Source organism: Rhinolophus ferrumequinum, chromosome 6 (genome assembly GCF_004115265.2).
Source record: "Rhinolophus ferrumequinum isolate MPI-CBG mRhiFer1 chromosome 6, mRhiFer1_v1.p, whole genome shotgun sequence".
In the NCBI taxonomy this organism is placed as follows: Eukaryota; Metazoa; Chordata; class Mammalia; order Chiroptera; family Rhinolophidae; genus Rhinolophus; species Rhinolophus ferrumequinum.
In genome coordinates, this window is record NC_046289.1 from 64,685,799 (window position 1) to 64,801,505 (window position 115,707).

Sequence of the window (115,707 nt, forward strand, 5' to 3'; positions counted from 1 at the left end):
CCTGCCTGTTCCTAAATAGGTGCCAGACTCAAGAAACCAGGAAGAACAGAAAGTAAAATCAAGGCTTTACTGCCTCAGACAGAAGAGGCCTAGAAAGAGTGTGGTTTAACCTTCCATTTTGGCTGGAACCAATCCTGAGGCCCCAAGGCCAAAGGAGTTTCTTTGCCTCTTGCCACAGGCCTGGGGAAGAGGAGAGAGGCATCACCTTGCCTGGGGCTCTGAGCGAGCAGGTAGGGGCTGTGCCCTTACTGTAGTGGTGGGATAACTGCCTAGTCTGCTTCTGCCTCCTAGGGCCTGGTAAAGGCTTGGAGGGGGCTGCGGTGGGCTCCAGGGCTAGGGCTGCTCTCAAGACCATGTTAGAGCAGCCCCGGCCCCATCCAGGCTCAGTAATGCCTGGAAACAGCCACTTCCCACCCTCCTTGCTTCTCCTTCTGTGATTCTTTTTGTGGTGGGGCCACTTCCAGACCTAGAACCTGGGTCTGCCGGTGGTAGCCAATGGAGGGAGTGGGGAACAGGGAGGAGAACAGGCAGCCTCCCTTCTCTGGCAGAGGCAGGTCACTGGGGCCCTGTAGTGTGGTTGGGTTTTGGGAGCAAGCCAGCCATCCAGGGAGGCTGTGTGGGTAGCCAGGAAGGCAGAGAAGATGGAACAGGCGGGGAAGCAGCAGGAGAGAGGATGGGCTGCTGAGGCAGGGAGGGATGTGTGGAAAGGAGAGAGACAGATGGGAAAACAGGAGAGGAGTACAGGAGAAGGCTAAAGCCGGCAGGGGGCGGATGAGTACTTTGGGCTGATGCCTGAGCCTGCTCCCTACTCTTCCTTTGGGGGAAGTTGTGGCTGCTCCCTGAGGGTCTAGGAAGACAGCTAAAGGTCTGGAGGACATGGCAGTGGGGAGGAAAAAGGGACATGTCTTTCCTAACTTCTGACCTGTGGGAGAGAAAGGGAAAAAAAGCAGCAGCTTTGGTCATTTGGTTCTACAGGGAGAAAACAATTTCCCTGTGCTGATTTTGTGCCCACCCCCACCTCCAACAAGGGTCCTCAGACTTGGTCACTTGCCGGACCATCATTCCTTCCTTCACTCACTCAGCAATAGATAGATGTATATTGAAAGTTAAGGCAAAGTTCAGATGCGCATTGCTGTTTGCTCAAGAGCTTGCTGAGTCCCCCAGGGTGGGGTGGGGCCAGTTAGGAAGTGTGGGTTCTTGTCCCCAGCCTGTCAGCTGTCTGACCTCCCAACTTCAGCCAAACTCCATGACACTGAGGGAGTCACTTTGCAGGGGCAAACCATGGTTCGGACAGGCCCCCTCCATTCAGCCCTCCCCCCAATCCCACTTTTCTCGGCCCAGTCTCTGCCTGAACCCTCAGCTGTTTGTTGTCTCCTGCTTATGATCATTTGGTCCCTTCTCTTAGTCTTTGCTCATCTATCCTCCCACTAGGAAATCTCTCTCGCTTGACTCTGTGTTCCCTTCCTGAAGGAAGCCTGCGTGGATTGGGCAGGCCTGCCTGCTCTGCCGGCCCCGCTGCAGATCCGGTGGGCTCATTCTGCAGTAACCAGCCAGTCTGAGTGGTCCTGGGTGTCCTGAGGAGCCTTGCCTATTTAATGAGACTTATATTTCTTGAAGTTCAGGATGGTTTTTTGATCCTTTTGAAGGGAGCCAATGGCACAGCTACAAAGAGCTGAGTTCTGAGCTCCAGACCCCGCCATGCCTCCCTGGCCTCCCCCTGAGAGCATGACCCCTAATTTCCCTGGGCCTCATGTGCACAATGGGAGAAGCACCTGCCCGTTTTACTTAAACTGTAAAGTGTTGTACAAAATATAAGGGATTGTTTTCATTTTGGAGCCCTACCACAACCTTCACACAAACACACATGCTTGGCCTGCAGCAGATATGGCTGGCTGACTGCCCCTGACTTCACCACTCTCCTTCCCTCTTTCTTCCTTCTTCCATCCCACAGACGTCCCCACACATATACAAACACACACACAATGGAATATTACTCAGCCATAAAAAAGAAGGAAGTCTTGTCATTCGCAACAACATGGATGGACCCTGAGGACATTATACTAAGTGAAATAAGTCAGAGAAAGATAAATACTGTTTGATCTCAGTTGTATGTGGAATTAAAAAAAAAAAAAACCCAAACCCTGAGCTCACAGACACAGAACAGATCACTGGTTGCCAGAGGTGGTCGTAGGGGGACAGGGGGAGGACAAAATGGGTGAAGGGGATCAGAAGATATAAACTGTTGTACATCTAAAACTAATACGTTACACGAGTAGGTGAATGAAACCTCAATTTAACAAAAAAAGGCAGGCCTTGCAGTGTCTCCCCAATTCCAGCCAAGGTGTGTGAGGGGCAGGAGTTGGCGGCTCTGAAAGGGAACTAGTCATTCAATCCCTTCGACCCTCAGGGAAACCCCTCTGTCTGGCGTGGCAGAGGCTGTCAATTCAATTATAAGTCGAGCAGATATGCAGGGGCACGGCTAGGAGTAGGGACAGGGCAGGTGAGCAGACACAGGTGCAGATCCACAGACACACAGCACACAGACCCACACTGCACTCGTGAGAGAGACAGACCAACACGCACAGAGGCATAAACCCACACAAAGAGACCCGGGGCGGGTACCAATTCAGTGCACATACACATATACCCAGAGAGACCGTGACCACACAGACCTATCACACGCTCACACAGACAGCCAGCCTCTTCTGCCCCCTGCCCACAGCCAGCAGAGCCAGATCCTTACCTGAGAGTGCAGAGCAGGGGGCAGAAGACTGACGCATATTTATATATAGGCCTCAGGTGTCTTTATATAGGGTGGGAGGGGCTGGGATGGGTCAGGTGAGCTGGGAGGATGATGGGCAGACTGTATGGGGGAATGAGGGCAGGGATGGACTAATCTTTGAGCAAAGAACAGCTGGAAGCAGTGTGTGTGTAGCAGGCGGAGAGAGAGTGGGGAACAACCCATTACATGATTGGTAACACGATGCCACAGAACCAAGGCAGGGGTCCCAAACCCTGGCAACGCTGTTCAGCCAGGGCTGCCTCTAGATATTTGTGGAACTGCTACTGAATGCCCGGCCACGAGCTGCTTCACACTTTAGTTAACCCGCTGACGCCTACAAAATAGATAGGATTCTCACCTGCTTCCATGGGTGGAGTTGGAAATAAAGACCCTAGTGGAGGGACCTGGTGGAATCTTTGCCCTGGGCGCCAAGCCCCAGGCCTGAATTCTCAAATACGCTGCCTCAGCCCAGGAGCCAGCCTGTCAGTGGAGATCAAACAAGTCTAAAAAGGGGACTTTCAGTATGGAATGCAGACAATGGGAAGGGAGCCTGGGGTTTTGAAGTCCAGATTGCCAACTGGCTTTGCACTCTGCAAGTCCCTGTGGCCCGGTCTCCACTAAGCCCTTTGACCTCGGCTGTGGGCCACAAGCCTTTGCTCTGTGTGCTCTGGCCACGCTGGCCTCCACTTGTCCCCTGCAGGCAGACCAGGTGCCCCTGTTATAAGCTCTCCTGTCTCCCTTGTTCCTTTCTTCCAATGTCTCTTGCCCCCACTAGACTGTATGCTCACCCTTGTATTCTCAGGGACTGGCCCGTAGCAGTTCTCCTGGCACTTTGCAGGTCCCCGGTAAATATCTGGTGAATGAATGAAAGGTTGGAGTGTAGTTATTGCTGGGTGATAATAGAAATATAATATTATTATACATAATACATTTAATATTGTTATAAACATAAAATGGCCTTCATTTCTGTGGTTTATGTTTTATGTTTTTTTCTCTTACAAATTTTTTAAAATTGTTATTTTTTTTTTTTTTTTCTGGAAAAGGAAGAAAGAGGAGGATCTCTTCCAATATCGCAGCTCTCTGGCTGACCTGAGCTCATGCTGCCTGCCCTTGGGCTCACAATGCTGGGTAAAACTGAGGCCAGCTGAACCTCCTACCCTCAGCCAGGCAAAAGGCTCGGTAGGCCACCGTTTCAATCAAAGGGAAAAAGAACCATGTGAAATTGAAAGCATGCAAGAGAAAACAAAGACGTTAAAACAGCTGCTGTTCCAGGTTTTCCTGGAAAGAGCCCGGATGAACTATCTGCACCTGAACAACATTAAATTCATTCTTAAAAAGTAACATACCTGTTGCCAGATGGGTACTAGACTTATCAGGGTGATCAATCTGTAAGGTATATAAATGTCTCACTACTATGTTGTACACCTGAAACTAATATAATATTGTAGGTCAACTGTAATTGAAAAATAATTTAATAAAAAGAGAAAAAAAGTAACGTATCTGAGAGAACTGGAAACAGATCCTTACAAAGTTTATACCTGAATGTTCAGAGTAGCTTTGTTTGGAAAAGCTAAAACTTGGGAGCTTTTCGAATGTCTGCCAATAGCCTATTGAATAAGCAAATTGTGATATATGCATTTGATGGACTACTATTTAACAGGAAAAAGGAAGAACAATTGATATACGCTAAAACACGATTGAATCTCAAAATAACTGCCAAATGAAAGAAGCAATACATAAAGAATACATAGTATAATTATACATAGTATAATTCTGTCTATATGATTCTAGAATTTTGTAAAATTCTAGAAAATGTGAACCAATTGATAGCATGATGGGTAGGGGGAGGGGTGAAAAGAGATGCTAGAAAAGGAGACCACGACACTTTTGGGTTCGATGGATTTTTCATTATCATGATTGTGGTGATGGTTTCATGGAGTATACATACTGCAAAACTTATCAAATATGCACAATTTGTGCAGTCTATCATATGTCAATTTGGTCTTAATTAGGACTCTAAAAACAGAAGTAACATAACCACGTCTGAAAATGATTTGAGAAAAGGAAAAAGAATGATTCTCCTTTATTTCCATGGTGGGCAGAAAAATATTTTTGTGTGTCAAGTTCTTTTATAGTATCAATTACCTCATATTACCTCTTGGAGATAGGTGTTATCGTTTCTTCTTTTGTAAATAAAAAAAGGCCAGGATTCAGAGAAGTTAAGAAACTTGCCTGACGTCACCCAGACAGTGTATAGTTAGTCCCAGAGGAGTCTCGAGCCTGGGCCCCTTCTCCTCCTTACCAATCTTCTCTCCTTTCAGGAATGCTCTCCTGAAAAATTCCCGCCTGCCTTGGTAACATTATGGGGAAAGAATTTTGATCCACGCCTAGGTGGGGAGTGATTACTGCCTCAGGCACACATTTGCTGTGAGCCTTCTGGGAGCCAGGGCCAGGCGGACGGAGGTCCACAGGGAGTGTACCCAGGCACTGCTCCCACTCCTCAGCCTACACTGCGTGGATGGCATGACCTGTATCCACCCAAGTCCTGTCCTTGCTAGCCCTCCACACCCCACCTCCCTTCCAGGAATCCTCCATTTCGCCTTCAGGAACCCTGAAGGCCGACATGACCTCCCCACCCCCACCCCTTGCTGTGGCAGGAAGCTGAAAGGAGATAAGCCCATGTCACATGGACCCCCACGTGGGAAAGCAGGGCTGAAGGGCTGAGGAGGGTGGTGGGGGCTCACTGCTCTGAGCTCGAGGTTTAGGATCTCAGTTTTCACCGGCTCTGGGGTCAGGGTCTGAGCTCAGGGGTCCCTGCCTTACAGGTGGTACATGCTTACCAAGTGCTTGGATTTACTGCCTGGCTGAGAGAGGTGGTGCTTACCTGCCAGAAATGCACCGAGTGGAAAATAAAAGGAGCTGTGGGGAGTAAAGAAGACATTGCTGGGGGGAGGGGCTGGGCTCAGGGAGAGGAAGGCTGACAGGTGTCTCTTGTAGCAGAACAGGCTGTGGGTGGCGGTCTCAGGAGGGTAGAGTGACAGTGAAGGCCAGAAGGTAGGATGTCCTTCTCTGTGACCCCCAATCCCTGTCAGCAGAGCCAGCAAGGGCCCCCGGCTCCTGGGCTGCCCTGTGGGGTTGGCAGGGAGGCAGGACAGCCAAGCTGCTTTACTGGGTTTGGTGGACAGGTTTCTCACAGCAGGAGGGTGAAGGTGGCTGGCCCTGGGCAAGGGCTGGAGAGCACGCTGCAGGACTGGAGATTCGGGGCAGGTGCACTGGGGAGCCTCCGCCCTCCACCCAGGTTCCTGGGCAGATCACTGACCCTGATCGCCCAAGAGAAGCTAATAATACCTTCCCTGGCTAGTTCACAGATTTCAAAGCTTGACGAGATCAAATGGCATCACATGTGTGAGAGCTTTGGCAATGTCAGATTAGGTGCAAGGTGTTATTGCTGGTATGACCAGGATTAGCACTGAGGACCTATGTGACTTCCTGGCCTTCTCATTCCTTCACTTGCTCACACTGAGATATTCCTACTGGCTTCTGGTATCACTCAGAGTGGCTCCTGAGAGGTTCCCTCCCTGTCCAGTCTCTTGCAACACCTTTCTTACCTTTAAGGTGACCAGATGTCCAGGTTTGCCTCGGGCTAAGGGGCTTCTGGATTAAGGACTTGCAGTGCTGAAACAGGCTCAGTTCCAGGCAAACCAGGACCAGTGGTCATCCTACCGCTCTCCCCACCCCCAGGTTACTTCCTCTTCCCTGCGGGGACTATGGTGTCCCAGGCATGTCAGTGTGCTGTCTCTCACCCTGGTTGCCCTCTCCTTCGTTGAAGCTTCTAGTCTGGGGCACGCCACCCAGAGAGTGGACATACCACTCCCGGCCATTCCAAAGGCCCTTCCCTCTTCTCAGAGGGACTGGTTAGCTCTTACCAATCCCTTCGCCTTTGTCCTTCTCTCTACCCCTCAAAAGTGGGCCGGACCTTTCCCTACTCCTCAAGGGTGCAACCCCACCCACACCTCAGCCCCTTGAGAGGCCCCAGCAATGAGCTTCAAGGGAGGAGAGATCCTGTCTCGCCTCTCTGCCTGCCCAGAGGAAGGAGCACCCTGGGCAGCTGCAGGCAAGCCTGGCCTGCTCCCCACATCTGTGAGCACACCCAGGCCTGAGTCCTTGGTGCTCTCTTGGCCTCTTCCCTCTCCACTCTGTCCACCCCCAGCCATGCTCTGAGGCCTCCTGCTCACTCTTTCCTGCCCCCGCCCACACACACTACTCTGTCTGGTCCAGACCCCTCCCTCCAGGTTATGGACACTGTCTCCTACTTGCGGGCTGTTCCCCCCACCCCCATGTCTCCCCTGGCTGAACCAGTCTGGCTTCGGCTTCCTAAAACACTGTGGAATCCTTTGCCCCTGCTGCAAAACCTCCAGCAAACCCCTCTGGACCACCTTACACACCCCCACCCCTGGTCTGCCCTTCAGTGGCCTCCTCGGTCTGGTCTGTACCTTCCTAACGTTCTCCTGCTGGTAAGAGCCAACGCCACTTCCCATGCTGCATTCATGGAATGCTCCATTACTACCATCCCCTCCTTGAGTCTTGCTCATCCCTTGAAGCTAATCTCCTAGAAAACTCCTTCTCCGTTGGCCTAAACCCTATGCTGCCCCGGCCTCTCTCAGCTAACTTGACCTGGTTATTGACAAGTGCCTCTGAAGTGGAGCCTGGATCTTCACTTCTTTGTTCCTTCATTGCCTCAGCCAGGAGAAGCACACAGTAGGTGCTGCTGCTGTCATGGGCAAACCCTAAAAGGGGCAGCACTTGGCCTCTGGTATAGGCAGCTCTGGGCTGGGGGTCAGGAGCAGGTGGCGGCGGGTCCTGAGTCACTTTTTTGGCCACCAGGGAGAAGAGAGCCCCCAATGAGGGAGACCTCAGGGGTTCAGTTCCACACCAGGGTTCACCTCCCACTGTTGGGCCTGGAGCTGAAAAGCTTGAGTGTGCCCTGGAAAGCAGAATGGAGGGGTAGTGGATCCTCAGACCAGCCTTCCTTCTGCCTCCTGATGCCTCACAGGGCTTCAGCCCTACCCTGCTCTGGCATGTGTGTTCTTGGGAGAGGCGGGGCCCAGACTTTGTCCCTGGCAACTGGAGCCTGGTGTTTCTGGCCTTGGGCTCTACCTCATGTACTCTGAGTCCTTCCCACCCAGGGCCAGGCCTGGCCTGACCTGAGAGGCCTATACATATTCTTGGAGGTAGGAGTTAGGACAGCAGTTTCTAGATCCAGGAATGGCCGTGGGGAGAGGGGGAAGAGTCGGGGAGTGGGTTCGCAGGAAAGGAACACCGGCTTTAAGCCAACCTCTTGCCCCTTCCCATTTGGAGAGCCACCTCCCTAGTAGTAGCTGGGCTCTCATGGAATCCAGCCTTGCCCACCCTCTTCCTCAGTACTCGTCCAGCCACCCAGAGCTGGAGACTGGCACCAGACAGTCTAAGGGCTAAGCCCGAGCCAACAAGAATGGTTCCCGGGCACCGTAAGCCTGGAACTAGGCCCGGTGCGATACAGAGGCAGGTGAAGCACAGGGGCTGCTTCCAGGAGCACCAGGGCTGGCTGGAGAGAGATGGGAGCCAGAGCTGGGCCTTCAGAGGGGGCAGGGAGACGGGGGAAGGGAGCAGGCAGGGAAGACTCTTTGGAGTGAGTGGGGCAGAAGCCTGGCCTTGCAAGATTTGCTGGGCAGGGGACAATATGAAGGAAGGCAAAGAGAGGATGCTGAGGGGGTGCCCCAGGATCTCTCCCACCAGTGCACAAAAGCTCCCCATACCCTAGAAATCTTCAATGTGTTCAGGCCCCAGCAGGCTGGGAGGAGGCAGCTTTTGGGGTGCCTCAGGATGCTGCGGCGGTAGCACTCAGAGGGTGGCTATCACGGTTACCTGAGGTGAGCTTTATTCTGGGTCACATGTTGTTCTGGATGTTACCGTGTTATTTCCTTTCATGTGCCAATGAGTCCGTGAAGTAGATATACCTCATTTTACAGATGAGGACCAGAGACATAAGGATTTACCTAAAGTCACACAGTTAATTTGGAATCCACCATCCTACTCTGTCTCATCTTATGACAAGGTTGAGGAAGGACAAAGGCTGGAATGCTTACACTGAATGATCAGCCATCCACAGGGACAGCCATTCTGGAAACGGTGAAGGGGTCTGAGTAGTGCAGGCCGCCTGGGTGGCGCCTCTGCCAGGTCTGTGCTCCCAGTCTCAGCATGTGGTCCAGAGGGTCTTTCCTCCCTTGCAGGCCGCCCTTCTCTTCCCTCCTCAGTGAGAATCCCTAGACTTGCAGCTATTTTGCTCTCAGAGTTGGCTCCAGGTCTGTGCGCCACAGACCAAGAATACGTTCTAAAAGAGATGCGACCTGGACCGGTGAAGTATGGGGGCAGCTGGTATGGGGGTTTGGTGCGGGGGCAGAGTACTGGGCAGGCAGGCATCTATGGGGTCGCATCTGTGCTGTAAACAGGCTGTGTGCAGCCTTGGCAGGTGATGGTGCTACCCTCCTGGGCCTCTTCAATAAAATAAGTCTTCTACAACTGCGTAGCTTCTCTAGTCTGATGGGGATGGGAGGTGGACATTACGGAGACTTGAAGGAGGGGAGCTGGGGGAGGAGGAAGGGAGAAAGGGACTGCCCCCCCACCTCCCCCCGCCCCGCCCCGCACAACCAGGCTTGTAACTCTGCTGCCCCCTCGTGGTTGCATAGAGTGAACATCACGCTACTTACCTCCCCGCCTCCCCTAGACAGGGAAGGGGGTTCACTCTTAGGGGCCTTTAACAGCCACCACCCCTCTCAGGGCTGCGTGCTTGTGAGTGAGAGAAAGGCAGTTACAGCCTATACGCAGGATACTCGCAGCTATGCCTAGGATTCATTACCTGGGTTATTCGATCACGTATTCCTTCTGCAAGCGCTGTGGGAGGGTCTGCAGTTTGCAAGGGCATTGTGCCAGGCGCTGGAGGTCTGGAGGCACTTGGCACACCATTTCTGCCCTCAGAGAGCCTCTCTCCAGGGGGAGAACAGACCAGCAAACCACAGACGCTGGAGAAAATAGGAGAATGTGGGGGCTGCTCCAAGGTGTGACATATTGTGTGAGTAACACTTGGGAAGCACATGGACGGCAACTGTGGGGGCCTGTTTGTTGGTTTTTCCTGGGCACATGGGCCTCCAGCATGATAGGTTGGGAGGCCCTTTCTGCTAGGTTAATGGGTTCTCTCCTGGCAGGCCTTCCAGAAGAGCTGGGTCACCTTCCTCGTGTAATGGCTGGATTTCTACCTGTGCCTCCTGCTCCCCTGTTGCTGTCCAGCCCTCACTTTGGCTATGAATGGAGGTAGGGGGATGGCAGACCTCGCCTCACCCCTGCAGCCTCTTCCGTCTACACCGCTCCTCCTCAGACCTGATCTAGGAGCCTGGGCTCCAAAGATGACAGAGAACATTAGGTCTTAGATGCATCTCTCCCTCCTAGGCTCGTGCTCTGCTCTGGCCTCCCAGCTTTAACAACACGGGGTGGGCAGGTGATGGGAAGCCTGACTGCCACCCCCAAGGCTCTGCCCCTAGCCTTCAGAGGCTTTGCTGGAACTCAGTAGAGTGTGTGCGGCAGCACAAGAAGAAGGTGAAAGATGGAGTAAGTATGTGTGTGAGGGAGAAGCCCAGGGCAAGGAGCCTGGGTGTGTCACGTTGCTGGGAAAGTAGATGCATCTGACTCAGTGGGAACATCCGGCAGGAAAGGAAGAGAGAGCGCAGAGACCTTTCCAAGCAGGATGGGAACTCTGGGGCTGCGGAGATTGGGTGTGGGGTCAGGAGTGAAGGCCTGGCCAAGAAAGAGGCTAAATGTGGTGGCGAGGAGAGCACAGGCAGGAAGGGGTAGCTCAAGGGGCGCAGAGGTTGTACTTCTGGGGCTGGTCTGGGAGGACAGAGAGGGCGATGGGGCTTTTTGCTCTGGAGACAGAAGGGGACAATTTATGGCATGGAATTAGGGAAACTGAGGCCTGATCAATCAGGGATGTGGGGAATGCAGGGAACTCTGACCCTCCCTTCAGGTTCCAGAGATTGGGGCCCTGTAACTACTGAAACAGGTCCCAGGCACGCCTAATACAGACACCACCTTTCTTCCCAGCATCCCAAACCCCAGGTCCCAGAGGTTCTCAGGGTGGGACTGCCAGGCAAGCTGTTCCCCTGGGCAGAGAAACCAGCCTTAGCTGTACAGGGAAGATTTGGGGAGAGACTTTCCCAAGAATACCTGCTTCCTTTCTCTGCGTCAGAGAGGCTGAAAAGGCCAGCCCTAGAGAGCAGGGTCAGGAAGGGCCCAGAGTTAGGAGCCCAGGGGGGAAGGCTGGTGGTTAGCTGTGAGCGGTGGTGGCAAGGGCACTGCAGGAAGGCCCAGCACCCCACACCAAGGGGAGATCCGAACAGCTAAACCTTGCAGGAGTGGCTATACTTTAAAATACAGGGAAGACAAAGTCCAACCCAAAGGAATGAATGACTAATGGTGTTATTTTAGGTATGTGGTAGTATTTGGTGGCCTAGGGCAGGTGACCTTCTTGATTCCTTCAAATTATTTAGACCAGCGCTGGTGAGGAGAGGGAGGGACGGCTCGTTTGAGGTGGTGGCCCACAGACCAGGGAGCCTGCAGTGTCCTGTAGGCCTTTGTGTCCTGTAGGCCTTTCTCTACTAATGCGAGGGACGCAGGCGTAGGTTGTCTGCCCATCTGCCGGCACGCAGACCCAGGCTGAGGCACAGGGCCTTGGGGTAAGCAGGGCCTGGGGCAGCCAGGTCCTCCGCCAGGGAGAGGTCTGTCAGTCTGTCTGGGTACGCTGGGGCAGGGCAGGGAGAGGTGTTGGGCAGGGCCAGCTGGCTGCCGGTGCCTTGGTCCTCGCCCTCTGAGAGTGGACGGGTGGGGGCAGTGGCCGCAGCGTTCCTGGCTAGAAGCCCAGAGGAGTCTTTTGTAATCACAACATGATCTCGTGTGCTGAGCAGCGAACCGGCAGGGAGAGGCCGACAGAGGCCCGGCTCCGGCGGCTCCAGCGTCCCTCCTGCTCTGGCTCCCCGGGGCTGCTCTGGAATTCTCTCTGTGCTCGCTGTTGCCATGCACTCAGCTGTGAGTGGCACCTTGCCCTTGGTCAAGGGCTTCTTGGGGCTAGGAGAGGGTTGGGACACCAGGAAGCATACTCTGGGGGCATCTGGGGACAGCTGGGCCCGGGAGGAAGAGGGCTGTGCATAGGCGGGTGGGCGGAGGGGGTGGGCAGGGGCATTGATCACAGTAGAGACCCTGCAGCCAGATAGGGAGCTGGGCCTGCCTGCCGAGCTGGCTCTCTTCTGTCACCACCGCCAGCAGCTTATGGCCCGGAGACGCTGGGCCCCTGGGAGCAGCTCTTTCCCACAAGCTGGGCACAGGCCTGAGGAGTGGGGTCCAGGACCTGGGAGCTCAGGACCCGGGGCCTCTCTTTTTACTGTGCTTCTGGGCCTGGGAGCCAAACAGCTCCCTCCTCGACCTCCTGAATCCCCTGGCAACTTCCCAGTCACAGCAGGTTCTGCTGCCAGAGCCATTTATAACTCCCATTCCAGGCTCTGCTCGTAGAGGAGCTCCCTGGAGAGCCGGGGGATGGGCAGCTCACTGCTGGGAGCTTTGGGCCTGGGTATGAGGCCCTGACCTGAGCCCTTGGGGAGGCAGAGAGATAGGCAGACAGGCCTAGTGGAGTGGGAGCTTGGGGCCTTCTATGTGCCATCTTCTCTTGTGACTGTTGCTTTCGGTCTGGGGTTTGTTCCTTGGGTGATAAGAATCTGGTTGGGTGGGAAAGTTGGGGCACTGGTACAGGATGGGCCCAGCAGTCAGGGTCTTAGGCCCCCTGCCCTCTGCAGGGGCCTCACGGGGCCCAGTCCCCGAGGAGCAAGCAGGAAGATAAGGATGCTGAGCTGGACCGGAGGATAGTTGCCCTTCGCAAGAAGAACCAGGCCTTACTACGCAGGTACCAGGTGAGTAGGCTGTGCCAGGGGCCAGGACGACCCACTGGGTGGGCACTACCTGTCTGACCCTCAGACCCTGTGTGGTGGCCTCTCCCTGCAGGCTCAGCCTGGGTACAGGGTGAGGGTGGGTGTGGTCCACCTCAGAGGCTCTGTGAGGGTCTTGGGGACTCTGTGATGGGGTGCCTTTGTCCCCTGGTGTCCCACTGGTGTCTCTCTGTGTAGGCCTGTTGGCGTCTGTGTCTCTGTGCCTCTGGGGGGCCGTGGCCTGTGCTGACCCAGGGCCCTCCCACAGGAGATCCAGGAAGACCGTCGGCAGGCAGAGCAGGGGGGCATGGCTGTGACCCCGCCAGAGCTCCTCAGACCTGATGGCCTCACAGTCACCATCAGCCAGGCTCCCGGGGTGAGCGCCCCTGGAGACAGGGTGGGGTGACAAGGAGGTGGACGTCCTGCCTGTGTCGGGGGAAGACAACTGCCCCTGCCCTGCTTCTCCCACTTACATACCCTCCAGCTCTCAACCTCATGCAGCCCAGGCCATTGGTGTCCCCCAGTTCCCAAAGGGCCACAGCTGAAAGGCTACAAAATAGAAGTCTCCTCATACCCTTTTCTAGTCCCACAGCCCTGTACGTATACCCCAAAGCACTGGTTACTCCTAAACCCCAAGCTGCAGGGGGACAGAGAAGTGGGGCTGAATGCCAGGCACAGTGGCTGAGGGACAAAGCCCCACTGTCCAAAGTGCTCTGGATTTCCCAGCTCAGAGATGACGAGTCACTGTGGCATCTTGGGCCCGAGTGGCCCCAGACCCTGGATAACCTAATGCCACTGGCATGTGAATGCCCTGTGTAGTCAGCTCCTCTGTGGGCATACCAGGGAGGGCCAGGGCTGGAACCCGGCCTGGGGAAGCATGCAAAGGACCCAGCCCCCAGCTCCTGCCCAGGACTGCCCACATGGCCTGAGGGCACAGCACCTCATTCTGCAGGGGAAGCGGGTGGTCAGCCAGAACTGGGTAAGGAGCACCCTTGGACCTGGAGCAGCCAATGAGATACTGGAGAATGAGGAGGTAGAGGACCTCACTGGTACTTTCTGCCTGGAGGAGCGGGTGGAGCTGGCGGTGACCATGGAAAACAAAGCCGAGGTAAGCAGGGTGGGCGGCGGAAGCCCAGGTACCAGACAGGTAGTCTCTTCTTCCCCACGCAGTTCCTCTGCGTACTGCCCATGTTCACCTCGCCTAGGCCAAGCGGATTGTAAGTGAGAAGCCCACAAAAGCAAGGAACCAGGGGGCAGAAGGGTCATCTGGAGAGGGCTTGGGCCGGAGCCCCTCCAGGCAGAAGGTCATCAACATGGATTCTGCACGGAAGGTACATCTTCAAGATGGGATGGGACATGAATGTGGTGGTCCCCATTTGGTAGAGGCTGAGAAGCTGAGTCACATATGTCCCCTATCTGTGGGGACATGCCCAGGCAGCACCAGCAAGAATTCACACCCCTTCTTCTTTTATTGGGGCACTCTTCATTTTAGGTGGGGCTTGCAGTGAGAGAGTGTGATCCAGCCCCTTACTCTACCTGGACCTCTAATGGCCAGTGGGTGGGGCCCCTTGGGTGTGGCCAGGAGGGTGCAGGGGACTGGCCATGGGCCAGGTATGACCTCTAGGTGGCAGCAGCCCCTAGTCCTGGCTCTTGCTCACAGCCACTGGGTGTCACTGTATTCTGGGTCTGGCCACACACCCCTGCATCAACCTTGTGGACAAGTGCTATTATTATCCCCATTTTACAGATGAGGAAATGATATACTGAGAGGTTAAGTAACTTGCCCCAAAGACACAGCTAGCAGGTGGCTGAAAACCGTGCTTATGGCAAACAGCACATTAGAGATGGAACGTATCTAATTTCTAGATGGGAACATCGAAACCTTGAGAGAGGAAGGGGTTAGTAGACTCTGGATTTCCATTCCAAGCTCATGGCTCTTTCTGGTTCTACCCTGTAGTCTGAGTGTCTTCTTCTGGCAGGGTGCTTGGGAAGCGCGGAGTGCAGGCCTGGTCCCAGGCCCAGCTCCCCACCGGCCAGTGTGTGGGCCCCTGGACGCGGGCTGGGACTATGCCCAGTGGAAGCAGGAGCGGGAACAGATAGACCTGGCCCGCCTCGCCCGGCACAGAGACGCACAGGGTGACTGGCGCCGCCCGTGGGACCTGGACAAGGCCAAGCCCACGTGGGTGGCAGGGATGGGTGTCTTGTTGGGCTGACATGCTTGTGGGCTTGGGGAGGGCTCACTGTGGGTGCTTATTGGAGGGCTAGTGGGACCCTCGCCACCCTGCGGCTTTTGGGTCCGGGCTCTGTGTGGGCATTGGGTCTCCTGTCTATCTTGGGCCCACCATCTCCCTGCTGCCCTCAGTTCTGGAGCTGGGTTTGGGAGAGGGGGTGTCGGGATGAGTCTTGCTGCAGCCTCTGTCCTCCCTGCACCAGCAGCCTGACCCCCCCGTCTCTGTCTCCACAGGCTACAGGACCTCGGCAAGCCTCGGGAAGAGGGCCAGGGCAGGGCGGGTAGCACCAGGGGTGAGCCAACACCTGCCCCAGCCTGTTCCCCTCCATGGCTTTTTACACCCTTTGTCCCCCTCTTCCTCCTTTCTCTGTTGCTTGGTTTACGATGTATTTTCAGAGCTGGAAGGAAGCATGGAAGAACATCTTCCTTCCTCTCCCTTGCCCATGTCCTCCCTACAAACCCACAGCTCCTGCCTGGGGTTCTGACCCCAGGTCTGGGGAGATGGCTCATGAGGAAGACTATGGTTGCTTACGGGTGAAAGTCCCATTTTCTCTGCCCCTGGACTGTGATAGGAACAGCTCTGTGAATTAATGGCCCCCAGAATTCACAGAGCTGCGCTCCTGTAACAGTTTTTACACATGGGAAGCTGGGGCTGCAGAGGCTGGCTAGACACTTAGCGAGGAGCGGCAAAGCAAGCACAGGGACCCAGCTCTCCAGGTCAGGGCTCTTTCTGGGAGCCAGAAAACCTGCACCTGGAACAAGGGAAGGACCAACAGCGAGCGTCCTGGTCCTGGAAGCACTGGTGTTCCTGCTTTGGATCCTCCGTCACCCCATCCTTTCCCCATTTCCTTTGTCCCACTTAGGTCCCAGGAGCCCCCGGAAGCCACAGCCCCCACCATTGCCGCCTGATGGCAAAGGTGAGTTAGGAGAGGAGGAGCCCCATGAGTTGGCGCAGGAGCAGGGCTGCTAAGGCCATCTTCTCTCCTTGATTTGTGGACCATTTCTTGCAGGTGGTACTATTCGGGGTGGGCAACCTAGCCGACCCTTGGTGACACCAGCCACACGCAGCAAAGCCCGGGGGACAGAACGGCTGACTGGCAGAGCCCGCAGGTAATAGGTGGCAGGGGGCAAAATCAAGGGAGGCACCTGGGTTCCTGATTTCCTGGTCTGCCTTGCCCCTGGGAGGTCAGGTGCCTGCTCTGCCTCCCCCACCCCCAGCCCCACCCCCTGGGGGACTGGGGAGCCTCTGCCTCCTGGCTGATGGCTGCCTAGTGGCAAGTTAATGAGATCTGGGGAGAGGCCATCAGCAAAAGCAGCAGCAGCAAGAGCCTGGTGCCCAGGGAGCTGGCAATAATTACAGCAGTTACGTCCCCGGGGAAGTCAGGCGCCTTTCCCAGGCAGCACAGGCAGGGACATGCCTGGAGTCCCCACAGAACTCACGGTGGGACAGGCAGGGCCATAGACAGCAGCCGGGGACCTGGGATGGGGCTGAGGAGGGTGGTGTTTAGAGGAGACGGTTGGATTTGGGGAGCAAGGTGGGCTGGAAGGGAAGCATCCTGGAGCCTCACTCTGGCTCTGAGGCTCCCGAGACCTGGGGCTCTTGCTTCTCCCGGGGGAACATGGGCCACTGGCTGTGGTGCAGGGGATATGAAGTGGGGAGGGCCCGCCCTGTGCTGTGTTTCTGCAGGTGGGAAGACAGCTGCAGGACAAAGGAAGACAAGCAGGAGGTAGAGAACCAGGAGGTGGGTGCCTGGACAGAGGGTGGGCCTTGCGAGGGACATGAGCCCTGGATTTGCCGGCCAGCAGGGCCAATGTCTTGTTTCAGGGACGTCAAAGCACCAGCAAGACTCTGAATGGGAAGGAACATGCACAGACGCAGAGCAGGATGGAGCAGGGCAGACCCCCGAGTGCCCCGGCAACCCCAGAGGGGCCACAAGCGGGTTCAGGAGCTTCAACAGCCAGTTCGGTCCCTGGCTCTCTGCAAAACATGGACTTGGTTCCCCTTGACCTCTCTCTAGGAGGCCCCAGCGGCCCTGGGCCTGAGAAGAGCGTGTGTGTTCTCAGTCCAGGGCCTGGGGCCCAGGACAGCCCTGTGTCCTGGCCGGATGGCTCGGAGCAGCCCTTGGGGTGGAACAATCCCCAGGCTGAGCCAGAAGTCCAGACTTGCTCTGAGCCACTAAGAGGAGCAGGGCCCCTAGAGCCCAGAGAAGACAGGTCTGGCAAGGCTGGGCCCCAGCAAGGCCTGGCACCGCGAAGCAGGCCCCCCAGAGGAACCGGCCACAGGGCAAGGGGCACAGGAGGTGTGAGGAGCAGGACAGGGTGCCCTGGCCCCACAGGGAGACGCTGAGCAGGGGGAGCAGGCTGGGGACAGGTGGAGGGAGGACACAGTCAAGAGCCTTCTTTATGGTGGGCGTCTGCTTGCTGGTAGCAAACAGTCTGGCTGAGCAGTTTGGCAAACTCTGGCACAGTGACACTTGAGGGCAGAGAGCTGTCCTTCCCTGCACCTCCCGTGCATATCCCTGTGCACGTGTGTTTTCACCAGCGGGTACAGCCCCTGGTGTATTCCTGTGCCACAACTGGTCTCTGAGGCTGGTGAGCCCTGTCCTGGGCCCATGGCTGCCTAGGTCACAAACTTCCCCTCAGGGGGAAAGAGCAAGGCTAGAAGCACTTAGCACTTGGATGGCCTGGCCTCCCTCTCCAGGGGCCAGCTGCCAGCATCTCAGGTGCAGGCGGCCTCAGCAGCTGGCACAGCCAGCCCAGGCCCGGGCCCTTTCCCACGCCTCTGCCTTGCACCCAGGTGGCTCAAAGGGTGGCCAGAGCAGGGCAATCTCACCAATTAGTTAGAAGCCTCCTGCCTTTCTAGAAGAGGAGGCTGAGGCCCAGAGAAAGGCAGCTCACAGCCGGCAGGGGCTGCACTGGGGATGGAAGAGCAGAGCTCAAGTCTCCTTTGCAAAAGGGAGGATTCCCGGAAAGTCTTCCTCTCTGTAATGGGGTGAGGTTGGGCGGGAAGTGGACAGTCTCCTCTCCTCACAGCATGGGGGGTGGCGGGGAGCTTACCACCAGGAACCCCCTCCCCTACACTCAGATCAGACATGCGTGTACCCTGAATAGGGGTCAGGGCGCAGCCCTGCAGCCCAGGGTCATTTCCTGCCATCTCCTACTTCCTGCCCCCACCACCTCCTACACCATGGTCAGGCAAAAGCAAGGACTCAGAGAGGACAAACGGCGACTCCAGCTAAGTATGACATTAGGACTTGTCTTTCCTACTTAAGTCTCCATTACTGCCCCTCCCCTGAGGCCCACGTCTGGTGAATTATCCAGACTCTGCACAAGCTGTGGCTTCCTCTCAATTCAACAAACATTTCCTGAGCACACAACACCAGCAACGTAGCCAGTGGGCGATGGAGACTTTGCCAGCAAGAGGGAGGGAAGAAACCTAATCATCCGGCAGATCCAGGCTGCACAGCAAACTGTTTTTGGCTGTAGGTGCCCGACAGAGGCTGGCGATGGTGGTAGGAGCCCAAAGGGAGCCATCCCGCCTCTGCTCGCAAAGGCAGGACCCCTCCCTTTCTCATCATGTGTACCCTTTGCCCCCAACCTCTTGCCTGGATCTCCTCTTGCTTGGTCCCCTCTGCTCCCCTCCTCTCTGGTCCTGTCACGGTTGTTCCTCTCTGCTGCAGGTCCCAGATCTCACCAGCACCCCTAGGTTCTCTAGGGATCGTCCAGATCATCCCCAGGATTTCTCCACTGGCAAAGTGAGGCCGTCACCATGGGGCTGCAGCCTGGCCTTCCTCACTGGCTCTTGTTCATTCTCTGCCCTTCTATTCAGGAAGCATGAGGAGGGAATCAGATTATTTAGAGCAATGCTTCTCACATATGAAGGTGCAGAGTAATGCAGATTTGAATGTAGTAGGTCTTGGGTGGGCCTGGGAGTTTGCATGTCTAATGCATCTCCCGGTGCCGCCTATGCTGCTGATAACCACACTTTGAGTAATAAGGGTGTGGACTGGCAAGTAGGGAGGACGGGGGGTGGGGGGGGTGGGGGGGTCGGGGGGGTGGAGGGGAGGGCAAAGATAGTCTCTAGACTCCTCAGCCGGTTGCTGGCATGTGGGGGAGGGGGCTGTGCTGCCCCTGTGCGTGGGAATTTCCTGGCTTCAGAGCTGGCTGGGAAGCTGAGGCACCTGGGAAGATGCTTGATAGGCCAGTGAGTGGTGGCACCAACTTCCTGTAGAAGAGACTGAGAAAGCTGGGTGGGAATGGGATGAGGTGGAAACAGGTGAAAGGTGTGGGAGTGGGGTTGCTAAGAGGGATTTTGGGAAGGCTTGAGAACATTCCTATGTGCATGGGAGGAAGCCCCTGTGAGACACGAATAGGCAAAGGGTGAAAGAGTCCCAGCTCAAGCTTTCCTTTTGCCTTCTAGCCACACTCCTACGGCTTTGGAGCTTGGCTCTGGCCCTGGAACCCAAGGCTCCCAAAGGATGGAGCTGGGGTAGAGCAGGTTCAGGCAGAGCCCTTGAATGCATATGTCTCAGAAATAACTGTGATCAAGAATTGAATTCTAGGATTCACAAACTGCTTCCAACCCCCAATACTGCCAACGGTGTAGCTGTACCTTCGCTCAAGGTCATGTGCCCAGGCACGTGTGACTATGGGACGGGGATGTAGAATTCGGGCAGCGCTCTGTTTCAGCCTCACGATAGGACCTAAGCAGGAGAGAAAGTTGTGCAGCAGGGCTATGGAGACAGAGGGCTTCTGTCCTTCTTGATGTTCAGAGAAAGGATGACATGGGACTCACGAGGGGCTCAGAGGATGGAGATTGGCACAGGATGTCGTCACTAGAGGAAGAGCGCAGGGCAAGGCAAGTATCACTGGGCTTTTCTCAAAAAAGGGGAGCCCCTCAGGATCAAGGGAACCAGCAGTTATGGCGGCCACCCCTTCTGCTCTGGGATGGAACCAGCTATGGAGCAGGAGGGAAACATGGTTCGACACCCCTCCACAAGCCTTGGGGTCATGGAAAGCCACCTCTCTCTTCCCTGTTCCTTTGTTTGAAGGCCTGGCAGCCTTCCTCTTGGATGCCCTTCTCCTCTCCAACCAACAGACCAGATTACTCTTTAAAGGTGGGGACTTCTTCATGGGACACAGCTGTCAGGAATCCAGGCACAGAGCTAGAGGAGCTGAGAAGGGAGGGCAAACAAGACTGCTGCGAGCCAGTGGGGAGATGACAGCTTTACCTCAGGCCTCAAAACAAGGAGGGCAGAAGAGGCGGAACCCCGTCCTGGGCCCAGACCACCTTGCAGAGAGGAGCAGCAGGCCACATTGCAAGGGAGGGATTGTTTTTGATGACAGGCAGCGCGGCAGAATGAAACAAACATGGGCCTTCGAACCCGACAGACTGACTCTCAATCCTAGGTCTGCTCTCTGCTGGCTGGGTGAACTCGGTCCACTTTAACCTCTAAAAGCCACAGTTTTCTTTTCTGCAACGTGGGTCTAGTAAAACCTACCATAAAGGGTCATTCAAAAAATTAAAGACAAGAGTATGCAAAATATACCTAACACACAGTAGGCACTCTATTAACAGTAGCCTGGCACCCAGAAGGCACTTAGTAAATATTTGTTAAATAAATGAAGTAGCTGTTTGGTGTGATCTCTGTCTATTTGGTTTCCTGTTTTTTCCTTACGTTCTCCTCTAGTCTCTTCTTCACTGGGGTCAGTATACTCTCGGGGAAACAAAGGATGAGTTGTAAAGTTTAGCAGCCTTCTAGGTCAGTGAGCGGCTTTAATCCAAGGGAGTCTCGTGGAGTCAAAGCGTCAGGAAGTGACCCTGTTCTTACAGGGAGCGCCCTGTCCCCACCCCCTAGTGGGACCCCAGGGATGTCCTGCGCTTGCCCCTAACTTCACACACTGGCTCCCACAGCTCAGAACGGTGCCTCGTTTCCTCTGTTCATGTCAGCAGCAATCTCATCAACTCCCACCAGTTTTTGCTTCTTTACTATTTCTCCCCCAAACGAACTCCTTGATGGAGTTTTCTTCATGCCGCCTCGTGTTAAGTTTTGTCACCCAAATGAACAGCATGACAGTATTTTCTTATGGTCAAGGGATGGGTAAGTGGAGATCTCTGGAAGCAGGGGCTCCCCAGCTACCTAACAAGGCACAGTTCCAACCCCGGCCTCAGGGACAGGAGTAACAAGAAAAGACAGTACTCCCCCCACCACCAATAAAAAAGAGGGGCAAAATCCCGGTATCTTATTTTTGGGTCTAAACTGAGGTGGGGGTGGGAGTGGGGGCCAAGGGGATAGGAGACACAGAAGACACCAACCACTTTCTTTCTGACTGTCGCCATGTATCAGTGTGCACACAGCCCGGCAAGCTCGTCTCTCTGAGTGAAGGTCATCGGGGCCGACAAGGGCTGACACTGGGGGACACAACCTCACTGAGGGGGTGCTCAAGGCTGGGAAAGGCAATGAGAGGAGACAGCATAAGGTCCAGACTGGGGCTGCTTTCTCTCAACGAGTCTGCTGGCCCACGTCACAGCCTCTCATTAAGCCTCCACTTGACGCCGGGGAAGTGAAACAGCCCAGACCTGGCACCAGAAAGAACAAATGTGGCGCCCACTGTTCCTTTTAAGGACTGGCTGGAGGAGCAGAAGGCCCCTGGGTAGGAGGTGAGGCAAACACATCGGTACCTTTGTGGGAAACGGAGGGAGGACTGGCAGGCCTGCGGCTTCACAAGCGCTCCGGGGCAAGTTCTCCTGCAGCCCTCAAAAACAACCAACAGTGGAGGCTTTCCCCCCTTTTCTCACAACCTCTGAGGACACAGTGTTTCCTCTCTCCTCAGTAGGGCAGCTGGCTTCAACCAAGAAAGAGGATCAAAAGGCCTTTCGATAACTGTCAAAACAAATTCCCTAAACCTAAGTTACAGGATCAGAGGGAAAGTCTCAGCCAGTGCTTCCCAAGTTTTCGTGTGCATCAGAAGGACCCTAAAGACTAGTTCAAACACAGCGCCGAGCTCCATTTCTCATTCAGCAGGTCTGGGATGGGGCCTACGACATGGCATTTCCACAAGTTCCCAGGGAAGCTGCTGGTCTGCGTGCCGGCATGATGCTTACCGCCTGCCCCTGCACATTTCTTTCCGGGCATCAATTTTGCCCAAAGGGACAGACGTCCCCTCGAAAATATATTACCTCATGTGTGTACTTTTATTCCCAAGATCTCCAAGCCCCGTCATGTCTATTACCTCCATGTGCTCTCATGAATTCCCATTTGGTTAGGAGGAAAGAGAGGGGTCAAAGGCCATAACCAGTGCCATTACTGAGTCCTCAGATTTATTTCCTATTTCCAGTTCAGGAGTCCCTCCCAAGAATGCGCTGCTTCCCACACAGGCCCTCACGATGGTGTGAGCCGTCTATGGATCAGAGACAGGCGGCTGTGACACAGCACTGCCCAGACTGACCCGCAAGGAGCTCAGAGGGCAGCGGGCCTCCAGGACACAATCGAGGGGGAGACCTCCACTCGTGACCCAGAACCCTGAGGTAGCAGAGACGTATATTTAAAAGGAAATGTTTGGTAATCAACGTAATTGCTTTTTTAGACAAGCTGGGTTGGGGACTTCTGAGGCTGACGTGACCCACTGAAGGCACTAAATAAATAGTTCTTGAGTTAATGGTGGTAGCTTATGGAAAATATTCTAAGGAAAGTCAGAATCGTATTGCTATTTAACTAAGGAAAGTTGGAATCTTATTGCTGTTAAGCTATTGCAAAAACAGATTACTGAAGAAAAAGGGGCAGTAACAAGAGTGGATTCTTGTTGGCACGACTATAAATTCCTTGAGGGTAAGAACTGTGTGGTAATTTTCTGATCCCTTACTGGTACCTTGACAAACGTTTATAGAGTAGAACAGAACAACTGGTGTGGTCCAGGTGCCCCTTACTGACCACGTGGCTCACGTGTACCATGGAAGCCATGGCTGTTTCCACACGTAGAGGATGGAGAGCTTGGTAGAGTGCGTGTGTGGTAAAAAAAAGTTTTTTGTTTTTATATTGTTAAAATTAGCTACTGGAGGGAACAAAGAGCATAACGTAGGTTTTCTGGCAGTAGAAACCCATGGGCTATGTCAGCAAGTAAAACAGATGTGACCAAAAAACTGCTGATGGAGCAGGTATATTTATAGCTCAACATTAGGCCAGGGCAGAGGAGACAACGAATGGGTCACATATTCTATGCTGCCTCCATCAAGCACCACATGGAATACAGCTGTGGACTTCTGGTGCCTGGAAAGAACAGGCAGGCCAAGCCCAAGTCCCTCAACTTGGAAATAAAAAGACTGCGGCCAGAATGACCAGGGCAGTTGTGATTTGCAGGGCTTCTCTTTAGCAAGCCACTCCCTTCAGCCAGATTATGGGCCATGGACGTGGGTTCACAAGGGGATTATGACAGTGATACCACAATGACACGAGAGAGAATCCTATCCAACACAGTGATCAATCAGGTGATCAACAAACACAGAGCACCTACTACTGTGCCAGGTATTGTGAAATGAGCAAAGCCACTGTGGTCCCTCCCTCCACGGAGGGAGACCAAAAAGAAAAGAAAAGTTCGGCTGTAGCCCTTTTGTTACTGCGTTGCAGTTCCAGAAATACCTCCATTCTCTGCAGACAGGAAGGGGAGGGCAATTATTACTCCGTTTAAATAGCTGTGGCAGACCTAAAGCTCCAGAGCTGACCTTTCAGTTCTCCTTAAAGAAACATGTAGAAACAAGTAGATGCTCTCTACTCAACATTTTAAAACAGGATATAAATACTCAACTAAAGAACACACTATCTTAGAATTCCCAAGTGAAAACTGAAAACAAGGTAGACAGAAAATGGGCTCAGACGAAGTGGGAAATCTAGAGCTCTTCGAAAGAAAAATATTTTTTATGCATAAAACTTCAGAGAAACACTTCCTTGCACCTCCACACCCACAGGGGAGAGAAATGATACATATTCGGTGAGGCTCTCATCTTTCAAACTCAGGCTGTGAAGGAATAGCTGCACACAGTAACTTCTAGTATAAGCAAATGCCTATAAATGGTTCTGGTGGTGCAGGTGCAAAGCAGGGGCAGGAAAGGAACCCCCTTTGCACACACTTCTTCGTGGCTCGAAATGTGATGGACAATTTTGCAGTTAATTTCTAACCCCTGAAAGTAAAGCCATTCTGACCACTGTTCCCCACCAACTGGGCCTTGTTCTGGTGGAACAATGCCCTTTGCATCAGCCAACGGGCTCCTGCTGTACATACTGCTGTATGTGCCCACCATGCAAAGCTGCAAAAGCCACATGTCACCATCTACAGAAAGGAGGGGCTGACTAGAAGAGCCTCGAAACTCTTCCCCTCCCCTCCTGCTCTGCCTTACCAAGCCCTCTCATAGAAAGCCATTGTGTAGGCTGCAGACGAAAATAAAAGAAGGGCGGACTTTTTCCATGCTCCCCTGCAGACTACAAGGTGATGTAAAAGCGCAGCAGCCACCCCCCCAACAGCTCTGGAGAAGTGCAGGCCTCAGGGGGCCCCACCAACACTGGCTTCTCCCTTGGTGAGTACTGGGCAGCATTGTCTAATAATGAGCTGAGCTCAATTGCTTGCCATGTATTTTGCAGCATAACTAATCCCTTATATTTGTGCTTTTCACCCACGTCTTTTATTGTTTGCTTTAGGGGTAGAAAAAGCCTCACCTTTGAAGCAATCTACAGCTTCTCTCAGCCCTTTGGCTCGCTCGCCTCCTCCACTGTAGACAAAGCTCTGACCAACCACTGCAGACTCCTCGGTGTGTCTTCCCCAGTGTTAGCACTTCTTGAGCAATCTAGGGGCCAATGGTTTAAAGGTGAGAACAGCTATGCTATCAGGCGGCTTATCCTCACCTCAGCACTTCGCCAGCTCAATGTTTGTAATAATTCTTAACACGCATGCTGACTGATCTCTTAGCTTCCTCAGCTGGGCATCTGTTTAGAGCCCTGTAAAAGCAGAACTTCTTTCAACCTAAAGCTAGATATCACTGTTCTTCCAGAACGTCTTTCAACCTAAAGCTAGATATCACTGTTCTTCCGATCCCATCATTGCTTCCTGACTAAGATGGATTCCTGCCACCCCTTACTAATCAATTCGGTCAAGCCATCCGGCACAGAAAACACCAGGGCAATTACTTTTTCCTCTGACACTAATTCATCACCCCCCATCTACCACATCTCAGACCATTTCCTCTTCCAACCTCTACACTCCTTCCCCAAGAAGTTCAAAAAGAGAAATGATCAACTTACACAGAGTTCTTAGAATGTATTTTTGTTCACCTGAAAAATAAAACTTTTAAAAAATATACAAGACTTTTTGAGTACAGGTATATCTTAAATGGCTGAATTATAAATAATGTCTCTGGTCATGTTCACAGCTACAGCTGGAGCTAATGTCCCAATTCCAGTGAAGGCTTTAGAGAGTCAGGAGGCCAGCAGCTGGACCTACAAGTGGTCTCTCTAGACTCTTTGATCCATCCCAAAGTGGATTCAACAGTCCAGAATACAGGGGTCAGGATGGGGACAGGGGATTGGACTCCCAGATGGTCTCCTGCAAGTTCAAAGGATTCTTGGAATAAGATCAATTTACAAATATTAAAATATAGGACTAAAAATTCACACAATAAATATAAATCACAGGCTATTATTGGAGTTATAAAGTGGCATTTTATGTTTCTTCCCTCCAGACCCCCACCAAAAATTTAAAAAGGCCTCAGAGGCTTTCTAATGACAAAAGTCAAGTAAGCTGCTCAGAAGTCTTCTCCAGCCAAAGACACCTTGGGGGTGCTACCAGCCTGCCCCTAGGCTATGACAGCTCAGCTGCTATCTTGCCCAAGACAGGACATGGCTTAAAGCAAGGCTGTTTGTCCTATAAACTTGGATCAAAGCTAACTAGAGTGCAGGCCAGAAAACTGGAGAGACAAACTGTTTCAGGACTCAGGTGGATAAATTTTTGTCTTTTTCTAAAAAAGTGCCTCATTTCCCAAAAAGGAAACACTAAGGGGTTTGATATCTTGTCACGACCTACACTCAATTGCCTAAAAGCAAGTGGCAGAAGAAAATGGAATCTGAATTGAGGGCGTATAATTCTTGCTGCCCCAGAGCTATACACATGTCATTTCCCTTGATGTTACTCATCTCAATAAAAATACAGGCTGCATATAAGTAGGGTTTACCGGGAGAGGTAAAGACAAGCCAATTTAATGTTCCCAAGACTGGTCTACTAACTGGCTATCAAAGCACAATCCTGAGTTTGAACCTTTTAGCCTTTACTGCTCTATAATACAACTCAAACCCAGAGAACATGCTCAAAGCTCTGGTTTTATCCTAATCACAGGGCTACATTGTCACTGCAGGTTCAGGAAAGAGGGAAGGCTAGGGTGATTACTGGAACAAGACAAGATCTTGAGCAGGAAAAAAAAAAGATAAAACAATTGTGAGTCACTCTACTTACAAAAGCTTGCTCTTTCTAAAAAACTGTGAGGAGAAGGTCAAGGATTGAAGCAGAGGCATTGCTCTTTCCCTTCCTTCTTCCCTGGCCCATATCCAGACACTTAGGGCTGCAACAGGAAACCTCTTGGGTGGGGGCACTAGGGTGGGAAGAGGAGGGGATCAGTACACCCTGCACCCTCTCTAAACTGCTTCTACTTCTCTCCTAAGGGTTTCCATTGTCCTTTCAATAAGTCTAAGAATGATTATACTCTTTTGTGTCGTAAACCTATCTTTCTGAAATAGGAAGGGGAATAGGGGAAAGAGTGGGTGATGGAAAAAAGTGTTTGTGCCCTCTGGCTAGCTGCACTTTGGGGACCAGCAAATAGCCCTTGCTTGACCCCATCAGTCAGTAGCTACCTGGGGTGTGGGAGGATATATATATAGTTCTATGTAATTATAGCGTCTAGTGCATATGTCAACAACTATATACAGGGATCTATAAATTAAATGCATTTGTGGCCACTGCAACTAGGTTGACGTACCTGAGCTCCACTACTTTTGGTGCCCTCATCCTTGCGAGAGCTTCAGCTTATTTCAAAGCCCCTACAGCTCCCTCCTTCCCCTGAGTCTTGGGGGTTAAGCCGGAGTAACCCCTGCACGTAGAATACACAAGAGTGAACGGAGCCGCGCGGAAGGGTTCGGTGCTGGGACCTCCCCACCCCTCCCCCCACCCCCCTTATGGCTCAGGGCCCTGGCGCCGCAGCACGATCCTGGGAAGACCAAACCCCGAGTCCCTGGCGAATCGTGGTCCCTTGGCTGAAGATCGGGCTTCAGGTCACTCGCCCCCGGGGCGAGCCGCCGATCGTCGGGGGAAAGGGGGCGTTCACTTCCTGAGGGTCACTCCCGCGGGCTCCCCGCCGCGTCCTGCTGCAAAGTCCAGTCTCCGGGCTCGGGGAGGATGGTTCCCGGCCTCCTCTGGGGTGGTGGGGTTCAACGACTCCATGGCGCCGCCGCCGCTTCCTCCTCGTCCTCCTCGGGACCCCGCGGCCGCTCCAGAGGCCCAGCCAGGGGGTTGTCGGCAGAGGGGTCGGGAGGCATGGGCCGCGCCGCCTGCAGCGGGGGCGCGTCGCGCGGCGCCTCGCGGCTGGACGACCCGGTGGCATTGGGCCCCGCTGCAGTCGCCCCCGAAGTCCCGGACGGGCCAGTGGCGTTGGAGCCGCCGGGGGGCGGGCCGGCGGCTCCCCCCGAGGTCCCGGCGCCCACCGGCTGCCAGATGAGGCTGTAGTAGACGGCGAGCACGATGGCGGCCAGCGACACTGAGAGCACGTAGGCGAACACGGTGGCGAGCCGGACCCACTTCTTGTTGGTCTTGGCCGCCATCTTCGCCTTCTTGTCCCCGGTGTAGGTGGCCGGCTTGCCCCGCTCGGCCGGAGCCGCGTCGCGCTCCTTCATTGGGGGGCCCCGGCCTTTGCCCCGGTGCTCCACGGCCCCGGCTGGAGGGGGCCTGACGGCCAGCGAGGACTGAGCAAGGGGCAGCCCGGCGCCCTCGGTTCCCGGCCGCTTCGCGCTCCGCCGCCGCTCCTCACGCCGCCCGCTCGCAGCCCGCCACCGCGTCGCTGCAGCTGCCGCCCGGGCCTGGACCAGTCACCGCCGCCAGCGCCGCCGCCGCCGCCGGCCCGTCAGCTGCTTCCCGGCCGCCGCCACATCCACAGCCGCCACAGCCGCCCGGCTCCGCGTCCCCATCCGCCGCCGCCGCCTGCCCGGCCGCCGGCCGCCCGGTCTCCAGTGGCCGCGCGGACAGCGCGCTGCGCTCCAGCCGGGCTCCCCCGCCTAGCGCGCCGGCAACAAGGGGCGGGGGAGAGCGCTGCTGGGGGCTGCCTCTTAAAAGGGCGACGCCGGGGTCCGGAAGTGCCGCGCTGGGAGGCGGGCTTCAGTCCCGCGCCGCGAGCCCCGCCGGGACGCCCCGTTACGAGAGAGTTAAAGGAGGCTGGCCCTTAAAAGGGCAACGTCGCCGCCGCACCGCGCGGGCTGGCTCGGTGAGGGTGGGAGCTTGGGCGCTTCTTTAAAAGGGGAACCGTGTCGTTCGGGGCGGAGTGCGGGACTGGAAGCGGGGCGTGGAGGGGCGGTCCGAGCGCGGAGCTGTCAACTCGGGCACCTCTCCTTTCCAGGACTGTCTGAAGTGACAGGTGAAACAGCAGCAGCGGCTTCGGCCCCCAGCCCTTACTTTACCCCCCCAAGTGGTGGTGATACCACGCTCGTGCTGTCGGCTAGCGCCCCGCTCCACATACGCTTCGGGTGGGTCTTCCAGACCCTTTTATACCTAGTGAGCCTGGGGCGTAGGCAGATAAGCACCAGGAGCTGGGATGCCACTGTGGTCACAGCTGGTCGCGCCCCTTCCCCGCCAGCCCCACCCCCTTCCGGGTCCCGCCTGGGCTTCGCGGTTCTGAGGAAATCTTCCCGATTCCTGTTCTCTTCGAGCCCCCAGTCAGGCTGCCCAGAGCTTACAGAGCTTCCGGGACAGCACCACGTGCTCCACTGTTTTTCCAGGCTCGCCTCCCACCCTAGTGCCAAAGTTTGCAACAGGTCTCAGGTCCCGCTTTTTGGGACTTCCGACTCCCACGTCAAGGGGCTGCCCTGAACCCTTGGAGCCGCTCCCAGAGCTTTTTCCCTCTCTGATCCTCACCGGGCCTCAGAGCCAAGGCGGTTCTTCCCTCGTCCCTTCCGTGGGAGGTTTGTCCTCCCTCAGGTCGGTTCTGACGACCCCCCTCCAAGCTCCACCTCTCAGTAGCCGATTTCCCCTGTGCCTTCCTGCTCCTTCCGCCCTCTTCTCTCCTGCCTTCTCTTCTCATTCCCTCTCTACAAGGCTTTGCAGAATTTCTGACTCCCTTCTCCTTGAATCCTACTTCCTGTGTTTCCAGAGCTGGGTGTGTGGACGCCTGGGTGTCTCGATGGGTGTAGGAGCTGTGCCTGTGTGTGTGTGTGTGGTGAAAGGACTGTGGTCTTGATGGGCTTCAGTGGGTGAACCCAGCTCCCCAGTCCTGCCCCCGCAGATGTGAGCCTGACTCCTGGCTTCTGACCCTGTGGGGCAGGACCCTCTCTGCCTTTCCCATTTCCCCTCCTCCTCCACAGGAACCTTTGGCTTCCGGACACTGTGCCCCTTTATGAGGAAGTCCCTCCCCAACACTGCTGCCCTGCCGCCTCAGCCACCCAGCAGTCAAGTGGCCGTCAGAGCCGACTGTGCTGATGGCCCAGGGAACCAAAGGCCTCCCAGCCAGCCCCTCACTCTCAGGCCTGAGTCCCAGGTGTGAGGGAGCCGCCAGCAGTGGCTGACTGGATGCTATTTCCAGGAGCAGCCTGACTTTTTACTTCCTGAGAAATTTCAAGGACATTGGAAAATCGGAATGTATATTGTCTTCTGCGGGCTGATGGAGGAGAAAAGACAATCACTCCTTCCATGTCCTCCTCCCAGGTCAGTCAGAGCCCATCGAGCAGGGTGGCTTGTTAAGTGAAACTTCCTGAATGGCCTCTGTATGTTGCCTTCTCTTCTCTCCCCTGCTCTCTGGCTTTCCCGGCAGGACTGATCATACCAACTATCCCATGGTGAATTATTCTGCAAGATCCCAGGGAGGACCGACCCAAAGCCTCCTGATACCCTCTTTCTTGAATGCACTCTATATTTCTTCTGTTGCAAATTAAACTTTCCTCTTGCTTGGTTCTCAGTACTTGCAGAAAACAGCATGTCACTTTTCTATACTAAAGAATAAATATACTTGAAACCGTTATTCAATTTCTCCTACCCTAGTTTTCCCCAAACTAAACAGTGCCAGATTCTTTAACCTATCATCAATAAACCCTATTTATTATGTGGATTTACATAGTGTCTTTTACCCTAGGAACTCAAATTGCTTTCAGATATAATTGAGCCTAATCTCCCTGGTGCCTGAGCCATTAAGAAACCATTAGTATGTTCCTATTGCAGGCAACTAAGTGGCCCCCTAGTGGCCCGAAAGTGAATATGCTTCTCTAAGTGCCTCTCCCCCTCCAAGGGTAGACAGAGTCAGAGAAATCAGAGAATCAAGTCGCTGTGGGGACAGCACAGGCCCCAAAGGTCATCTTTTGTAAATGCCTCCACAACCCTAGAATGTCCTCCACAACACCCCTATGGAGCACTCTCCAGTGTCAGCTAAAAGACCCTCCATGGTGGTATACCTGTCTGCTCCCTATGGCAGCTTTCTCAGGCTTTGGAAAGTTCTGACCAATTGTAACAGCAGCGACACCCACACCCTTATTATGTGCCGGGCACTTACATTCCTTGTCTCATTTGTCTCACAACAACCTATCAGGTAGTTGCTCTGGAACAATTAGTGATTCGTCTTGACTTGAACGGGCACATATTCTAGATACGGATTTCTCTTTCCTGCTAAAGCCCTCAACCAGCACCACTTTCTGAGGGCTTAGAGGGTTTGATTCACTGACATGGGACCTCACATAACTTTGCATCAGACCAAGCGTCCCACGTCATAGCAAAAGAGTGGGCACATGGTCGTGGAATCTTCTTGGTACATCTCATACTTTGCTGCCCACTGGTGAATAGAGTTGATAGAGTAAAAGAACAGCTTTTCAAAGATGACGCTGAAGCACTGTTTTAGAGATGATAGGACTCCGTGCTCCGGCATGAAGTATGCACCCTATTCAATAACTATAATATGGTGCTATGGCTCAACAGCTAAAACACAGAGGTCTAGGAAATGAGGGGTGGAGGGAGGAATAACCTCACCATCACTCCCAGTGACCCTTGGGGGAGGGCAATTTGTGGTTCCTATTCATACAGTTCCAGGCTCTCTGGGTTTAGAGAATCTGGGTCCCAGAGGCAGAACACTTCCACCAGGGGACAGAACAAGAATCCCATAAACATTCAGTGTGGCTGCTGTCTGTCCTTCAGAGTCCTTGTGCCAAGAGACCAGCAGGCAAAGAAAGGAGTCACTTCCTGGCAGGGGTGCTTGACTCTGATCCTTTAGAAGAGATAGAGCTGCTACTACATAGTGGGATTAGGGAAGAATATGTTTGGCACCCAGGTGATCCACTGGGGTGTCTCTTCGTATTCCCTTGCCCAATTTTGATAGTAAGTGGACAAATTCAGAAGCTTGGTTTGAGAAGGGCATGGTAATTGGGGCTTAGACCCCTCAGGAATGCCAAGTAAGCCATCTAGACCAGCACAGGTACAAGCTGAAGGTAGAATCTAGAACAGGTAACTGGGTGGGGAGAATGCTGAATATCAGTTGTGACACCAAGACAAGCTTCAGTAGTGGGGGCTCTATTTCCTCCTACGTACCTTCCTGTAAATTTCCCAGAGAAAGTGGTCACCAGAATTGTGCAGAGTGAGCTTACCAAATGAAGCCAGTAAGTCAGAGCTGTGCCAAGGGGGGTATGTCATTGGTGCTATGGTGCATCACCTAGAGCCTGCCTTTGGGACCAAGAAACTTATCTCCAAGTTGCCAGGAATGTAGGCTGCTAGTGGCTTATAGCTGAGTCTCTCCCTGGGCATTTCCAAAGGGAACTGCCTTACCAGGCTTCATGAGCCCTTCCTAGGGTTAATCTGCCTGGTCAATGTGAGGATTCAAAGGTCCAGCCCTCTTGCTTCAGTTGGGGCCAGCTATGAAGGGTCATCTCAACCCCAGACGTCCCTGTGGGGGCCTCCTTTGTTGTGACTGCATCACTCATCAATTTCTTCTTCCGTTCAATCCCGACTCCTCCACTTCCTCAAATGTGTTGGGTTGTTTTTGCGAGCAGCTCCCAATAAACTTCTTGCAAGCAAATCTCTGTCTCAAAATGTTTCATGAGAAACCTGATATAAGACAGTCACCTAAGTCACCTAAGATTCTAATCTTGGGACCTCAGAGAACAAGTCTCATCCATCCGAAGGTAGACCTCCTGGCCACCTGTGTCTTCTATGCCATGGCTCCCTTCAGCAGTCCTCACAGAGCATTGCGTGAATCCTAAATCCCACCTGTCCTCCACTAAATGTCCTCTAGCTGTGTGTTTCCCCACAATAAAGCAACAAAATCAAAGTCCCAGAGTACATCAGATGTGGTCTGACATGTCAAGAATGAGAATGGGACTGTCTTTGTTGATTCTAGAGCCCTGGCTACACATTGGAACCAAGAGTGAAACTCTGTAGAAATCCACACTTCTCACTTTCCTTCCCCTCTACCCACACACCCATCCCAGGTCCTGATTCAGAGGGTCTCTGAACAACAAGGAATACACAGTGTTACCAGACAATTCTGATTGATACCAAGATGGAGAATCACCGGGTTTAGTACTCAACTTCAACTCAGCAGGTTAAGAGTCCATCAGCTTTTCTGGCAACCTTTTTATTTGACTCATGGAACTGGCTGTCAGCAAAAACCCTCAGTTTTATTCACACATGCTCTGCTAAGCCACCACTTCCCCACCCTGTGTTTGTACAGTCGGTGCCTTGGAGCCAAGCCCAGATCTCTCTGTTAAGCCCTGTTCATTTCACCTTTGAGGTTCAGGCTGTTACTCCAGCAGGTTAGGATGTTTGGGGATCCTGAACGTGTCTCACAACATATTTCCTGTTCTCACTGGCTTCATGCTATTCACAAAGTTGAGGGGCTTGTTCACTGTGGCTTTGCCCAGGTCCTGATAAAAAGGTGGATGAACAGGAGTAAGGATAGAAACAATCAGTCTGTTCTGGGGGCATTCCACATGTGCAATGCACCATGCCCACCTGGAGAAGGACATCGTCTAATGGGCCCATTTCACAGATAAACAGAGGCAGAGAAGATGATTCTTGGACTGCTGCTGGCATAGGGGTCAATCCTTTCCTGCCATCTATACCTCTCATCTTTAGATTTGCCATCTCTCAGAGGAACGGCGGGAAATAAAAGTGACAAGATTGGCCCTTCGGATTGGAAAGAGAGAGATTTTTAGAGCTGGAAGGAATCTTAGAAATGATCCAAAGCTTAACAGATCGGAGAGTTCAGGTAACCTGCTGAGATCACACAGCAAACCTTTGCTCTGGTTGAGACTAAAATCTGGGTTTCCTAAAGATGGATCCAGTGTTCACTCAGTTACACCTCCAGGTGAGTTTGATCCAAAATGGCACTTCAAAGGGAAATACACATGGGACTGATTCTTTTCTGCTTCAAAGTCTCAGATGGTTCCTTCTGTGATTGTAGAAGGGCTGGGCATGGGAGATAGGCAACATCTTCCTCCTGGGCTTTTGCAGAGAACTCTTGATTGTCTCTCCTGTCCTACCTAAGGGGTTAGAATCTCAGCACCTGCTACCAGCCTTGTCTCTGCCTCCATCCACACTCAGCTCTCAGCATGCAGAGGATGGCTTGACCTGAGGCCACAGCTGGACGTACAGCCAGACTGATGGACAGCTTCTGGTCCTCATCCTCATGCCTGCTTTATCACCTGTGGGGGTTGTGGTGGTGAAAAGGTGGCGAGAGGTTGGCACTTCATGAATTTTGGACACTTGGGGGACAGCCTGCTTTAGGTCTACAACCAGGAGCACCCCTAACTCAGCCTGCCCGGGGAAGGTGGGTTCAGCCTCTGATTCACACAAAGTGCTGGACAAACAAAACAAAAACAGCCAATCTCCAAAGAGCAAGTCAGTGAAGATATTTGTTATGTAAAGAGTAGCAAATATACTGAGGAGGAAGTACTGAAAAACTACATATCTCCTGTCAGGATCTGCTAAAAAAAAAAATACTACTATTGAGCTCATGTGCAGGCACTGTATTAAGTATTTTACATCCATTATATTATTTATTCCTTACAACATCCCTTGAGACATTATTATCCTGATTTTATAGGCGAGAGTTGAGGCACAGGAAGGTTAAGTATGATGAGATAAACCAGCTAGTAAGTGGCTGGGTTCACAGAGTCGTGAGTGTGGCTCCCTGGGTCAGACTGAGAAACAGACTCCAGAGGATGCAACAAATGAGCCCTCTTCATTCCAAAAGTAAGCTAGCCATTAGCCCAAGACCTACAACAGGCTTCCAGGCTTCTGAACCCCACTGCTTTGTCAGGTAAATCATGGCATCAGGTAAGAAAGCCACCTAATCTGACTCTTGTTTGGCTGGTAACTGGGTCACCTGAAGATCTGAGTTCAATTCCTACCACGAAACTTCTCTGATGAACAGAATGGGAAACCAAAGCACAAGGTCTCCACACAAAGCTGCCAAGTGAGCAAATGAATTCTGGATCGTCTCCAAGGCTCCAGGCCACCAGCATCTCCCTAGGAGACAACCGCGAGTTGCCTGTAAGTTCTTAGTGCTTCTATGGCCCAACACTCACACATGCCAAACTCTCCAGCATATGCATCTCTGCAGATCACAACTGACACACACCCTCCAGCGACTTCCCTAAGGGTCTGCTTTCCCTGGATCCCAGCCTTTCCCCAGGAGGCACAGTGCTTTCCAATGCACCCAGCAGGGGGCATCCTCGCCCTTCCAAGTTCTGCCCTGGGAGTGAGATTTGCAGACTGTTTCCACACCCCGCCTGCCCCCCACCCACCCCAACCTAAGAGGCACATTTCCCAAACTAGTTATTCGTGTGACCTCCTGATTTTCTCCATATCCATTCTACCATTATTTATACAATACTTTTTGTGTCAACCCACATTTAAAAAAACCTAACTGTACTTTTAAAAGGAAAAAAAAGCCCTTTTAAGAAGGTTTTCTCAGCTTCCCTAATGTGTGGATTTCCTGCATTCTGAGGGCTGCTTTGTAGGATATGAGCAGGAGAGTACAGGCCCTATGGAAGCTACTGCTGTGTGTGTGTGTGTGTGGGGGGGGGGTCCTCAAGAACTGGGTCCAAGCAGTGCTATCCATGGGTAAAAATGGGTGAGCATTTATTCTGTGGATTTAGAGCCTCAACCTTCAGAGAGTGAAAGGATCAGAGTAAAGAAATCGAACTCCTTGCTTTCCTGTGGCACCCCAATCCTATAAAATGAGAGGAGCCCGTCCTTTCCCCTCTCCAGGCCAAGGGGGGTGGTTTGTCTTTCCAGGCCCAAAGAGGAGAGAAGGCTGGTGGCTGCTGGGCAGATAAGAGGGAGGGGAATTTGGGTGCAGGATCAGGGCTGGCTGCAGGTGACAGGTGCAGGGGCTTTGGGAGGGGGCAGGGATTTCCCTTGCAAAATCCATTCAAACAGAGGGAACCTGATCCCAGGGAGGGGACTGGAACTGCTAAGGGCCCCCAGAGGGGCCCCCAGCTGAAGGGATGGGGAAAGAGAGATGGGAGACAGCAGGGGGTGGAGGGAGGGGAGAGAAGAGTCCTGAGGGCAAAGAGCAAGGAAGCTGAAGGATTTCCAAGCTGCTTCCACAGGCTCAGTCAGGCCTCGCTCCATGCTCCACCCCAATGGTCCTAAAATTGTTTTTCTAAGTCATTATTTTTGTGCTAGGAATCCCCTTAGTTTCAGTCCCCACTGGCCCTTATCACCCTACCCTGGCCCAGACTGGCCAGTACAGACAGTTCTAGGGCCTGAGCGAGGGTCCCATAGTTGTCAGGGGATGGCACAAAGGCTTGTGGCAGAACCTGGGACAGAAAGCCAGGCCCTGAGAGGGGAAGGAAGTCCTGGGCAGAGCTCCTTGCTCCCTCAGCTGAATTAACAAGGGTGATAAGCAGATCAGGTTAAGCAAGAGGAAGTGGGTTAGCTGAGCTGGGCTGGGACTGAGCTCCCTGGGCCGAGCCCACGTTAGGGCCATACACCCTGAGCAGGTAAGCAGAGCTGGGGCCTCTCCAAGCAGCCTCTGCCTCAAGTGTTCTCACCGCAGGCCTGTGCACAGAGCGGAGGAGGGAGCCTGGCGAGAGCCCAGTGGAAGCTGGTGGCCAAGGTTGCTCAAACTCCTGTGTGTTGAGGGGTCAGTGGAGGTTCTAGGTGTCAGCCTGGCCCAGAGGGCCAAGACGAGAGAGTCTCACGCAGTGGATAAGGGCCTGATTGCCTCACTTGCACCTCATTTTCATGGGGAGGAAGCATTGAGAAAGAAGAGCTGGGTGTTCAGCAAACTTTGCTTATTCAAAACACTCGATCCTACCTGGGCCCTGCCCCACCCTCAGCTCCCACCTCCAGCTTGGTCCCAGCCCCCTCAGGCTCTGGGAAAGACCCCTGTGTTTTGGACCCAACCTCTGTGGAGTCCCTTCGCCTGTGACCTTGCTTCCTCCCCTCAGTCCCACCTGGGCAACAGTATCCCTGTTGGCTCCATGTTGTTCCTTCTCCAGTCCCCTGGCAGCTTCTGACCAGGGACCACCCCGGGGGCTGGGGGGCCCCTGCTGCAAGCTGACCAGGCCTCATGACCCACCTCGCAGTCCTGAACAGCAGAGAGAAGGAAGCCCTGAGCAGGAAGTGCTGAGGCGCAGGGTGAGGGCAGGGGGGGCGGGGGGGGGGGGGTATGAGGAGGGGAGCCCAGCCTCCCGGGGCAGGAGCAGTGACCACAGGCCCCCACTGTAGGCAGGTGGGAGGAGGCTGATTTAAAAGGCAGTTGGGCCTCTGGCCGAAGCACTCCGCTCTGCACCCAGCCCCGGCCACCCATAGGCTGTAGGAAAACCCAGACTTCCGGACCAGCTTAGGGCGGGTGCCATGTGAGCCCAGCTTGGCTGTCTTTCTGCCAGCCCTCCTTCTCTCCCTCCTGCCCACCTCTGCCTATCCAGCTTCTCCAAAGAGGGAAACTTAGCACCATGTCTCTGCTCAGTCCTGTCCTGCTGCCCCCCAAGGTGAAGGCCTATCTGAGCCAAGGGGAGCGCTTCATCAAATGGGATGATGTGAGTGGGGCAGGGACTGTGGGCTGCTGGGGCACTGCGGTGACGGGCTGGGCTGCCAGGGGCTTTGCTAGGGCGGATGGGTTGGTTTATGTCTGCCAGGACCCAGGCGCCTATGTGACTTGGCCAGGCAGCTGACACAACTGCCTGGATAAACAAACCTGGGGGTGGAGTGGGTGCCTCAAGCATACGTCCTTGGGCTGCTGGGGCTAAGGCTCTGTCTGAATGTGAGAAGAGGGTGGGCTGCCTGGAGGGGGTGTCACAAGAACAAGTTTCTTTGGGTTTGTCCTCCCCCAATGCCCCCAAGAAGAGCAGGGTTTGTTGCTCCTGGTCCTGCCCTTAGTGGGAAGAAAGTGTGCCCCCGAGTTGAGGCAAGGCCAGAAACAGAGATGAGCCAGGCCCCTCCTCCCAGCACAAACATCCCTCTCCTGCCCCATTAGGACACCCAGACTAGAATCCTTCACCCCTCCCCACCTGGCCCTATCCCTGTCCCAGTAAAGCCTTGCTCTCCCCTGAGCCGCTGTGGGGCAGCCACAAAAGGCCCCTGGACCCAAATGAAAACTGGAGGCTTCTGCTCCCAGGGGCCTGGGAGGAAACGGATTGACTTCTGCTTCTGCTGGCTGCTCTCGGCCCAGCTCCCTGCTGCCTGCCTGTGTGCAGGGGAACGGGGAAGGCACTCTGCCTTGCGCTTCTGTCTCCACTGTGTCCGCTCCTTCCCAGACTGGGGCCTGCTTCCCAGTGTTGGTCTTCCCAGATACCAGAGGCCAGGGCTTTTCTTGGGCAGGTGAGGAGAACAATATGGCACCCGTTCTTCAGGGAGGGGAAGCTGAGGGCTGGCCCAGTGTGAGAGTCAGAGGGACTGGTCCCAGGAAGGGAACATGAAGGCCCTGGGGGTGGTCGGTGGGGCGTGGAGAAGGTCCTTAGTGGGCGAGTGGGCTCTGGGTCTGTGAGTTAAGGCAGTCTGGGGCTCTCAGCCCTTCAGCACTGGGCTAGGCTGAGTAATCTAGTTGCCATGACTATGGGAAGAGGGCTGTGGCGAGCCGCTTTCTGCTTCCCTAGGAGTGTGTGGTCACTATGGCATGATGGTGGCATGTCCCAGGAGCCCATGGAATGAGGGAAGTGTCTCAGAATGAAAAGTGAAGTGGCCTCTCTCAGTTCCTCTGTGAAGTGTGTGTAACCTGACTGGGCAGAGGGTCATTAAGGGTGGGGACATCTTTATGGCCTTCTCTGCAGGCCGGCACCTGGGTACCTGGCTGCCCCCCTCCCCTCTCCAAGGCAGGGAGGGCACTGCATGATCCTCCATCCTGACTTCCGAGTGCAGGAACCTAGTCACGGGGCACATGCCGCTGTAAGCCAGGCCTCTGCTCTCAGACTGCTTTCAGCGCAGTTGGCAGATGACTTGCGAATGTCGTGCCATGTTGAATAAGCACAATGCACAGGATGTAATCGCCTCCCAACTTAATTTTGTCTCCTGCTCCCCTTTACAATGGATTTGGTGGGAGAAGCTCTACTCTTGCCCATGGAAGGAAACTCAGCCAACAGATGTTCATTCCATTTGCTCTTGGGGAATAGATAATTCTATGGTCACTTTTCCTCACAAAACCCAGTCTTATGTCAGAAACTAGTTATAATTCAAACCTCCAACCTTTACTTAGAATGACATTTTCTGCCCTCCTGGCTCTAGGAATGGCTTCAGGTGGGCTGCAGTTCCTCTGGAAAGGCCTCTGGTGGGATTCCCTGCTCCTCCTCCAAGCTCCTACAGGAATGGGGTGCAGGGAGGGAGGTGGGAAAGGGGTACCAAAGTGCTTAATTGAACAGCTGCCATTGTCACATCAACTGGTTCCTACTCTCTTAGGCTTATTCATTTTCTGATGCACATTTTTGAGCAGACCCTCCCCCCTTGAGCTGGGGTTCTCTTGTTTAGGGTCCTCCTGCCATCTCTATCTCAGGAGGTCAGTTACAATGACTTCTTCGGCCCCTCCATATCCAGTTACCACCTTCAGCTTCCTGCAGCTTTGGACTCATTGCCTATCTCTCAGACAGGCCCACTCTGATCCCAGCAAATAATCACATGTTCCTTCTGTGGTTTGGGCTCATGGAGCACTTCAGCATCTCCTGCCTCTCACAGTTAGCCCACCTGTCACCGACTTGGTTTCCTGGGCAGGACTCAGACCTCAGTCTGTTATGTTCCACAACTGCAGGGGTGACAGAAGTTCTCCACGTGCAGTTGAAACCCCTCACTAGGCTTAAAGTGAGGGGTCAGGCACCCCCAATCTTCCTTTGGGGAGGAAAGGGAATGGAGCTCACAACGCAGCTTTCTCCGAAATTAACTCCTCACCAAATGTTCTCTTTCCTCTATACTTGAACCATCCCTGATCTGAGAACCTCTTTTTGGATCATTTTCTGTGTAAATTCTGCATTTGGTCTGGTTTGGTATGCAGGAACTATCGTACCTTGTTGGAAACTTCAATTTTAATATCTTGTATATCTTTATCTGTGCATATAAAGACCATTACAATCAAAGGTAGCCGGTGTGCCCTGCGAATGGAACAGGAATTTAGAAGTGAGTTCATTCATCATTCATGTGGTCCTTCAGCAAACCTGGGGCACCCGCTTATGGTCTAGTACACGCTTGTTTCTTGGGAGTCCACGAGCCACTGGGGATTTCCCAGATGGGCTTCTAGGTCTGAGAAACAGCCCTCACCCAGCATGTTTCAGAAAAGGCTTTTCAGAAGAGGTGAGACTTGGGCTGGTCCTTGGTATTTCAGGCAGGGGATGGATGGTTGGGTGCTCAGGCTTGAAGGTGGGAACATACTTGGTGGCTATGGGACAGGTGAATGGATGGGGCCCATGGAAGGGAGGACTGGGCATGTGGGAATCTAAGTTGTGACTAGATTGTGCAGGGACTTGGATGCAGGCACAGGAGTTGGGCTGTCTCACTGTTTGAGCAATCCTGGAGGTAGTATGGAGACTTGGGGAGAGACAGTCTACCCCTGTGACTGTGCTGTGTTCCTTGAAAACAGGGTGAGGTGGGGGCCAAGACTCTGGTAGGGGTCTAGAGGGAGAACCTCTCTTTGGGGTTTAGAGGGGAAACCCTCTCCTCTTCCAGAAATACCATCTCCAATCCTCTACCCCTCCTAGCCCGTGGTCCAAAGCTTTTAAGGCTTATGCCCAGCCCTTAGTTCTGGAGAACAAAGGGAAATGGCTATAGATTCCTGGGACAGCCACAGCCTAGGGAGATGGTGAGCTCTGAAACCACTGGTGTGGGCCAGGGAAGCTTGGCCTGAAGGCTCAGAACAGGGTGCTCATTCCTTCTCTCCACAGGAGACAACCACGGCCTCCCCCGTTATCCTCCGTGTGGATCCCAAGGGCTATTACTTATACTGGACATATCAGAGTAAGGTGCGGCGCCTCCCACTATGGCCCTGAGATCCTGCTGCATCACTGAGTCAAAGCAGCCCCTTGGCATGCGGGGGTGGAGGTGTGGATGCTGGGGAGTGTAGAACAATCTGGAAGGGTGGTTCTGGGGTATATCTCCTGTGGGCAGGGGCTATTTGCTCTGGCAGGCAGGATGCAGTCACTCCAACCATGGCTGCCTCAGGCCCGGATGCTCCAGCCTTAGCATCCTGTGGAGATGAAAGAAAAAGGAAAAAGAGCTGCTGCTGAAGGCTGATTCTCTGCCTATGATTCTGGGTGAACTTGAGGGCTCAGAGAGATCAGAGAATGGCCTCGGCACCTGGGCAGAAGGAAGGGAGGGGGAGCCCGGGGAGAGTTTAGGATGCTGGAGAGACGGTAGGCTACAGCTCCCTGAGTTACTCGAGTGGCCAGGAAAGGAGCCGATAGAGACGAAGGGTGAAGGGTCACCATGAGTAGGGAGAACCTGATTGTTGGGGAGGGAAGGCTGGGGTCTAGGTGCCCCCCCAGTTTTGGCATCAAGGGAAGGCAGCTGATGGAGACGTGAAGGGGTGTGGAAGCTCCCTCCTCCCAGCTGTTGGTCCACATCTCTTCTTTGCTCCCACCGGGCCCCTTCCAGGAGATGGAGTTTCTGGATATCACCAGTATCCGGGACACCCGCTTTGGGAAGTTTGCCAAGATTCCCAAGGTAGGTGGGCCCAGGCTCAGCATGGCCACCAGCGCTGTGGGGCTGGGGCAGGAGTCCCTGAGGGGTGGGAAGCCTGATCTCTGGAGCAAAGGGAAAGGTTCCTGGGCAGCAGGGCCTCCCTGAGTCGAAAAAGGGACGTGGCTGCTCCTGGGCTTGCTGGGGCTCCGGTGCCAGGCCACCATCCATAGAGACGCTGTGAAGCCAGCTCCTACCCCTGGAGCACCCCACGCTGTCTGGGAGGTGTTACTCACGCCCCCTGATCCCCTGACTAGTTTTTCTATATTTGCCCAATGCTGGTAGGAAGATTGGAGAAAGGGACTGGTGGGAGCAGGATTCCCTGAGACTGAGAGCTAAGAATCTATCTTCGAATGAAAAATGGCAACCAAAACACACAGGACTCCCAAGCCCCACAGCTTTGGTTAATCTCTTCCTGTGGGTCTCTCCCTCCCAGCCCCAGTCCCTGGAGTCAGGGAAAGGAAGATGCTGAGGCCTGTGGCTGCTAACATGGGGGTGGGATTCCACCCCCACAGGCCATAGTTCACGTGGCTGAGGGCGAGGGGAGGGAGCGCCGCAGTGGGCAGGGATGGCCCTCACCATGTCACCATTGCTGCAGAGTCAGAAGCTCCGGGATGTCTTCAACATGGACTTCCCTGACAACAACTTCCTGATGAAGACACTCACCGTGGTATCTGGTCCCGACATGGTGGACCTTACCTTCCACAACTTTGTCTCCTACAAGGAGAATGTGGGCAAGGTGCACGGGGAGACCTGGCTTGGGGCTTGGCACCTGGGATAGCCTGGCCCTGGAGGTGGGGGGTGCGGGCACCTGTAAGGTCAGCGGGCCTGACAGCTGTGCTCTGGGGTCCTGCAGGACTGGGCTGAAGATGTTTTGGCTCTGGTCAAGCACCCGCTGACGACTAACGCTTCCCGCAGCACCTTTCTGGACAAAATGTGAGTGCCTGCCTGCCTGGCCTTAGCCTGCGGGGCTGAGTGTGCCACGCCAGGGCCTGATACGCTGCCTTCTGTCCCACCAGCCTGGTGAAGCTCAAGATGCAGCTGAACCCTGAAGGGAAGATTCCTGTGAAGAAGTGAGTCTCCCCTAATCCTCCCCACACTTCCTCCCAACTCCCCAAAGCCTTCCCTCTCCAGTCCTGTCCCCTCTCTTTGCCTGGTGCCTTTCTCTGCTCCTTTAGTTTTTTCCAGATATTTCCTGCTGACCGCAAGCGGGTAGAAGCTGCCCTCAGCGCCTGCCACCTCCCCAAAAGCAAGGTGAGTGGTTCCCCCTTCCCCAGCCCACCCCACTATTCTCCTTCTCACCTGAGCTGGCTCTGACCAGAGGGAAACTTGGCCAGGTCTGGTGGGGGGTGGGGAGGGCAGGACTGACAGCACAGTCCCAGCCAACAGACAGCCCCAAAGCCAGTAACCTTAAGTGACTGGTTTCTGATACACAGAGACAGAACCAGGGTGAAGGAGGTGCGGTGCCTGGGTTCAAGCAGGTTGGTCTGCAGGACGGGGGTGGGGGTGTGGGGGGTGGAGGGGTGGGGAGTGGGGGGTGGGGTGGTTGTCAGGGCAAGCAGCAGGGGTGCCTGCATTCCCATTCTAGCCTTGGAATGGAAGTGGAGATGAATGTTTTCAGCCTGGAGGAGCAAGATAAGGTCGCAGGGGACAGGAGGCAGTCTGCAGGGATCTGAAAGCAGCAGGAAGGGACTAGTTCTGCAGGGTGTGGGGTAAGGAATAGAACCAAGGGTGGAAGCTGCCAGGACACAGACTTCAGCTCAACACAGGAAAATGCTTTTCCCTTTCCTTTCTGTTATGTAATTACTTTGTCATTACAAGTTGTATGCAGGGTTACCCCATGAGGTGCATTATGTGAATCACAAAAAGGAGCCCTCTGGGCAGATTCAGGCCTGAGCCAGGGTTCAAGCCTGGACAGGCGGGCAGGTGCATCTCAGCTCCCTGTCCCCCCTTGGCCATGCCTTTATACAGAGCAGCACCTGAACCCCATGGAGTCTTTCCTCCTGGTAAGAATATGGAACATTATAATTAAACTAAGACCTCAATGATCACCTGTCCCCATGAATCCCACGAGGAATACTTCCCCCACAGTCACAGCTCTGTGGAGCTGGTGACCCCTGGGTGCAATCAGCCACAGGTGACATAAGCATGGGGTGGGAGTGGGCTCCTGCTAAGGGCCCTACAGTAAGCACTTAGAGCTGCTGTCAGTACACATCCACCCTCCTTTTCTCCTGCCTCCTGAGCTCCCATCTTGGCTAAGCGCTCCTGATTTGTCAGCTCTCCTTGTGTCCCATCTTTGCTTGGAGCTGATAGATCCAAGATCTAGTTTTTGGGAGATCCGGTCTAGGTCTCCTGCTCTAAACTAAGACTGATGTTGGCCTTCCAGTATGATCCTGGAGGACATTTGATGGGTTTTTCTGGAATGGAATACAAAGGCATAGAATGACAGTACTTTCTGTTTCTATTTCTTTTGACTTGCCTATTCTGGACATTTCACGTGATTGGAATCATACCATGTGTGATCTTGGATGTCAGGCTTCAGTCACTTAGCATAATGTTTTCAACGTTCATTCATGTTATACCTTGTATCAGTACTTCATTCCTTTTTATGGCCAAATAATAGTCATTTTTGTATGGATAGTACATAATAGTATGGATATATCACATTTTGCTTACCTATGCATCAGTTGATGTACACTTAGCGTCATGAGTAATGTTGCCAGGAACACCATATACACAATTTTGTCTGGACATATGTTTTAAATTCTCTTGGATACATACCTAGAGGTGGAATTGTTCGATCATATGGTCACTCTATATTTAACATTCTGAGGAACTGCCAAACTGTTTTCCAAAGTGACTACACCATTCTACAATCCCACCAGCATTGTATGAGGGTTGCAATTTCTCCACATCCTCACCAACACTTGTTACTGTCTCTTTAAAATTGATTTCAGTCATTTTAGGGGGAGTAAAGCGGTATCCCATTGTGGTTTAGATTTGTGTTTGCCTAGTGACTAATGATATTGAGCATCCCGCATTTGAAAATCTTCTTTGGACAAATATCTGTTCAAATCTATTGCCCGTCTTTCAATTGGTTTATTTGTCTTTTTACTGCTGAGTTGTCCCCTCTTGGATGTCTGATTTGCCAATATTTTCTCCCATTCTGTGGGTGGTCTTTTCACCTTTTTGATGGTGTACATTGAAGCACAAAAGTTTTGAATTTTGATGAAGTCCAATTTTTCTCCTTTTTTGTTGTTGTTCTTGTGCTTTTTTGGTGTGTCCAACTATTATTGTTGACTTTCTATTTCTTTCTTCAATTCTGTCAGTTTGTGCTTTATGCATCTTGGGGCGCTGTTGTTAGCTGTATTATTTACATTCAAATTGCTTCTTTTTGAAAATATGTCCTCCACATAAAAAACAAAACAAAACAAAACAAAACACAAAACGCTAGCCCGCTGCTCTGGCAAGCAGCAAAGCAGCACCACTTACTTCTGACCTCTTTTCCTCCCTGTTCTGGTCATTCTTAGTTCCAATCCTGCCCCAGCCAAGAGACTAACCAGTGTCCAAACCAGCTAAGCACGCTCTCTGCTCAGCAACCAGGACCTTGAAAAGTGGGTGCTCGACCTGTTCTTGATGGTCCTGTGTCTGCCCTGAGCCCTCCCTCTTACCAGGCCCCCTTGTACAAGGCTGGGCCTAGCTGGTGGTTCTTAGCACAGAGAAGGTGTGGCAGGAAGGATCAGGTGAGTCTCTGTCCCCCCAGAATGACTCCATCAATCCTGAGGACTTCCCAGAATCTGTCTACAAGAGTTTCCTCATGAACCTTTGTCCTCGGCCAGAAATTGATGAGATCTTCACTACCTAGTAAGCTTCTTGGGCTGGGCTGGGCATGGGGAAGGGGCGGTAGCTACAATTCCCACTTGCCATGCTGCCAATTAGGTGGCTTTGCTGGAGAAGGGGGTTTCCGAGCTCCCCAGCCTAGGGGATGTAGACCTGTGCTCTTTTCTCTGACCTGCAGCCATGCCAAGGCCAAACCCTACATGACAAAGGAGCACTTGACCAAATTCATCAACGAGAAACAGAGGGACCCCCGCCTCAACTCCTTACTGTTCCCGCCCGCGCGGCCTGACCAGGTGCAGGGCCTCATCGAGAAGTATGAACCCAGTGGCATCAACGTGCAGAGGGGTGAGGACCAAGGGGGACCCCTCACCCCTTGTGGGCCTGCCCTGCTCTGGCAGCTGGGCAGTGCCCTGACAGTTGTCCCCTGCCCCCAGGCCAGCTGTCACCCGAGGGCATGGTGTGGTTTCTCTGTGGGCCAGAGAACAGCGTCCTGGCCCAGGACAAGCTGCTGCTGCACCACGATATGACTCAGCCACTCAATCATTACTTCATCAACTCCTCACACAACACCTACCTGACAGGTGGGCCCTGGCCACGTCCGTGCTTTTTCCTTTTATGGGGGCTGCTCCTGTCCCTTGCATTCCTCATGGGGTTGCCTGTGGGCTTCCAGCAGGATAGACCATGCTGGAGTGGGGTCGGGGAGAGCAGAACAGCCCGAGTGAAGTCTCTGCCCCTCCCCCTTGCTCTGGCTCAGCGGGCCAGTTCTCAGGCCTTTCCTCGGCTGAGATGTACCGCCAGGTGCTGCTGGCTGGCTGCCGCTGTGTGGAGCTCGACTGCTGGAAGGGGAAGCCCCCAGATGAGGAGCCTATTATCACCCACGGCTTCACCATGACCACAGACATCTACTTCAAGGCAAGACTCAGAGTGTGGGGGCTGGTGGTAATGGCACTGGGGAAGGGCCCTGGTTCCCAAGATTTCTGGGGGGTGGGGCACGTGAAGCAGAGAGGAGGAACAGCTGGGAGGCCTCAGACCAGTGTGGGGACTAGAGGGGACCAGAGGAGACAGAAGGCCAACAGTGTCTGTCCAGCTCTATGTGTGTGTTGAAACTGGGGAGTGGGGATGGGTGCCATTGGGGGAGGGGAAGCCTGGAGCCCTGATATCCTCTCCTGTTCTCCTCCAGGAAGCAATTGAAGCGATTGCAGAAAGTGCCTTTAAGACCTCCCCCTATCCTGTCATCCTGTCGTTTGAAAATCATGTGGACTCGTGAGTATCCAGGTCCAGTCAGCCTCCTTCTCTACATTCAGCCTCGTTCTCTTCCCTGCCCCGTCTCCTCCCATGATGCCCGACTCTCAGCTGTCCCTGGCCTCTAGCCACGCCCTCCAGCTCTCTCCCAGATGTCAACAAAATCACCTCGGGACCCCAGTTCTCCGGTTTGTATCCCAGCTTCCTTGACCTCTGGTGTCCCTGATGGCTCAGGCCAGGGGCCCAGAAAGACGGCCAAGAGTGGGGCAAAGCTGCTGAACGCCACCCTATTTCTGCTTCCTGTAGACCCCGCCAACAAGCCAAGATGGCTGAGTACTGCCGGATGATGTTTGGTGACATGCTGCTCACAGAGCCCCTGGAAAACTTCCCAGTGAGTGGACTTCACTGCGGGGCATCTGGGCCTGGGGGTGGGGACCTGAGTCTCGGTAGAGGCCAGGTTAACCACTTGCCAGGCACTTTGCTGAACTTTGGGGGTACATTAGCAACAAAGAGGCAGTCCCAGCTCTGAGACTGCTTACCCTCTAGTGGGGAGACAGATAAGGAACCTAGTCATGACAACCAGTGGCTGCTGTGGGAGTACGTGGGGAGTCCTGATCTGGTCTTGGGGATCAGGGAAGGCTTCCTGGAGGAAGTGATGGCTAAGCTGAAACCTGAGGGAGATACCGGATTTATGTTGGTGAGATTGGGGAGAGGGGGTTCTAGACAGATGGAATAGGTGAGAGAGAACATCACTGAGGAACTAGGGGTAAGTGGGGTCAGGCAGGGGTGGAGCACCTGTGGGGGAGAGAGGAGAGGTGAGGCTGGAGAAGTGGGCAGGGGCAGATGGAGAACGGCTTGGTATGAAAGAACTTAGGCTACGCCCTGACCGTGAGAAGATGCTGCTGACCCTCTCTCCTCTCCCACAGCTGAAAGCAGGCACTCCCCTGCCCAGCCCCGAGGAGCTCCGTGGCAAGATCCTCATCAAGAACAAGAAGAACCAGTTTTCTGGGTCAGCATCCCCCAGCACAGAGCCGGATTTGGGGGCTGAGGGCAGCTGCCCATCCAATGCCCCTGTGGGTGGGGACACAGGTGAGTCAGTCTGAGAGGACTGGGGGCGGGGTGAGGGAACCTGTGCAATGGGAGAGAGGCCCTGGGCCTGGAGGGGATGTGCTGGGGACCACAGTGCTGATGGAACTGTGTATGGCAGTGTGGGCTGATGAGGAAGGGGCTCAGCTGGAGGAGGAACAGGAAGAGGAGGAGGAGGAGGAGTCAGGAAATCTGGATGAAGAAGGGATGAAGAAGATGCAGTCAGATGAGGTATGTGCAGACAGCCCTGAGGTCCTTCTGCCACCTCCACTCCAGAGCCCTCAGGAGGGGGTGTGGGACCATGTGTGTAGGCTCTGGACTCTCTCTTTCTCCAGCCTCCTCTCTCCTTCCTAGGGCACAGCGGGCCTGGAGGTGACAGCTTATGAAGAGATGTCCAGCCTAGTCAACTACATCCAGCCCACCAAGTTCATCTCCTTCGAGTTTTCTGCCCGTAAGTTAGCATGGGGTGGTGGTAAGCTGGAGGTTCAGCTAAATTCAGGAGAAGGTCCTTAGGAAATATGTCCTGATACCAGGCAGCTTGATAGGTGGGGGTAAGAGGAAGGAGGGCCTCCCCCTTTCTTGGACTGGGGGCTCTGTCTATAAATATTCAGCAGAGGAGTCAGGCAAAGGGCTTGTTTAAGTGGCAGTGGCTCCCATTTCCCAGCACAGGACTGAGGAACTTGGCACCAACCAGAATGTTCTGGAGTGTGTCGGTGACAGGCAGGTCGTTTATGACAGGCCACCTTAGCCAGGCTGGCCTGGGACTCCTGCAGCCGCCTGCAGGTTCTGTGGTTCCCAAGCCCAGAAGCCCAGGCCCCGTGGCCTGAGAACCCCTGGGAGGGGGTGGAACGCAGAGAAACTGGTCAGTGCTCATCTGCTCCTGCACTACGCTGTTTATTTTCTCCGGACATACTCAGTGTCTTCCTTTTACTCTCTGTGAGTGTTCCAACATGAACACCTCTTTCTGTATACACTTGTGCACAGTGTATATCTCTGCAACCTTGACAACTCATCCCTGAGCCCACAGCCTGCACCCCTACCTGTGCCACCCATGGCGTGTACCACTCTGTGTGTGTGCCTCTCATCACTACCCCCACCCCTCTTGTTCAGCAGAGCTGGCAGGCTTCAGACCCTGCCCACCACAGCATGTCCCTGACCCCCTGGGCTTATCCTAGCATGTTTCCCATATCCTCCGCACCCATCCAGGGCAAGCACCCCTCACCTTCCAGACTGTGAAACACACCCCATCCCTGTGCATATTCACTGCACATGCCCTTTACCCCCAGCACACACTGTTACCCACACAGATCTGCACATCACCCCACCCCCCGGGGTTGGCTCCTGAACCCTCAGGCCTCAGTGGAAATGCTAGGTTGGAGGCATTTCTGTGCTGGAGGGAGCTGCACCAAAGGGGAGGGCAGGTCTGAGGGAGGGCACAGCCTGACATGGACTCCTGCTCCTCTTTCTCCCCTACACAGAGAAGAACCGAAGTTATGTCATCTCCTCCTTCACAGAGCTCAAGGCTTATGACCTGCTCTCCAAGGCTGCAGTGCAGTTTGTGGAGTATCCTTGAGGCCTCAGTAGCCAGGGTCCCTGGTTGGAGTGGAGGGATGGGGACAGGGCTCACGGGGGAGGGGGTGTTGGGTCTTCCTGGTACAGGCAGCTCGGCCTCCGATACTCTGGGACAGCTACAACAAGCGCCAGATGAGCCGCATTTACCCCAAGGGCACCCGCATGGACTCCTCCAACTACATGCCCCAGATGTTCTGGAATGCTGGTTGCCAGATGGTCGCCCTCAACTTCCAGACGATGGGTGAGGGCATTCCCAGGCCCTTAAGAACCCTCCCCTGCCCCTCCTACCATCATCCCATGCCTGGGATGGGGTTAGGACAGACAGGGGCTTCCGGATGATTGTTGAGGCTCGGGGGGAGCACTACAGGTGTGTGAGTGTTTAGGGATAGAAATGCACTAGCTCATGCCGCTATGACTGCATGTATGAGTATGGATGTGAAGATGCCAGGGTGCTTGCATGATCTCTGGCTGCTCTCTGAGTGGGTCTGTGGGAACGCCTGCTCCACGGGCCTCAGCCCCCACTGTGAGCCTGCTTTGGTCCTGCTGCCTTCAGGTTGTGGGCTCTTTCTGAGAGATGAGACACCCTAGGAAACCAGACTGGGACATGAGAAACCCTCATGCCCAAAGTCTGCCCAACCTCCCCGTTCACAAGACAGGAGGAAGGTTGGGAAATGTGAAAACAGAGCGTGGGTGCAGATATAGGCCTCCTCACCCAGTGCCCTTGTCCCCCCAGACCTGCCCATGCAGCAGAACATGGCGCTGTTTGAGTTCAATGGGCAGAGCGGCTACCTCCTCAAGCATGAGTTCATGCGACGACCAGATAAGCAGTTCAACCCGTTCTCAGTGGACCGCATCGACGTGGTGGTAGCCACCACCCTCTCCATTCAGGCAAGGCCCTCAGGCAGACAAGTGGCCGGGAGGGCTGGGGCCTTGAGGAGAAAGACACAGGAGCCCTACTCCTGCGCTCCCAACCCCCTCCCATGATATCCTGAAAACTTCAGCCCCAGCCAGTTCGTGCAGTAGCAAGTTGCCTTGGAAACTACCTCCTCCTCAGCACTGGAGGCTGCCTCTTCGTCCCTATGGAAACCAAGGGGAAGGGCTGAGGCTAGGGTGGGGGAGGGGAGAAGAGTGGGCAGAGTAGGGCAGCAGGAGCCCCAGGCTCTGGGGGAGGGTTCAGTTCCTTTCTTGCCTGGGGAGGGAGGTGGTGAGGCCCACACCTCTTCCCTGAATGCTGGAAGCACCTGGTTGCCAGAGCTTAGCTGTCACCCTGGAGCCACACAGTCTGTCTGGGGTGGCCCGAGCTGAGTGGGGCTCTTCACAGTACCCAGGAGTGGATGCTTCAGCTAGAGGAACTAGAGGCCCCAGGTGCTGGGGAATGGCCTGGGTGGGGCAGCTGATGCTGGTCTCCCCCGCACCCCCACCTCCAGGTAATCTCTGGGCAGTTCCTGTCAGAACGCAGTGTACGTACCTACGTGGAAGTGGAGTTGTTTGGCCTTCCTGGGGACCCCAAGAGGCGCTATCGCACCAAGCTGTCACCCACGACCAACTCTATCAATCCAATGTGGAAGGAGGAGCCCTTCGTCTTTGAGAAGGTGGGGGCCAGGGCAGGGCAAGGGCTGAGGTCCAGCCCCACTTCCTGGCCTCTACTTATAGAAAAGAGGAAACACATAAAGGGAGTTCCTTCATCCTACTCCCCTTTACACCCCTCACTCTGTGCCCCCCTGAGTTTTAAGAGTCCACAACGCAAGTTTACAGAAATGTACTTAGTGGGAAAGTTCTATGTGTGCGTGCGTGCATGCGTGTATGTATGTATGTATGTGTGTGTGTGTATGTATGTATGTGTGTGCGTGTGCATACATATGCGTATGTGTGTGTGTGTGCGTGTGTGTGTGCGTGTTCATGTTAAGATCAGAGGCAGAAATGTGAATTCCCAGACCAGGGTGCAGCATCCCACGGGATCACGGAGTCTTTTGCCCCCACTGGATACTTGTTGGCAAAGCTGCCACAGGCTGTCTGCACCAGGCCCTCCAGAGCCCTGAGCTGCATATCCAGCCCTTCTGCTCTGTGTGGCCTGGCCATGGCAGGAGGGGACAAGATGCCTATATGTGTGACCTAGAGTGTGCCCTCTGTCCTCACCGAATTTGGTCATACGTGCCATGTTCTCACAGTGACCCTAGACTTCTGGAACCCGGGAGAGGAGCACCTTGGCCACCCTCTCCCCTCCCCAGCTTGTCCTTTCCTGAACTCTCCTCAGATCTTGATGCCTGAGCTGGCCTCTCTCAGGGTGGCTGTGATGGAGGAAGGCAACAAATTTCTTGGACAGCGTATCATCCCCATCAATGCCCTGAATGCTGGTAAGGTTACGGGTCCTTCTTTGCTGTTCCCAGCAGGTCTGAGACCAAAGCCACCATCAGGAGCCTGTGTGGAGGGTGGGGCAGTTTCAGGGAGGTGCTCCTGAGACCTTACCTAACCCTCTCCTGTCATCAGCCTTAAGGAGTGGGGCAGGAATAGTGCCTCTGCAGGAAACTGACAGAGGTGAGAACTCAGCCTAACAGAATGTCTGTTATTTTCTGGAACTACTGGGCAGTTTCCTAAGTAGCTGACACTTGTTGGGTACTTCAAATGCTTCAAAGGCTTATAACACATTCTCACTTAAACCTAATAACAACCATATGGGGTAGGAACTATTCTCCCTATTTCACAGATGAGGAAAGTCTCAGATATTGAAAACAACCTGCCCAAGGTCACAAGCCAGACTCGGACGCTGGCCTCTGACTCTAAAGCCAAAAGCCTTGCGTACTGGGCTGCTCACGTGCAGCTGGGTGCAGTGGGCGCTGCTCATCACCTACCCCGCCATTCCCAACAGGATACCACCATCTGTGCCTGCACAGTGAGAGCAATATGCCCCTCACCATGCCTTCGCTCTTTGTCCTCCTGGAGATGAAGGACTATGTACCTGACACCTGGGCAGGTAGGAGACCTGTGGAATGCTGGGAGCCAGGGCTGTCCACTTTCCCTCCCCCTCCTCAAGCCAGCTTCTAGAGTGGGGCAGGACAGGGTCTCCCGGGCTAGGTGAGGACGGGGGAGGTTTCCAGGTATGTCTCCGTACCAGGCCCATGATCCCCTGTGCACCCAGATCTCACCGTGGCCCTCGCCAATCCCATCAAGTTCTTCAATGCCCACGATAAGAAGTCTGTGAAGCTCGAGGAAGCCCTGGGAGGCCTGCCTGAGGTCTGTGTTGCTGGGTCCATTGCCAGGGCCCCCCAGGAACTTGCCCTCTGCGGGAAGATGAGGGAGGGGGCAGAGTCCCAGGCTCAGGGAGAGAGGGGCACTGGAGCCCTCTTCCTAACTCGCTTTCCCTACGCAGAAGCCCTTCTCTCCTGAGAGTCCAGTTGCTAGCCAGGTCAATGGGACAACTGCCCCAACAAGCAACGGGTCCGCAGGTATGCACGCAGGGTCCTCCCACCTACTGGAAGGGTCTAGACTTCTCTGGGGGCACCCACAGGCACATTCCCCCCTGGTGGCAGATTTTTTAAAAAAGACTTTTACCTGGGGAGGGAATACTGTGTCTGAAGCCTCCTCGACTGAGAAAACGTACTGCAGGGGGTCCATACTGCCACCCCCAGCGGGCAGGGAGGAACAGAGCTGAGCCAGGGTACCCCAGGGCACCTGTCAGCCGTCCTGTGGCTCTTGCAGCAGCTTGGGCCGGGGCCAGGGAGGAGGCCACGAAAAAAGCTGCGGGTACTGCCGGCTGAGTATGAGTGGTTTTGGGGACGAGCCTGGGGAGGGTCCGGGACCCGCAGCGGGGCTCCTGGGCAGCGGGGCACCTCACCCGGGTCCCCGCAGAGCCGCGAACCACCAGCTTGGAGAAGCTGCGGGAGCTGAAGGGCATCGTGAAGCTGCAGCGGCGGCACGAGAAGGAGCTGCGAGAGCTGGAGCGGCGCGGGGCGCGGCGCTGGGAGGAGCTGCTGCAGCGGGGCGCGGCACAGCTGGCTACGCTTGGGCCACCGGGCACCGGGGGCGGCGCCGGGGCTCGCAAGCTCGGCCCGGGCAAGGGCTCCCGCAAGAAAAGGTAAGGGTGGCGGCAGCATCCTGCCCTCCGAGGTTCGGACGCCGTCATCGGAGGGCTCAGGGCCTGTCCCCACGTGGCCTCCGCAGGACCCTGCCCTTCGAGGAGACCGCCAGAGCCACGCCCGGCGAGGGCCCCGAGGGCGCAGACACGCGCGTGCGCGAGCTGAGGGACAAGCTGGAGCTGGAGCTGCTGCAGCAGGGCGAGGAGCATTATGAGTGCCTTCTGAAGCGCAAGGAGCAGCACGTGGCCGAGGTGCCAGGGTGAGGGAGGGGTGGGGGTGACAACCCAACCAACCGCACGCCCTGCTCACAACAAAGGGCTTCACGCTAAGCCCATCCGCTAAGCCATCCTTACTCTCCCCTTAGCAAATCGCCAAGATGATGGAGCTGGCCAGAGAGAAACAGACTGCGGAGCTTAAGACCCTGAGGGAGACCTCAGAGAAGTACGACCGCCTCCTTTCCACTCCGACTCTCGCCTCCCAAGAGGGCTCAGGCCTACAAAACATCTTCCCGATGACTGTCTCTCTGCAGTGACACTAAAGAAATGAAGAAAAAGCTGGAGGCCAAGAGGTTGGAGCGGATCCAGGCCATGATCAAGGTCACCGCGGACAAAATGGCCCAAGAGAGGTGAGTCCTGGAGGAGAGGCCCAGGGCTCCAACTCCAGGCCCAGTGCTGAGCGGGAACCACTCCAGGTGCCAAGAGGCCTATCTGCAAGTGGGTCCTGACTTGATTCCCAGAGATATACCTGTCCCTTGGCCCTTTAACGTTAATCTAACTTCTTTCGCCTCTGATCAGAGTGTCCTCCTTAGACAAAACACAGATGCCAACACTGTTTGAGCAGAGAAGAGAATTTAAGGGAAAATCAAGCATGCAAAGAGGGCGGTGAAACCTTGGGACAGTAGCTTCCCACCTGTGCTTCCGCATGCATGCCTTGAAGCACAGTGAGAATTAGTAAGGAAGCCCTTCCTTCACAGGCCCCCCTGCCCCGGGGCTTCCAATAGCCCCTCAAATCTTCCTTGGGTCTCCATGATCACCCCTCTGCCTGGTTCCTGCCCCTTTGGCGTATTTCTCATTTTGCCTACACCCTGAGCAATCTTTGTCTCACCCAACTCTTCCCAGGGGCCTCCTGCCCTCTCTGAAACTCTGATCACCCCAACAGGTTGAAGAGAGAGATTAACAACTCCCACATCCAGGAGGTGGTACAGGTCATCAAACAGGTGTGTAGGGCTGTGTCCTTCCCCAACACACACACACATATGCTCTCCATAGGAATGAAAGCGTGGCCCCTGGCATTTACGTTGCCCTTAGGAAATATACTGTCCAGAGCAGCCCATGCAGCGAGGGGCGGGAGGAGGCAGAGCCACAGAAGGGGGGCCCCTAGGCCAGCCTGAGCTTCTGGCCTTTCTGTGGAGCTTAGTGCACCAGCCTAAAGGGGTCTGTGTCTGGCCAACTGTCCTGGGTAGAACAATATGGGCTAGCTGGCTAGGGAAGGAAGGGATTGGAGTGAGTGCGTGAGAGGGAATGAGAGGGGCTTCCTGAGGCTCCAAGGAGCTGAAAGAGGAAGGAAAGTCCTGCTGAGAATGGACCTAAAGCTCCCCTGGGGCTTATTCGCAACAGTACAGAGCTACCAGCTCCTGAGTCCTGACCTTGTCCCAGACACTAGGCCCAGGGCTTCACATGAACTGTCTTTTACAATCCTTAACAATCCAGTGAAACAGGTGCTATTGTCCTCATTTTACAAATTAAAAAACGACAACAACAAAAAAACGTGTAAAGGTTAAGGAATTTGTCGAAAGCCTTAGAGCTGGTTAACTGGGATTGTAGCTGGACGCCAACCCAGATTGTGTCGTCCTGATTCTCTGCCTCTCACTCCCACCCAGATGACAGACAGCCTGGAGAGGCATCAGGAGAAGCTGGAGGAGAAGCAGGCAGCTTGCCTGGAACAGATCCGGGAGATGGAAAAGCAGGTGACAGGGACCCCCAACAGTTAGCCTGGCTCCTGGGTGCAAAGGGAGCCCTGTTCCAAGGAGCTTCCAGTAAGGAGTTCAGGGGAGGGGAGACTCACCCCTCACCAGTGGGTCATAGGCTCGAGTTCCCACGGGGTCCTGGGACCCTTTCAAATGAGGCAGCTCTGCAGATCTCTGCTTGGTTGGCACCCCCTCTCCTGAGAGGCTCCCTGATGGGCTCCGCTATGCCCTACCTCCCATTCCCATCTCTGAAGAGCTCTGAAAAGACCAGGCATCTCCTTGTTCTACTGCCCAGGGGAGGGAGTGTGGGTAGGTGGCCCCTCCTGAGCCAGGCGGTGGTCCTTGCTGTCCCCACAGTTCCATCAGGAGGCACTGGCAGAGTATGAGGTCAGGATGAAGGGCCTGGAGGCTGAGGTGAAAGAGTCGGTGAGGACCTGCCTCAGGACCTGCTTCCCCTCTGAGGCAGAGGACAAGCCTGAGAGGCCCTGTGAAGCCTCTGGGGAGCGGTGTGAGCTGGACCCACTTACAGCAAAGGCAGACATCCAGGAGAGCCACCTCTGATACCCCCAGCCAACTGAGACATTCTACAAGGAGTTTCGCCCTTCTCTGGGACAAGGCTCCATCCACTTAAGAGGAATGGCCCCAGCAGTCTCAGCACTCGGAGGCTGTGGAAAGCTGGGGCTCCCTTGGACCCTAGAGACCGCTCCTCAATAACCAGGCTAAAGGAGGAGGCAGAGACCAGATACCATCAGGGCAGGGGCCCATCAGGGCCACTGAGGTCCTCTCCAAGCTGACTTCCTTCTCCTCATCCTTCTCTTCCACCTTGAATAAGTCGTATGTGTGTTGAGGGCAAAAGAATATGGACTGGGAGGCAGGAAATTGGGTCCTAGCCCCACTCTGCCTTTCTTAATATGCAACTAGTGGTGCCTTATTCTGGACTCAGTTTCTTCACCTGGAGGGTTAGGCCTGGCCACCTGAAACCTCCACTCTAGCACCTGTAGATTACGCAGGACCAAATTCCAAACCCTTCTGCCATAGGGCAGGCAGCTCACCCAGGCTCCTGGGCCCCACCTCAGGCCTGCCCTGAGATGGCCTCAGTGTCAGCTTCCTGATACAGAGCCTGGCACTTCCTCCAAGCAACCTGGGGTCGGGACAGGCTGCCCCTAGGATCCCAGGCTGAGGTCCTGTCATGCAGGGTCTCAGCTCCCGCTCCCCACATAAGAACTCAGGACATGGTGAGGCCAAAAAGAAACACGGAGCCATAGATAGGGGAGTCATACCACTATATTCTTGCTGGCGGCTGGGCTGGAGACACAGGAAGCAGGAGCCGCTTGATCTGCAACCTGCCTTCTGCTTCTCTGCCAACCAACCCCCCTCTAGCGTAGCCACAGCAGTCATATTAGTGGCTAATGGCGAACTGGTTACAGCTGATGGCCAACTAGTCACAGCTGATGGCCATCTACTACCCGAGCCAGCACCTTTCCACGTGAGGCCGAGAGCCTGGAAACTGCACTCCTGGCTCTGTCCCCGCACTCCACCCTTACAGTGTCTTGCCTCACAATCTACACAACAAGTGCCTTCCGCGAGGGGACCTATGTCAGGAACCCAGCACAAGAGAAAAAATTTCAGTCTAGTTCAAGTAATGTCCCAGGAGGTGTCCCTCGATGTCCACCTATTTTCCTACTAAATGGTTTGTTCCTAAACAGTCAAGCGGTCCATCAAATCAGGGATGGAAGGCAATTCCCCATAGTCCATAGTCATTCGCCAGGGCTGTGCACCGACCCCACAACGTGTGCCCTCTCCGCAGGGCGCGGGCTCCAAGTCCTCCCCAACGAGGGGGTGAGGGACGACCTTGACCTCACCCGCATCTTCCATGGAGGACTCAGCAAGTGTTTCCTCCTGGGACTACAAGTCCCGCATCCGGGCTGCCTCAGCAAGCACTTCCCAGCCCACAGGGCCATAACGACCTTTGCTTTCTCCAGCCTATGCTGGTCGGAGAGCCATCCACGTCTTCCCACCCCTCCACGGGGGTCCAGCTCCTGAGAACAGTGGTCACCGGGCACCACACACTGTCTGGAGGCCACTTGTCCTCCTGCCCCGAGTCAGACACCATTCCTACTTGGCCGGAATCCTGCTCGCTGTGCCAGGTGTCCGAGTGGGTGGTGCTCTCGGCGTAAGATGTCCACAATTCGAGAAGCCCAGGGCAGCAGCGGACCACCAAAAAGCAGGTGACGCCTGCTATGGTCAGTAGGGCGGCGTGCCATCTGGAGGTTCGAGAAGACCACCAATTCACTGAGGGGTCACGTTTCTCCCAGGCCGATCGCGCCTCCCGCTCCCGGTTCCCGGCGCCCGCCTGGCACCGCTCCTCCTGGTCTTCCTGAGACTGAGTGTCCATACACACAGACTGCTCCACCGCCTTTCGGAGAGCTTTGGCCGGCACCGTACCTGCTTGCTGAGCCATGTGTCATGCAGGGTCTCAGTTCCCGCTCCCCACATAAGAACGCAGGATATGGTGAGGCCAAAAAGGAACACCCACGGAGCCATAGATAGGGGAGTCATACCACTATATTCTCCCTGGCGGCTGGGTTGGAGACACAGGAAGCAGGAGCTGCTTGATCCGCAACCTGCTGTCCGCTTCTCTGCCAACCAACCCCCCTCTACCATAGCCACGGCAGTTGTATTAGTGGCTAATGACTAACTGGTTATAGCTGATGGCCAACTAGTCACAGCTGATGGCCATCTACTACCCGAGCCAGCACCTTTCCACGTGAGGCCAAGAGCCTGGAAACTGGTCTCTGGGACTCTGTCCCTATAGGTCCCTTCCCTGGCTTCCTGCCTATGGAGGATGGGAGGCTGACATGGAAAAGCTGCCAAAGCTGTCTGGTCCTCAGGCGGCTGAGACAACTGGGGCTGTGGCTGGTGATGAGGGGAGAAGGACAGCTCTGGGCCCTCTGCCACCCAAAGCCTGGCTTGTCCCTTTTCCTAGGCCTGGGGGGAGGTACTTCATAGCACATACCCCCAACCAGGCTGCCTGACAAGTCTGCATCATTTTCTCTCCTGACTTTATGAGGTTTATTTATTTTTCTCCTTCTTAGTCCTACTAAAGGACCCTGTCCCAATATTTTCTGTCTAAGCCTGGCCTCTGTTCTACAGCTAAGAAATGGGGGGCAGGAGAGTAGAATGCCCCAAGATGAAATGGGCTGAGGGAAAATCGTTGGGAGCTGAACCCCAGGGTGAAGTGTCCTTCAGAACCCAGCAGAATGGCCCTGCCTCTTGGCTTGGAGGGGAGTCACTTCCCTTTCTGCCAGCTCTGATGCCACAACCACTGGAAAATGACATCACCCCTCTTCTCCACCTCCACCCAGATGTGGCCCTTCCTTGTCTCCACCCTCAGGGCTAGAGCCGAGGAGCCTAGTGCAAAGGTGTCCCCCACCCTCTTGGGGAGTTGCAAACCTTCAGGCCACCTGCACCCCCTTAGGCAGACTTACAGTGGTCAGATTCTCAGGCCTCGTGGCAGTTATGTTTGATCCCAACACTGTAGAGGGGCTTGTGGGAAGTCATTCACTGCACCTATGGCATGGTCCCAAATCCCAAATGGGGACAGGCACTGGCTTGGGAGAGGGTGGGGTTTGATTCTGGGAAGAGGTTGTTTTCTTATCAGAGAGTTATAGCAAATGCTATTAACTATGAGCACCTGTGCCTTTGGAAAAGAAACAGGACTCCCGCATCCCTCTGGGGGCCTGACCTCTGGGATCCTAGCTGTCCCTGGCTGCAGGGTAACGCTAGGGGCCTGCTCATTCACAGGAATAAGCCCTGTCATATATCAGCATGCATACATCCTGGATACAACCAAGGGCAGTGCCCTGTCTGCAGCCCCCCAGCGAGGCACTCAGCTGTCCCATCTATACCCTAGCCCAGGGGTAAGAACCATGCAGGGATGGGGACTCAAGCCTAGAGGAAGTCACTGACCCAGGCACAGGGGCATAAGCCAGAGCCAGTGCCAAATAGAGCCCACAGGACAGCCCCCAACTGTTGCTAATGACTGCTCAGGGGAAGGAGAGGCTATCTCTCCGTCACCTCTCAGCTGGCCAGGCATTGTCTCTGGGACCCTAGCATGGAGCTGAGAAGCCCAGGAATGGGGAAGCAGATGCAATCCTACCTCCTAGAGAAGCCTCTGAATTGCAGGTTTGGGACTTCCCTTGAGGCCAGGCCCAGCTGCCCACTTCCCTGCTTTCTGTCCTCTGAGAAAAGGGCGGGTGCCCTTGGGAAAATGCCGTAGTCTCTGGGCCCTGGAGATGAATTAATCCCTGGCTTCAGGGGATGTGCAGAGGAAGCGTTGCCTTCCCTTAGAGCACTGGGCAGGTGAAGGGCACTAGCGTGGGAGTCCCATTCCTGCTGCGAATCTGTGGGGCTGGGGTTGGTCATGCCTCAGTTTCACCTTTGCATAAAGGGAAGGGTCCCTACCCGCTTCCCAATCCCACTGCTGATTCAGATGCCAGAGTCCCCTGCTGACTCACCCCATCCCCTGCACCTCCCTACTGCACCCCCCACCCCAAGCTCCTGGATCTCCCCAGCCATGTGCCACCAGGCCCAACCCTGCTGAGCTGGTGCAACGTGACAGGGTGAGGGGGTTGGTGACACTTAAGGAGGAAAGAAGGGGGCCTATGGGGTGGGGGCATCTGCAGACAGAGTGACAGACTGCAGACCCCAGCAGCCTCTGGGAGGAAGCCCTTTTGCCAGCCTGAGGCCTGCATGGGGAGAGGCTCAGCAGGTGGGAGGGGAAAGTGAAGTGCCTGTCTGCCCCCTGCTTGCCTCTATCTCCTGTCAGCCTTCAGCTCCCAAGCGACAGCTTCTAATTCCGGCTGTTGGTACCTCTGCTCTGCAGCAAAGTCTCAGCTTTTTTTCAGCTTTGCTATTTCTTTTCTGTTCAGAACATACTGAGCCCACAGTGAAGTCAGAGCAAAGGCTCCGGGGCCTGAGACCTGGCACCCCACCCCCACCCCACCCTTCCACCACAGGCCTGGTTGGATTGGTGAGGCCGGCTGGGGCAAATGGAGCCAGCTACTTCTCCCAAAGAGCACCTAGCAGGGGGCTCTCTGAAGGAGACCTGCCCCAGCATCTCTTCCCTGGAACTGTATCCATCCTCCACCGGGAACAGGGACATAAATGAGGCAGTGTTGTCTTAGGGAGGCTCAGCGGGGAGGAGGCAAAACTTTTTACAACCAATGAGGTGCCCAGTCTATGTTCTTGCTGTTTTTCTCCTGTGTGTGTGTGTGTGTGTGTGTGTGTGTGTGTGTGTGTAGGGGGCTCACTGCCTGGCTGTAGGCTAGCCTGCCACACACAGATTCTGGGGGTGCCCTCTTCCCTGACCCTAAAAACAGAACGAAGGGAAGAAGCAATTTCTCTCATGCTGGAGAAAAGGGAAACTGAGTCATGAAGGGAAGAGAGCCTTTCTTCCACTATTTGAGTAAAGAGGGAGAACATTCCTGCATTCTTACGGGGGTTGGAGTCTATACCCACCCTTGGGTGACCCCCAGGAGGGGTCCTCAGGTCTGGGGGCTGAATGACTGCCGCCCTGACACTCTCTAGAATGATCTTGCATGCAAGCAGATCTTGCATGTGAATCAGTGTCATTTTGCAGGTCTGAAGCCACACTGCTACATAGTAAATGCCTTCAAGCTGGGACTTAACTCTGACGTAAAATACTGTGCCCTTTCTATGACACCATGAGAGAAAATTCCCCCAGGGGGATTAAAAAATGCAAAAAGAAAAAAGAGGGGCTTCACAATGTGTGCCTGCTCTATGGCTGGGTCCCATGCCAGGTAGACATCTCTGCAGTCTGGGAGCTGGAAGAAGTTCAGGTTGGGGGCCATGTGCCTACTTTCCCACTCACACACCGTCTTCCTCCCAGGTGTAAATCCTCTCCATACCATACACCATCCCGCCAGCCCCCCTGCCCCGCACCCCCATCCGCAGCTCCTTCTACAATGCTTCTTGTCAGTGAGGCCACTTTTATTCTTCCCTTAATTTCCTGTCTTTCATAGGAAGGGACCCCTAAAACAGTCCTCAACACTGTCCCTTAAAGGTGCTTTTCCTGACTCCATGCCCTTGCATCAGTAACCACATCTGCAATGCCTTCCTTCTTTCTTAGCAGCCAGATCCCATCTCTCACATCCTTGAAGACCACCTCAGAAGCCCTGTTCTTAGAAGACCCCAGAGCCCTCCCCTCCCCACAACTCCACCTTTCCCTCTAAGGACTGTCTCGGTTTGTATTTAACAGATGTATTCAGCTCTCAGGTGATAGCCTCCATTGTTTACATCCTGGCCTTTAGTCCCCTGCTTGAGAAGAGAGGTCTTTTCCATCCAGAACTGCGCTTCTGCTTCTGTATTTCCCACAGCTGGGAACACAATACCTGGCTCACGAAAAATCTCAGTAAACTCTGTAGTTGATCCCTGATTCACTTCTTACTTTACAAAATATCCATTCCAACCCTACACATCCTCCCACCTCCGTTCGGCTCTGAGGCGCCCTGACTCCCCCTCACCAGAGGCCTGCGGAGCCGGGGATTTGCTAACACAGCTGAGCACTCCGGGATCCTAAGGCGCCGCGCGCTGGCCCCCCTCAGCCTGCTTCTCAGTCTTGCGGAGCTAGCAGGCGGGAGAGTTGTCGGGGTTGGAGACGTCTGAGATTGGAGAGCGCACTCTTCCCCCCACCCCCGCTCCGGTGAGCCTGTGCAGGAGGAACAATTGTGTGTGAGTGCCTGGTTCGCGACATTTCGAGTAGCAGTTCCCAGCCAGATTGAGCGCCCCGACCCCGAGCACAGCGCAGGTACCCCCGCCACCCTTAGGTCGTTTATGGTCCAGTTCTGCTCTCATGGGGTCCAATTTCCTTCCACCCGGACCGCTGAGGGCAGCCCTCGGTCTTCCCCGACAGACCCGAGGTCCCGCCAGTTTCTGAGGAGCCTAGGGCACCGACTCCGGTGGGGGCGGAGGGCGGGGAGAGAAGACTGTGACTTTGGGATTGGCCCGGTCGGGTGCATGTGGCCCACAGCAAGCAGCTCCCGCCCAGCAACCGCCGCCTCAGCCCCAGGAGAGCGCGGAGGAGGAGCCCATCTCCGACATCGGGGCCCACGAAGGAGTGGGGGTCCGGGTCGGTGTCCCCCGCCCGGGCAGTTTCTGCCTTGACCGCTCAGCCTGCTTCCAGGACAGCCATTCCCATGGAGACCCCCGAGGCTATAAAGCCAGGTAACCAGGCGCGCAGCTGCTCCCGAGCCGCTGAGCCCCCCAAGTAAGGAGCAAGCGCCCTAGTGTGGCCCGGCCCCCGCAAGAGGGGAGGAGGCGGAGGAGCGGCGCCAGCAGCTTGAGGAGCCGCGTCGCCGGGCGCCACCGTCTCAGCAGGGGAGCGGGGGCTGCCCCGGGTGCGGGTGAGTGGCGCGGCTCCAGGCCACAAGTGACTGAGGGGCGCCGGACACCTGGAAAGCAGCGGGAGAGTCAGGAGGGGGCCGAGTTTCGGCTCTCGTCGCCTGTGGCCGGCCAGGGCGCGGAGTAGCAAGCAACCTACACCTCCAGGCAGGCGGGAAGCCCAGGGAAGGAGCGGAGACTCACCAGGCGTGCGGCCCAGGAGCGGCGGGGCAGCGGGAGCCGCGGGGGGACAAGAGTGGGAAGATCAGGACCCTCGGTCGCAGCCGCCCACGCGCAGAGGGAGCCACACTAGAGTACCCGCGAGGTCCAGAGCCCAGCGGGGCACCGGAACAGGGGCGCCCCCGTGCGGAGCTGCCTGGCCGCCTGAGCGCGGCAGCAGGGGCCATGCTCAAGCCCAAGGACCTGTGCCCCCGAGCGGGTACGCGCACCTTCCTGGAGGCCATGCAGGCGGGCAAAGTGCACCTGGCCCGCTTCGTGCTGGATGCGCTGGACCGCAGCATCATCGACTGCCGTGCGGAGCAGGGCCGCACGCCTCTCATGGTGGCCGTGGGGCTGCCAGACCCCGCGCTGCGTGCGCGCTTCGTGCGACTACTCCTGGAGCAGGGTGCGGCCGTAAACCTGCGGGACGAGCGCGGCCGCACGGCGCTCAGCCTAGCGTGCGAGCGCGGCCACCTGGACGCCGTGCAGCTGCTGGTGCAGTTCAGCGGCGACCCCGAGGCGGCCGACTCGGCAGGCAACAGTCCGGTGATGTGGGCCGCGGCGTGCGGCCATGGGGCGGTGCTCGAGTTTCTGGTGCGCTCTTTCCGCCGCCTCGGTTTGCGCCTCGACCGCACCAACCGTGCGGGCCTTACAGCTCTGCAGCTGGCCGCCGCCCGCGGCCACGGAACCTGCGTGCAGGCCCTCACCGGGCCCTGGGGCCGCGCGGCCGCCGCCGCCGCGGCCCGGGGCTCCAATTCCGACAGCCCCCCTGGCCATCCGGCTCCCGCGCCCAGCCCCGAGCGCCGACGACCCAGCCCCCGCCGCCTACCGCGGCCTCTCCTAGCGCGTTTTGCGCGAGCGGCTGGCGGCCATGGTCACGGCGGCGAGGTTGGCTCAGGGGGCAAGAGCTCGGGCCGGCACCGGGCGCAGGGCAACGAGCGGCCCGAGTTAGGCCGGAGCATGAGTCTGGCTTTGGGTGCAGTGACAGAAGAGGAGGCGGCTCGACTGCGGGCAGGAGCCCTGATGGCCCGACCACACTCGCCCCAGTCTTCGGGGACCGGGAGGTGGCGTTCGCATGAGGTGCTGGAGGGAACGCCCCCAACCTTAGTACAAGCCCCGGCTGGTCTTAGCCCCCACCCCGAGGGCGGCCCCGGCTCTGGCCGCTTGGGTTTGCGTCGACGCTCTACAGCTCCAGACATCCCCAGCCTAGTTGGGGAGGCACCAGGCCCGGAGAGCGGCCCGGAGTTAGAGGCCAACGCTCTGGCCCACTCGGTACCTGGGCCCCAGCCTTGGCAGTCAGGCACGGAGGCCGTGTTGCTGCACGCTCAGCGGTAAATAGCGTGGAGGACGAGCTCCGTTCCCTGCACCTTTCTGTCTCTGCTCCACTGGGATTTCTTTCTTCCAGGTCCCTTATTTCCCTGGCAGTTTCCCTACCCCCCATGAGCCTAGAACCTGTCCCCACTGCCAAGGCGAGTTGCCCTCTCTCTGAAAGGGCAACTGTTATTTATTTTTTGTGCTTGTTGGTATTTTTGGTATTTTCTGCCTAAGTCTCTCACCTTCCCTACAGCCTGCCTTTCCTGTCCTGGAAAGGGGAAGAGTAGAAGAAATGGTTCCATGGGCTTCCAGTCAGGAAGCTGGAACTCCTTTCCTCTGCCTAAGGCTCAGCCCTGAGTCTGGCTGGCTCCTGCCGGTCCCATTCCCATTTCTGGGTTTCTCCACACACTGGCAGTCAGGTGGGCAGAAGAGCAGACTTGCAGAACAAGGGCCTATGCCCCCTTCCCTCCCAGTGAGCTGACAATAATGCCACAGGCGACCTAAGTCTCCTTTTCCCTTAAGGGTTGGAGAAGGGGACTGAGACCTGCCTTAGAGCCTTTCTGGACAGGCGGGCTGATTAGGAAGGAATGTGAAGGTTAAGTTTTCCTGGGGAAAAACTCCTGCCTCAGGACAATGAAAGCATATTTTGGACATGGGAGAGCCCCCGGTGTTGAACACTAGTTGTCCCTTGAACCGGCTTCTGGGTAATTACAGCTTACCCAGGCCCACCCAGGATTCAACTTAATTGACAATGTGGGGTTACTGGCCCACACCAACCCCTACCCAGCCAATCCACGGGCTCGGTTGCATTTGAGTACCATCCTTGAGGTCTCACCCCTCCTGGCCCAGCCTTACTTCCTCTCACTAAAATGGAAAGGAGTTAGTGTTTCCCCACCCCCATCGCCTCCCAGCTCCCCCATCCCGCACGTGGGTGCTCCTGCAGGGTGGAACGGTTGCGAAGGCTTTGCTTAATTGTACTTCTTCCAATCCTCAAAGAACTCGTCTTTTGAGCCTTTGTATATGAAGCAGAAAGCAGCAGGTCTGATCCGAGGCTTAAGAACTTGACAATGTCTCTTTAAATAGAAGCTCCGCGAGGGGGATAATTGACTGAAGTGTTTGCCACGTTACACCGCGGCGCGCGGGAGTCGGAAGCCCACACGAGCAGCAGGTCCGGGTTTAAATTACATCAAACTCTGGCGAGAGCTGGGAGAGGGCTGTTAAACGGCTCTAGCTTCTTGCTGGGCGGTTAACGGAGGGTCGGGCGGATGATGGATGCTAGAGGTCGGGACCGAGGACCCCTGCCTCTGCCCGACACGTGGGACGCAGGCCCCGCCCAGCGTCATTACTGGGCAGATTAGTGAGTCAGAGGCAACTGCGGAGAGGTGGTTGAAGGCCCTTTCCCTGCCTGGTCCTTCGTTCCCTCCCTCCCCGCCTTCTTCTTTTTGCCGGCCTAACGGGGGGGAACTAGCGGTCTGATGAATTGTATCTGAGCGCCCAGCCTGCGTGGTTGCAGAGCGTGGGGGCTGTTGCTGTGAATCCCGAAGGTTGAGCGTGCACCCAACTCACCCAGCTGCGTGGTGATCATTTCAAGACGTCGATCTATTCATCTTTGCAGAACGGAAGGTTTCTCACCAATAACTCTAGGGAACTGCCTAAAGAATGACCTGTGCTGAGAAATTGGGCCTGGGGGTGAGGAGTGGGTGATCAGGAGCGGGCCTGGTGTCGGTGTCAGACACCTCCCCAAATCCTTCCACCCCTCCTGGCCCGCGAGGCCGTTAGGGCCCCCACACTGAACGCGATCTCTGGTGCCCCCTGGTGGTAGCACTGCGCTCTTCCTCGCCTCTCCCTGGCTGGGAGTTCCGACTTACGGTTTTATTTGGGATCACCGCTGTGTACTTCTCTCTCCGTGTGCATCTACCAATGGAATCCTCTAACTCTTGTAGTATATTAAATCCTGATACTTGAAGTTATTTCATAGCAGTGAAGGGAGGGACAATGAATAAAAAAATTCACATTTGGGGTAGCAGGAGCCCAGACCCTTCACTAAGGACCCCAAGATCTTCCAAGCTAAGGCTCCGTGTCCTGAGAGGTCCTGCTGTCTTCTGAAAAATTAGAGCTTCCAACCCCTTTCTTATGATTTCTGAACCTTGGGACGTACTCATTACACACTGTTTTCTTCTGATGAGTTTTGCTTTCGTTTCTGGGGGTGTTTTGCCCTTCCCCCACTCCTTGCTCCTCAGACTTCTGCCTCCCCTTAGTCCCACTGTCTGGGTGGTGGGTGAACGATACAGAAGGGCCTGAAAAGCCAGAGGGAGAGTATCTGGGGTGGGATGGAGGGTAATTGGATACCTCAAGTGCAAACTCCTTTTTTCTGATCCTTGCTTGCTCACTCCCTTTCCAACTGTGTTTAATTTTCATGAAGTTTTTAATGGTGTAAGAATACAAGTATTTTGGCTTTTTCAGAACACCATGAGGTCTGGGTTGCACGTTGTGCTGAAGGTGCTGTCATCTTTCAAGTGTTGTGACGTAGGGCTTTCTGGTTGAATGTCACATTGCGCTCTCTTTATTGGGTAAACAACCACGAGTGCTCCTCTCCATGGAGCTGCCAAAGGCTCAGTGGTTGAAAGTGATGTTTCTAAAAAAAACCACAGCAGATTGTTTCTGTCTGAACTTAATTGTGTGTTTGACTGACTTGCTGTTCTTGCAGATTTCTTACCAGGCCCAGCTCTGTGCAGAATTTAAACGTTTCACCACATTTCGCTCTCCTGAACTTCCTCTCATTGTCAACCCCCAGGCGTTGGGGTTGGGGTCATCTTTCACTCTCTCCACTTTAGAAGAGACTTTTCTAAACATTTTGCTTGTTGCTTTCGTCGCTGTGAAGAGTCACCCATGCCACTGGAGCTCAGTACCAACTCAGCACTGGCCTGTGTGAGGCTGAATGACATACGCATATGCTTTTGGAATGACCCTGTGTGGTGGAAAGACTATTAGAACTCAGAAGAATAGTTAATAAATCCAGTCTTGTTCAGTTGCGAGAAATAGCCTCTCTTTGCCTTACCAACCACTCTTGACCCTGGGCTCCCTCTGCAGAGGTGGAAGAGTGCACTTGGTTTCCTGGGAAGGTTCCACCTTACTTCCTTCAGCCTCTATCCCTGCCTGTCCATCTAGAAGGTAAGACCCAGGTGCTGTTTCTGACTGAGTTGGTGGGACTGGGACCCTCGGACCAGGTCAACTGTCTAGGGGTGAAAGCTCTGGGGAGCAGGAAAAGGTATGCATGATTCCTTGCTCCTCGTTACAAGGTTTCAGTGAGCCCATGGTTAGTGGGTAGGAGGAGCTCTCCGGAAGGAAGTACTGGAATCAGTGTCAGAGCTAGAAGTTTAAAGATAATTTTATCCACCCCCCCCACCCCCAGGACTAGAACCTAGGTTTCTTGATTTCCAGCCACAGCACTGCTCTTTCACAACTCCTCACTGTCTCCCTCAGTTCTGAGAACCGAAACAAACTGCTTTCTCACAGGAAGCAGTTCCAGGCCCCTTCCAATTGAGGCAAGTAGCCTCTGACTTTACAGGGAGTGAGAAGCAAACCAGGGAAGGGAGAAGCTGCTGCAGAAAGTGGTTGTCAACCCAGGTGACTTCCCCAAGAACCCCTGTGGCACCTGCAAACATGATGCACAGCCCTGGGTTTCCTGGCTGGGCTCTTCTCCCCTGGGAGGGAGCCCTATTTCTCAGCTCTTTCGGACTCAAGGGTCTTTCACTTCCTGTGTTCCTCCTTCACTGCCCTCATTTTGGGTCCACACACCACCAGGGAGCTGGGATTTCTGTGGACTAGAGGGGCCACTGGAGAGCTCATGGTGGGGAGGAGGGCGGGCCCCACCAGACACCCACTAAGGGTGTCCAGCTCGAAGATGGCCTGGCTCTATTCCCAGAGACAATAGGAGGTCCAGAGGTTTTGAACACTCAGTTTAATTTAAAACAGGCACAAGTGCAAACAATTCACAAAAGTTTCTAGGGAAGATGCTTTTGTTTTTAAAATTCTGACCCTTAAAAAAAAAAAGTCCTTGCTGTTTTTCTGTTTGTTTTGCTCCAGAGCAGGCCACTGGGGAGCAGAGGAATCTAAAAATATGATCTAGATAGGGTCTAGACACCTGGAGTTCTTCTCTGGGCTTCCCTGTCTCACAACAGCCCTAAAGGTGGGGAAGGAAGGAGGACTGGAGACAAGTATCTGAGGAGGCAGCTAGAGGCAGGTAGTTTGCACAAATGGGGTGATGGGGTGCCCCTTCTCTTGACAACATGGAACCCTGGGAGCTGGTCCCCCTCCCCCAGACCAGGATTTTGCAAAGGGTTCCTGATGACCTGGTTATTGAGATGAAGTTCACAAGTAAAACAAAGTTTGTTTCCTCACCCTTCTGGTTCTTGGGCTCTCAGACTCCATAGTATAGGAGAAACTCAGAAACCTGCCCCGTCCGCAAGATGTGTTAGACTCAATACAGACCTCTCCACTGGTCAGGTAGCAACCTGGGACTTCAGAGGTGGGAAGCCAGGCCAAGAAAGCAGGTCCCTTCAGTGCAGAACTTAGTGGGAGAGAGGATGGGCAAGCCTCATGGATGGGGCCAGGCTGTCAGGGTGACATTACTCTGCTTACACACACACACACACACACACACACACAGGATAGGGTGAGCATCCGCATCCTGTAAAGTAACAGCACTATTACCACCAACCCTATTGTTTCTCTTTTACCCAGAAAATGCCCCTCCCCTTCCTGTGGCCTCCCATGGTCTAGGAGCAGGCTGTGCATACCAGTGTTGTGTGTTGTCAGTGCAGGTGGGTCGGGAAGCAGGTGCAGGTGGGGCTGTGTCTTCAGGAAGTCAGACACAAGGGAAGAAGACAGATTCAGGCAATAAAAACCTTCCCTGTGGCCCTCTTGAGTTCCCAGGGTTTGGAACTGGAGCTGAGCACAGAAAGTATCCTGGTAAAGACAGGCCCTCCGCCCTCTTGGGTGGCCTGGGATGCTAGTATACAACTGCCTTTAAAAAAACTGCAGCAGCCTTTTCTGCCGTGTTGGCTACAGTGGTCAGAAGTGCTGGTCTTGGTGTTTCTTAGAAATATCCCTGTGCAAATAACAAAGGGTCATCCTGAAGAAGGGGTCTCCATCATCCCAAAGGCAACTGGGGACTCTCTTGGAGGGGAGAGAGACTGAGGGGCAGGTCCGGCCTGGCCCAATGGGCTGAGGGGCAGGAGGGTGGGGGTGGGGCTTCACATTCAATCTTTGGAGAGAATACTGAGAAAATGAGGCAGGCAGGCCCTGTCGGCAAGCTGGTTGCCCAGTGTCCCCTGCCTGTGGGCACAGATGGCAGGTGCACTCTGGGGGTGGGTTCAGCAGGTGGAGGTCTGCTTGCGGTAGAGATGGATCAGGGGTACCAGGCACTCTGGTAGTCCCGTCTGCAGCAGGAAGGGATGGTCCAGGAGCTCCTGGGCTGTGGCTCTCTCCTGGGGGTCTCGCACCAGCATCCTTTCCAGGAAGTCTCGCAGCACTGGGGACACCTGTGGAGACAGGGCAGTGAGAGGAAGCCACAGTTGGTAGTCACTGTTGTCCATCTGCCTGGCCCCACCATCGGCTGAAAGCGTTAAATTCCCTTTTTTCTTACTTCCTGGTTCCTCCCAGGCTCAGCACATTTTGGATTATCAAGTAGGTAAAGAAAGTCAGCTTCAGTCCAGGAAAAGTGGCCAGCTCGCCTGTAGGGGTTGCTCCTGAGCAACAGAATTAGGATGTTTGGAGCACTGGGGAGCTGGGCTCCAAATACAGCCCATTCTACACTCTGCTTCTCTGAGCTCTCAGCGTTCAGGCTCTGGGGCTCTGTGGAAAGGGGGGTGAGACTGATATCAGTGATTCAGTCCTGAGTCTATCCTTGATGTTGGGAAAATTGCAATTTTCTCTAGACCTCAGTTTTCTCATCTGCAAAATGGGCTAATGATAAAATGTGCTTTTCCTGTCTGCCACATAGAGCTTTAGTGAAGATAAAAAAGAGGTCAGGGATGAAGTGTTTTTTTAAAAATAGAAATTAACACGGTGGGACCTGAACAGGAAGATTTCTTTATTGATCTAAGCCTCAGAGTCTAAATTATTGGTTCATTTTGAGCCAATACCTTGGGATGAGACTGACTCTTAGGCTGTTACAGAAGGCTACATCCTCTGGGGAATTAGTCTATTGGAAATCTCCCTCGTCTGCTATTCTTGGAGTCAGCAGTGGTCTCCAAGCACCAGTTGTCTCAGAAAGTGTTTTCTGTCTGTCCTCCTATCCTGCTGTGTTGGGGGCACAGAACTATTTTGCCATTTAGGGATTGCTTCAACGCTTTGGGACATTTCTCACTATGGCCACCAGATGGCAGTATGGTCTTGCAGCCCTGTGCTGACCTGGCCACCATTAGGAGATAGCCACAAGTAAGGCCTGCTGGTTTGGGGGTGGATTTGGCAGAAAAGGGTCGGGGACAGGGACACACACGGACACACACGGACGGACGGACACACACACACACACACACACACACACGTTTTAAGGAAAAAACTGTGACTCAGATGTGGTCAGGATGTGCACTGATTGAGGACGAGCCACTCACGGCGACAGACTGGGGACACTGTGCCATGGCTCCCCTGCCAGATGTGGTGGCGGGGTTCTTGCCCAGTTAACTCCTCTAGATTCCTCCTGAGGACATCAGGAATTCCTGACAATCCTGCTTTCCCTTCTCTTGGGCTCCTGTCAATTGTTTGCAGGTGGAAACTTGTCAGAGTGACTGTGGGAGTTTGTACATTGATGTGGCTCCATACCAGGTGCAGGTTTTGTGTGGAGAAAGAGGAGCCTTTTCCAGGAGCCTAGACCGTCTGGCTTCTGTGAAAGGGCGAGGCTGGGCCTGGGAGTCCAGGCTCTGGTCTTGTAAGCCTCAGGAAGAATGTGGTCTGCAGAGTCATACCTTGGGTACCGACTGACCTTGTGAGAGTTTTTCAGCTTGGGTGGGGGGCTGTCCCGGAGCCTCTTCATGGCTTGCACTGGGGAGTCACTGAAGTAGGGTGGCTCCCCGTCCACCATCTCTATCACCATGATACCCAGAGACCAGATATCCACCTGCAGGAGGAGAATATCCCTGATTCCACTGGCCAGAGTCTGACCCCTTGGTGGCAGCATGCTGCAAAGGGAGGCGAGCAGCTGGTCCCAGTTGTCCTTGGTGAGTTGGTTCCCTTCCTGGCCACCTACCCTGTGGTCAGTGTCATGCAGGGTGGCCTGCGGGGGGGTCTCTGGTCCTGCTCCCCACATAAGAACGCAGGGTGTGGCTAGGCCAAAAAGGAACACCCACGGAGCCATAGGTAGGGGAGTCACACCATTATAGTCTTACTGGAGGCTGGCTTCACACGACGTGCGACCTGCTGTCCGCTTCTCTGCCAACTGACCCCTTGCTAACTGCACTCCGCTGTGCTAACTGCAATCCGCTCTTGCTAGCTCAGCCCCCATCTTCTTGCTATCCCCCATTTGCTGCTAGCGTAGCCACGGCAGTTATATTAGTGGCCAATGGCTCACTGGTTACAGCTGACAGCCAACTAGCCACAGCTGATGGCCATCCAATCACAGCTGATGGCCATTTACTACCTGAGCCAGTACCTTTCCATGTGAGGCCGAGAGCCTGGAAACTGCACTCTTGGCTCTGTCCCTGCAGTCAGTTACTTCCTGCATAAATGACCATTGCCTAGGGACACAGCTGTCAGCCACTCTCTGAGAAAGGCCATCACACATGGGGAAGCCTGGCCATACCCCACCCTGCTCTTGAGCTGGCGGGTGGGTGTGGAGCATTTTGGGGACGAGTTTGTTGCAGCTAAGTCACAGGCAAGAGTAGACCCATCCAAGAGGGGACAGTGGGCAGTTGGGTAAGATATTAACTAAGTGGGAACCTGAGAACCAGGGCTATTTTTGGTTGGAGGGGCCTTGGAGGTGGCAAAAGTGGAAGAGTCATGTGTTCCCAAGCCTCTTCCGGGAGGACTGGGGGATGGAGTGAGCGGTTACCTCGGTCGCATACAGAGACCTGGAGATCACTTCAGGAGCCATCCAGTAGGGAGTTCCCACCAGGGACTTCCTCTTAGGGACATCTTTGCTGATCTGAGCACAGAATCCGAAGTCCGAGAGTTTCACCTGGGGTTGGGGTGAGAGGGAAAAGGGGGAGTGAATGGTGAACCAGGAGGAGGAACTGTGCTGGGCACAGGGAAGTGGGGGCATCGCTGTCCCAGAGTGGGGAGGGCCCTACCCTGCCATCGAGGGTCAGCAGGATAGAGTCGCTCTTGATGTCCCGGTGGATGACACCCTGCGCATGCAGGTAAGCCAGAGCCTGCAGCACGGCCTCACACACAGTGGCGATCTGCTCCTCGTTCAGCCTGGACAGGGAGGGCAGGATCACCGGCGGAAGAGAATGTTAGCTTTGGCTGGGTTGCAGGGCAGATGGGCTGGGAGAGGAAATGCCCCTGGTACCGGGCTCCACAAGCCCTGGGCAATGTGTACAGGAGTCCAGTCAGGACAGAGCCCTGGTGGAAATGGGGACCACCTTGTCCTCCCACTCCCCTGAGACCCCTGGGTCTATTAACCCAAACAGACAGTGGGCACTCAGGACGATCTGATAGGCCCCCCCAAGTCTGCTGGGCCTGAGGCTGCCTGAGACCCCAGCCAGGGCAATGGGGGCAGCCAGCGCCAGGGGCCCCGCCCTCCAGCTGCCCACCTGACTTGGGAGATGATGTCCGTGAGGGCCCCGCCCTGCAGGAACTCCATGAGCACCCACAGCTCCTCGCCGACCAGGTAGCTCTTGTACATCTCCACCACATTGAGATGCTGGTAGTCCCGCATTATCACCACCTGGGGGCGGGAGGGATGCCTGAGTGCTGGGCCGGCCCCACTGCCCCTGCTCACACCTGTCCAGCCTGGCTTCGCACCCACTGCCCATCCCAAATGCCCACCCCCATCAGCCCTCTCCTCCCACCTCATTAAAGAGCAGCTCCCTGCGCTGCTGCTTCCTGAGGTCCATCATCTTGACGGCCACCTGGCGGCCTGAGTGCTTCTCCCGGGCCAGGCAGACAATGCCTGTGGAGCCCTCGCCAATCTTCACGTAGCTGTCCAGCAGCAGCCGGGGGTCACCCTGGTCCACCACCATCCTGAGTGCAGCCTTGAACTGCTCGTGGGTCACAACACCCGTGTCCTCACCAGCTAGGGCACCCTTGGCCACTGCAGAGTCCTGGGGCAGGTACAGGTTGCTGGTGCTGATCTGGGCATGCCGGGTGCGGGGGGAGCCCGCTGGTGAAGACCGGCCCGGAGGAGGGCCGGACGCTGGACCTCTGTGGAGGGACTTCTGAGGGCTGCTGGTATCTGAGGTGGTCAGAGGGCTGAAGGTCCCCATGGGCTGGTCTGAGGGCAAGGACTGGGCCTTGACCACCAGGCTCGCGGGGGAGGTTCTTTGCTGCGGTCGGAAGGAGTTGGGCTGCAGGGAGGAAGAATAGAAAGAGGTTGGCAGTGGCAGTGTTTGGAGCAACCTTCCCAGAAACGGGGTGGCTACTGTGACCTGTGGACGTGGGCAGGGTCAGGGCATCAGACCAAACGGAGGAGGCTATGAGCAAAGATTTTCTAACGGAACTGAAGCCAAACCATCGTCCTGCTTGGGAAACCAGCCCCACTGTTCCCAGGAGAGCAGGCCAAACAAGAGCTCTTTACATCCACTCCACCTGCTCCTGGGAAGACAGAGAAAGCAGAGTCCCCGGGGTGTCCTTGTGCTGGGTTTTTCTTCGTGGGTAATTGACAGCCAGACCCCAGGGAGGCCACAGGGAGGCAACCCGCCCTCTGCTGCACGGGGAATCTGGGTCAGAGGCAGTCGCTCCCATGGCTTCCCCACCCAAGGGCCCACACAGACAGAAGAAGCCCTGTTATGTCCCCCGCAGAGGACCACAGAGCCATGTTACCATCTGGGGGTTCTCAGGTTCCCCCTGAGCTGGGGATCTGGTACTGGAGAGATCTGGGATCAGAAGGGTGGGTCCAGCCAAACCCAAGCCTTGGGGCCAGGGACCCCAGAGAAGTTTTCTAAGGGCTCCCCAGAGGAGCCCCTCCTCTTGCTCCCAAGCATGAAACTCCTGACTGATGACCCCCCCCCACAAGGAAGGGAAGGCAGGGCCTATCCTGAGGATGAGGAAGAAAAGGTGGAGTGAAGTGGCAGCCTGGGCCCCAGTGAGCCCTGTGCAGGGCCAGCCCTGGAAGCCTTCAAGGCTCCTTGCCTTTCCAAGCCCAAGTCCTCCTGCCAGCCTTGCCAGGAAATGTGTTTTTAGAAGGGACCCCTGGAGAGGGCACTACATAACCTAAGAGAGGACATTTTAGGAGCCGCAGAGATGCGTTCTCAGAACTTCATCACCAAGTGGTTGTCTAGGGGCCCAGTGGCTCCTGGTCCTGATTCCTAGAGCTGAATTAAGGAAATCTCAAGGAGTCAGCTTGGGCTGGGCTGCTTGCTTAGGGACCCCAAGTCTGGGCCATGGATCCACCAGGCTCAGCAAGAGTTTTTCCCACCTCTTTAGCACCCACTCCCCAGTTTTCAGGGCTCCCGCCCCCACCACAATCCCTGGCTTTGAATAGGGTCACACATGTGCGTGGGTGCACCTGCTGGTAGAGTGGAGAGCCCAGTACTGGCATGGCCTGGGGCGTGGGACATGGGGGTGGTGGGGCCAGGCTTGGTCTTCACCTCAGCAGAGGCAGGTCCCAATGTCCCTTCGTTGGCTCTGCTGCCTGTGGCCATAAGAAGGGAACTTTTACTTAATGTAGCCACAGGAAAGGACGAGATGAAACTTGCCAAGCCACACCAAGAAAGGGAAAGAGGGGAACAAAGGGTGGAATTACTGAATTGTTACGGGCTCTGGATTAATGCTGGAGTTACTTGTGTGACTGAGACCTCTTCTTGGGCAGGAAGCCACTAGAAGAGTCATGCGTGGAGTTACAGTGATGCTTCATTTTCCCTTCCTGGGCCATGGCGGCAGGGCTGGACTCTCCAGCTGTAGGCTTAGGGTGCTGTACCCTACGTGCCCCAAAGGCAGAGGCCACGGCATAACATTAAAAAAATAATAGTCATTTATTGAGGGCTTACCACCTCGACAAGGGCCTAAAATGTGTTATCTCATTTAAGTCTCATAAGCCTGCGGGTTATTTTATTATCCCGTGGACACTATTGTTATCACATTTGTAGGGGAGGAAACAGGCTCAGAGAGGTTAAGTAACTCCCAGAGTCACTAAGTAGGAAAGGGCAAGACCAGACTTAAGCCCCGGTCAGTCTGAACCCTGACCCCTATGCTCTAGTCCCATTGGTGTTGTGTATCCTTGGCATATGATGGAGCACGTGATACACAGTAGGGACTTAAGCAACGTGTGCTGATTATTGAGGTCTCCTGACTTGGCCTTTCTGCCTCTAAGTGGAACCACTTCTAAATCCCCCAAACTTGAAACTCTCTTACCTCTTTGGCCTCCCTGCCCCCACTCAGGGTCTCCTTTTGATCTTTAGCCAAAGTGTGTGACCACAGGCCAAGCTGCCTGGGCTGAGTCCAGGAGCCCTCGGCCACAGAGTCTCCTGAAGCCACGCCTGGCACATCATGGCCAATGGCAACCTGACCTCCCGGGGCATCAGTGCACGAGTGCTGCTGTGGGAGCTGCTGTGAAGGTCCAGAGCCAGCCTTCCCGGAATGCCTCGGACTGGCAGTGACTGAGAAAGGGCTACTTCGCAAACTCCCCACCCATGTTCAGGCTAGACCAGATTTGTGCCATCACTGTCAGGGGAGGACCCAGGAATGTCCCCCTCCGGGAGAGGAGGCTCCATCACTCGAGGCCCTGTCCGCAGTTGTGCCTTAGGTCTGACTTACAACCCTCATGCTGCCACCTAAGCTCATTTCTGCCTGACCCTCAGGAAGGAGCTAGAGAAAAGTGGCTGCCACGATGGCAAAGCCTTCCTAAGAGGCGAGAGCCGAGAGGCTGTCTCATGCCTTCCTTCCCTGACTCATCTGAGACACCTAGGGGCTGTCTCACCCTCTCTGAATCAGCCTTTTCATTTGCCAAATGGGAAAGGATGTTATTGTCACCACGGACAGGATGTCACAGGGCATGTAAGAAGCAAAACTGTTCTCCTTTGCCTGCCAAGAAATGTCACTATTAGGACTCCCTTCACTGTTTCCTTTTTTATAAGGAAAATATATGCATTTGAGACAGTCACACAGGCCCAACGTCAGCTTTTCTGCTGCTCCTGGACCTAGGCAAATTCAATCCTTTAGATTGTCACACGGCACACAAAGTCGAGAATAAATCATTACAGAAATGTTAAATAAAACCACCCTTAAAAAGAGGGAAGGCAGGCAGGCAGGAATTGTCCCTAGAGGAGGGAACACTGCTGAATGCCTCAGGGAGAAGCAGCCCGGGGAGTCTCTGCACAAGCTCAAGAGAGCGCTGAGGCGAGTAAGGGGTGCAGGCAGAAAGAAGGTCCGAGAAGAGGGAGGCAGGGAGAGCCCCTGCCCTGCGCAGTGCTGGAGCACGTATTTCTGCTGGAGCCTGGGTGAGCACCGTGGCAGGGGAAGGTCTGGGCTTGTGGTGAAAGATGCTGCTTTTGTAGGGGGTGCTGACCACTGTGGTCCACCTAGACACACCCCAGCGGGCAGGAATGTAAGGAGGGTGTACAATGAGCCCCTCTGAGGTCCCCCCCAGAAAAGGACCCGGATTGCAACCTCAGACACACACATGCTAATCTAAGCCTTTGGAGGACAAGGGCTCAGCTGATTCAAGCTAGAATCTTCAGATGAGGCGGAGCTGGTTTCTTGATTAGTTTGTTCTTCATGCGGTCCCCAACCTGAGCCTGTAAGGGGGTAAGGCCAGGCAGCCAGGCAGGGCCTGTGTCCCTGACATGCATTCCTCAGTGAACACCTGCCAGGCCAGCTCCCAGTCCTGCTGAGAGTGGCTGGGGCGGGGGCAGTCCCGCTCCCGACGACCTACCTTGCTCTGTGGCGGAGGGCCTGGCTTGCTGCTGCTTGGAGGGGCCGGAGCAGGAGTGGACAGGAACATGCTTCGGAAGAGCCTGCGCTTGAGGCTACTCTCCTGGGTCTTAGGGCTGGGGCTGCCCTCCACACCGGGCCTGCCCGCAGCTGAGCCCACTAGGCAAGACTGTGGCCGGGTCTCCTCAGCTCCATGCCTGGCAGCCTTGGTCCCCCGCTTCCCGGTGTTTGCAGGGGGCGAGGAGCTGGGCGGGGAGCTCTGCAGGCAGGCCCCCAGCTGCAGGCAGTGCTGTGTGGCACCCTGGAACTCGGCGGGGCCCAGGGACTGCGCCTTGGTGGCCAGCCCGTTGGGCAGGACCCGTGGGCTCTGTGGCTCCGGCTGTCTGCGGCCTGCTGGTGTGCCCCCGTCGCAGCTGAGGTAGAGGCCATGGGAGTCAGTGCACTCAGACTGGGGGCTCTGCAGGTACATGTCGGGGTTGGCGGCCCACTGTTCCTCACCCAGCAGCCCCAGGGACTGTGCCCGCCGCCGGCTGGCGGGGCTGCGGCCGCGCAGGGTGTTGGAGCTGATGACCGACAACTTCTGGATGTCATTGAGCAGCCCAGATATGTAGCCGTCCATGGGTACAGAGCTGCCACGCACCACTGTCTGCAGAGCAGGGGAGAAGAGCGGGAGTGAGGGGTCTGTTTGTGGCAGGAGGGCCGGCCTGGGACCAGATCAGAGAGTCTCCCTGGGGTCCTTGGGGAGGAACATCTAAGGACCTTGCCTGCTGTGGCATCTAGCCATGCTGTGATTTTTCAGTCATTTACCAGAGCCCATGGCAGGTCAGGCCTGTGCTGGTGCAGGAATACAGGGAGAAGGCCCACGTTCATGGGGCTTGCAGCCCCGTCGGTGAGCAACCATGAGTTTACAATCCAGCACGCCAAATGGTGTGGGGAGCTCAGCTTTGGGCGATGAAGGGGTACTAGGCGGCCTCCAGACCCCACCTGGGGCCCGCAGATGTTCTCCAGCTGTCTGCAGCCTTCTGGGAGACATGCAGAGTTCTCTGAGGAGGCAGGAACCGGTCCAGGGCTCTCCTCCACACACACTGGCTTTGCGGCCTCCAAATCCCGACAGGGTCCTGACCCCCACCCCTACCAGGTTCCTGGATCTACCCTTCCTGACACACACAATTAAACCCCCAGCCCCATGGGGGCTGCAGGTCCAAATGTCTCATGGGCGCACTTAATACTAAAAGATAATTTATTGCTATCTGAAATTCAAATGTTATTGGGCATCCTGTATTTTTATTTGCTAAATCTGGCAACCCTACCACCCTGCAGAGAGGGACTCCCCAGGTTCCTCCTCCCTGGGTCACCCAGGGAGAGAATGAGAGGCTGATTAACAGGGAATGAAAACAGTGGCTAATTGACAGCTGGTAATTAGGAGTTTCCTCCAGGTGCCTTTGTGGTTTGGCCAAACATGGCATCTACAGAGTGGAGCAAGCGAGAGAGCCAGAGAGGCTGAACATGGCCCCGTCATTCCCACCACCCATCTTACCTTCATGGGCTGGAGCTGCACCCGTGTGATGCGTGAAGGGTCCACCACGGGTTTGGGGCGCCGAAGTGTGTCCAGGATGTTCTGCCATTGTGGGGGGAGGCCCACAAACTTGCCTTCTTTAGGGTCAAAGGAGGTATGGACGCGGTGCTGGAAGTTCTGCGGGGCCGAGATCTCAGGGCGTTTCTTCTTTTTCTTGCGGAACATGGTGTCTGCATGGGGAAGGTCAGGCTGAGCTCCAGCAGGGGCTTCACAGGAGCCTGGCCCGGGGAGCACAGGTGGCTGTGATGGGAGCTGAGGCACCAGGCTCTGGACTCCCTCCCGCCAGCACAGCTCCCATGTGCTGGGCCCAGGGCGTCCTACCTATCCGTCCTGCCTCAGGGAAATGGCTAGCTCCCAGCAGAGCAGTCCCAGAAACAACAAAAGCACCATATATAAGCCAACACAGACTATAAACAAGGAAGAGGTGTCTGTTTGTCTGATTGCCTGTGCCAAGTCCCCTGCTGAGCAGGCAGACTCTGGGGAGGTGTGCTTATAAGATCCAAAACCCACTACAAATATCATCCCGCTGTCAAAGAATTAAAAACAGGGCAAAGAGGGAGGAAAGCCAGCAAACGCATTTTATGAAGCGAGTATGACCTTGATTCTTCAACCAGGTAAGAACAGTACAAGAAATGGGAAATTTGAACCAATCTCACTTATGAATATAAATAAAAATCCTAAATAAAACTAGCAAGTTGAATCCAATACTATGTTAAAGTTTTTTGTTTGATCACAATCAACTTGGGTTTGTCCCAGGCTGGTTCAACAACAGAAAACCTGTTAATATGACGTGATATAAAAAACCAATCCATCGAGTCACAGACATGCTGCCCCGTCTGGGACCATTTATCATAGGACTAGGAACCCCAAAAGGGCCCTCATGGTCACCAGGTGCTTAGTCCTAATTCTGGAAAGCCCTGAGGGGTGGCTATCTCAGGGTTAAAGCTCTCCAGGGAAGAGAGAACCCATGTCCTCTTGGGCCCCTTTCTCCCAGGTCTCGGAACTCTGTCTGTACAAAACATCACTTGCAGTCAAGCCTCCCTCCCTCACCTGATTTGGGGTTTGTCCAAGGCTCTGGTGAGCTCCCTCAACATCTCAGAGTGCTGTGGCATGTGGATTTGAGAGAGGGAGACTGGAAACCCAGGAGCTAAAGTGACTCTTCCCAAATGTTGCTCTAGCCTGGCCTTCAGGGAGTCTGGCTGGGACCACATGTGATCGAAGTCAAGGTCATGGGTACCCACTTGAATGCTTTTGTGTCTGAAGTGGCTCAAAACAGCTCAGTGGTTTTGTTTTTTAAATGTTCTTTATTGTGGTAAAATACATTTAATGGGTTCTTACTTATATGTCACCTGGAAAGGTCACTTCCAGGTTTCAAGAAACAAATTTCAAGAAATAAACATGTTTGTTTCTTGAATGCTTGGGTCATTCATCTATCCACAGATCTGGGGTATCTTTGGATACTGGGGCATTCTCTTTTGACTCCTGCTCTGGAAACAGCATTTTCCTGGTCACGCTAGCAGGTTCTAGAGTAGGTCTCAGATCTGGAAGGCAGGTGGTGCTCACTCAGAAAGGCTGCAGGCTCCAACAGCCACTAGTACCCCACGGGTACCCCACTAGAATTAACCCAGCATGAATCACTCTGAATCCATGTCATATCTCTTGGATTGTCAGCTACATTTTGGAACCTATAGGTTTAGGAGTCCACCAAACACCCCCTTTGGGCAAAGTCCCCTGTGCAAGACCCACAAGGACCAAGCACTTTGAAATGACATACACCTGCTTGAGTTACATGTGAATTGTAGGGAGTCTCCCACTAATTTGGGGAGACTTTGAGCAAGTTACCTCCATGATTGGATCCTCGGTGTTCTTTATCTATAAAATGGGGTTAATAAAATTATCTCACAGGGTTTGGGGAGTATTACGTGAGCAGATTCCCAGTAAATGGGGGCTGTTTCTCTTGCTGTGTTACCTCTCTGTATCCCTGTCTCTAAGATCAGGGCCCTACAGATGTGGCAATGTGAGCAGATACTACTGTGTTTCCCCGAAATTAAGACGTAGCTGGACCATCAGCTCTAATGCGTCTTTTGGAGCAAAAATTAATATAAGACCCGGTCTTATTTTAATATAATATAAGACTGGATATAATATAATATAATATAATATAATATAATATAATTAATATAATATCAGACTAGGTCTTATATTACTTTTTGCTCCAAACGACGCATTAGAGCTGATGGCCCAGCTACATCTCATTTTCGGGGAAACACTGTAGTCTGGGAGTGTTGCTGAACTCCAGCCTCTCAGATTCACCTGTCAAGGGGCCAGGCCTGACTTCTGGGACCTCAGGCCCTCGTCACCTCTCCACTATGTCAACTCTTGGTGGTTTGGTAAAACTTGACCTCCTCTCTCTCAGCCTTTGGCTACAGAAGAATCTTCATCCCACAGTCTGTCTTCACAGCTTCTGAGACCCAGCATGAATCACTCTGAGACAGACTGTTTTTTCTCCCCTCCCCTCCCTCTGTGAACAACTCTGGAGGCACAGGGGCACACCCTAGGGTTAAAAAAGAGCTGGTTAATACTGCTTCCCCCCACAACATCTGTTTCCCCAACTCCCCTGCCCTGCCTGAGGGCCAAGCTTTTGCTGCAAGAACGCACAGGACAGCACTGTTAGCAAATTATCTACGTGACTCTAGGACCCTCCTCCTGAGGCTGCCCCAACAGCGATTCCAGAATAAGTTCTTTCCAGAGGCAGCAGGGAAGGCCTGAGGAGGAAGAGGGATGGATGGTGCAGAGTCCTAGGGGCGGGGCTATGGTGGTGAGGGCAGGCGGGAGCTGGCTGAAGCAGTGAGTGAGCCAGGCCTCTGTGGGTAGGACGAGCAGAGATTTAGAAGTCAGAGCCAGTCACGTAGCTAGTGGGAAAGTCACACCTACAGGGACGCTGCCAGGACACATCCAAAATGCAGTGAAGCCAACACTGCCTGGGACAATATAATTGTGTACATAGAAAGTCCAGAAAAATCTACATACAAAATATTGGGATTATATAAGTGAATTTAGGTCTCCAATTCAAGGTCAATATAAAAAAATCAATTGTATGTCAACATGCCAGCAACCAATACAAAGTGATATTTTGACAAAGATTGTGTGGTACAGTGGGAAATAGAAGTTTGGTCTTTATCCACTCCTCCTGGGACACCTCTCCTAAAACCCTTGGAATCCCCAGAGTGACATGAATGTTGGAACTTTCACGCCCCCCTGCACCCACCTCTGGGAAGGGAAGAAGGGCTGGAGATTGAATTAATCACTAATGGCCAATGATTTAGTCATGTCTATGTAATGAAGCCTCCATGAACGCCCTAAATGACAGTATTCAGGGAGATTCTGAGTTGGTGAACACGTCAAGGAGCTGGGAGGGTGAGGTGTCTGGAGAGGACATGGAAGCCCCTGCCCTGTGCATCTCTCCCAGCTGGCTGTTCCTGACTTGCATCTTTTATAATGAACCGGCAATAATAAGTGCTTTCCTGAGTTCCATGAGACATTCGAACAAATTATCGAACCTGAGGAGGAGGGTCATAGGAACCCTTGATTTATAGCCAGTTGGTCAGAAATACAGGTGGCCCAGCACTTGCAATTGGGATCTGAAGTGGGGGCGGCTTGTGGAACTGGGCTTGTGGGGTCTGTGCTAACTCCAGGTAGTCAGCGTCAGAATTGAACGCCCAGTGGGTATCCGAGTTGGAGAAATGGTCTCGGAAGGGGAAAAAACCTCTCATTTGATGTCAGAAGTGTTATGGGGCGGGGAGGGGAACCCTCAGATGCCATTTTGCATTAAAAATGTCAAATACTTAGGAATAACTCTAACCAAAGATGGGTAAGTTTTCTACAATGAGAAGTATAAAAGAAAGATATTAAAGGATGTTTATAAATTGGAAGACTCAGTGTTGTAAAGATGTCAATTATTTCCAATTAACCTACAAATTTATTTGAATCAGTCAAAATCCCAACATATTTATTTTGGTGAAAATTGACAAGTTTCACCAAACTTGTCTAAAATGTACAGAGAAACAGAGAGAACCAGGAATAGCCAAGACATTCTTGAAGAACAAAGCTGGAGGATTACACTACTAGATATCAAGGCTTATTATAAAGCTACAATAATTAATATAGTGTGGAATTGGCACAAAGATTGACGAATAGACCAATGGAACAGAAGAGAGAATCCAGAAATACACGCAGTCATACAAGGTCACTTAATTTATGACAAAGGTGGCCTTGTAATATGGTGGGGAACAGGTGACCTTTTCAATATATGTAGCTGAAGCAATTAGACATCCATACGAAAAAAGGAAGAATCCTGAAAAATGAATTCATATCATCCTCCAATGATGTGGATCTAAGTGTGAAAGGTGAAATAATAAAGCTGGTGGGAATGGTGGTGGAGGGCAGGAGAGGGGGAAACCCAAAGTCTGGCCAACCCCTGCCTCCGGTCCAGTGTGTGTGAGTCTGTAGGACTCAAGTTTGGTGGGCTCTCCTGGAGCCCCTGACTTGCTGGGGCCAAAATCTGTCCACACTAGGGCTCCTAGAGACAAATTAAACTACCAGGTTTTCTTTATCCAAAGCAGATTTTTTTTTTTTTAAATTTTTATGAGAGTTTGAGCCAAACTGACAACATATGGCAGGGAGCAAGATCTCAAATACTCCCAAGAATAACAGTTTTGCAGTTTCTTTTATGCATTTGAAATTAAGGAGATTACACGAGGTGGGAGAAAGCAAGGCCAGGTTTGGATTACAAACTAGTTAAGATTATGTGCTGTCACACTTTAGAAGGAGGGGTCTGAAAGGGGATACTTCGAAAGTGTGTTAACCTAGATGCACAGAAACAATGGCCAGGGCTGTTTAAGGCAAAGATAAGCCTTTTACTAAAGAACTTATCACGCCTGAGACGTGACTCCCCTCTATGACTTGCCCAGTTAGGAATTTATGATCAGGTCACCCTGTGAGGTTCCTTTCCACAGAATGAACCCCTTTTTATCCCACACTAAAGCAGAGTTCTTAATGGCACAGATTAGGAGTAGGGCTTCTTTCTACAGATTTCACCTAGATTAGTTTGTAAACGCAATCTGAATGCAATGAATAGTTGAAGGAAATACAGCAAAACATTCATTGTTGTGTTTGACTGGTGGGGCTACAGGTGATTTCCTCCTACCCCAGTTTTCTACTCCTCTAAATGTTCCTTGAAGGTGATGGACTGCTTTTCTAAAGAAAACACAATCTTTTTAAAGAAAGAAAAGAGTCATCCGTGAAGACTGAGTTCCTCAGGGACATTCAACAACTCAAGTATTTAATGTTGCCAAGTCGTTGGGTGTGAAACACCTGAAACACAAACATCCTGCATCTCTCCAGCAACAGAGCCACACGCCTGCCCAGACTAGGGTCTTCAATGTGCCATTCCTAGGTCTCCACCTTCCACCCCAATTTCCTACCTTCATACTGAAGCCCAAGGCCCCCCCCTCGCGCCCCCCCCCCCCCCGTTGTTGTATCAGCCCGGAGGCACTAGTGTTAAAGCAAATCGGGCCATGCCAGCCCTTAAAGGTGCTGTCCCTAATACCCACTTCTTTGCATCCACACTCAATTCATCTAGCAGAGGAGCTTTCCTCGAAGAAGATACATATCCCTGAGGAGGAAGGAGGAAGAGGGAAGGAGGAAAGAGGCAAGAAGATGACTTTCAATCAGAGCGCTAGTTGCTGCTTTTCCTTCTGTCTAGCCTGACGGAAGTGATGTGTGCCTGAGACTCTGCAGTAGAAATGCACAGAGGCAGGTGCCAGCTCAGGCTCAGGGTGACCTCCTGTCTGCCTGACACCTCAGCCCGACACAGGGCAGAGAGGTGCTGATGATTCCTTCCCAGGCTGGGATGCATTATTGTGACTGAGGAATGCTTTGAACTTCCCTCTTCTGATTGTCTGCAGACATTACTTTCTGGCTGGCTGGCCCTTGGCTGGACCAGGGCGGGTGCCAGTGTTGGGAGAGAATTGCCCAGGCCAAACCAGTTTGTAAAGGAAGCTCCCCAGGCACAGATTCCGCTGAGGCTGCTTCCTCCAGCCTGAGCCTGGCAAATGGGGAGCAGGTCAGTTCCTGACAAAGATTTTCTGGACAAAAGGCCGCCACACCCAGGAAACCCCAGGGCAGAGCTGGGGGGAGAGTTCAGGGAGAACCCAAGGGTTGGGACTGTCAGGTCAGAGGAGATTCAGGACAGAAAGGGAAGTAACTATTCTTGAGTACCTACTATAGGCTAGGCCGTTTCGGAGGACCAACTCATTTCATCCTCACAACAACTCTGGGAGGTAGGAATTATTATTATCCACAAATCCAGATGAGGCTCAGAGAGGTTAAATAACTCGTCCAAGGTCACAGAACCAGGAAATGACTGAGTTGGGGCTGGACCCCGGATCTGGTTCCAAGTCCCTGCTCCCTCCACCATGCCCACTCTGATGGCTCAGAGCTATTGTTAATCTTCCCAGATCTCAGGGCTGAGCAGCCCGAGTAAACCCATGGGAGTATGTTGAAGTGGGTGGGCCAGGGCCAGCTCCCTCAGCCAAGATTGCTAGGTTCTTTCCTGGGCTGATCTGTGAGCCAGAGGCGAAGGGAGCTGGGGCTGCCCTGACTTGCAGGCTGACCCTTACTTTGTTTGGAACCAGGTTTATTTTTGCCCTGCAAGGGGTGGGTAAAAATGTTCCAAAGAGCTCATGTTGGCGGCTGTGACGTCAGGGCCTGACGTATATGACACAAGCTGCAGAAGCAGCAGAAGTGTATTCTCTCCAGAACAGGTCAGGGCCCCTCTCCAGGGTCTCAGCCTGACGTGAGGCAATCCGTGGGCCTGGCTCGAGAGTGGGGGGTGTAGCTTTGTAGCTGATGCTATTTATTCCACAGCAATAGAGGGTTTGGATGGTGTCCCTCAGAGTGGGTCACCATGGCTTGGCTGGTCTGGAGTCCACAACCTGGGTCAGCAGAGCAGCCACAGTAGGTGGGTCACCCTCTCAAACTGCTTCTCCTCTGGGAGGAGACCTCCATCTGCCAGGGCTTGGGGTGCCGTGCCACCAAGCTGTTGGGCCCCACAAACCCAAGGCAGAGCTATGTAGAAATAAGTCTGCATCGAAACCTCAGACTAGAGTTCAGACATTCAAATGAGTGCTGCCATTTGAGGTAGACCCTTGGGAGTGACTCTGCCTGTTCCAGCCATGCTCCAGGATTTCCAGAAGTCCTCTTTGGAAATCACCTTTGGGGCCCATCTTGAGCCAGTATCAATTGTTCTCCTAGCCTGTAGCCTCTGCTTTTCACAGGAAGTGGTCGCCTACCTTACTCTCCATGCCTGGCTTTCAGTGGGTTTGGGCTATTTGCACACATCATATTCCTTTCAAGGAAAGGACATTTAGTCCAGGGCAGGGATTCCTCCTCTGTGCTGTAGGCTGGGAAGGTGGCTTCTACAGAGCAAGTTGAAAGGAGTTTGCAGCTACTCTGAAGGGGGCGGGGCTCGGTTGGTTAAGTTCCGGGATGTTGGTTAACTAACTGTTAGGCATGAGGCTGGTGTGATTCCTCTCCATTTCTGGGTGACTGGAAGACAGGAGCTGCACCCTGGACCCTGTTCTGAGTGCCAGTGAGCAGGAATGGGGGGCACACCCGGGCTTCCTCTGCTGGAGGGAGGTTCAGGGCCTTATCAGAGCTGAGCTCGGGCTCAGTGTGGCCCCAGGGCGCAGGGTTCCTAAATTCCAGCTAGTGATCTTGACCTACTCTCCTGCTTTCTAGGCCTCAGCATTTCAGGGGGTAACAAGGGAATGGACTCCTTTACCTCTGGGAGCTTCTCCAGATACAGTGAGGAGAGAAACAGCATCTGTTCTAGCTCCAGGAGCCATTTTGGGTGTTTTAAATACTCATCACTCAGGGACAGCCTGATGGAAGCACCAGGCTGCGGGCTGAGCGTTTCACATATAAGATCTTCTCGCCACAAGCCTGAGAGGTAAGATCGTTATTGTCCCATTATGCAGCTCAGGAAACCAAGTCAAGCAGCAAAGAAGGGGTAGACCCACGTCTATCTGACCGAGACCCTAATGTGAATGTGAATGTGGCTGCACTCAGCTCTCACCTCCCACCACCCACATTTCATTGTTCTCAGGCTCACCCAGGGCACTTTGGGGAAGGATCCATCCTAGAATCATGACATTGTGGCAGAGGTACGCCCCCTGAGTTCTACAGCATTTAGACGGGCACCCCTAGTACTGCCACCATCAGTCACAGAGTGGCCCACAGAGCACTCTGTCGCCTTCAGAGCTGTGCCCTCCCACCCACACATGTGCAGCAGGGCTACGTGACCTCCTCAGACCCCCCGGAACAGGCAGCCCACACACCCTTCTTCCTGAAGAGCCAGTGCTTCTTGGCCCCTGGTTGAGAATAGCGTGGACAGAAGCCCGCCTCCCACCAGAGTATTCTCATCAGCCAGAAAGATTTTTCTAAGACTTAACTTTCTGAAATTTGTTTAACTACAAAATTAGATTATTCAGTCATTTATTCAAAAGTATGTATTGTGCATTTACTCTGCTCTAGGCTCTGTGGATCATGGTGAACAAAACAAAGATCCTTGCTCTCATGCAGTTTACTTGCTTTTTCCAAATACAGGGGTACCTCGGTTTTTGACCATAATCCATTCCGGAAGACCGTTCGAAAACCGAGGCATGATTTCCCCATAGAAAGTAATGCAAAATGGATTAATCTGTTCCAGACCTTTAAAATCAACCCCTAAAACTGCAAATTTAGCATGAATTTTACTATCTAACGATACCATAGATCCATAAAATTTACGGCATTCGTAAACAGAAATGTTCGTCAACGGAGACGTTCGAAAACAGAGGTACCACTGTAAATGTTGCTAGATGGTCCCCTGACCTCTTCTGGCCCGCCAGAAGAGATGGTGACGCACATCCCATGGGACTCGCTCATGGGTTCTGGACTCCCCTCTGTCCCTGCCCAAACTGCAGTCCCTCCGGCGCATTCCCAACAGAAGCCTGTGCCCTGCTCAAATGTGTTCAGTTATGGGGGGCTCCTTCCCCTTCCCACGGCCCTGCCTTCTGTTCTCTTGCTGCTCCTCCTGTGTGTGTAGAGCTGAGCTCTGTCCTCCCTCAGCCTCCACCAGGGGTCCAGGCCTGCCATCTGCCCCTCTTCACATGGCGTGAGAGGTGGGAGAGGTGGTACCCCCCCACACCCTTTCCTGGGCTCCCAAAATACCCTGGGGGAAGGGCCTGAAGAGCATTTGCTTTTCTGCCCAGTTGTCACCTGCAGGGTGGGTGGGTCCTAGACCCAGGCTGTGGCCCTCACCACCATTGCCTGAGGGCTCTGTAAGGTCTGCCCAGGGCCACTGTGCTGAAGTGTGGAGCATCCCCAGGGCGCTGAGCCGTACTCTGAGGTCCTGCTGTCCCACTGCACTGGCCTAGAGAGAGACGCTAAGTGTGCAGGGCAGAGGGCACTGTGCACATAATAAGCCAACATGTCTGGGCTCCGCGCCCTGTCATCACTCCCACACTATAGGTCCCAGTGAATCCCCAGAGGAGAGATAATGGGGCTGTTGTTGAAAAGAATATGATAATAAAGCTCATTCAGTCACTCGTGTCAACACTCCCATCGAATGAGAGGCCAAAGAGCCAGGATGGCCAGCCAAAGAAGGTCAATATTGACTCAGGCCCACCTCTCGGCCCAACTCCAGCCTGTACACTCAGCGCGGCAGTCCAGGAGCGGCTCAAGCCAGACCAGTCACCTGACCTCTATTCATTGTACCTCTAATCCTAAACCCATTCCTAGTCGGTCTACAGCCCTGGGCCTTCCTGGGCATGGGGTTATCTCCAAGGGAAGAGAGAAAAATGGCCTTCCTGGGAGGTCTGCAGGCCAGGCCCCTCTGCACCAGCCCAGATTTTCAACAGTCTCTGAACGCAGAGGCCCGAGTCTTATCACAGAGTCCTCAATGCCTAGCCAGAAAGAACCTCTGGAGTCCCCTACTCAGAAGATTAGGTCCCCAATCTCTCTCCCTCTCTCTCTCTCTGTGTTTTTTACAGCCCTTAGTTTTCTATACTTATTTTGTTTACCTCTTCACTTTATGCTCATAATACCACTGTGACTTGGGCCACACTTCCTTTACTGGGTGCCTTTTAAAGAAGGCAGGCAGCTGGGGAGAGGAAGGAGGAGATGAGAAAGGGAAGATACACATATACACGTATAAAGTACCCAGCACATATCAGGCACTGTGTTAGGTGCTTTTAACTGGTGCACTTAATGGTCACAACTCTATGAGACAGATAGTACGAGCTCTGTTTTACAGGTGAAGAAACTGAGGCTGAGAGAGAAGTAATTGTCTGAGCTGTAAGTGTGGAGCTGGGATTGAAACCCAGATCTCTCCGACTCCAAGCTTCAAGCTTCTCTATCATATCCAGAGAAGTTAAATGACCTGCCTCAGATCACACCGCTACTAAGAGATAGGACTGGAAGCTTCAAGACAAAGGCTCCCTCTACCACAGGCAACGCCTATGTCCAGGGTCACTCATGGACATGTGACCACATATGACATGTACAGAGCGTGCTAGTTTCTGCTTTGGAAGCTGGGTTTCCTTCCAAAAACGGCCCCGTCCCTGGGGTCACCTCACTATCTGCCCCCAGTGGACCCTCTGCCTTTACTGTATTCCCATTGCTCTGCTCTAGCAACTTCTATAATCTCCTGCCACATAGCCACACCATTCTCAAAGTTCTCCAAGACAGGAGGGCTCAGGTAGCTTCACCTTTTCAAACATGAGCAAGTGGAGGTGGGGGGAGGCAGCCCCCTGCTGGGCTGTTTGCATTTCTCATTTATCACTGTGACTCCTCACAGCTATCCTATGAGGAAGGATAGTTTTATAGACGAGGACGTTAAAGTTTGGAGAGAAGTAAAGCAACTTGACTAAGGAATCAATGGCCAAGTCAGGATTCAAACCCAGCTCCTTTTGGTTCCAAATGTTGTATTCTCAGCCTACATGTGGCCTGAGGCGAACTCACAGCATTGCAATTAATGCTGCACAAGCCACAAAAGACCTGACCACAGACAGACCAGAGCCCCTTCCCCTATCCCACCTAGAAAAATACGTCAGAAGAGTTGAAAAGAACACCAGAATGGGGCAAGATACAGACAAAACAGCCTACACCTGGGAACTCTTCATGTCTTAGCCCTTAGTGTTCCTAGCCCGGAACGGTTCCTGGGATGGAAGCCGCACACTGGGTGCCGGAAAAGCTGGAGGTATTTTAGTGGTTGGAGATCTGGGAAATGAGTCGGCAGGCAGGGCTGTGCTGAGCAGAAGCTCTGCCTGGGGCGGCTTCCTGGCCTGCTCAGCATAGGTGCTGGGCGTCCTACCGCCCTTCCTGTTTGGGAGCCTCTTTCCCAAGCAAGAATTCAGCGCACAGCTTTGGTGACACTGCCTTGCCCCAGACAAGCATCAGACTTGATGACAAGGGGAGGCTGGGCCAGTAGACAGGGCGGGGCATTTGAAGCTTTGCTGCCTGCTATGGGCCAAGGTTGTGGAAGTAACAATGTACATCCACTAAGGACAGAAGTGGCACCTAGAAGGCACCATTGCGCTGCCCAGCAATACCAAGAATGAGCCAGCCCAGGCGGGCCACCTGCCTGCCCACTGTCCCTTCCAGCCTGCTCCTCAGGCTGGTCTCCGGAAGGCTCCTGGACACTCTACCAGGGCTGGAGATCCCTCACTCACCTCTGGCCTGCCTTCCTCGCCTCTTCTTCCTCCCAAATCCTCACTCGTCCGTGGGCAGAGCTCTCAGGCACCAGAAGAGGGAAGACTAAAGATCTTCCCGGCCAGTCCACCAAGGCCTGGGTGGAAACAGATCAGAAATTCGCTGTGACAAATGTGGTAAGTTGTCCCGCGGATTTTGCGAATGGACCGAATCCAGAGAATTTGGAACCGCGCCATGCCCGCTGCCACCCGACTTTGCCACTTTCTCAGGTGCAAGGGGAGGCGGAGGGTTCCCCGCGGGGCGCACGGGGAGGTGCGGGCAGTGGGCGCGGCGCTTCCGGCCCTTGTGTCCCCCGCATTCCGAGTTCCAGAGGCCAGGGTTCCCCACCTCGCAGGCCCGCGTGGGGCGGGAATCCCCCAGCCCGTTGGGACGCTAGCGCCAGGCGCAACACGCGGGGGTAGGTCCCGCTCCGAAAGCAGCCCAAGCTCTCCGCCCCTGCGCTCGGGCCTCTACGCCTGGAGCCGGTGGCCCCGAACTTCGGGGAATGAAAACCCGAGTGAGGGGAGGCCTTTCCCCTCGTCCGGGCCACAGTCCGAGGAGGTTAGCCCCCTGCAGCGGCGGCCGGGGCACCCACCTGCGAGCAGGAAGACCCCGGAGTCCTCCGAGAGGCCGCGGGAGCTGGATCCGCCCTCCGCGGGAGGGACCTGCGCGCCGGGAACAGCGAGGAGAGGCCGCGCTTACAAGTTGGTGCAGCGCCGGCTTCACCTGGCCGCGAGTTTGATTTCAGGGTGTGGCCTCAGGTAGGACACGGCGAAAAGTCTCCGGAAAAGTCGCCGAGGGGTGCAGAAGCCGCAGCCAGAAGCCCTCCTGTCCAGGGAGCGCCTGCCTGTTCAACCCTTTCTGTCTAACCTGTCGGCTCCAGCTTCCTCCGGCCCATCGCCTTGGGGCCGTGATCCTGGTCCGGCCGCTGTGACCTGCCGGTGTCCCCAAGGTCCCCCGGCTGCCGTGCAGAGGCCTGACCTGGATTATCCTCTGAGCGCCTTTCTGTGTAATTAACTCCTTAATTTGCATTGCAGAGGCTCGCTTTTCCCGGATCCTAGTTGTGCTGCTCTGCAGCGGGTGTGGGCGCCCACTCACACCCTTTGCAGAACCCCGGCTAGAGTCCTGCCACCTGCCACCTCTGCCTGTCTGTCTCATCTTAACCACTCGAGAATGGTTAGGAACTAGCCTAAGGTCCTAGCCTAAGGTTACTACTGAGTGGTGGAGCCAAAATTTCAAACCGTCTACATGCCCCAGCCTGTTCTCCTAGGGTAGCCCCCTGGTGCAGGAAGGAAAGCAGGATTTAAAGAGATTCCAGTTTCCTCGGCAGCTCTTGCTCAGATCTGAGGACCCTCTGGCCTCGGAATTCTAGGGTAGAGGACCTCTAGGGAAAAGAAAGCCTCCAGGACCCTGCACCCTCAAACAGGATGGGGCCCAGCTCCAGCAACAGCATCTCCTGGTTGTCCCCAGCAATGCCCTGGCTGAGGAGCAGGATGGCTGTTCAGAGTGGCTCACTTCTGACTGCCCTTTGCTCTGCTTTTTTCTGGATTGAAGGATGGTTTCTCCTGTGTATATATGTCGTGGGGGAGTGGCGGGGCCACCTGTCTGTCTCCTCTCTAAACAAGGAAGTGAGAAGACCCTGTTGTCCTAGATGTGGGCCCCCAAAGAGGGCTGTGTCCAACTGAGTGCTGAGGGGATGCTGGCTTAGAAATTCAGTACATCTGGACCCCAAATGGCTGCCCCAAGCAGTGGCTGGGTGACCGCCAGTGTTGCAAAGCAGGCACCAAGGACAGTGCAGAGGTTTTTTGTCATTGTTGGTCACCTCAAACTTGATTCACTGAGGTCTCTATTGCCATGTGTCATTTTTGTTCCCTGGTTCTTTAGGTACATTAATGCATATAGATAAAGCATTGCTTATGCACATTTTACTTGATGCTCCAACCAAACAGAGCTAAGGTGGCGAGTAGGAATTCCCCAGCCCCAAACAAGCCCGAACCCTGTCTGGCAGCTCCACAAGCCCCATGTCCTCAGCCTCCCTGAGGCAAGCATGGTGGTGCCGGTGCTGGCCCTGGAAGGCCACAGGCAGTGGTGTGGAAGCTGGGGCAGCTGCAGACAGGTCTCCGCTCCTCTCCTCACCCTCTGCCGTGCCCCCTCCTCTCTGTCTTTCCCAAGCTGATTCCTCTGACCAGGCAACATTGTAGGCCGGACCCTGTTAGCCAAGCCCTGACCTCCTGAGGGCCCCCTGACCGCCTGTGGTCAGCTGCCTGCTGAGCCTAGGGTGAGGGGGCCACGTGGTGGGGAGGGGGGCAGGTGATACAGATGACTTTCCCCAGGGATTCCCCAGGGACATAGGAGCACTGGCTGAACGCTGGCTTTGGGAAGTGGGTTCTGCTGGTGGGGGTGGGGTGGGGGGAACTGGTTGCTGCGGATTTGAAATGAACCATGAACCAAATGAAATGCATAACATTGTTGAATCTAGAATCAACATCCTAAATTGTTTTTTACTGACTCACAAATTCACGCATAAGTTCTTTTCTTTTCATACAAATACCTTATATACACAAACCACAGCTCCAAACAGTACTTTTGGACAGTTGAACTATGATACAATGAGAATATTATCAGAAATGAACCGGTATTTAATTTGGTTTGAACCCAGGCTTGGGTATCCCACAAAGGCTGCTGCTGCTAGCCAAGTCCCATCCTCTCCCTGTAGGGAGTGAGTCTAGAAAACCCTGGGGTCCTCCCACCTTTGGGAGCTGCAGTGGGGTTTGGGGAGAGGCAAAGACTCCCTAATAAAACTCACCAATCATGAATCCCCCATCCCTGGAGCTATTCAAGACCCCAGATAACTATCAGTCAGATACGCTAGTGACAAGGTTCCCATACTGGGTACTAGGCTAGACCAGGGGACCTCTTGGGTCCATCACAACTCCACGTTTCTGGACTTCCAGTCACATCTCCAGGGGAGTCAGCTGCATCATACTGGATGACCCTCTGCAAATTGGGATGGCTGGGGCGTGCGCAGTGAGTCCTGAGTGATTAATTCCTATGTGTGACTCCCCCGCGTCTCCCTCCTCCTCTGATCCAAGTCAGCCCTGCCCAGAAGGAGAAGGCAGAACAACAATGCATGAGGTGGCAGGAAATCTGGGGGACAGTGTCTTCTCCAGCGTCCATGTGCCTCGCTCTGGCTCTGTTCCCAGGCACAGGGAGAGGGATTAGGCACACCTTCCTTTGAAAAGCCCTGGCAGCTGGCAGAGGCCTTCTGGTTCAGGGAGTTGTCCACACACTGCCATCTACAAATTAAGCAGGAGCTCTGGACGGGGACACTTGAGAACTGACATTTCACCATGAACAATGACTCTTGGAGCCCTGCCAGCTCTGGAGCATTGGGCAACCAGAACTGTCTAGGAGGGCATCGGGGCAGGCACATTGGGTAGGGCAGGCTCTTCCCGGCTCTTTCTCAGCCTGTGGCTGTTGGGGCCTGTTACAACATCTAAGCACGGGTTCGCGCCAAAGAGGAAAGATACGAATCGACTTGTGGTTTAGAAACACAAACACATTATCCTTTGCCTGCACCTTTCTGCTGTGTGACTTGAAAAGCTGCCTGGGGATCAGGGACGCTGCTGATAAGCTCACTCACTCCTTCTAGGGCTCCTTCTCTGGATGACTCTGCCCTCCTCTAATAATAGTAATAATAATGCCTGCCAATTATTGAATGCTTCCGATGGGCCAGGCCTCATGCTTAGCTATTTACACATATTAACTCACTAGAGTCTTCACCACGACCTTGGCACGGAAGAACAATGCTATTATTATTCTCATTTTACAGATGAGGAAACTGAGACTGGTTTGTGTTTCTAAAACTAGCTCAAGGTCCTATCGTTACTGAGTGGTGGAGCCAGAATTTCAACGCAAGTCTATGTGCGCTCAGCCTGTTCTCGTAACTCTGTACTGCTCAGAAGTCCCCAGTTCCAAGGACTGTATGATATGACTTGACCGGGTGGGGTTGGTGAGTGGGGGAGGCACTGATCTTTTCCCTCCTTGTGCCAACTCTGCCACCCTGGATGGGTAAGTCATGCCACACAGAGTTGGTGGAATATCTCTCTCCCATTTCTGACAAGGGCAAGAGACCCCTCCCCCCCACAGCACTGGGTGTGAGGGGCAGAGGGGGCCTCAGTTTCCCACACCCTGTCACTGAGTCTCCTGCTAGGACCCAGGTGCTAGATCTACACAGTCGTGAGCCAGCGCCCTGCCTGAAGTCCCTGCATTAAGCCATCTGTCCTTCACAGACCTGCAACTTGCCCAGCACCGTGAAGCCCACATGCGGGCACTGCTGGGAAGGCGGGGCCTGGCACACCGGCTGGAGGCGGTTACCCACCCACTCGGCAGCCCCTAACCCTGCCAGAGAGGCACTCTTTGGGGAAGATCCCTTCCTCCTCTCTTCCAGGCTGTCCAACATCTGTCCCTTCCTGCTCTTGGGGTGGCCTGGGCCAGCGTCCCTCATCCTAACGGGACCACCTATCTCTCTTTGATGGTGGGGCTGAGAGGCAGGTACCCGCCTCTGAGAGTCTGGGAGCATGAGTTGAGAGAGCTGACATCGCCAAGCTCTTGGAATCCTTAGGCAGGAGGACGGTAGACAGAGTTTAACTGCAGAGAGCACGAGGTTTTGCAGCATTGGAGCCCTTCTGCCTCTATAGACTGCCAGCATGTCTGTTTCTTGATGTGTATAATGGGGGAGGGAGTGCCCCCTTCTTTGAGACAGTGGTGAAACGATGAGGTCTAGAGCATTAGGGTACAGGGGCCCTAAGGATCAGCATCCCCAAACAGAGCGAGAGGCTCTTGACCTGGCCGCCCTCACAGCTGCTAAAGGGACCACGGAGGAAACTCCCCTCCTCCATGCCATGTGTGCACATAGCTGCCAAAGGGAGCAACAGAGACCAGCTGGGTGGGCCACAGGGGCAGAATCCCAGGCTTCTTCCAGAACTCGCTATGAAACCAACCCTACAGGTCTATCCCCTCTAGATCTTGGAGAGAGAACCCAGCCAGAGGGCGCACTGTCTGGGCCCAGTTAGGTGTTTGGGAAAAGTCCACGGCTCTCCCCTGCCTGGCAGCTGGACACGTGTCCTTTTGCTACCCTGAACTTCAGCAGAGGGAAAGTCCCACACCCAGAAGCCTCCAGCCTCTCTCTGCCTTTTTCTCAAGTTCTGCATCTATGCGAGGCTCCCTATGCCAACAGGAATATACAGGCCAGTCTTCCCCAAACACAAATTGACACTGGGGACCAAACTTGCCTGACAGTCCCACAGGGGCCTGGTGGTGACCTGGATGAGCCACACAGATCAAGGGGCTGAAGCAGGGGCAGGGCAGGCTGTGGCACCCTCCCCAGGTACAGGGGCTATGAGCTACCCTGGGGACGGCTGGGAACAGAAAGAGTCACCTCCGTGCTGACGACACTCATTTCAGAGACATGATGAATTCATTTAATATCGTCTCACTGTGATCACTTTCCAGCCCCTGCTCTTAATGGGCTCCAAAGTTCCATCCAAATGTCTGTTGCTGGCAGTTTAGCTCTCTGGCAGGCAGTTTTGCTGGCAGAACTAACCGCTGGAAGCCTCCTTGAATGGAAACCCTTCATTGTCCTTTCCCCTGTCTTCTGAGTTTCCAGCGGCCGCCCTAGTCTGAGGCTGGGGCAGGGCTGTGACTGGCACCCATGCCCTGGTGCCCAGAGCCTGACTGAGGAAGGGCAGGTGAGCGGGCGGCGTAGGAGGCTTGTCACCGGATGAGGGCTCAGGCCAGTGCCCAGGGAAGGAAAGAGTCTGAGGAAGCGTAATGTTGGCTGCCCAAGCCCCATCACAACCCTCTGGCTGGGATACCTTAACTCTAAATGCATGAAGGTCCCAGGCTCTGTGCTGCGTGGCCTCCTGGGAGCTCTGACCAGCTGGCTATAGAGCTGGAGGAGCTTTGCCTCTGTGTCTACCCTGGGTCAGGGTCAGAAGGCAGGCCCTGCCTCACTCAGCTGGACTGAGGCCCTACTCAGCTGGACTGTGCTGTGCTTAGAGGGTCCTGGAGAGGCCCACACAGCTGCTGCCATCCCTCCTCAGGGTCTTTCCTTATTCTCTGGCCCTCACCTTGCCAGCCTCAGGGGTGGCAGCCTGCGGGATCTTCATGAGAATGCTGCCATGCCCTTGCCAGCGGCTGGCATGGTGGCCTTTGCTGGGATGAGAGACCATTTGGAGGCGGTGGCTCCTCCTCCTGTCTTGCCCTCCCCTCCTCCACAGGAGCCCTGCACGCTTGCTGACTCCTAGCCTTGCGTTCTTGCCCCTGGCCCTGGCTCTAGCCCTCCCCAGGGTCTGAGACCTTCACCTTTCTGCACCTTTCCCAAGCCCAGTCACATCTTCCAGCAAGATCCGCTACAGTGGAAAACAACCGTCTTCTTGTCCAGCTTGGGCCTGGCGACAGAGTGACAGACGACAGGCCTCCAGCTTCTGAGAGCTGACCTCTGATGGCAGCCATTGGACATTTAAATTCCTGCCTGGGGTCATAGTATATACTGGTGAAAAGACCACCCGAGCTAAAGGGTCTGCTATGCGCTTCCCCTAACTTCCGCTGCAGAATCTCTTTCATTCCTACCGTGTTTCCCCAAAAATAAGACCTAGCCGGACAATCAGCTCTAATGCGTCTTTTGGAGCCAAAATTAATATAAGACGCGGTCTTATTTTACTACAATATAAGACTGGGTCTTATCTAACATAAGACCGTGTCTTATATTATTTTTTGCTCCAAAAGATGCATTAGAGCTGATTGTCTGGCTAGGTCTTATTTTCGGGGAAACACGGAGGATACTCTTGCCATTACTCCCTTCTTTGGCTGAAGACATTGATAGCCTTCTGGTTAAAATATAAAATACTTCCTGGGACGACTAGAACTTGGGTCAATCCATTTACAAATTATCTGGGTCTGTTTACATTCAGACAGTGGCCTGGGTGGGGTGGGCAAAGCCTCTGCTTGGGGGGGCACTGCTGAATGAGCAGGGGCTGAGCTGGGGCTCCAGGTGGAACACGATGCAGGTGGGGAGCTTGGGGCACCAGGCCCCTGTTAGGGCTGGAGGCACAGAGGAACGCTGGGGCCTGTCCAGTCTCCTACGTTGTCAGGCCACGCCATCTCTCTGAAGCCATCAAGTTACCAGGCAGCTAGCGCCTGTCCCTGCTTGGGGTGCCTTTGATGCTGCTGCTGATGGAAGGGCAGCCTGGGTCGGGAAAGGGTACTGGAATGAGAGGTGGGGACCCCCAGAATTGGAACTGGCTCTGCCACCAGTTAGTTATGTGATCTCAGGACCCACTTTCCTTCTCTGAGCCTCTCCTTCCCTCTATAAAATGAGGGGGCTGGATTACACATTCTCAGGGACTCCCTTTGGCTTGAATGTGCTACAGCAACCCCAGGCAGCCAGCTCCTTTCTGGGGCAGCCCTTGCCTCCTCTGCGTTTCTCCTCACTGACCCAGGACAGCTCTCCGGATGATCCATCCAGGCTGTGGCATAACGGGTCCCCTGGCTGCCTCCACCCTCTTGCCTACTTGCACAATTCCATGGGAAGCTTCATTTGAAGCTGAAAGAAAGAAAATGGAGGCTGGAGGCTCCAGGCCAGGAAGCTGCAGCAGAGAACCAGTCTTCCCGGTTTTAACCCTGGGGCTGCTGCAGCCTTCAGGAGCGGGGGGCCCTTGAGCAAGGTGACTGCTTCCTTGCCATGTGCTCCGGGGTGACCTGCTCTCCTGGGATCAGAGACCAGAACAACACACCAACTGGCCTGAGCTTTCTTGGACCTGCTTCCTGAGCACCCAGAGACCCCCTATCCAGGTCCTAGGCAGCCTGAGTGGGCAGGAGAACACAACTCTGCCCCCACCCCCTTAGCCAGAGGCCCAGGGGCCCGAGGGTTTTGAGGCTTTGGCAAACCAGAGTCAAGTAGAAAGATGCCAGCCTTTGCTGACCAAGGCAGCACTACAAAGAACCCACAGGTGTACAAAAAAGGTCCTTGTCCCTCTGTAAAGACTTGAGTGTTTGCACTACCTGATGTGTCATAATGGGGTTTTATAGAAAATGCTGGCCAGAATGGGTGTCCCTGTGCTGGGGCTGAGGGAACCTGTTTTTCTCATACTAATTCCCCAGCATCTGAAAGTCTGTCATGTTCTGGGTGTGCCGTGTTCTTTTGGGGGAACAGAACCTGAGATGACCTTTCCTCATTTCAGAACAGATAACTCTTTGGCAGGGAAAAGCAAAACGTCTCTCATGTTGGAGCCATATAATTCCTGGGCATTTCTAAGTCACCTGCCACAGTGGTCATGGAGATCACTGTGGTCTCCAGTCTGGCCCCTCGGTACGAAGCTCCTCCAAGTGTGTGCTTCTGAGGGGCTCCTCAATACCCAGTTCTTCAAGGACTCGGAGCTACCACGTGACAAGATTCCAGGCCCAAGGAGTGGAATCAAGGCCCGACCAGCCTCTTAATTCCTTACTATGTACGGCCCATTTCAAGTTCTCAAGACTTCAGACTCTGAACCCCAGAAAGGAAAGGAAACTCTTAATAGGCTCAGGTCATTCCTTAAAGAACCTCAGTGGACAAACAGTATGCTATTTGGGAAAAAATGGATCTGATATTGTGTTTCTTCCCAGCGTTATCGGACATGGATCTATCGGCATTCTGAAAGCTTTAGCTTTTCTTCAGGGCAGGGTTCTTCCGAAGCCACCTCCTCCGTGAAGCCTTTTCTGATTCCCCTAAAGACCCAAGTGAGGTCTCTCCTTCCTGGCACTTTGTTTCTATAACACTAATAATTATCACGATCATAATGGATCTTTTGCCGAGCACTATGTGCCAGCCACGCTGCTATGAGCGCTCACATAATGGCCTTATTTAATCCTCTCAGTAACTCTGCCTCGTGGGTACTACAATTACCGCCGTAGGACAGGAGAGGAAATGGAGACCTAGAGAGATGAGGTAACTTATCTGAGGTCACCAAGGCAGGAAGAGGCAGCCCTGGGCCTGACGCTCACCTGGCTGACTCCTGCTATTAACCATCCACCATCCTGCCTCTTCCTGTACTTGTCTATCTCCCTGAGCACTCATCTTCCAGCTGCCCCATAACTGTAGCTGTTTCTTCTTTTGTTTTTCATTCCCGACTAATCTTTTTTTCGTCCATCTTTATAACGCTCTATGTTAAGAACCACTCCCAGTATTGGTCTAAGTTTATAAATTACCTGGACTGAATGGGTCGTGGCTGACAATTTCAGTTATGAATTGGGGGTTCAGAGCAGGCAAAAGGACGACACCGCCTATTGCTGATCACGGCTCTGCAGCTGAGCTGGTTCCTGTCGGGGCTGGCCCCATGCTCAGCTTTCCTCTCTACTCCTCTGTTGAAGGGCTGTGAGCTCCAAGGGCAAGGGCTCTGTCTGGTTCATTTCTCTGCACTTTCCCTGATCCCTTGTTCCTGCAACCAGTGTTTTGTACTTAGTAGCCAGGCAATCGCTGTTCCCTGCCTGAACAGGGGTGCCGATTGCCATCTCCAAGTGCTACCTGGAGTCCATATCTTGCCAAGAAAAAAACAAGTTCTCCTTTATCTCACACCTCACCCATCTTATCTGAGCCTTTTGTGGGCCCTAAGGCTGAGCTCAGGAGGGGGGCTTCCAGTCAGCCTGCTAACACGGCAGAAGGGCGGGCTCGATGGCAGGGGTGCCTCCCAAGTCCTTTCTGCCTCCCAAGCTTCCATTCTCCGTGCTCCATTCCAGCCTGTTGGGTAGCCCACTCCTTTCCACCAAAGCAGGTTCACAGAAATGAACACTCTTCTTGAGCCCTCCTTGGGCAGGCTGCAGAACGCCTGTGTATGAGGTGTGCTAGTATCCTTCCGACTGCCCAAGTCCTAGAACCTGCTCCTGAATCCTGGGCTTTCCCACTCCTGCAACTACAAGCAGGGCTCTGCTTCAGGCCACAGGACAGCTTCCCACGAGTCCTTCTTGCCCTTTGTACCCAGGACAGTGTGTGCTAGAGGCGTCTCTGGGGCCATTTGGGTAAAGAATGTAGTTTCTCAGCATCCTCACCTCCTCCCTGCCCAGCCCTCCCCACAGAGGCCGGCAGGTATAAGAAAACCAGCAGCCAGAGCCCTCCCTGAACCCCTTAAAACTCCAGGTAGCCTTTTCATCTCCTGCCCCCTATGTCCTGGCCTCTACCCCTGCTCCTTTCTGGCCCTGCCAGCCGCCACCCTGCTGGCCTGTTGTTTGTTTGGCACCGATAGCCTCTGCCACTCTGAACCCAGCTGGGCACCAGACGGGTGCTCAGCTCTGCACACACTGGGGAGACCCCCAGGCTTGGAGTCACCTTTTGCGAGGAGGCAGGAAATAGCCCCACAGCTGGGTCATTTTCCTCATCCTGGAGCCAGGTGTGGGGATTAATTGAGTGGGAGATACTTAGGGGTTCATCCTGACTCTGGTCCCCGGTGCCAGGACAGGGGGCATAAATGGTCATCCGTGGTAGTTGTGCACAGAGTAGGAGACCCCAGACCTGCCTGTACCTTCCCTGTGTCAATCTGTCCTCGATTCCCTGGGCCTGCCGTCCGGAAGGGCCATGCAGCCCCCACACTCCCACCTTGTGGCTACTCATGGGGCACAGAACATTCTACCCAAATCAGGTGCTTCCGGAAGCCTTGCTCCTGGTGCCTAACCCCTCCTGACTAGTCCCCTTGTCACTAGGATTCCAGGCCTGCCGTTCCTGAGCTGCAGAGGGGCCCCCTTGCTTGGCCCAAAGGCCTTCTTCCCAGCTAGATGGGCTCTGTGGGGTTTGGGGACCCGGCAGCCCAGACCTCATCCTCAACTCTTAGAACTCAGTTCCCACCGGAACCGGCTGAAGGAAAGACACCGATAGGACGCTCCGGCCTTGGTGAGGAACGCCAGGGAAAGACCAAACTACGTTGTAGTCTGGCTTCTCAGGGGCCCCAGCATTTTATAACCCCGAGCTCTCTGGGCCTGCATGACGTCCCCGGAACCGATCAGGCATTAACCCTGCAGAAGTGGGGCGCCTGAGGCCTGTAAGGAAGGCTAGTGCTTAGCCAGGCTCCCCCTGAACCTGTTTCAGACTTAGAAGCTGTGCCTGATTGAGTTCTGCATAAGGGCATGACTTGGAGCCTGGGTCCCAGCAAAGCTCCATAACTATCTGAGGGGTGAACATGAGAGGGGAATGTCAGGAACGGCAGAAATAAGCATTTCTCCCTCTCCGGGAAGCCAGAGACCTGCTTGGATTGGGCTCTTTCAAAACGGATGTAGAAAAGGAGTGGCAGGCAGTGGGGTGGGGCGTGGGGCTCCCACAGCTGTGCCCTTGTCCTAGATGGCATGTGGCTTGGACCCCTGAGCACCCCCATCCCGCCCGGGAAGCCGGAGCCCACAGTGGTAGCAGGGACCTTACCGTGGCCGCTCCTCCGGACAGCTGAGCCTCCAGCTCCCGACTGCAGGCCAATGCTTGTCTCCAGCCCAGGAAGCGCCACTCCCTTCAGGCAAAAAGGAAAAGAAAACCTCAGTGCTTTTCTCACCCAGCCGCTTCTCCCAAAGGATCCTGGTTGGTGTCGTCCTGCCTCTGTGGGCACATAGCCTCCTCCCTCCCCAGCTTACTCACCGGTGTGCCCGTCACACTGCTGGCTGTGTGGGGGAGGTGGGGGGCCCACACCCCTCTGCCTGACACATTAGAGCATGGCATGTGGGGGTCAGGGGCTCGAGGGTCGGACCTGAGCGCCAGGCTGAGCGGTGGCCCCTGGCTGGTCCTGAGTATGGTGAAGCCATGCCCTGGCCAGCTCCCCTGTGAGCTTGGCAGAGAGCACACACAGAGGCTGAGTGGTACTGCATTGGAGAGTGGCAGAATTCCTTGGTAGGACGCTATCTCCTCAGTGCCCAGGGCTGTCAGAAGAGGGGGCACTCATGTGCTGTCCAGCCCCCTGGAGGGTGGGTTGGCTTCCATCCTTGGCCTGCCCCTCTGGACCAACCCCTATGTTGGCATCTCACCGTGTCTCTGTCCTGTGGAGAGAGCCTGGGCTTTTGTGAGCTGGAGCTTCTTCACATCATGCTCAGGCCAGGTGTTAGTGTCCCGTTTCCCCAGCACCCATCTCACAGCATAGGCTGGCCCAGCATTAGGACAAGCTGCTGCCAAATCCCCCATCCCCACCTCTCTGCCGGACCACCTGCTGTCTTCAGCAGGGGGACAACACACACTCTGTCACACACACACGTGGGGCCACACCCAGCACAGAGCCACCTACCTGCTCAGGCCAGCCTAAGCCAATCCAGCTTCACTCTTCAAGTGCTATTCTGACCCTAGAAGCCACTCATTGACAGAAATAGCTCGTGGGAGGTGAGTTCCAAGCCAGCCCCGGAGGACTCCAGTCAGGGCAGACCAGACTCCCCTTCTCTCCTGACACCTCCACAGGACACAGCAGCCTGGTCACCATATCTGCTATTGCACTTTGTTGGCTGGTGTGTCTCCCTGGGCATCTCGGGCCCCCACAGCGTCTTCCATATCCTCAGGGGGTAGCAGCAGATTTTCAGCAGGTCCCATCTTCCTTGGAGCCCAAGGTAAGGAGGGGAGAGCTAGAAGGGGCGGGACTCAGGTGGGAGCTCCAAGTTTCCAGCTCCCCAAATAATCAGATGCAAAAGGGAAGGAAGAAACCTTCAGGCCAGGGGATGAGTCAGTGCCAGTGGGCTGGCTTAGTCACCTGGATGGCTGCTCCTGGCTTCTGGCACATCAGGGAGGGAGCAGTGCCCTCCCCCACCTGCTGTCCACAGCAGGGCTGTCAAGGGGAGCGTGGCCCAAGCGCCCCAGCTGGCCCAGGGCTGCCTGACAGGCGGCACCGGCAGGCTCCGGCCTCCTTCCCGGCCGCCGCACACCCCTCCTCCACAGCGCACTCCAGCTCACTTTGGGATTTCTCCATTAAATCCTCCGGCAGCGACCTGCTCCAACGTTGCTTGGCAATTTTGATATCGTCGAGGGTTGCCATGGGGAGGAGGGTGATGTCATTGACACAAAAAACCCACTGAATTTACAAATCAGCTGGGGCTGGAGCTATTTATAAAAACACATTTTTTTTCCCCTGCCTCCTTTTTCTGAGGGGGGAGGGAGCAGAAAGGCTGCATGCCTGGCTCAGTGGGAGCCTCCGCAGCCTCCCAGGAGCCAGACCTCCCAGGCTCTCCCCACCCCCACCCCCTCGCAGAGCTTTGAGATTCAGACCTGGCTGGCAGTGGCCACAGCTGGGCTGTTCCCCTTTGTGGGTCTCAGCTGGTTTTGCTGTGATGGCATATAGGGGGTGCCGGGCAGCGCGAACGCTAGCTTCCTGGGTTGGCAGGGACGCAACTGGACCCCTTGGTTTCAGTGGCCCCTGGTCAGCAAAAGGGGCATGTGCAGGCGGGTAGCTTGAGCTCCTCCACGTGCGCACCCACCTGCCAGCCCCCTGATTGTGCCAGGTGGAGCCTGGTCTTCCACAATACCCCCTTCTCTCTGAGCCTCCCTGCCTCCTTCCCTGGCTCCTTTTTTTCCCAGTGTCTACCTGTGGGGTGCCCAAACCCCAGGCTTGGCCCCCGGCACCTCTCTCCCCACACTTATCCACATTCCCATTGAAATGCCATCCTCTCCATGGCTTTAACCATCAACCTGGAATTGCATACCCTGGAGCCCACGTCTGGCTGCCCCACTGAGGGTGCCACTCTGACTGGCCGGCTTCTGCTCCCAGTGCCCACTGGTGCTGACAGATGGGAACCTGCTCTGACTCTTCCCACCTCTAGCCCCTTACATCCAAGGTGGCACGAGGCTGCTCATATTACTTTTGAAAGCTCTTTCATACATTTCTTCCATAGTGAAACCACGCGGTGTTTGGTTCAAAGCCCAGGCTCTGCGTCTTCACAGCCCTACCGATCATTAGCCAAATGACCTTCGGCGTGTTATTGAGCCAACTGAGCTCATCCATAAAATGGGAATGATTTCACCTGCCTTCCACGATGGTGGGAATTAAATGAACAAAGCTCCTGGCACAGAGACTGCTCATCCTGAGAGCTCAACAACATGAATTTTCTTTTCACTTTCAGCTTTGTTGACTGTGTTGCTTGTTGCTCCTTCTTACCGACCTACCAGCTGGTTAATCTTCCAAAACCATGACCCCAGTCATCTGCTGTGCAAAGGTCTCAAGCTGCACACATAGACATTTTGAGGGAGCTGCACGGTACTGAACCATGTGGCATTAATCATAAAAACTTTAACAATCAGTCAGGTCCTCCAAGTATCAGCCATGGAACCCACCCCAGCTCCATCTTGAGCAGGAAAGACATTTTTTGATGGCCATCAGGTAACTGATTGCTAGCACTGATGAGAAGTCTGGAGCATCGAATCCAGGACAGAAGCCAGGGTAGCCCCGAGGTCTCTAGGCATCAGGATTGACTCTGCAGTCTCCACATTTCCCCGCACCTGGAAGGAAGGTGCTCCCACCATGCACTCCGTCCATCTAGAACAGGGAGCATCTGGTTGGTGGGCTTAGCTCACATGGCCACCTCTAGCTTTGGTGGAGGGGAGGGTAGCCTGGCACAGTGCTTCTGTTACCAGCTACGATGTGTGAAGATTAGGGGCCTGTTACTAAAGGAAAGGGGTCCTGAGCCAGCTAATGGTCACACAACATCTTTGCCACCTTTTCTGATCCTTTGAAATTCCTGAGTGTGATAATCAGGACTTGTTAATTCTTTTTGTCTTCACGGACTTCTGAAAACTGCACAAACAAGACTCACTCCTCTGCTCTATCATATTACATGACTTCTTGATTTGGAGAAATGTCTGGAGACTTAGATCCATTTCTTTCACAGGTTATGGAAAGGGGGGATCTGCCAGCCATTGGAGGAAACCCTGCCAAGTGTGGCTGCCTGTTGCACAGATGCCTGAGTTCCGGGGTCAGTGGTATGCCCTGTGCCTGTTTTTACCCCAGTGGAGTCACCTCTCTGCTAACCCCAGTAAGCTGTGAGCTCTCCAGGGCAGGCATCCCAGCATGGTGCCTGGCACATAGCAGATGCCCAGGCAAACTTGGTTGAATGAATGAATGAACATCTGAAGAGGCTCTGTTCTTTAGACACCCTTACTTAGAGTACAGTGCACTGGGGAGCTGAGAGGGATTCTAGAATCATCAGCCCCAATCCTTTTACAGGTGAGAAAACTGTAGCCCTGAGAGATTAGGTGATCCAGCAAAGCCACAGAGGAAGCTGGAGGCAGAGTTGAGACCGGAACGTGGCTTTCCCTCCTCACAGGCCCGTTCCCTTTGCTGCCTGCCTGTGCCGGCCCACTGGCGCTCAAGCCCCAAGTGTGATGCACCTGTAATTTAGTCAAAGGAAGCAACGGGGCTGTCACCATGGGCATTTCTGCCTTTGAGTCTTGGCTCCAGGGTTGCAGCTGTGTGAATCAATAGTCTTTCACTTCAAGCTCTTTTGTTTTGAAAACTGACATATACTTATAGCCTCAAAAACAACTTGCCTCATCTGTCCCATTTCGGTGAGCTGGGTGCAGTTGGAATGATTGCTTACATCAGCAATGTGCCACTGCGTGGTTTGAAAAGAATCACTTGGGGATGTGTTTAGAAAAGGCCATGTAACAATGATGTCCTAAAATTTTCCTAAACTAATGCTTCCTAGGCTTTCCCAAAGAATAAAAAGTTTCAGAAACCGAGGCTAAGGTTCTCGCATGTGGGAAAAAAACTCCCTTTTACTGCCAGAGTTTTCTAGATCTCCGGATTCACCCCCACACTCCCCGCCCCCTTGTGCTGCATGTAGAGGACGATTTATGCAGGCCTTTCTGATGGCTGAGTGGGCCTGTCTCCACCTGCCTACGTGCGTCAACACCTCTCACCGCAGGCCCAGCAGGGGAGGAACGGATTCTGCCTGGCGTCACCCCCAACCATCCCAAGCCAGGGCAGGCTCCAGAAAGGAAGGGCTTGAATGAGCCCTTGTCACTGGAAGCATGTGTCCCACACTCTGAGGCTTGTGTTACCTGAGGCACCCCTCAGCCCTGGGCCTCCAGGAGAGCCAGGTCTGAGGCAGGGGCCCCACCTTCAGGACACCAGTCCCCCCCCAATCCCCGCCCCCCCGCCAAGGTGTTCGTAGCAAAAGGAGGACGGCCAGGTCAAGTCCTGGGGCTCCTCAGTGGGAATGGAGCTTAAGGAACTTGTCAGATAGGGTTGCTCTGTCCCTTCTGTGCCCTCCCGGGACCCTGGCCCGTTCCTCCTTCCCTCCTGTGGGGGTGGGGTGGAGCAGGGACCCGGGGCCATGAGGTGCCCTGGTAGCAGGGCAAGGTGTGTGGAGGACGGCTGGCAGGGGGCTTCTCTTCACCATGCTCTGGAACAGGAGTGCCTTCTGGGCTGCAGATGAGGGAATTTCTCCAGAACTTTTTGACTAAAGCACATTGGAAAAGCCTCGGAGCTGCCGCGGCCACTTGGGCCTCAATCAAAGGCCCAGTGCTGGCCCTCTGCCTAAAAGCGAAGAAGGAACGACGAGCCCTTCCGATAACCCAGTTTGGGCTGCGTAACCTGCCTGGAAACCAAGGGGCAGGGAAGTGGGGAGGCGGCAAAGGGACCACAGTGCTCTCTGAGGGAAAACAGGGATTATACCCTGAGAAGCTGGTTTAACACCCCTCATGCCTCTGGGGCAAGCGGGGAAGCAAGAAGAGTGACAAGGACGTGACCAGTAAGGACAGACCCAGAGAAGAGGGCAGGGTCAGCAGCATCTGGCTGGAGAGGGCAGACAGAGGTGGGCACCATCCTGCAGGGTCTTCCCTCTTGCCCAACCTATCGCAGTGCTGTAGGGCACGTGAGGGGGGCACAGACCAGACCCCCATGAGGATTAGGAGTGACCCTGGCTGGGGACTTGCTGCTGACCTCTTGGACTCTCCCCTCAGGAGAAACACTTTTTCAAGCAAGTGAATAGGGAACGGAATGCTTTTTCCAGGAACAGGTGGGTGGAATTGTGAGAACACTTGGTTTCGTGAGGAGATAGCAGCATCTGAAACGATTTTGATGAAGTATCTGGCATGTGTCAGCATAGGATGGACAGGCTTCCTGCCTGGTGGTAGCTTGAATCCTCAGAACACCAAGAGGTGGGTGTTGTCCACATTTGCAGATGAGGAGTCTGAGGCTCAGTGTTGCCCTGGCTGTCACTGTGACACCCGTGGCCAAGGCAGGAACTCCCTGGGGGAGCTCTGGGTGACACTGCACAGATGGCTGAAGGGAGCGACTCAAGTTCAGGTCTGGCCACCACCTGCTTTGTCGGGCTGAGTGCTGCTGAAAGGGATGCGCCTGTCTCTGGCTGGCTTTCATCTCTGTGGGAAGTGCAGGACAGGCCTTTAGACTTCGGGAGGGAGTCAGCACTCAATCCCCAGTTCTGTGGCTGGCAGCGGGCCCAGCAGAGGCACTTCCTAGGGGTAAGCCTTTCCTGGGAGGGGTTGGCCTGTCAGAGCAGGGAGAAGGAGGGACTCAGAGGATGTGATGGGCCTTTGCCAATTCAGCCCTAGTCCGCCACAAGCAGAGCGGAATTGACACATCTCAGCTTCTGCAATGAGCAAGGACTAGTGATAAATCTGGCCACACAGGTGATACGAAGCAGCAAAAAGACACACGTGGAGTGTTTCCAATGTCTCTAGAATGACTGTGGCTAAGTGCTCATTTTCTTGAGCACAAACATATATTGGCTATGTAGTGTGCTAAGCCCTTACCATACATCTATTAACACATTAAGTCCTTGTAACAATCCAGTTCATGAATCCAGTCAATAATTATCTGTTGAGTGCTTGCTAGGCTCAAAGCTCAAGTGGCTGTCCTCATGACATTTACAATCTAGGTAGGAACTATCATTATCCCACTTCAGAAATCAGGAAACTGAGGCCTCCCAAAGTTAACTCATTTGCTCAGGTCGCTAAGTAACTGGGCAGGGGTTTGAACCTGGGCAATCAGTTTTCAGGGTCCAGGATGCTATTTTGCTACCACGTCCTTTTTAATTCCCAGCACCACCTATGCAGCAGACACTATACTGGATGCCTAAAACCATCTCATCTCCCTTCTTATTTGCTAGAAGAAACCCAGTGTGTGTGAATGCACATTCTTCTTCCAGTGTCAGGAAGGGCCCTTCCCCAGCACCAGCCCCAGGAGTGAGTGACTCTCGATTAGTTTGCACTGATTTGGGTAATTGCCTTCCTTTTGCCAGGGATTGGTTTAGGTCCCATGTAGCAACCCAGCCAAAAGATCAGAGGCGAAGTTGCTTGGAGGGTTTTTGGGAAGTTTTCTTGTGCTACTCCAGGTTGTTGAGCTTGGAACTGTGGTAACCAACCAAGTCCCTGAGAAGTCCAGCCTGAGGACAAAGGCCAATATGCCGAGGATGGATGAATAGAAAGGTGAAAACAACTTGGGTCCTCCCCCGGTGCTGAGCTCCAGGCTTGTTATGTGACACAGCAAATATTCTTACCCCTTACATTTTGAATTGTCTATGTGTTTTACACGTGGAAACCACCAAACACAAGCCAGCTCCAATCCCTACCATGCCATGATGGCTTCCAGGACCCCCAACCCAAGGTGCCCCTCACTTCCTGAGTGTCCTGACACAGCTGCTCCACTCCTTTGGCTCTTCGTCATGACCTTGAGAGGTCCTTTGACTTACTGTTCTCTGTCGTCTTGGCTTTTAACCTGTAATATCCTGTATCTCTAACTAAATTATAAACTCCCTGAAGGCAGTAAGCATGCCTTACATTTCTTTATATCCTTCCTGGTGCCTGTCATTAATTGTGGAGCCCCAGTAGAGCTTAATAAATATTTATTGGCTCATCTTCTTTGACACATTTCAAGAGATTATTTGTTGCCCGGAGGGCGTAAATGGGCACGTTTCAACAAAGCAAAACAGGCGTCAACAGGTTGCAGCTGCCTAACACCAGACATCTCAATCGTAGCTGATTTCACAATGCATTAAGCCTCTGTGCTGGCCGCTGGGGAGACAGACAAGAATCCGCTGCTTGCTATGGGCCAAGGAACTTCCATGTTCGACAACCATATAGTTAATTCTCATGACAGCCCCTTGGACTAGGAGCCGTCATCACCAGTGTATACACATGGCAGTGACCTGCTGCACCAAGCAGCTGGTAAGGAGCTCGCCTGTGGTATGAGCCCAGGTTTTCCAGTTCCTGAATCAAGTTTATAGGGCTTCCTATGCACCCCTTTTCCTTTTTCCTATTAAGTAGTAGTCACTTTTTATCCATTGGCTGAGGAAAGGGATGTAGCAGAACACAAAACAGAAATAGTTCCAAAAGCCTAACTCTAGCAAGAAGTCACAGCAAGAATGTCTTGGCCTTAAATAGGGAGTAGGCCCTGCTGCCTAAGCCAGAAAGTTGGGAAGACTGGTACAGGAGAGGAGGAGAGAGGGGGACGGGGAGAGGGAGAGGGAGAGGGAGAGAGGATCTCTATCCTGCTTCCCACCATGGTGGCAGCAAGACCCTGCCTGATATGTCAGAGAAAATGGGACCAGAGGCAGCCTTTTCTTCAAGATTGCTGTGCTCTGAACACAGCACAAAAGTGGCAGAACTGTAAGCCGGAGGCCCTTTGGACTGAAAAGGCCTTGTACACTGAAGACTGGGGACAGATGGACCTTCCTGATAGTGTGGTACTTGGCTGACTTTGAGACTGGCTTCTTTAAGTGCAAATATTTATTTTCCTGAAGGTCATTCCCAATAGAAACAACGCATTTCCCATTATCTTTAGATTACAGGATACCATGTTTCTTTCACCTACCTTTATTGTATTACAAATTTAGCTATACTATGTACTGTCAATTAATCTGAGCCAGTAAAGCTCTGATCAACTAGCTGGGATCCTAATCTACTTGAGAGGTTTCCAAAGAACTTCTAAACACTACCACTAAATCAGTACAAGCATCTACAAGTGTCTCTACTAAAAGCTTTAGTTCTCAATATTCCGTCCAGTAGGCACTCAGGTTATCCTCTTTATAGAGGAAGACACTGGCTCAGAGAGGATAAGTAACTTGCTCAATGCCACACAGCCAGGATTCAAGCCAAGGCATTCTGGTTTTTAGAGGCAGCATTTCTAAGCACCACGCTGGTTTGGCACCAACAGGCAAGGAGCCACCTCAATACTGAGGAGTTCCAGTAAGTCCTGGGCCGTGAAATTGATGCCATATAAGGTGAGTGCTATATGCAAGTTATGACGAGAGTATAAAAAGACAGACTAGGGCGGCTGGATGGCTCAGTTGGTTAGAGTGAGAGCTCTGAACAACAGGGTTGCTGGTTCGATTCTCACATGGGCACGTGAGCTGTGCCCTCCACAATTAGATTGAAGGACAACAACTTGGAGCTGATGGGCCCTGGAGAAACACACTGTTCCCCAATTAAATTAAAAAAAAAAAAAAAAAGACAGATTTTGTCCCCAAGAGCTCATCTGAGTTAGGTAAGACATGTACATGTACCTGTACCTGTCCTAGTCAACTAATAATATAATGCAGCAGGGGAAGGGTACAAGCAGGAGCTATGAGGCTGCCCCCAGTGGTCTACACCATGGAACCTCGACCACTGGTCCACATGGTAGGATACTGGGTATGTCTGGCAAGGTGAGTCCTGAGCAAATGGCTTCCTTATCTATTTAGTGACAGTGTACAGTTGATCTGGAAAATCTCTCTTCGCAATGCTAGTTAACTTGGCTCTGCCTAGCTCATGTTTCTGCCCACCTGACCCCCTGGGTTCACTGGAACGCCTTGGCTCGCTGTACTGCACACACACTCACTGTTAGCTATCTCATTTCCTTAAATGAACCATCTCATTAAAGCTTTTGGTCATCCTTTTCAATATTTTTATCGCTTTATTCTAGTGTTACCAAATTTTTAAATTTTGTTTTAAAAATGCAAAACCAAACAAGTAAATGTATACTCATCTTTTTGTTTATAAATTTTAATGGTATCTGTTTTTATGAAATGCCATCCTCACTTTGCTAGTTGCAGGACTGAAGCAATGAAATAAAATGCATCACATGACCAAGCCAGTAAGATTAAACTACTCTGAAATCACAGCATACGCTGATTCACATAACTGTTTCAAATGAACAGGAGGCTAAATTTAAACACACGTGGGACATAAAGTACACATTTTGATGGAATAAATACACCTGTGAAAATAATATTTAATTTTAAAAAGAGTATATAGGACAATGAAATGTATCACAATGTAAGATCAGCATCAAATTATAACACAAAGTTAAAGAAACACACACAAACACACAGTGACACAACGGAAGTGAAAGTGGAGATTACGATTCTAAGTACATCAGAGCCGGGGATAGAACCTTCTGCCGCCCTCACCAAGGCTCTAATGTAACTAGTTTTTTAAAACTCATTGCAGTTCTTTTCTAACGTTTTATTTCTGAGAACTATGTGCTAATTTCTGGGATTGTATAAAGTTAATAGACACACAGTCCTTTGCTCACATCGGCTTTAAAAACTAGCAGTTTGATTGGGCAACCATAATTTCCCACGGAGAGGCCAATTTGAATTTATGGGACAATAATGCTCAGAAGCCGAAAGTCTGCCACGGGAGCCTCTGAGAGCAAGATTATTGGAAGTGGTGTGCTCTGATGGGACAAAAGTATATGTTTATAAAAGTTTAGTCTAAGTTCATCATTGTTTTCTCCTTTCTTAATCATATAATGCCAGTTTGTGGAAACTCAAGTTTTTATACGAAAGGCATAAAATACATTTGTTTTCAATAAAGCTGAGTTTTATATAATTCAATCCGTTGTTCACAGACATAGGAAGTTGTAATAGTAGGAAGATGGTAATTTTCAAAAGTATATCTTGAATAGAAACGTTATAAAACATTTGACCACATGTGAATTATTAGTATACTAAAAATAGAAGTTCAGACATGTTATCTTCAATGGTTTGAAATTATTTTTAGTCTGTCATTTTAATTCCAAATTAATCTTGCTTTTATATTTGGATGATAAAGAGTCCCACATTTCCCATAAAAAAAACCCAACTAACACTTGTTAGGCTTTTCATTGTTTAAAATGTAGAGAAGGGAAAAGATGACAAAACCATGGTCCATAATTTCTTAGCCTAGGTTATCCTAGAGATATAAAAAAAGTAATACATGTACATGGTCAGAAAATTCAAAATTTCAGAAATGTACAAATTGAAAAGTCAAAGCCTTCATTCTTCTCTCTCCACCCATGTACTTTCCCCAAAAGCAATCACTTTTCCCCGTTTTTTTTTTTTAAACATAAGCTGAAAATGTCTGGAACTCATCTTTCAAAGCCTGACTTAGGTTCTGCCATCTCTATGAGCTCGTGCCAAATTGGAAGACTGGCCTTCAGAAACAATGCGAAGTTACTCCCCTCTCCCTGGAGTCCATAGAAATGGTCTGACATCGCCTCTGCATTAGTTCAGGACCCTATTTTCCCAGGGTGTCATACTGATTATCCTTTTAGGACCAATGAGCTTTGGAAGCAGGGAGGACAACTATTACAAACAGTGCTTTATCTTTGAGCACCTGTGCCAATGTTTCTTTAAGATAAATTTTAGAAAACTTTATCAGCTGAAAGGAATATTTAAATTCAATAAAAATTGCCAAATCACCTTCTAATGTATCAAATTTGCACTCCAACTGCTAATATATGAGTACCCGCTTCTCTTTCACCCTCACAATTTTTAACCATTTACTATGTGAATGATGTTACTATGTGAATGATGTTACTATGTGAATGATGAAATTTTCAAGTTTATTTTGCATTTTATTTAATTAGAAATGAGGGTGAACATCTCATGTGTGCTGGCCATCAAAATATTTTAGTGGGTTGTTCAGGATCCTTTGTCTATTTCTATTGTTTTTCAAGTTTTTAAAAGAGTGTTGTTTTTTTTACTTTAGGTAAAATAGTGCTTTATCATATTTTATTCATTCAGGCATTACTCTAGGCTCTGGGGTTAAAACAGGAAACAAAGTAAATTCCTTGCCTTAAGGAGCTTAAATTCTAATAGTGGGATATAGGAAAAAGAATTTACACACACACACACACACACACACACACACACACACACACACTCTCACACGAGATGGGGACAGTTGTTAAAATCAAGTTGATAGTTGTGATAGTTGAAAACATAAAGCAGGGTAAAGACAGATAAAAAATAATAGCAGTGTGTCTGGGGGATGCTATTTTGTACAGAATGGCCAGGAAAGTCTGGCCATAAGTCTCTGATAAAATGGAGATTTGAGAAGACACCTGAAGAGAAGGGAGTAACCAAGACCCAAGAAAGAACATTCCAGGCAGGAGAAATGGTAAAGCAAAAAAGGCTGCAAAGAGAGAAACTAGTGGGCATGTTTAAGGAGCAGCAAGAAGGTGGACAGACTAGAATGGACAAGGAAAAGAGGAGTCAGGAAATAGTGGGGTCAGATCTGGTAAGGTCTTGTCAGTGGTGATAAAGTATTTAGATTTTGTGCTGTGTGAGATGGGAAGCCTTTGGAGGAGTCATATAAGACTGCAGGTGCGTGGTGGGGAAAGCATAGAGACCAGTTAATGAGATCTTGGGATAATGCAAGTGAAAGATGATGCAAACAATGTTTGCAAGTAATTTTTCCTAGTTTGAGTTTGTGGTGTTTTCTTTGGAGGGGAGATAGGCGGCCATGTCAGACTTTACCTGCTATGGTAATAAACAGAAAGCTTCTTGTTTGTAGCTTGGGTTTATGTCCCATAGATAAAAGATTACAGAGTCATACAGTTTTAGATTTTCATTTTTTTACATTAACATTTTTGATCTATCTAAAATTATTTTGCGGATGAGCAGTAAAAGCGGCAGAGACCACAGCCCATGGCTATGCAATTTATTCGCTACACAAGAGAGCAGGCTGAGGCGTAAGTCGGGACCGAATTCCAGTGGAGCAATGGTGTGCTGAGAGGTGCTGAATCCACCAGGGGAAGGCGCCTTCTGTAACATGTACAGAGGTGCTGTATGAACTGATGCTGGCACTGGTGATACAGTCCAAACTCTAACCCATTGTTTCAATACCAGTTATTGAATAACCCGTCTTTTCCCATACTGATTTGAAATGCCACCTTTATGCTATTAAATATTCATGGCTTCTTGCATCTTTCGTAGAACCACAGACCTCACTAAGTTGAAGTCTGCCATATTAAAAAAAATTTTTTTAAATGTATTTTCCTCACTAGGGAAGTCTTTATTTTAGGAGCCAGATTGGAAGCAGATTTTGGCATACTAGAAAGAGTTGGTGCAGTTGGATGAAGATTTCCTCACTTTCTGATGGCAATAAAAAAGAAGCATTTCCTTGCTTAAAGACTTTAGCTTAAACACATCAACAAGTCATTTCAAAGAGCCTTGTGCTAACCGTCTGAAAGGCTTTCTTGTCTATCTTGATAATAGTTCAACTAATAGGCTAAAGTCCTACTGTTATAGGAAACGTTTTTATTTCCAGACTCAGGATTGGCATCACTTAGAGCACTGTGACTTGGGTGGAAGGTTTCTTACACAACCGTCACAGGAGGAGGAAGGCTTACAGTGGTAGACTGTGGACGCACACTTTGTGAATGGTGAGGCATTATGTATTCCATGGTCTCTTTCAAACAAAAATGAAAATCCTGTCTTTTCAGCTGTTTTTTGCCCCTAGGTCCATCATTATGCTATTTCTGCCTTAGTGAGACAAGAAATAAAAATCATTTGAAGCTTCTGCCAACAAACAGAGGCTTTTCTCCCAAGACAAACAAATATAAAATACAAGATTAATGGGGAAGTGCCCCCTTTGTGGTTTTATGCTTAGGCAAAGAGAAAACTAAGACATCACAGCTCCTAACTGATCAGGTACTGTTTTCTCCCCTGTACAGAGGACTGGGGTTGGAGGGGATGGGAAATGGAGGGAGTGGTGGCAAAACAGTTGCAACGTCTCTAATAAAGTAGCTTCCTCAGATTCTCCTCCCTCTCCTCAGAATGGACTTGAAGAAACAAAGTTTTATCCGTAGAGCAGTTGTCTGTCAGTCTTACTGTCAAGATTGCTGAAGAAGTCACTAGATGGTAGCTAAGCCTATCTTAAGAAAGAATCTAGATTTATTGTCCCGCCTCAAAGTAACAAGTTTATGTGTCAAAGCGGTAGACTGAGAAATGAGGAGAA

At 53.5% G+C, this 115,707-nt stretch overlaps 5 protein-coding genes across 7 annotated transcripts; 3 read left to right on the top strand and 2 right to left on the bottom strand.

Moving 5' to 3' along the window:
- The first annotated feature begins 11,754 nt into the window (after window positions 1-11,754).
- CCDC9B (coiled-coil domain containing 9B) lies at window positions 11,755-19,031 on the top strand. Its single transcript, XM_033109682.1, is given in 13 exon segments — window positions 11,755-11,776; window positions 11,779-11,838; window positions 11,841-11,896; window positions 12,658-12,771; window positions 13,055-13,162; window positions 13,739-13,894; window positions 13,992-14,117; window positions 14,766-14,965; window positions 15,251-15,309; window positions 15,880-15,933; window positions 16,027-16,126; window positions 16,704-16,758; window positions 16,842-19,031. Coding segments are annotated over 13 exon segments (1,632 nt in total). The 3' UTR covers window positions 17,364-19,031.
- A 6,275-nt stretch (window positions 19,032-25,306) lies between these two features.
- On the bottom strand, window positions 25,307-28,705 carry INAFM2 (InaF motif containing 2). The gene has a single exon (XM_033109097.1). The coding sequence runs from the start codon at window positions 27,937-27,939 to the stop codon at window positions 27,478-27,480; it is 462 nt and encodes a 153-aa protein (XP_032964988.1). The 5' UTR covers window positions 27,940-28,705; the 3' UTR covers window positions 25,307-27,477.
- Window positions 28,706-36,942: 8,237 nt separating this feature from the next.
- PLCB2 (phospholipase C beta 2) lies at window positions 36,943-56,423 on the top strand. The gene is made up of 31 exons (XM_033109462.1): window positions 36,943-37,278; window positions 40,600-40,677; window positions 41,309-41,377; window positions 41,991-42,131; window positions 42,249-42,328; window positions 42,412-42,465; window positions 42,571-42,646; window positions 45,156-45,256; window positions 45,411-45,577; window positions 45,667-45,813; window positions 45,987-46,144; window positions 46,413-46,495; window positions 46,781-46,865; window positions 47,401-47,563; window positions 47,682-47,791; window positions 47,915-48,011; window positions 49,039-49,123; window positions 49,249-49,373; window positions 49,866-50,020; window positions 50,560-50,724; window positions 51,387-51,486; window positions 51,999-52,103; window positions 52,269-52,363; window positions 52,500-52,575; window positions 52,979-53,204; window positions 53,291-53,456; window positions 53,570-53,646; window positions 53,735-53,830; window positions 54,364-54,421; window positions 55,085-55,171; window positions 55,529-56,423. The coding sequence occupies exons 1-31, from the start codon at window positions 37,195-37,197 to the stop codon at window positions 55,730-55,732; spliced, it is 3,513 nt and encodes a 1,170-aa protein (XP_032965353.1). The 5' UTR covers window positions 36,943-37,194; the 3' UTR covers window positions 55,733-56,423.
- A 5,735-nt stretch (window positions 56,424-62,158) lies between these two features.
- ANKRD63 (ankyrin repeat domain 63) lies at window positions 62,159-67,134 on the top strand. The gene has a single exon (XM_033109600.1). The coding sequence runs from the start codon at window positions 62,978-62,980 to the stop codon at window positions 64,124-64,126; it is 1,149 nt and encodes a 382-aa protein (XP_032965491.1). The 5' UTR covers window positions 62,159-62,977; the 3' UTR covers window positions 64,127-67,134.
- A 931-nt stretch (window positions 67,135-68,065) lies between these two features.
- Window positions 68,066-103,448, bottom strand: PAK6 (p21 (RAC1) activated kinase 6). Of its 3 annotated transcripts, none has more exons than XM_033106875.1 (11): window positions 102,788-103,448; window positions 101,944-102,025; window positions 90,485-90,600; window positions 78,672-78,880; window positions 77,136-77,780; window positions 73,117-73,611; window positions 72,859-72,992; window positions 72,394-72,520; window positions 72,156-72,281; window positions 71,091-71,225; window positions 68,066-69,648 (listed from the first exon to the last, which is right to left on the bottom strand). In XM_033106875.1, the coding sequence occupies exons 4-11, from the start codon at window positions 78,873-78,875 to the stop codon at window positions 69,481-69,483; spliced, it is 2,034 nt and encodes a 677-aa protein (XP_032962766.1). In that variant the 5' UTR covers window positions 78,876-78,880; window positions 90,485-90,600; window positions 101,944-102,025; window positions 102,788-103,448; the 3' UTR covers window positions 68,066-69,480. The 3 variants fall into 3 exon arrangements, with proteins under 3 accessions (XP_032962766.1, XP_032962768.1, XP_032962767.1); XM_033106877.1 differs by having other exon boundaries at window positions 78,672-78,928; XM_033106876.1 differs by lacking the exons at window positions 101,944-102,025; window positions 102,788-103,448 and adding an exon at window positions 91,099-91,742.
- Window positions 103,449-115,707: the final 12,259 nt, after the last annotated feature.

Excerpts from the sequence above, each read along its gene's own strand:
- INAFM2 (XM_033109097.1), bottom strand. The coding sequence starts at position 27,939 with ATGAAGGAGCGCGACGCGGCTCCGGCCGAGCGGGGCAAGCCGGCCACC.
- PLCB2 (XM_033109462.1), top strand. The coding sequence starts at position 37,195 with ATGTCTCTGCTCAGTCCTGTCCTGCTGCCCCCCAAGGTGAAGGCCTAT. Across the intron at positions 41,378-41,990 it reads AGTTTGCCAAGATTCCCAAG|AGTCAGAAGCTCCGGGATGT; the intron begins GTAGGTGGGCCC and ends CCATTGCTGCAG. Across the intron at positions 42,329-42,411 it reads AGCACCTTTCTGGACAAAAT|CCTGGTGAAGCTCAAGATGC; the intron begins GTGAGTGCCTGC and ends CTGTCCCACCAG.
- ANKRD63 (XM_033109600.1), top strand. The coding sequence starts at position 62,978 with ATGCTCAAGCCCAAGGACCTGTGCCCCCGAGCGGGTACGCGCACCTTC.
- PAK6 (XM_033106875.1), bottom strand. The coding sequence starts at position 78,875 with ATGTTCCGCAAGAAAAAGAAGAAACGCCCTGAGATCTCGGCCCCGCAG. Across the intron at positions 77,781-78,671 it reads TGCAGCTCCAGCCCATGAAG|ACAGTGGTGCGTGGCAGCTC; the intron begins GTAAGATGGGTG and ends CCTGCTCTGCAG. Across the intron at positions 71,226-72,155 it reads GGTCTCTGTATGCGACCGAG|GTGGATATCTGGTCTCTGGG; the intron begins GTAACCGCTCAC and ends CTCCTCCTGCAG.